The sequence below is a fragment of the Oncorhynchus gorbuscha genome, linkage group LG03 (assembly GCF_021184085.1).
Source record: "Oncorhynchus gorbuscha isolate QuinsamMale2020 ecotype Even-year linkage group LG03, OgorEven_v1.0, whole genome shotgun sequence".
Lineage (NCBI taxonomy): Eukaryota > Metazoa > Chordata > Actinopteri > Salmoniformes > Salmonidae > Oncorhynchus > Oncorhynchus gorbuscha.
The window spans coordinates 2,552,648-2,696,826 of record NC_060175.1 but is presented as its reverse complement, the minus strand read 5'-3'; the positions used below and the strand labels follow the sequence as shown (position 1 = coordinate 2,696,826).

The 144,179-nt window shown below is 46.5% G+C and overlaps 1 protein-coding gene across 1 annotated transcript; it reads right to left on the bottom strand.

Moving 5' to 3' along the window:
• Window positions 1-36,406: 36,406 nt before the first annotated feature.
• On the bottom strand, window positions 36,407-101,841 carry LOC124032448 (endothelin-3-like; the record flags this gene model as incomplete). The annotated part of the gene is made up of 4 exons (XM_046344852.1): window positions 101,749-101,841; window positions 100,674-100,767; window positions 86,465-86,759; window positions 36,407-36,485 (listed from the first exon to the last, which is right to left on the bottom strand). Coding segments are annotated over exons 2-4 (444 nt in total), but the record flags the coding sequence as incomplete, so codon positions are not given.
• Between the last annotated feature and the right edge of the window lie 42,338 nt (window positions 101,842-144,179).

The window sequence follows — 144,179 nt, the reverse complement described above, 5'->3', positions numbered from 1 at the left end:
GTAGGTTAGGGGCTTTCATCAAGGTAGGTGTTTCTGTAGGTTGGGGGCTTTCATCAAGGTTAGTGTTTCTGTAGGTTGGGGGCTTTCATCAAGGTTAGTGTTTCTGTAGGTTGGGGGCTTTCATCAAGGTGTTTCTGTAGGTTGGGGCTTTCATCAAGGTGTTTCTGTAGGTTGGGGGTTTCATCAAGGTTAATGTTTCTGTAGGTTAGGGGCTTTCATCAAGGTTAGTGTTTCTGTAGGTTGGGGGCTTTCATCAAGGTGTTTCTGTAGGTTGGGGGCTTTCATCAAGGTTAGTGTTTCTGTAGGTTGGGGGCTTTCATCAAGGTTAGTGTTTCTGTAGGTTAGGGGCTTTCATCAAGGTTAGTGTTTCTTTAGGTTGGGGGCTTTCATCAAGGTTAGTGTTTCTGTAGGTTAGGGGCTTTCATCAAGGTGTTTCTGTAGGTTGGGGGCTTTCATCAAGGTTAGTGTTTCTTGGTGTAACGTCGTCTCCAGGCTATTGGACACACAGCACATATAAGCCTGAGATATCAACCATTCAGAGTTGGCCTTAGTGGGACTGACCATAGAATTCTATAGCAGTGACCTCACCGAGTAAAGTATTTGTCATCGTCACTACTAACACAGTCAAAAAGTCCTAATTATACCCTTTTCCACAATGTATCTTCTTCAAATGTGATTTGAACCCTAACTAATGAGGGCTAAGGTTGATGTGCTGGTCTACCAGAACATTTTGTCTGCAGTCTCTGAGAACGAGATTAACTACAACAGGAATAATCTAACTTCAGCTCACTTCGGTCCTCATGTTGTACTATAGAGAAGGTCTGTTCTGAATTCATGGATTCTACAAGGTAGCAGGAACATGATGTTTACAGATGACTATACTTCAGTTTATAATGGAAAGTTGGCAGCCAATTTAACAACGTTGCCACACCCTCAGTGTAGAAAGGTCTTTGGGTTTAGATCTGAAGTGCAACAATAGCAGCTACCCTACTTCATCTGAAGTTGTTATAAAATAACATTGTGTAATATATGTCATTTAGCAGACGATTTTATCCAAAGCGATTTACGTGATCCAGCTGAGATTAATCAGAGAATGTATGATTCCATTTTGAGATAGATAAACACAGTGTCTTGACCACCACTAATGGCTACCTACTGTAGAAGTGAATTGAGTTCCAGGCTGTCCCAACTGACAACCTATTCCCCATATAGTGCACTACTTTTTTTTTTTTTTACCAGGGCCAATAGGGAATAGAGAGAGAATATTGTATCATTCGGGTCCGATAGCCGCTAAATGTTGAGATCTATACTGAGGAAGAAATGAGTGGTGTTGCCCTCTGAATAACTCAAGAACTCTTTCCTAGAAATATAATGCCAACTGATCCAAGTACCTGAGGCGAAGAACCCAAACCACCTTGTTGAATGTTTCCCTCCCAAAACATCAGCTCTGCCAGCCAAGCTTAAGCGATTATTTCTTTCTCTTTTCCCTTTCCCTTCCCTCATCCCCTTTCTTTCTTTCTCTCTCTTGTCCCCTCTCTCTCTCTTGTCCTCTCTCTCTCTTGTCCCCCTCTCTCTCTTGTCCCCTCTCTCTCTCTTGTCCCCCTCTCTCTCTTGTCCCCTCTCTCTCTCTTGTCCCTCTCTCTCTCTTGTCCCCTCTCTCTCTCTTGTCCCCTCTCTCTCTCTTGTCCTCTCTCTCCTCTTGTCCTCTCTCTCTCTCTTGTCCCCTCTCTCTCTCTTGTCCCCTCTCTCTCTCTCTTGTCCTCTCTCTCTCTCTTGTCCTTTCTCTCTTGCCCCCTCTCTCTCTCTTGTCCTCTCTCTCTTGTCCTCTTTCTCTCTTGTCCTCTCTCTCTCTCTTGTCCCATCTCTCTCTTGTCCCCTCTCTCTCTCTCTTGCCCTCTCTCTCTCTCTTGTCCTCTCTCTCTCTCTTGTCCCTCTCTCTCTCTTGTCCCCTCTCTCTCTCTCTTGTGTCCCCCTCTCTCTCTCTTGTCTCTTGTCTCTCTCTCTTGTCCCCTCTCTCTCTCTTGTCCTCTCTCTCTCTTGTCCCCTCTCTCCCTCTCTTGTCTCTCTTCTCTTGTCCTCTCTCTCTCTTGTCCCCTCTCTCTCTCTTGTCCCTCTCTCTCTCTCTTGTCCTTGTCTCTCTCTTGTCCCTCTCTCTCTCTCTTGTTGTCCCCTCTCTCTCTCTTGTCCTCTCTCTTGTCCCTCTCTCTCTCTTGTCCCCTCCCTCTCTTGTCTCTCTTGTTGTCCCCTCTCTCTCTCTTGTCCCCTCTCTCTCTCTTGTCCCCTCTCTCTCTTGTCCCTCTCTCTCTCTTGTCCCCTCTCTCTCTCTTGTCCCCTCTCTCTCTCTTGTCCTCTCTCTCTCTCTTGTCCCCTCTCTCTCTCTTGTCCCCTCTCTCTCTCTTGTCCCCTCTCTCTCTCTTGTCCTGTCCTCTCTCTCTCTTGTCCCCTCTCTCTCTCTTGTCCCCTCTCTCTCTCTTGTCCCTCTCTCTCTCTTGTCCTCTCTCTCTCTCTTGTCCCCTCTCTCTCTCTTGTCTTCTCTCTCTCTTGTCCTCTCTCTCTCTCTTGTCCTCTCTCTCTCTTGTCCCCTCTCTCTCTCTCTTGTCCTTTCTCTCTTGCCCCCTCTCTCTCTCTTGTCCTCTCTTGTCTCTCTCTTGTCCTCTCTCTCTCTTGTCCTCTCTCTCTCTCTTGTCCCCTCTCTCTCTCTTGTCCCCTCTCTCTCTCTTGTCCCCTCTCTCTCTCCCCTCTCTCTCTCTTGTCCCTCTCTCTCTCTTGTCCTCTCTCTCTCTTGTCCCCTCTCTCTCTCTTGTCCCCTCTCTCTCTCTTGTCCCCTCTCTCTCTCTTGTCCCCTCTCTCTCTCTTGTCCCCTCTCTCTCTCTTGTCCTCTCTGTCTCTCTTGTCCTCTCTCTCTCTCTTGTCCCCTCTCTCTCTCTTGTCCTCTCTCTCTCTCTCTCTTGTCCCCTCTCTCTCTCTTGTCCCCTCTCTCTCTCTTGTCCCCTCTCTCTCTCTCTTGTCCCCTCTCTCTCTCTTGTCCTCTCTCTCTCTCTTGTCCCCTCTCTCTCTCTTGTCCCTCTCTCTCTCTTGTCCCTCTCTTGTCCCCTCTCTCTCTCTTGTCCTCTCTCTCTCTTGTCCCCTCTCTGAATTCAATTCAAGGGGCTTTACTACATGGGAAACATATGTTAACATTGCCAAAACAAGTGAGGCAGATAATAAAACAATACAAATACAAAAATAACATTACACTCGCAGAAGTTCCAAAAGAATAAAGACATTACAAATGTCATATTATGCCTATCTACAGTGTTGTAACGATGTGCAAATGGTTAAAGTACAAAAGGGAACATAAATAAACCTAAATATGGGTTGTATTTATAATGGTGTTTGCATGCATTATTTGGTGTTTTACGTTGTACACAGAGGATAGTTTTGCAGAATTCTGCATGCAGTGTCTCAACTTGGTGTTTTACGTTGTACACAGAGGATAGTTTTGCAGAATTCTGCATGCAGTGTCTCAACTTGGTGTTTTACGTTGTACACAGAGGATAGTTTTGCAGAATTCTGCATGCAGTGTCTCAACTTGGTGTTTTTTCATTTTGTGATTTCTTGGTTGGTGACAGATGCACCAGATCATCAGTAGACATTTGACTTGAGATGCTAGTAGGGTGAGGCCGGGTGCTGCAGACTGTTCTGGTGCCCTGGCCAAGTCGTTGATATATATGTTGAAGAAGGTGGGGCGCTGCATCCCTGTCTCATCCCACGGCCCTATGGGAAGAAATGTGTGTTTTTAACTGATTTTATAATGTTTTGTGTTTTTCCCCAATCACCACTTTACATCAATTTGTATAGCAATCAAATCAATTTATAAAGCCCTTCTTACATCAGCTGATGTCACAAAGTACTGTACAGAAATAGCCGATCATTCAGAGTTCGAGACAGCAGGTGCAGTAGAGAGAGAGAGTTGAAAACAGCAGGTCCAGGACAAAGTAGCATGTCTGGTGACCAGGTCAGGGTTCCATAGCCGCAGGCAGAACAGTTGAAACTGGAGCAGCAGCACGAACAGGTGGACTGGGGACAGCAAGGAGTCATCAGGCCAGGTAGTCCTGAGGCATGGTCCTAGGGCTCAGGTCCTCCGATAGAAAGAAAGGAAGAATGAAAGAAAAATATAGTTAAGTAGAGAGTACTTAAATTCACACAAGACACCGGATAAGACAGGAGAAATACTCCAGATAAAACAGACTCTAGCCCCCACATAAACTGTTGCAGCATAAATACTGGAGGCTGAGACGGGAGGGGTCGGGAGACACTGTGGCCCTGTCCGACAATACCCCTGGACAGGACAAAAAAGGCAGGATATACCTCCACCCACTTTGCCAAAGCACAGCCCCCACACCACTAGAGAGATATCTTCAACCACCAATTTACTATCTTGAGACAAGGCAGAGTATAGCCAACGAAGATCTTCCTCACAGCTTGAACCCAAGGGGGGCGCCAACCCGGACAGGAAGATCATGTCAGTGACTCAAGTGATGCACCCCTCCTAGAGACGGCATGGAAGAGCACCAGTAAGCCAGTGACTCAGTCACTGTAATAGAGTTAGAGGCAGAGAATCCCAGTGGAGAGAGGGGAACCGGCCAGGCAGAGACAGCAAGGGCGGTTCGTTGCTCCAAGTGCCTTTCCGTTCTCTCTCAGCCTATTGCGGACAGTCTGAGCACTGATGGAGGGATTGTACGTTCCTGGTGTAACTCAGGCAGTTGTTGTTGCCATCCTGTACCTGTCCCGCAGGTGTGATGTTCAGATGTACCGATCCTGTGCCGGTGTTGTTCCACATAGTCTGCCACTGCGAGAACGATCAGCTATCCATCCTGTTTCCCTGTAGTGTTATCTTAGGCATCTCACAGTTACGTCATTGCAATTTTTTGCCCTGGCCACATCTGCAGTCCTCATGCCTCCTTGCAGAATGCCTAAGGCACGTTCACACAGACAAGCAGGGATCCTGGGCATATTTCTTTTGGTGTTTTTCAGAGTCAGTTGAAAGGCCTCTAGTGTCCTAAGTTTTCAAAACTGTGACCTTAATTGCCTACCGTCTTGTAAGCTGTTAGTGTCTTAACTGGTGCATGTTCATTAATTGTTTATGTTTCATTGAACAAGCATGGGAAACAGTGTTTAAACCCTTTACAATGAAGATCTGTGAAGTTATTTAGATTTTTACGAATTATCATTGAAAGACAGGGTCCTGAAAAAGGGACGTTTGTATGTTTTGCTGAGTTTATGTGTTCTAAAGGAGGTTGTCTATACTATGTGTCCTAACTGAGGTGGTCTATAGTATTTGTCCTAACTGAGGTGGTCTGTAGTATGTGTCCTAACTGAGGTGGTCTGTACTATGTGTCCTAACTGAGGTGGTCTATAGTATGTGTCCTAACTGAGGTGGTCTATAGTATGTGTCCTAACTGAGGTGGTCTATAGTATGTGTCCTAACTGAGGTGGTCTGTAGTATGTGTCCTAACTGAGGTGGTCTATATTATGTGTCCTAACTGAGGTGGTCTATAGTATGTGTCCTAACTGAGGTGGTCTATAGTATGTGTCCTAACTGAGGTGGTCTGTAGTATGTGTCCTAACTGAGGTGGTCTATAGTATGTGTCCTAACTGAGGTGGTCTATAGTATGTGTCCTAACTGAGGTGGTCTATACTATGTGTCCTAACTGAGGTGGTCTATACTATGTGTCCTAACTGAGGTGGTCTATAGTATGTGTTCTAACTGAGGTGGTCTATAGTATGTGTCCTAACTGAGGTGGTCTATAGTATGTGTCCTAACTGAGGTGGTCTATACTATGTGTCCTGACTGAGGTGGTCTGTAGTATGTGTCCTAACTGAGGTGGTCTATAGTATGTGTTCTAACTGAGGTGGTCTATAGTATGTGTCCTAACTGAGGTGGTCTATACTATGTGTCCTGACTGAGGTGGTCTGTAGTATGTGTCCTAACTGAGGTGGTCTATAGTATGTGTTCTAACTGAGGTGGTCTATACTATGTGTCCTAACTGAGGTGGTCTATAGTATGTGTCCTAACTGAGGTGGTCTATAGTATGTGTCCTAACTGAGGTGGTCTGTAGTATGTGTCCTAACTAAGGTGGTCTGTCCTAACTGAGGTGGTCTATAGTATGTGTCCTAACTGAGGTGGTCTATAGTATGTGTCCTAACTGAGGTGGTCTATAGTATGTGTCCTAACTGAGGTGGTCTATAGTATGTGTCCTAACTGAGGTGGTCTATAGTATGTGTCCTAACTGAGGTGGTCTATAGTATGTGTCCTAACTGAGGTGGTCTGTAGTATGTGTCCTAACTAAGGTGGTCTGTACTAACTGAGGTGGTCTATACTATGTGTCCTAACTGAGGTGGTCTATAGTATGTGTCCTAACTGAGGTGGTCTATAGTATGTGTCCTAACTGAGGTGGTCTATAGTATGTGTCCTAACTAAGGTGGTCTGTACTAACTGAGGTGGTCTATAGTATGTGTCCTAACTGAGGTGGTCTATAGTATGTGTCCTAACTGAGGTGGTCTATAGTATGTGTTCTAACTAAGGTGGTCTGTATGTGTTCTAACTGAGGTGGTCTATAGTATGTGTCCTAACTGAGGTGGTCTATACTATGTGTCCTAACTGAGGTGGTCTATAGTATGTGTCCTAACTGAGGTGGTCTATAGTATGTGTCCTAACTGAGGTGGTCTGTAGTATGTGTCCTAACTGAGGTGGTCTATAGTATGTGTTCTAACTGAGGTGGTCTTTTCTACAGCACGTCCTTTAGCTCACCTCCCCACCAGAGTGTTTCACAGTGTCCCTGCCAAGTAATCGTTTATCACTCTGCAGAGCCACAACCACACGTCTGGAGCAGCTACAGTATGTGATATGAGGCATCATCCCTGATTCATCCCACAGGACCTTTGTTCACCCTGTTTCCCCAGGCTTTACCCTGTTGGGATAATCATATCACTGTGTCCTCCTGCAGAGAGAATCCTCCACACCACTATCAACATGAGTTATCGTCCCAGTCAAACCCCCCCCACACACTCTCGGCACACATCGGTTGAATCAACGTTGTTTCTACGTCGTTTCAATGAAATGATGTTGAACCAACGTGGAGTAGATGTTAAATTGCCACCTGTGCCCAGTGGGCCAAAGCTGCATTTTAACATGTTTTCATCGTTATGGAGGCATTGGGGAATAACAGCATGCCTTCAGAGAGTTGGCTGCTCTTCAGTCAGAAGCTGTAGACCCGGGATGGACAGATTAACAAGGCGTTGGACTGTTTGTACGTTTTTAGAAGTGTAAGCCTCCTCAAACACGTATAACGGCTTCGCGGGTCGTCCTTAAACGCCTCCTCCTTTATTTGCTCCTCCGAGGCCCTTAAAGCGTTATGTTTCTGTGTGTGAAATTAGAACCTGTCTTTTTTTCCATTTTAACAGCTAGGCTTCCTCGTACCAGTCCATCCCGATAACCTCAGAGACTAGAAACCGGTCCAGAGGGATATACAAACAGACATACCGTGGCTATACAACCCTATTCCCTATATAGTGCACTACTTTAGACCAGGGCCCTATTCTCTATATAGTGGTACTACTTTAGACCAGAGCCCTATTCCCTATATAGTGGTACTACTATAGACCAGGGCCCTATTCCCTATATAGTGTACTACTTTAGACCAGGGCCCTATTCCCTAATATAGTGCACTACTTTAGACCAGGGCCCTATTCCCTATATAGTACACTACTATAGACCAGGACCCTATTCCCTATATAGTGCATATATAATATATATCTAGTCGTCTATCTAAACCAGTCTGATCTGCAGCAGCCTCTAGTCGTCTATCTAAACCAGTCTGATCTGCAGCAGCATCTAGTCATCTATCTAAACCAGTCTGATCTGCAGCAGCATCTAGTCGTCTATCTAAACCAGTCTGATCTGCAGCAGCATCTAGTCGTCTATCTAAACCAGTCTGATCTGCAGCAGCATCTAGTCGTCTATCTAAACCAGTCTGATCTGTAGCAGCATCTAGTCATCTATCTAAACTAGTCTGATCTGCAGCAGCCTCTAGTCATCTATCTAAACTAGTCTGATCTGCAGCAGCCTCTAGTCATCTATCTAAACCAGTCTGATCTGCAGCAGCATCTAGTCGTCTATCTAAACCAGTCTGATAAACCAGTCTGATCTGCAGCAGCCTCTAGTCGTCTATCTAAACCAGTCTGATAAACCAGTCTGATCTGCAGCAGCCTCTAGTCATCTATCTAAACCAGTCTGATCTGCAGCAGCCTCTAGTCATCTATCTAAACCAGTCTGATAAACCAGTCTGATCTGCAGCAGCCTCTAGTCATCTATCTAAACTAGTCTGATCTGCAGCAGCCTCTAGTCATCTATCTAAACCAGTCTGATCTGCAGCAGCCTCTAGTCATCTATCTAAACTAGTCTGATCTGCAGCAGCCTCTAGTCATCTATCTAAACCAGTCTGATCTGCAGCAGCCTCTAGTCATCTATCTAAACTAGTCTGATCTGCAGCAGCCTCTAGTCGTCTATCTAAACCAGTCTGATCTGCAGCAGCCTCTAGTCGTCTATCTAAACCAGTCTGATCTGCAGCAGCCTCTAGTCATCTATCTAAACCAGTCTGATCTGCAGCAGCCTCTAGTCGTCTATCTAAACCAGTCTGATAAACCAGTCGCATCTGAGGTGTTATTGTGAAGGATCGGTGACCCTGGGACTGAACTGTGTGGTTACGCTAGTTACACCCTCCCCTGACAATAAACAGCTTAGCTAGTTACACCCTCCCCTGACAATAAACAGCCTAGCTCAATACCCAGGCCAAAGCCAAAGCCACAGGCAACCAAGGCACTTTGGAGAAAAATGTGCAAATTGCATCTTTTGGCTGAAAGAGACCCGTGTTTATTTCTTTGAGCATTTATCTTTGGATTTGAGGCTTATTGTCAAACCTCCTGGAGGAAAACGAGGGCTGTCTCCCAAATGGCACCCCGTTCCCTTTATAGTGCACTACTTACCTATTGGGCCCTGGTAAAAAAAAGAAGTAATGCACTGTCTAGAGAATAGGTTGCTGGGCTGCTCCTTACATCCTTAACAGATATAATTAACTAACACACACAGCAACAAATGTAAATTCTGCATTCAACCACAACATACTGTTCAAATGTATATATTTGTTTTGTGTCTACAGACATGACATGTTATTAATGTCTTATAGGGGCCATTGTGTCTGTCTAAACTCATTTGTGATGTTATTAATGTGTTATAGGGGCCATTGTGTCTGTCTAAACTCATTTGTGATGTTATAGGGGCCATTGTGTCTGTCTAAACTCATTTGTGATGTAATAGGGTCATTGTGTCTGTCTAAACTCATTTGTGATGTTATAGGGGCCATTGTGTCTGTCTAAACTCCTTTGTGATGTTATTAATGTGTTATAGGGGCCATTGTGTCTGTCTAAACTCATTTATGATGTTATTAATGTCTTATAGGAGCCATTGTTTCAGACTAAGCAAGGCAATACCAAATACGTTAGTGTTTTTAAAGATTTTCAAGGAAAGGTTAAATTCCATGACTATGTACAGCACAGTGCCAGTTCTCAGGAGATACTGTTTCTAGTGTAATCTCTATATCGTTATTAAAGTTTGTATCTATATAATAAACTATAGCTATATGATATACTTCTATACAGTACATTCTGAAAGTATTCACACCCCTTGACTTTTTCCACAATCTGTTAAATTACAGCCTTATTCTATAAATGGATAAAATACAAATAAAAAACTCAGAAATCTAAACACAATAACAAAGTAAGTTATTAAACATACCTTATTTACATAAGTATTCAGACCCTTTGACTTAAAAGATTAAAAACAGAAATACCTTATTTACATAAGTATTCAGACCTTTTATATATATATATATATATATATATATATATATATATATATATATATATATATATATATATTAAAATCAACCTATCCACAATACCCCATAATGACAAACTAAAAACAGGTTTTTAGAAATGTTTGCAAAGATTAAAAACAGAAATACCTTATTTACATAAGTATTCAGACCCTTTTGCTACGAGACTCAACATTGAGCTCAGGTGCATCCTGTTTCCATTGATCATCCTTGAGATTTTTTTACAACTTGATTGTAGTCCACCTGTGGTAAATTCAATTGATTGGACATGATTTGGAAAGGCACACACCTGTCTATATAAGGTCCCACAGTTGACAGTGCATGTCAGAGCAGAAACCAAGCCATGAGGTCGACGGAATTGTCCATAGAGCTCCGAGACAGGAATGTGTCGAGGCACAGATCTGGGGAAGGGTACCAAAACATTTCTGCAACATTGAAGGTCCCCAAGAACACAGTGGCCTCCATCAATCTCAAATGGAAGAAGTTTGGAACCACCAAGACTCTTCCTAGAGCTGGTCTCCCGGCCAAACTGAGCAATCGTGTGAGAAGGACCTTGGTCAGGAAGGTGACCAAGAACCCGATAGTCACTCTGACAGAGGTCTAGAGTTCCTCTGTGGAGATGGGATAACCTTCCAAAAGGACAACCATCTCTGCAGCTCTCCACCAATCAGGCCTTTATGGTAGAGTGGCCAGACAGAAGCCACTCCTCAGTAAAAGGCACATGACAGCCCACTTGGAGTATGCCAAAAGGCACCTTAAGACTCTCAGACCATAAGAAACAAGATTATCTGGTCTGATGAAACCAAGATTGAATTATTTGGCCTGAATGCCAAGGGTTACGTCTGGAGGAAACCTGGCACCATCCCTACGGTGAAACATGGTGGTGGCAGCATCATGTTGTGGAGATGTTTTCAGCTGCAGGGACTGGGAGACGAGTCAGGATCGAGGGATGAACAGAACAAAGTACAGAGAGATCCTTGATGAAAACCTGCTCCAGGGCACTCAGGACCTCAGGCTGGGGTGAAGGTTCACCTTCCAACAGGACAACAACCCTAAGCACACAGCCAAGACAATGCAGGAGTGGCTTCGGGACAAAGCTCTGAATGTCCTTGAGTGGCCCAGCCAGAGCCCGGACTTGAACCCGATCAAACATCTCTGGAGGGACCTGAAGATAGCTGTGCAGCAACGCTCCATTCAACCTGACAGAGCTTGAGAGGATCTGCAGAGAAAAAATGGAGAAACTCCCCAAATACAGGTGTGCCAAGCCTGTAGCATCACACCCAAGAAGACTCGAGGCTGTATCGTTGACAAAGATGCTTTAACAAAGTACTGAGTAGGTCTGAAAACTTAAATGTTCAGTTGTTTTTCTTTTAAAAATATTTGCCAAAATGTCTAAACTTGTTTTTGCTTATTATGTGTAGATTGATGATCTTTTTTGAAAAATCTATTTTAACGTAACAATGTGTGTGGAAAATGTCCAGGGGTCTGAATACTTTCCGAATGCACTGTACAATATCTATATTACCGACACCTACTGTATGTATAATATAGTATATTATAATATATACTGTATAGGTGTCAGTATATTATATCTCTTTAGGTTAAGTCTGTATGATGTACAGTCAGGTGCATAATTATTGGCACCCTTGATAAAGATATAAAATACATTATACAAATACAAATATTGGCAGCTTCATTAATTAGTACCTGCCAGTCTCAACATCAACAGTGAAGAAGTGACTCCGGGATGCTGGTCTTCTAGGCAGAGTTCCTTTGTCCAGTGTCTGTGTTCTTTGCCCATCTTAATCTTTTATTTTTATTGGCCAGTCTAAAATATATATTTTTCTTTGCAACTGCCTAGAAGGTCAGCATCCCGGAATCGCCTCTTCACTGTTGACATTGAGACTGGTGTTTTGCGGGTACTATTTAACGAAGCTGCCAGTTGAGGACTTGTGATGCGTCTGTTTCTCAAACTAGACACACTAATGTGCTTGTCCTCTTGCTCAGTTGTGCACCAGGGCCTCCCACTCCTCGTCCTATTCTGGTTAGAGCCAGTTTGCACTGTTCTGTGAAAGGAGAAGTACACATCGTTGTACAAGTTCTTCTGTTTCTTGGCAATTTCTCGCATGGAATAGCCTTCATTTCTCAGAACAAGAATAGACTGACGAGTTTCAGAAGAAAGGTCTTTGTTTCTGGCCATTTTGAGCCTGTAATCAAACCCACAAATGCTGATGCTCCAGATACTCAACTAGTCTAAAGAAGGCCAGTTTTATTGCCTCTTTAATCAGAACAACAGTTTTCAGCTGTGCTAACATAATTGCAAAAGGGTTTCTAATGATCAATTTGTAACGGCATTCAGAGGCGGAAGAAGGATCGGAGGACCAAAGCGCAGTGTGGTAAGTGTTCATGATGTAATATTTAATGAAACGAACTGAACACTGAAATACAAAACAATAAACGATGTGAACAAAACGAAAACCGAAACAGAACCGTGTGGACCAAACACTCACACGGAAAACAAACACCCACAAACCAACAGTACCGTGTGGACCAAACACTCACACGGAAGACAAACACCCACAAACCAACAGTACCGTGTGGACCAAACACTCACACGGAAAACAAACACCCACAAACCAACAGTACCGTGTGGACCAAACACTCACACGGAAAACAAACACCCACAAACCAATGTGGCAGGGCTTGAAAACTATTACTACAAAGGGAAACCCAGACGTGAGCTGCCCAGTGGTGAGAGTCTACCAGACGAGCTAAATGCCTTTTATGCTCGCTTAGAGGCAAGCAACACTGAAGCATGCAAGAGAGCACCAGCTGTTCTGACAAACTATTCAGGACGACAGTGTAATAACGCTCTCGGTAGCCGATGTGAGTAACATTCACCAAGCTGCGGGGCCTGATGGCCATAAATCATGCGCAGACCAACTGGCAAGTGTCTTCACTGACATTTTCAACCTCTCCCTGACCGAGTCTATAATAATAGCGTGATTTAAGTAGACCACCATAGTCCCTCTACCCAAGTAAGTGAAAGTAATCTGCCTAAATGATTCCCGTCAGTAGCCATGAAATGCTTTGAAAGTCTGGTATTGGCTCACATCAACAGCATCCTCCCAGACACCCTAGACCCTCTCCAATTCCCATACCGGCCCAACAGATCCACAGATGACACAATCTCAATTGCACTCCCACACTGCCCTTTCCCACCTGGACAAAAGGAACACCTTTGTGAGAATGCTGTTCATTGACTACAGCTCAGCGTTTACCACCATAGTGCCCTCAAAGCTCATCACTAAGCTAAGGACTCTGGGAATAAACATCTCCCTCTGCAACTGGATCCTGGACTTCCTGATGGACCACCCTCAGGTGGTAAGGGTAGGCAACAACACATCCACCACGCTGACCCTCAACACTGGAGCTCCCCAGGGGTACGTGCTCAGTCCCCTCCTGTGCTCCCTGTTCACCCACGACTGCGTGGCCAAACACAACTCCAACACCATCATTAAGTATGCTGACGACACAACAGTGCTGACCATAATTCTATCCTGATCACCGACAACGATGAAACAGCCTATAGGGAGGAGGTCAGAAACCTGGCCGTGTGGTGCCAGGACAACAACCTCTCTATCAATGTGAGCAACACAAAGGAGCTGATCTCGTGTGTGTTTTATATCTGACCTATACAGCACCAGTCAAAAGTTTGGACTCATTCAAGGGTCTTTCTTTATTTTATTTTAACCATTTTCTACATTGTAGAATAATAGAGATAGTAGGGCAGCATTGCAGTTGTTGACACAAACCGGTGCGCCTGGTACCTGCCCAGTTCAAAGGCACTTCAATCTGTTGTGTTGCCCGTTCACCCTCTGAATGGAACAATCCTCTCAATTGTCTCAAGGCTTTAAAAACATCCTTCTTTAACGTGTCTCTTACCTTTCATCAACAATGACTGAAGTGGATTTAATAACAGGTGACGTCAAGGAAAGAACACGTGGTTCCTAACATTTTGTACACTCAGTGTAGTGCACTACTTTGGACCAGAGCACTCTGAAGGAAATAGCCTTTTGCGACACACCTTGTATGACAGGGTTTTTAAAAATGGACAATAAACAAGAAATACTACTGTTAACCTGGACTTTACTCAAGCCCAGATTGATACAAGACAGATCTGTTACAAGGGACAGAGGTGGAATGCAGACGTGCCTCACCACTATGATACACAGGATGAACAGAGATGTCACGTCTCTGTCTTTGAAAAGCGTTTTTTTTTTTTTTTTTTTGCTTTTTCTTTCTGTAGCTGAGTGCAGATTGGCTTCTTGTGGATTATCAGCAATTACACCTAAATCATTCCACATATACTGAAATGACTCTGGGAGTGTGAGAGGAGAGCCCCACCCAGTGCTCTGGGACGGGGAGAGCCCCAGGGAGGTTGGAGGGGAAAGATTAAGATATCAGGTCATATGTCTTTTCTGGATTTGGTTGCCTTCGTCACATCTTTCTTCTCTGACATTGAGTCTTAGAAAACTGCCATTTTGACAATAGAATTACAACCAAAAGTATATAACCAAGCTTTTATGAGTTTCTCTCAGGAGAACATTATGGGAGGAGAAGAAAGGTTTAGATATCAGGTCACGACCTTCCTACCTTGATTGTTTTCTATCACATCATTATTTGCATATATATATTTCTTTAAATAATATATAACATTGCTAATAACACCTAAAGGTCAGGTCGCAGTTGTAAATGGCTGGTTAAATAAAAGTGAAATATAAAATAAAGGTTGGTGTGTAGGGTTGTAGGATAGGGGAAATGATCAGTAGTTTATATCCTGTAGGGTTTTGTATTCAACCAGGGCTGTAATGAAGGTGTTCATTAAGAAACATCAGATAATGTTGTTGGCATCAGTAGCAGAGAACAGAGCAGACCAGCCGCCCGGGGGGGCAGACCTGGGTTCAAATTCTATTGAAAGAAGTCATTTCAAATACTGTAGTTGGACTTGATGGAGCTTGCCTGGTGCTATGTGCACACCCTGCCAATCTGGCACTCCAGGCAGGCTGAAGCAAAGATGAAAAGTATTTGAAAGATTGAAAATAGTATTTGAACCCAGGTGTGGTATCGGAGTGGAATGTACCTGAGATGCAAAGTGGCACACAGAAACAAACACGTCCATCCAACCCGCAGGATAATTACTGCACAGATCTTAGCTAGTCTTTCACAACAGTCATCGCTGAATATCTAACTGTATTTACTGTGAGTGTAATGAAACACGATTGGAGACAGAAAGCTGGTTTCAAGCGTAGGGAGCAGCAGGTGTTTGTTTGTAAAGGACCACAGGAGGAGGCAGGTAGCTGGGTCCAGGGGCAGGTAGCTGGGTCCAGGGGCAGGCAGAAGGTCATACACAGGAGGAGGCAGGTACCTGGGTCCAGGGGCAGGCAGAAGGTCATACACAGGAGGAGGCAGGTAGCTGGGTCCAGGGGCGGGCAGAAGGTCATACACAGGAGGAGGCAGGTAGCTGGGTCCAGGGGCAGGCAGAAGGTCACACAAGGGGTCCAAAAAGGGCAACAGTACAGGCAGGGAAAAGGCTAATAATGTAGTCCGGGAGATCAGGCAAACGGTTGATAACAGGAAATCCGATAGGCTACAGTACATGCAGGGAATAGGCAAAATGCTTCGTTAGTGAGGCAGACAAAAACTATCACACAGGATTAAATCACGGGAGACCCAGCGCTCTGAAAGGCGTGTGTCACAAAACAAACAATACCTCTCAGTGACGGGGTGCAAAGAACTGAACTAAATAGTGTGTGATAATGACATACAGGTGTGAACAGGTGATCAGAATTCAGGTAATTGGGATCTGGAGAGTGAGCTGTGTTCAGGGGATCTACGTGTTTGAGAGTGTGAGTTGGAAAGTGGGCTGGAGAGTGAGCTGAGTTCAGGGGATCTACGTGTTTGAGAGTGTGAGTTGGAAAGTGGGCTGGAGAGTGAGCTGTGTTCAGGGGATCTACGTGTTTGAGAGTGTGAGTTGGAAAGTGGGCTGGAGAGTGAGCTGTTCAGGGGATCAACATGTTTAAGAGTGTGAGTTGGAAAGTGGGCTGGAGAGTGAGCTGAGTTCAGGGGATATATGTGTTTGAGAGTTGGAAGCAGACTTTACAGTGCTGGAAAAGTGGAGGCAGCTCCTGTTTTCATTACGACTTGTGGTAACTCTCCAGTGTTTCTAAATCAATAGCTGTTAAGTGGTCTGAAAATGTCAGAAACATTAACTTGATTGACCATGCTGTAGGTCATTTAATTGTGTGTTACATGAAATATGTTTTGTGGACTCCACCGGACAGATGTTGCTCTCCGGTTTTGTGATGAAACGAAGGTGTGGTTGAATTTATTCTTCTTATTGTCTCAGCCTTAGGCCTATATATCACAGTGGCAAGGCATGTGAACTGACAGATTATAGAACAAACAACGAGTGTGAGCTGGAAAGTGGGCTGGAGAGTGAGATGAGTTCAGGGGATCTACATGTTTGAGAGTGTGAGCTGGAAAGTGGGCTGGAGAGTGAGCTGCGATCTACATGTGTGAGAGTGTGAGCTGGAAAGTGGGCTGCGTTCAGGGGATCTTACATGTATGAGAGTGTGAGCTGGAAGCAGACGTTACAGTAAGTAGCTGTTTCCATCTTATTCCACACATTAAGTGTTTCCAAATGTGTTTTCAATCTACAAAGAAGACCTCTGCTTAACTCATGTAACAGATTTGCAATCTGTGATATTCTGTTTATAAAGTGCATCCTACTGCCAAAACCAGCAGGGTTTTAACCACGAAGACACAAGAGGGAAACCAATTTATTCTACATGAACCTATGAAGCACGGAGGCCTACCTGAAAAGCTTGAGAGGTAACGGATTGTTGGGGAGATCCAGAAATAACATTCAATCCTGTTCAACCACTGAGAGGCATAGACCTGCTCACCCTCCTCCTGTTCAACCACTGAGAGGCATAAACCTGCTCACCCTCCTCCTGTTCAACCACTGAGAGGCATAAACCTGCTCACCCTCCTGTTCAACCACTGAGAGGCATAAACCTGCTCACCCTCCTCCTGTTCAACCACTGAGAGGCATAGACCTGCTCACCCTCCTCCTGTTCAACCACTGAGAGGCATAGACCTGCTCACCCTCCTCCTGTTCAACCACTGAGAGGCATAAACCTGCTCACCCTCCTCCTGTTTAACCACTGAGAGGCATAAACCTGCTCACCCTCCTCCTGTTCAACCACTGAGAGGCATAAACCTGCTCACCCTCCTGTTCAACCACTGAGAGGCATAAACCTGCTCACCCTCCTCCTGTTCAACCACTGAGAGGCATAAACCTGCTCACCCTCCTGTTTAACCACTGAGAGGCATAAACCTGCTCACCCTCCTCCTGTTCAACCACTGAGAGGCATAAACCATAAAATGAATGAGCTACAGGACAAAATGAATGAGCTACAGGACAAAATGAATGAGCTACAGGACAAAATGAATGAGCTAAAATTAATGAGCTACAGGACAAAATGAATGAGCTACAGGACAAAATGAATGAGCTACAGGACAAAATGACTGAGCTAGAGGACAAAATGAATGAGCTACAGGACAAAATGAATGAGCTACAGGACAAAATGACTGAGCTAGAGGACAAAATGAATGAGCTAGAGGACAAAATGAATGAGCTACAGGACAAAATGAATGAGCTACAGGACAAAATGAATGAGCTACAGGACAAAATGAATGAGCTACAGGACAAAATGAATGAGCTACAGGACAAAATTAATGAGCTACAGGACAAAATTAATGAGCTACAGGACAAAATGAGCTACAGGACAAAATGAGCTACAGGACAAAGTGAATGAGCTACAGGACAAAATCAATGAGCTACAGGACAAAATGAACGAGCTACAGGACAAAATCAATGAGCTACAGGACAAAATGACTGAGCTACAGGACAAAACGAATGAGCTTCAGGACAAAATGAATGAGCTACAGGACAAAATGAATGAGCTAGAGGACAAAATGAATGAGCTACAGGACAAAATGAATGAGCTACAGGACAAAATGACTGAGCTAGAGGACAAAATGAATGAGCTACAGGACAAAATGACTGAGCTAGAGGACAAAATGAATGAGCTACAGGACAAAATGAATGAGCTAGAGGACAAAATGAATGAGCTAGAGGACAAAATGAATGAGCTAGAGGACAAAATGAATGAGCTAGAGGACAAAATGACTGAGCTACAGGACAAAATGAATGAGCTAGAGGACAAAATGAATGAGCTAGAGGACAAAATGACTGAGCTACAGGACAAAATGACTGAGCTACAGGACAAAATGAATGAGCTACAGGACAAAATGAGCTACAGGACAAAATGACTGAGCTACAGGACAAAATGAGCTACAGGACAAAATGACTGAGCTACAGGACAAAATGAGCTACAGGACAAAATTAATGAGCTAGAGGACAAAATGAATGAGCTACAGGACAAAATGAGCTACAGGACAAAATGACTGAGCTACAGGACAAAATGACTGAGCTACAGGACCAAATGAGCTACAGGACAAAATGACTGAGCTAGAGGACAAAATGAATGAGCTACAGGACAAAATTAATGAGCTACAGGACAAAATGAATGAGCTACAGGACAAAATGACTGAGCTACAGGACAAAATGACTGAGCTACAGGACAAAATTAATGAGCTTCAGGACAAAATGACTGAACTAGAGGACAAAACAAAAACCCTCCAACCCAAAAGGGCCTGTGGTGTTGATGGTATCCTCAATGAAATGATCAAATATACAGACAACAAATTCCAATTGGCTAAAACTCTTTACCATCATCCTTAGCTCTGGCATCTTCCCCAATATTTGGAACCAAGGACTGACCACCCCAATCCACAAAAGTGGAGACAAATTTGACCCCAATAACTACCGTGGGATATGCGTCAACAGCAACCCTGGGAAAATCCTCTGCATTATCGTTAACAGCAGACAAGTAAACATTTCCTCAGTGAAAACAATGTACTGAGCAAATGTCAAAACGGTGTTTTGCCAAATTATTGTACAACAGACCACGTATTCACCGTGCACACCCTAATTGGCAAACAAACAAAACAAAGGCAAAGTCTTCTCATGCTTTGTTGTTTTCAAAAAAGCGTTCGACTCAATTTGCCATGAAAGTCTGCTATACAAATTGATGGAAAGTGTTGTTGGGGGTAAAAACATACAACATTATAAAATCCATGTACACAAACAACAAGTGTACGGTTAAAATAGGCAAAATACACTCACATTTCTTCTCACAGGGCCGTGGGGTGAGACAGGGATGCAGCTTAAGCTCCACCCTCTTCAACATATATATCGACGAATTAGCGAGGGCACTAGAACAGTCTGCAGCACCCGGCCTCACCCTACAAGAATCTGAAGTCAAATGTCTGCTGTTTCCTGATGTCTACTGTCTCCTGCACAGATTCTGTCAGACCTGGGCCCTGACAGTAAATCTCAGTATGACAAAAATAATAGTGTTCCAAAAAAGGTCCAGTCGCCAGGACCACAAATACAAATTCCATCTAGACACCGTTGCCCTAGAGCACACAAGAAACGATGCCGTAGGTAGACCTGGCTCTCAAGAGAAGACAGGCTATGTGCTCACAGCCCACAAAATTAGGTGGAAACTGAGCTGCACTTCCTGACCTCCTGCCAAATGTATGACCATATTAGAGACACATATTTCCCACAGACCCCAATTTTGATAAACTCCCATATCTACTGGGTGAAATAACACAGTGTGCCATCACAGCAGCAAGATTTGTGGCCTGTTGCCACAAGAAAAAGTCAACCAGTGAAGAACAAACACCATTGTAAATGGAACCAATATTTATGTTTATTTATTTTCCCTTTTGTACTTTAGCTATTTGCACATTGTTACACTGTTACAAACATGCAGTTTGAAATGTCTCTATTCCTTTGAACTTTTGGGAGTGTAATGTAATATTTACTGTTAATTTTATTTTGTTTTTCAGTTTTGTTTATTATTATATTTCACTTGTTTTGACAATGATAACATATATTACCCATTCCCGATAAAGCCCTTTGAATTGAATTGATTTGATTTGAGAGCGAGAGAGGATCCTCATGTTGTTGCCCAGAGAAAACCTCCCTGGTCTTTGTGGTTGAATCTGTGTTTATAAGTTCACTGTGTTGGGTACAGAGATGAGGTAGTCATTCAAATATGATGTTAAACACTATTATTGGACACAGAGTGAGTCCATGCAACTTATTATGTGACTTATTAAGCACATTTTTAGGTAGGCTATTTTATGATAATAATAATAATGATGATTGAAAAAAAATAATGATAATATTAATTCACAATAATAATAATGGATAAGGAAAATAAAGTCTAGAACTGACTATCAACTGATCGAATCACTTTCTGTAATAAATAATATGTATAATAAAATTGTATAAATATAAAGAATTGAGGGTTCATATAAAGAATAATATGAAACATATTTTGCAGAGGAATAACATTTTGGGGAAATCAGTTCTAGACTTTATTTTTCTTATCCATTATTATTATTAGCAATTAATATTATCATTATTATTTTAAAAAATCGTTATTACTATTATTTTTATCATAAAATAACCTACCTAAAATATTTACTGAGTTAAGCTACGTACAGGAAATTAGATTTTCCCTAGGTCCCTCAAATGAAACAAAATCATATCATATCTCAATAAACAATTATTTGAAACAACTATGTGAAATGGGGGACCTGGTGAAAAAAGTTTGGGAACCTCTGATGTACACCTCTGGGGCTAAATCTTTACAAATTAATAAAAAATGAAAAGCTGAAACATCTTGAGTCAATAAGTATTCAAATCCGTTGTTATCGCAAATATAAATTAGTTCAGGAGTAAAAATGTGCTTAACAAGTCACATGATAAGTCGCATGGACTCACTCTGTGTGCAATAATAGTGTTTAACATCATTTTTGAATGACTACCTCATCTCTGTACCCCACACATACAATTATCTGTACGGAGAATAGAGCACAGGCACAATTCTTGAGGAAAACCAGGTTTAGTCTGCTTCCCAACCGACACCGGGAGACCGTTTTGCCGGAAAATAACCGAAAAGTCCAAAATACTCTGAGTGTACAAAACATAAAGAACACCTGCTCTTTCCATGACACAGACTGACCAGGTCAATCCAGGTGAAAGCTATGAATCCCTTATTGATGTCAGTTATTAAATCCACGTCAATCAGTGTAGTTGAAGGGGAGGAGACATGGTTAAAGAATCCTAAAGAAGGATGTTTAAGCCTTGAGACAACTGAGACATGGATTGTGTATGTGTGTCATTGAGGGTGAATGGGCAAGACAACAGATTTAAGTGCCTTTGGTAAGGTAGTGGGAGCCAGGCGCACCGGTTTGTGTCAAGAACTGCAACAATGCTGGGTTTTTCACGCTCAACAGTTTCCGGCGTGCATATCAAGAATGGTCCACCACCTAAAGGACATCCAGCCAACTTGACAAAACAGTGGGAAGCATTGAGGTCAACATGGGCCAGTATCCCTGTGGAACGCTCTCGACACCTTGTAGAGTCCATGCCCTGATGACTTGAGGCTGTAACACTGCATCCTTTCAGTCATAGGTAAATTCATAGGGGGTAAAAATCTCAGTTCCAAGGAAACAACAAACATAGAAAATACAGTCCTACAAACCAGGACGATTCAGCAATACAAACGTGGACTATTTGCAGACCTGCAAACGTGGACTATTTGCAAGCATATAAACTTATAAAGTTAGACAGTTAATTTACAAAGGGATTGACTTTTAAACATGATATCTGCCGTTCCTTGGCTTTGTGCTAGAAGGGCATATTGAGGGTACATTCCAAGACAACAACAATCCAGATGCTTAAGGACTAGATGAATTCTACCCCTTCTGTGGCAGACGGTAGCCTACATAGTTCCCAATCTTATTGAAACAGAGAGCAAATATTGGATAAGCTCGAAGATATTTAACTTGATTAAATTTCAGCCAGAAGTTGAGGGCTCTCAAAATTGTTCCCAGGTGTCTTAAGAAATGATTTGGCTATAGAACGAACTGCTGGGGTTGTTGTGTTTTCTCTAAGTTCTGGTTCTTTTGTTGTTGTTCTGTAGCTACTGCTGATTCCTGTCCGTCTCACTGTACTGTAACAAATTAGCAAATAATAATTATTATTAAATTATTATTAAGAAATGAAAACATGAGTAACTGATCAAACATTTTATTTGATTCACATACAGATGTCATTTGTAATTATGGGTGCTGTATATATGTTCAGAACATTTGTAAAACAGCACAGATGAAAAATAAATGGCAAATAGAAATGGGATGTTCTTCAGAGATAGATGGGAGGGGTTGAGGGTAGCTGAAGGGACTGGATGGTCTTCAGAGATAGATGGGAGGGGTTGAGGGGAGCTGAAGGATGGGACTGGATGGTGATCAGAGATAGATGGGAGGGGTTGAGGGTAGCTGAAGGATGGGACTGGATGGTGATCAGAGATAGATGGGAGGGGTTGAGGGTAGCTGAAGGATGGGACTGGATGGTGATCAGAGATAGATGGGAGGGGTTGAGGGTAGCTGAAGGATGGGACTGGATGGTGATCAGAGATAGATGGGAGGGGTTGATGGGTAGCTGAAGGATGGGACTGGATGGTGATCAGAGATAGATGGGATGGGGGTTGAGGGGAGCTGAAGGATGGGACTGGATGGTGATCAGAGATAGATGGGAGGGGTTGAGGGGATGGTGCTGGGAAGGGACTGGATGGTGATCAGAGATAGATGGGAGGGGTTGAGGGAGCTGAAGGGACTGGATGGTGATCAGAGATAGATGGGAGGGGTGAGGGAGCTGAGGGACTGGAGCTGGGAAGGATGGGACTGGATGGTGATCAGAGATAGATGGGAGGGGTTGAGGGCTGAAGGGACTGGATGGTGATCAGAGATAGATGGGAGGGTTGGGACTGGATGGTGATCAGAGATAGATGGGAGGGGTTGAGGGGAGCTGAAGGATGGGACTGGATGGTGATCAGAGATAGATGGGAGGGGTTGAGGGGAGCTGAAGGATGGGACTGGATGGTGATCAGAGATAGATGGGAGGGTTTGAGGGTAGCTGAAGGATGGGACTAAAAACAAACAAAAGATAACTAAATAAAATATACTGCGTCTGTAAAATGCATATACTGTAGTATGTACAGGGCCTTCGGAAAGTATTCAGACCCCTTGACTTTTTACACATTTTGTTACGTTTACAGACATTCTACAATGGATTACATTTATTTTTCCACCCTCATCAATTCACACACAATACCAGATAATGACATCACAATAACCCATAATGACATCACAATACCCATAATGACATCACAATACCCCACAATGACATCACAATACCCGATAATGACATCACAATACCCCATAAGGACAAAGCAAAAATGTGTTTTTTTTAGAAATGTTTGCAAATTTACTACAAATAAAAACTGAAATATCACATTTACATAAATATTCAGACCCTTTACTCAGTAATTTGTTGAAGCACCTTTGGCAGAGATTACAGCCTTGAGTCTTCTTGGGTGTGATGCTACAAGCTTGGCACACCTGTATTTGGGGAGTTTCTCCCATTCTTCTCTGCAGATCCTCTCAAGCTCTGTCAGGTTGGATGGGGAGTGTCACTGAAGATTTATTTTCAGGTCTTTCCAGAGATGTTCGATTGGGTTCAAGGCTCTGGCTGGGCCCCTCAAGGACATTCAGAGACTTGTCCCGAAGCCACTCCTGCATTGTTTTGGCTGTGTGCTTAGGGTCGTTGTCCTGTTGGAAGGTGAACCTTTGCCCCAGTCTGAGATCCTGAGCTCTCTGGAGCAGGTTTTCATCAATAATCTCTCTTTACTTTGCTCCATTTAAACAATTAAAATAAAATAAAATAAGGCTGTAACGTAACAAAATGTGGAAAAAGTCAAGGGACCTGAATACTTTCTGAATGTGTTGTATAAGCTGGAAGTAGAAGCCCCAGTGTTGTTGTCCACTAGTTCAGTGTTGTTGTCCACTAGTTAACTTCAATTGGGTGGGGTGGTGGTAGGGTTAGGGGGAAAATAACAAAGGAAAATATATTTTAAAATATATATATATATTTTATATATACATTACCCCCCCCAAAAAATATATATGGGGGGATTGGAAATGATGCAGGCAATTACATTTATGGAAGCTACAACCTATCTGAAATATTAAAGCTGATTCAGTGTTTCCTTGTACGTGTATCTTTGAAGGCTGTTGGATGTTTCAAAGACCACCTAGAATGCTTTTTCTGCTGGTAGTTATTTGGTCTATAGTTTTAAACATGTCTGATAGTCTGGTTGAACATGGTATTTATCTCCCCGTAGAGATGTTACATAAGCTATATAATTATAACAAGCTAATATGTCTATGGCTTGTGTCCCAAATGATATTCGAGTCCCTGTGTAGTAATGTTGACCGGAGAACTACGGGCCCTGGTCAGATGTCATTTGGGACACAGCTCATGTTAGTACCGCAGATTACAGCAGTGTATCAATACACAGTAGATAAACTCACACAAGGTATTTCAGTACCTCCCGTAGCTTAGTCTCAAAGTTACATATGAGTTTTTAAAAGGGAACTAGAAGTTTCCGCAGTCAACTCGAGCTTTAGTAGGATCAATCTGTCAAGATATACACCGTGCTTATAGATGTGGTGAAGTCAAATATTCACCCTTGCATGATTTACAATTTCTTCTAAAACAAGTTGAACTTGAAAATATTTTTTTTGTGTTTATACATGCATTTATACATGGTGTTTATACATGCATTGTTTGATTTACCTATGATCAAAAATGAAATGGAGATTTTTCAATTAAAAGTGTATAAATGAATTTGGTTGGAGGCAGTCATTCTGGTTAAATGTAATGTTTCTCACCTGTAGTAAGTAGCAGGAGACTACAAGGTATGAATAGTCATTCAACCAGTTTTTAAAATAAGAATCGGAACATTCTGCTCCATTGTAAAGTGCAAGGGTGCTAATATATTTGACAGCATCTGTAACAATAATAATATCAGCACTAACGAATCCTGGAATATGTTATTTGCTGTTATCAGAGTGAAATAAATGGACGAATCTGAGGAGACCCATGGTCCTTGTTAGGGTTTCTGAGGAGACCCATGGTCCTGGTTAGGGTTTCTGAGGGTAGTCCTGGTTAGGGTTTCTGAGGGTAGTCCTGGTTAGGGTTTCTGAGGGTAGTCCTGGTTAGGGTTTCTGAGGGTAGTCCTGGTTAGGGTTTCTGAGGGTAGTCCTGGTTAGGGTTTCTGAGGGTAGTCCTGGTTAGGGTTTCTGAGGGTAGTCCTGGTTAGGGTTTCTGAGGGTAGTCCTGGTTAGGGTTTCTGAGGGTAGTCCTGGTTAGGGTTTCTGAGGGTAGTCCTGGTTAGGGTTTCTGAGGGTAGTCCTGGTTAGGGTTTCTGAGGGTAGTCCTGGTTAGGGTTTCTGAGGGTAGTCCTGGTTAGGGTTTCTGAGGGTAGTCCTGGTTAGGGTTTCTGAGGGTAGTCCTGGTTAGGGTTTCTGAGGGTAGTCCTGGTTAGGGTTTCTGAGGGTAGTCCTGGTTAGGGTTTCTGAGGGTAGTCCTGGTTAGGGTTTCTGAGGGTAGTCCTGGTTAGGGTTTCTGAGGGTAGTCCTGGTTAGGGTTTCTGAGGGTAGTCCTGGTTAGGGTTTCTGAGGGTAGTCCTGGTTAGGGTTTTTCTGGTTAGGGTTTCTGAGGGTAGTCCTGGTTAGGGTTTCTGAGGGTAGTCCTGGTTAGGGTTTCTGAGGGGTTTCTGAGGGTAGTCCTGGTTAGGGTTTCTGAGGGTAGTCCTGGTTAGGGTTTCTGAGGGTAGTCCTGGTTAGGGTTTCTGAGGGTAGTCCTGGTTAGGGTTTCTGAGGGTAGTCCTGGTTAGGGTTTCTGAGGGTAGTCCTGGTTAGGGTTTCTGAGGGTAGTCCTGGTTAGGGTTTCTGAGGGTAGTCCTGGTTAGGGTTTCTGAGGGTAGTCCTGGTTAGGGTTTCTGAGGGTAGTCCTGGTTAGGGTTTCTGAGGGTAGTCCTGGTTAGGGTTTCTGAGGGTAGTCCTGGTTAGGGTTTCTGAGGGTAGTCCTGGTTTTCTGAGGGTAGTCCTGGTTAGGGTTTCTGAGGGTAGTCCTGGTTAGGGTTTCTGAGGGTAGTCCTGGTTAGGGTTTCTGAGGGTAGTCCTGGTTAGGGTTTCTGGTTGAGGGTAGTCCTGGTTAGGGGGTTTCTGGGTTTCTGGTAGTCCTGGTTAGGGTTTCTGAGGGTAGTCCTGGTTAGGGTTTCTGGGTAGTCCTGGTTAGGGTTTCTGAGGGTAGTCCTGGTTAGGGTTTCTGAGGGTAGTCCTGGTTAGGGTTTCTGAGGGTAGTCCTGGTTAGGGTTTCTGAGGGTAGTCCTGGTTAGGGTTTCTGAGGGTAGTCCTGGTTAGGGTTTCTGAGGGTAGTCCTGGTTAGGGTTTCTGAGGGTAGTCCTGGTTAGGGTTTCTGAGGGTAGTCCTGGTTAGGGTTTCTGAGGGTAGTCCTGGTTAGGGTTTCTGAGGGTAGTCCTGGTTAGGGTTTCTGAGGGTAGTCCTGGTTAGGGTTTCTGAGGGTAGTCCTGGTTAGGGTTTCTGAGGGTAGTCCTGGTTAGGGTTTCTGAGGGTAGTCCTGGTTAGGGTTTCTGAGGGTAGTCCTGGTTAGGGTTTCTGAGGGTAGTCCTGTCCTGGTTAGGGTTTCTGAGGGTAGTCCTGGTTAGGGTTTCTGAGGGTAGTCCTGGTTAGGGTTTCTGAGGGTAGTCCTGGTTAGGGTTTCTGAGGGTAGTCCTGGTTAGGGTTTCTGAGGGTAGTCCTGGTTAGGGTTTCTGAGGGTAGTCCTGGTTAGGGTTTCTGAGGGTAGTCCTGGTTAGGGTTTCTGAGGGTAGTCCTGGTTAGGGTTTCTGAGGGTAGTCCTGGTTAGGGTTTCTGAGGGTAGTCCTGGTTTTAGGGGTTTCTGAGGGTAGTCCTGGTTAGGGTTTCTGAGGGTAGTCCTGGTTAGGGTTTCTGAGGGTAGTCCTGGTTAGGGTTTCTGAGGGTAGTCCTGGTTAGGGTTTCTGAGGGTAGTCCTGGTTAGGGTTTCTGAGGGTAGTCCTGGTTAGGGTTTCTGAGGGTAGTCCTGGTTAGGGTTTCTGAGGGTAGTCCTGGTTAGGGTTTCTGAGGGTAGTCCTGGTTGGTTTTGAGGGTTTGGTTAGGGTTTCTGAGGGTAGTCCTGGTTAGGGTTTCTGAGGGTAGCTGGTTAGGGTTTCTGAGGGTAGTCCTGGTTAGGGTTTCTGAGGGTAGTCCTGGTTAGGGTTTCTGAGGTAGTCCTGGTTAGGGTTTCTGAGGGTAGTCTGGTTAGGGTTTCTGAGGGTAGTCCTGGTTAGGGTTTCTGAGGGTAGTCCTGGTTAGGGTTTCTGAGGGTAGTCCTGGTTAGGGTTTCTTAGTCCTGGTTAGGGTTTCTGAGGGTAGTCCTGGTTAGGGTTTCTGAGGGTAGTCCTGGTTAGGGTTTCTGAGGGTAGTCCTGGTTAGGGTTTCTGAGGGTAGTCCTGGTTAGGGTTTCTGAGGGTAGTCCTGGTTAGGGTTTCTGAGGGTAGTCCTGGTTAGGGTTTTCTGAGGGTAGTCCTGGTTAGGGTTTCTGAGGGTAGTCCTGGTTAGGGTTTCTGAGGGTAGTCCTGGTTAGGGTTTCTGAGGGTAGTCCTGGTTAGGGTTTCTGAGGGTAGTCCTGGTTAGGGTTTCTGAGGGTTTCTGAGGGTAGTCCTGGTTAGGGTTTCTGAGGGTCTGTTAGGGGGTAGTCCTGGTTAGGGTTTCTGAGGGTAGTCCTGGTTAGGGTTTCTGAGGGTAGTCCTGGTTAGGGTTTCTGAGGGTAGTCCTGGTTAGGGTTTCTGAGGGTAGTCCTGGTTAGGGTTTCTGAGGGTAGTCCTGGTTAGGGTTTCTGAGGGTAGTCCTGGTTAGGGTTTCTGAGGGTAGTCCTGGTTAGGGTTTCTGAGGGTAGTCCTGGTTAGGGTTTCTGAGGAGACCCATGGTCCTGGTTAGGGTTTCTGAGGGTAGTCCTGGTTAGGGTTTCTGAGGGTAGTCCTGGTTAGGGTTTCTGAGGGTAGTCCTGGTTAGGGTTTCTGAGGGTAGTCCTGGTTAGGGTTTCTGAGGGTTCCTGGTTAGGGTTTCTGAGGGTAGTCCTGGTTAGGGTGAGGGTAGTCCTGGTTAGGGTTTCTGAGGGTAGTCCTGGTTAGGGTTTCTGAGGGTAGTCCTGGTTAGGGTTTCTGAGGGTAGTCCTGGTTAGGGTTTCTGAGGGTAGTCCTGGTTAGGGTTTCTGAGGGTAGTCCTGGTTAGGGTTTCTGAGGGTAGTCCTGGTTAGGGTTTCTGAGGGTAGTCCTGGTTAGGGTTTCTGAGGAGACCCATGGTCCTGGTTAGGGTTTCTGAGGAGACCCATGGTCCTGGTTAGGTTTTCAAAATTCCAATAATTTCCCAAAAGTTCCAGTAACTTTGCCAAAATTACCATTTTTTTCCCAAAATTCTGGTAAGTGGATTCCGAATGACCTGATTATTCCTGCCTGATTAGGGGATTCCAACCAGGATTTGGGGAAAATTACCAGAATTTTGCCTAGTGAACAGTAATCTGGTTTAAACTAAACGTGGCTTTGGTGAGTTAAGACCGAGTGAACATAACTAGTACATTTTTAAACATGGAAATTAATTTTGTAAAGTCCTGGCATTCATAACTTGAGACATTATTGGTTAAGACGTGTGTTGGAATAGATACAATAGGTACATAATATGGTTTCTATTGAATACGTATAGCATCTATAATTACAGGTCACAGCATGTAGTTCTGGTATTCGTTCTACAGGAAGAAAAGATAAACTTTATATTAAGGGACACCATCCCTCCATTTCAAGTCTGTTTATAAAGCCACTTCCAACGCAGCGGTTAGTCATTAGTGGTTAGCCAGTCTCACTGTATCTCTGGATGAGCACAGATCAACACCAGGGGTGCGTTCAACCAGGCAAACAGTTTGTGATTGTTAGCTAACAGAAGCTAACACATTCTATATGATTTGTGTAAGCAACAAAAATTAGCTAGCAGTCTGAAAAGATGTGGAGTGATTGGAGCACATATCCACACCAGGAGTCGTAGAGGATCACAGATCTACACCAGGAGTAGTAGAGGATCACAGATCCACACCAGGAGTCGTAGAGGATCACAGATCTACACCAGGAGTAGTAGAGGATCACAGAGCCACACCAGGAATCGTAGAGGAGCACAGATCTACACCAGGAGTAGTAGAGGATCACAGATCCACACCAGGAGTAGTAGAGGAGCACAGATCCACACCAGGAGTCGTAGAGGATCACAGATCCACACCCGGAATCGTAGAGGAGCACAGATCCACACCAGGAATCGTAGAGGAGCACAGATCTACACCAGGAGTCGTAGAGGATCACAGAGCCACACCAGGAGTAGTAGAGGATCACAGAGCTACACCAGGAGTCGTAGAGGAGCACAGAGCCACACCAGGAGTAGTAGATGATCACAGATCCACACCAGGAGTAGTAGAGGAGCACAGATCCACACCAGGAGTCGTAGAGGATCACAGATCTACACCAGGAGTCGTAGAGGATCACAGATCTACACCAGGAGTCGTAGAGGATCACAGAGCCACACCAGGAGTAGTAGAGGATCACAGATCTACACCAGGAGTCGTAGAGGAGCACAGAGCCATACCAGGAGTAGTAGAGGATCACAGAGCCACACCAGGAGTAGTAGAGGATCACAGATCCACACCAGGAGTAGTAGAGGATCACAGAGCCACACCAGGAGTAGTAGAGGATCACAGATCCACACCAGGAGTCATAGAGGATCACAGATCTACACCAGGAGTCATAGAGGATCACAGAGCTACACCAGGAGTCATAGAGGAGCACAGATCTACACCAGGAGTTGTAGAGGAGCACAGATCTACACCAGGAGTTGTAGAGGAGCACAGATCTACACCAGGAGTAGTAGAGGATCACAGAGCTACACCAGGAGTCATAGAGGAGCACAGATCTACACCAGGAGTTGTAGAGGAGCACAGATCTACACCAGGAGTAGTAGAGGATCACAGATCTACACCAGGAGTCATAGAGGATCACAGATCTACACCAGGAGTCATAGAGGAGCACAGATCTACACCAGGAGTAGTAGAGGATCACAGATCCACACCAGGAGTCATAGAGGATCACAGATCTACACCAGGAGTCGTAGAGGATCACAGATCCACACCAGGAGTTGTAGAGGATCACAGATCTACACCAGGAGTCATAGAGGATCACAGATCTACACCAGGAGTCATAGAGGATCACAGATCTACACCAGGAGTCATAGAGGAGCACAGATCCACACCAGGAGTCATAGAGGATCACAGATCTACACCAGGAGTCATAGAGGATCACAGATCTACACCAAGAGGAGTAAAGGAAACAGAGGAACAAAGTCTTTGTGCTTATGTATCCTGGTAAAACCTCTGAGCTTGCAGTCCATCCACTCAGATGAACATTCTGTGTATAGGTCTTTCAGCTCCAATGCCAGAGTTCTTCCCTGGATCTGACATTCCTGATTATGCAGGCCAGACAAATGACCTTTAAGTCCTAGATGTCTCTCCCTCCTTCAGGTCAGCTTGTTGGGGTTGTGGACAAAAAAAAGTAGTAGTTGTCATTACATTAAAGTAGTAGTTGTCATTACGTCAGCTGGCTATAGGTCGGTTACAGGACATGCTCACTACCACATATATCTGTGGAAATATAAACGCTGGTCTGTTATATATTAGACATCTTGGGAGGAAGTTTTGTTTTTCAGGTTTCTTTCTGGAGGTATGCAATTCCTCTAGCAGATATCATCAGCTGCATAACAAGGCATTCAGTCCAGCAACAGGTGCTATATGAAAAATCCATTATATATCAGAAGAAATGTATGTACACTGTTCCGCTACATATCATTAAAAAGCCAAGGGTTTCCAGTTGTCTCTCTATAGTTATGTTGTTCCTTTGACTGATAGTCTGTAGTTGAACTGTAGTTGTTGCTGTAGCAGGTATCAGTCTGTATTTATGTTGTTCCTTTGACTGATAGTCTGTAGTTGAACTGTAGTTGTTGCTGTAGCAGGTATCAGTCTGTAGTTGTTGCTGTAGCAGGTATCAGTCTGTAGTTGTTGCTGTAGCAGGTATGAGTCTGTAGTTGTTGCTGTAGCAGGTATCAGTCTGTAGTTGATGTTGTAGCAGGTATCAGTCTGTAGTTGTTGCTGTAGCAGGTATCAGTCTGTAGTTGTTGCTGTATCAGGTATCAGTCTGTAGTTGAACTCTAGTTGTTGCTGTAGCAGGAATCAGTCTGTAGTTGTTGCTGTAGCAGGTATCAGTCTGTAGTTGATGCTGTATCAGGTATCAGTCTGTAGTTGATGTTGTAGCAGGTATCAGTCTGTAGTTAATGCTGTAGTAGGTATCAGTCTGTAGTTGAACTGTAGTTGTTGATGTATCAGGTATCAGTCTGTAGTTGAACTCTAGTTGTTGCTGTAGCAGGAATCAGTCTGTAGTTGTTGCTGTAGCAGGTATCAGTCTGTAGTTGATGCTGTATCAGGTATCAGTCTGTAGTTGTTGCTGTAGCAGGTATCAGTCTGTAGTTAATGCTGTAGCAGGTATCAGTCTGTAGTTGATGTTGTAGCAGGTATCAGTCTGTAGTTATGTTGTTCCTTTGACTGTCAGTCTGTAGTTGAACTGTAGTTGTTGCTGTAGCAGGTATCAGTCTGTAGTTGTTGCTGTAGCAGGTATCAGTCTGTAGTTGTTGCTGTAGCAGGTATCAGTCTGTAGTTGATGCTGTAGCAGGTATCAGTCTGTAGTTGATACTGTAGCAGGTATCAGTCTGTAGTTGAACTGTAGTTGTTGCTGTAGCAGGTATCAGTCTGTAGTTGTTGCTTTAACAGGTATCAGTCTGTAGTTATGTTGTTCCTTTGACTGATAGTCTGTAGTTGAACTGTAGTTTTTGCTGTAGCAGGTATCAGTCTGTAGTTGATGCTGTAGCAGGTATCAGTCTGTAGTTGTTGCTGTAGCAGGTATCAGTCTGTAGTTGATACTGTAGCAGGTATCAGTCTGTAGTTGATGCTGTAGCAGGTATCAGTCTGTAGTTAATGCTGTAGTAGGTATCAGTCTGTAGTTGAACTGTAGTTGTTGCTGTAGCAGGTATCAGTCTGTAGTTGTTGCTGTAGCAGGTATCAGTCTGTAGTTGTTGCTGTAGTAGGTATCAGTCTGTAGTTGTTGCTGTATCAGGTATCAGTCTGTAGTTGTTGCTGTAGCAGGTATCAGTCTGTAGTTGTTTCTGTAGCAGGTATCAGTCTGTAGTTGTTCCTTTGACTGATAGTCTGTAGTTGAACTGTAGGTATCAGTCTGTAGCAGATATCAGTCTGTAGTTGAACTGTATGCAGGTATCAGTCTGTAGTTGATAATATAATAATAATAGCATATAATATAATAATATAGTCTGTAGTTGAACTGTAGTTGTTGCTGTAGCAGGTATCAGTCTGTAGTTGTTGCTGTAGCAGGTATCAGTCTGGAGTTGAACTGTAGTTGTTGCTGAAAGCAGATATCAGTCTGTAGTTGTTGCTGTAGCAGGTATCAGTCTGTCTGTAGTTGAACTGTGTTGTTGCTGTATCAGGTATCAGTCTAGAGTTTTTGCTGAAGCAGGTATCAATTTGTAGTTGTTGCTGTAACAGGTATCAGTCTGTAGTTGATGCTGTAGCAGGTATCAGTCTGTAGTTGTTGCTGTATCAGGTATCAGTCTGTAGTTGATGCTGTAACAGGTATCAGTCTGTAGTTGTTGCTGTAGTAGGTATCAGTCTGTAGTTGAACTCTATAATAATAATAATAATATAATAATATAATAATAATAATAATATAATTATAATAATAATAATATATGCCATTTAGCAGACGCTTTTATCCAAAGCAACTTACAGTCATGTGTGCATACATTCTACGTATGGGTGGTCCCGGGGATCGAACCCACTACCCTGGCATTACAAGCGCCATGCTCTACCAACTGAGCTACAGAAGGACCACACTAGTTGTTGCTGTAGCAGGTTTCAGTCTGTAGTTGAACTCTAGTTGTTGCTGTAGCAGGTATCAGTCTGTAGCTGTTGCTGTAACAGGTATCAGTCTGTAGTTGTTGCTGTAGCAGGTATCAGTCTGTAGTTGTTGATGTATCAGGTATCAGTCTGTAGTTTAACTGTAGTTGTTGCTGTAACAGGTATCAGTCTGTAGTTGTTGCTGTATCAGGTATCAGTCTGTAGTTGTTGCTGTATCAGGTATCAGTCTGTAGTTGTTGCTGTAGCAGGTATCAGTCTGTAGTTGAACTGTAGTTGTTGCTGTAGCAGGTATCAGTCTGTAGTTGTTGCTGTAACAGGTATCAGTCTGTAGTTGTTGCTGTAGCAGGTATCAGTCTGTAGTTGTTGCTGTAACAGGTATCAGTTTGTAGTTGTTGCTGTAGCAGGTATCAGTCTGTAGTTGAACTGTAGTTGTAGCTGTAGCAGGTATCAGTAGTTGTACTCGGGTTGAAGATGTGTTAGGGCAGGTAGACACAGGACATGTCTTTCTCCTGTTCAGGTGACTACCGTAACCTCTGCCTGGGGAGAGGAAAGACAGAATGGTCGATTAGAATAGTCACTTACAGTCTGTAATCACATAGTCTCTAGCTCTCCTAAATATAATAGTATCTTGCTGTCCTGGATATAATAGTCTCTAGATGTACTGGATAGAATAGTCTCTAGCTGTCTGGGATAGAATAGTCTCTAGATGTCCTAAATATAAAAGTATCTTGCTGTCCTCTATATAATAGTCTCTAGATGTCCTGGATAGAATAGTCTCTAGCTCTCCTAAATATAATATTCTCTAACTGTACTGGATAGAATAGTCTCTAGATGTCTGGGATAGAATAGTCTCTAGCTGTCCTGGATATAATAGTCTCTAGATGTCTGGGATATAATAGTCTCTAGCTCTCCTAAATATAATAGTCTCTAGCTGTCTGGGATAGAATAGTCTCTAGCTGTCTGGGATAGAATAGTCTCTAGCTGTCTGGGATAGAATAGTCTCTAGCTGTCTGGGATAGAATAGTCTCTAGCTGTCTGGGATAGAATAGTCTCTAGCTGTCTGGGATAGAATAGTCTCTAGCTGTCTGGGATAGAATAGTCTCTAGCTGTCTGGGATAGAATAGTCTCTAGCTGTCTGGGATAGAATAGTCTCCAGCTGTCTGGGATAGAATAGTCTCTAGCTGTCTGGGATAGAATAGTCTCTAGCTGTCTGGGATAGAATAGTCTCTAGCTGTCTGGGATTAGTCTCTAGCTGTCTGGGATAGAATAGTCTCTAGAATAGTCTCTAGCTGTCTGGGATAGAATAGTCTCTAGCTGTCTGGGATAGAATAGTCTCTAGCTGTCTGGGATAGAATAGTCTCTAGCTGTCTGGGATGGAATAGTCTCTAGCTGTCTGGGATAGAATAGTCTCTAGCTGTCTGGGATAGAATAGTCTCTAGCTGTCTGGGATAGAATAGTCTCTAGCTGTCTGGGATAGAATAGTCTCTAGCTGTCTGGGATAGAATAGTCTCTAGCTGTCTGGGATAGAATAGTCTCTAGTCTTATCTAGCTGTCTGGGATAGAATAGTCTCTAGCTGTCTGGGATAGAATAGTCTCTAGCTGTCTGGGATAGAATAGTCTCTAGCTGTCTGGGATAGAATAGTCTCTAGCTGTCTGGGATGGAATAGTCTCTAGCTGTCTGGGATGGAATAGTCTCTAGCTGTCTGGGATAGAATAGTCTCTAGCTGTCTGGGATAGAATAGTCTCTAGCTGTCTGGGATAGAATAGTCTCTAGCTGTCTGGGATAGAATAGTCTCTAGCTGTCTGGGATAGAATAGTCTCTAGCTGTCTGGGATAGAATAGTCTCTAGCTGTCTGGGATAGAATAGTCTCTAGCTGTCTGGGATAGAATAGTCTCTATTATCTAGCTGTCTGGGATAGAATAGTCTCTAGCTGTCTGGGATAGAATAGTCTCTAGCTGTCTGGGATAGAATAGTCTCTAGCTGTCTGGGATAGAATAGTCTCTAGCTGTCTGGGATATAATAGTCTCTAGCTGTCTGGGATAGAATAGTCTCTAGCTGTCTGGGATGGAATAGTCTCTAGCTGTCTGGGATGGAATAGTCTCTAGCTGTCTGGGATAGAATAGTCTCTAGCTGTCTGGGATAGAATCGTTTCTAGCTGTCCTGGATAGAATTGTCTTTATTATCTAGCTGTCTGGGATAGAATAGTCTCTAACATCTTTGACTGAGTTTAGTTAACTGCCAGAGGCAGGGCAAGGGAGGAGAATGCACAACAAGCCTCTGCAGTATGTCTCAGCAGGCGTCGTGTTGGACAGATAAGACAGGGTAGAAGATAGATCTACTTACTGACAGCAGAATGAATGAGCTAATCTTGTCTCTAAAGCATTCAGAGGTTGGCTAATCAGTTAATATCCAAGTGTGATATGAAAAAAAGTGTCTGAAATTGAAAGGTAACATTGGATATGTGAATCCGCTGACCTGATGGGGCCTAAACCATCGAATATATAGCTGATGTGGTAGGACCTAGACCTGTCAGCTTTAGCTGATGATCAAAGACAATTTTGTAAATCTGTCATTTAAATCTGATAAAAGCCACATAAGTGTCTGTGTGTGTGTGTGTGTGTGTGTGTGTGTGTGTGTGTGTGTGTGTGTGTGTGTGTGTGTGTGTGTGTGTGTGTGTGTGTGTGTGTGTGTGTGTGTGTGTGTGTGTGTGTGTGTGTGTGTGTGTGTGTGTGTGTGTGTGTGTGCGTGCGTGTGTGTGTGTGGGTGCGTGCGTGCGTGCGTGCGTGCGTGCGTGCGTGTGTGTGTGCATGCGTTAAATCAATTGGCGAAGGAAAACGACATTCTAAAGTCTGCTATCCTCATTGAAACAGGCCTTGGTTGAGTGTGTGTTCTGAATATCAATACTGTTGTACAGTGGAGTAGTACTTAGTCCTAAACTCTTCATTACAGCCACAGAGGAATAAGAAATGAGAAATTATGTCAAAACATGACTTGTCTGTGGTGTGTGTGTGTGTGTGTGTGTGTGTGTGTGTGTGTGTGTGTGTGTGTGTGTGTGTGTGTGTGTGTGTGTGTGTGTGTGTGTGTGTGTGTGTGTGTGTGTGTGTGTGTGTGTGTGTGTGTGTGTGTGTGTACCAACCTGTCAATGCAGAATCTGCTGCACTCTATGTCTGTCTGCTCTGCACACACACAGCGCTGTGATTCCTTCCCTCCTCCTCCTCTTCCTCTTCCTCTTCCATCTCCTCCTCCTCCTCCTCCTCCTCCTCCTCCTCCTCCTCCTCTCTCACTGGAGCGACGTACACGCTGGGAGCTTCTGTAGCTGGACATACCGTACGGCACTGTACGCCTACACAAACACACACAGGCAAATCATTAGCATAGGGGTGGCAGGTAGCATACCGTACGGCACTGTACGCCTACACAAACACACACAGGCAAATCATTAGCATAGGGGTGGCAGGTAGCATACCGTACGGCACTGTACGCCTACACAAACACACACAGGCAAATCATTAGCATAGGGGTGGCAGGTAGCATACCGTACGGCACTGTACGCCTACACAAACACACACAGGCAAATCATTAGCATAGGGGTGGCAGGTAGCATACCGTACGGCACTGTACGCCTACACAAACACACACAGGCAAATCATTAGCATAGGGGTGGCAGGTAGCATACCGTACGGCACTGTACGCCTACACAAACACACACAGGCAAATCATTAGCATAGGGGTGGCAGGTAGCATACCGTACGGCACTGTACGCCTACACAAACACACACAGGCAAATCATTAGCATAGGGGTGGCAGGTAGCATACCGTACGGCACTGTACGCCTACACAAACACACAGGCAAATCATTAGCATAGGGGTGGCAGGTAGCATACCATACGGCACTGTACGCCTACACAAACACACACAGGCAAATCATTAGCATAGGGGTGGCTGATAGCCTGGCAGTAATGTATCTGTTAGAGCATTGGGACGGTAACCCAAAAGGTTGCTTGTTTGAATCCCCAAGGTGGACAATTCTGCTATCCTGCCACTGAGCAAGGCACTTAACAACTTCTCTCTGAGTGACGATGACATGGCTTAAGGCAGCCTTCTGCATCTCTCTGATTCAGTTTCAATTCAAAGCATTCCCATGTACCATATCAATAGGTTCCCCATGTACCATACATACATATCAATAGGTTCCCCATGTACCATACATACATATCAATAGGTTCCCCATGTACCATACATACATATCAATAGGTTCCCCATGTACCATACATACATATCAATAGGTTCCTCATGTACATTTACATTACATTTAAGTCATTTAGCAGACGCTCTTATCCAGAGCGACTTACAAATTGGTGCATTCACCTTATGACATCCAGAGAGGAAGGAGGGAGAGGAGGAGGAGGGAGAGAGGGTGAAGGAGAAGAGGAGGGAGAGAGTGTGGAGGGGGAGGAGAGGAGGAGGGAGAGAGGGAGAAGGAGAAGAGGAGGGAGAGAGTGAAGGAGAAGAGGAGAGGAGGAGGGAGAGACGGTGGAGGAGAAGAGGAGGGAGAGGGTGAAGGAGAAGAGGAGAGGAGGAGGGAGAGACGGTGGAGGAGAGGAGGAGAGGAAGGAGGGAGAGAGGATGGAGGAGCGGAGGAGGGAGAGGAGGAGGAGGGAGAGAGGGTGAAGGGGAAGAGGAGGGAGAGAGTGTGGAGGAGGAGGAGAGGAGGAGGGAGAGGAGGAGGAGGAGAGGAGGGAGAGAGTGTGGAGGAGGAGAGGAGGGAGAGAGTGTGGAGGAGGAGAGGAGGAGGGAGAGTGGAGGAGAGGAGGAGTTGAAGGAGGGAGAGAAGATGGAGGAGCGGAGGAGGGAGAGGAGGAGGAGGGAGAGAGGGTGAAGGAGAAGAGGAGGGAGAGAGTGTGGAGGAGGAGGAGAGGAGGAGGGAGAGAGGGTGAAGGAGAAGAGGAGGGAGAGAGTGGAGGAGGAGGAGAGGAGGAGGGAGAGACGGTGGAGGAGGAGGAGAGGAGGAGGGAGAGACGGTGGAGGAGAGGAGGAGAGGAAGGAGGGAGAGAGTATGGAGGAGTGGAGGAGGGAGAGGAGGAGGAGGGAGAGAGGGTGGAGGAGGGAGAAGAGGAGAGAGATGAGGAGGACGGAGAGGGAGAGGATGATGAGAGGAGGAGAACGGAGAGCGAGAGGAGGGAGAGAAGGTGAAGGAGGAGGAGAGGAGGAGTGAGAGAGGCTGGAGCAGGAGAGTAAGATGGTGGAGGTTGGAGGTAGAGAGGTGGAGGACGACTAGTAGGAGGGTGGAGGAGGTTGGAGGTAGAGAGTAAAATGCTTCCCAAGTGGCACCCTATTCCCTATATACCTGCACTACTTTTGACCAGAGCCCCATGGCCACTTTAATGAATAGGGTGTCATTTGGGACAAAACCTCTCTGCTTGCTGTACTTCACGTTACAGTCTCTATCATTCAATTTAATTAAATTCAAAGGGCTTTATCGACAGGTGAAACATATGTTTACATTACCATAGCAAGTGAAATAGATAATAAACAAAAGTGAAATAAACAATAAAAAATGATCAGTAAACATTACACAAAGGAATAGAGATATTTTATATGTTATGTTATGTTGTTTTTTAGTGTTTTTAAAGATGTGCAAATAGTTCAAGCATGAAACGAAAATAAATAAACATAAAGATGGGTTGTATTTACAATAGTGTTGTTCTTCACTGGTTGCCCTTTTTTTCTGGCAACAGGTCACAAATCTTACTGCTGTGATAGAGTGCTAGTTGGGTTTGTTTTCAAATTCTTTGTGGGTCTGTGTAATCTGAGGGAAATATGTGTCTCTAATATGGTCATACATTTGGCAGGAGGTCAGGAAGTGCAGCTCAGTTTCCACCTCATTTTGTGGGCAGTGAGCACACAGCCTGTCTTCTCTTGAGAGCCAGGTCTGCTTACGGCGGCCTTTCTCAACAGCAAGGCTATGCTCACTGAGTCTGTACATAGTCAAAGCTTTCCTTAAGTTTGGGTCAGTCACAGTGGTCAGGTATTCTGCCACTGTGTACTCTCTGTTTAGGACCAAGTAGCATTCTAGTTCGCTCTGTTTTTTGGTAAATTCTTTAAAATGTGTCAAGTAATTTATAATAATAATAATAATATAATATATGCCATTTAGCAGACGCTTTTATCCAAAGCGACTTACAATCATGTGTGCATACATTCTATGTATGGGTGGTCCCGGGGATTGAACCCACTACCCTGGCGTTACAAGCGCCATGCTCTACCAACTGAGCTACAGAACCCAATTGAATTATCTTTTTGTTTTCTCATGATTTGGTCGGGTGTAATTGTGTTGCTGTCCTGGGGCACTGTGGGGTGTGTTTGTGTTTGTGAACAGAGCCCCAGGACCAGCTTGCTTAGGGGACTCTTCTCTAGGTTCATCTCTCTGTAGGTGATGGCTTTGTTATGGAAGGTTTGGGAATCGCTTCCTTTTAGGTGGTTGTAGAATTTAGTCTCTCTTCTGGATGTTGATCATTAGTGGGTATCGGCCTAATTCTGATATGCATTATTTGGTGTTTTAGGTTGTACACAGAGGATGTTTTTGCAGATTTATGCATGCAGAGTCTCAATTTGGTGTTTGTCCCATTTTGCGAATTCTTGGTTGGTGAGCGGACCCCAGACCTCATAACCATAAAGGGCAATAGGTTCTATAAATTATTCAAGTATTTTTAGCCAGATCCTAATTGGGATGTCAAATTTGATGTTCCTTTTGATGGCGTAGAAGGCCCTTCTTGCCTTGTCTTTCAGATCGATCACAGCTTTCTGGAAGTTACCTGTGGCGCTGATGTTAAGGCCGAGGTAGGTATAGTTTGTTGTGAGCTCGAGGGCAACGGTGTCTAGGTGAAATTTGTATATGTGGTCCTGGCGACTGGACTATTTTTGGAACACCATTATTTTTGGTCTTACTGAGATTTACTGTCAGGTCTCAGGTCTGACAGAATCCGTGCAGAATATCTAGGTGCTGCTGTAGGCCCTCCTTGGTTGGGGACAGAAGCCCCAGATCAGCAAACAATAGACATTTGTCTTCAGATTCTAGTAGGATGAGGCCGGGTGCTGCAGACTGTTCTAGTGGCCTTGCCAATTCGTTGATATATATGTTGAAGAGTGGGGCTCAAACTGCATCCCTGTCTCACCCCACGGCCCTCTGGGAAGAAACACTTGTTGTTTGTGGATGGATTTTATCATGCCATATGTTTTTCCCCAACCCCACTTTGATTTCTTATAGCCAAATTGGTTCAAAGATTCTTCTTTTTTTAAATCAACAAAGCACTTTGCCTTTGTTTTCTGTTTGTTTGTTTGTCAATTAGGGTGAATACTTGGTCTGCCGTACGTTCATTTGGTAGTACATTGTTTTCACTAAAGAAATGTAGAAGTCCACTTGATAATGATAATGCAGAGGATTTAACCCAAGGTTGCTGTTTATGTATATCCCACAGTAGTTATCGGGGGCCAAAAGATGGAAGCTGTTTTTTCCACTTTGTGTTGTTTGTTTAGTGTTTTCCAATTTTCCCAGAAGTGGTTAGAGTCTATGGATTCTTCAATTATAGTGAACTGATTTCTGACGTTCTATTTCTCTCTCTCTCTCTCTCTCTCTCTCTCTCTCTCTCTCTCTCTCTCTCTCTCTCTCTCTCTCTCTCTCTCTCTCTCTCTCTCTCTCTCTCTCTCTCTCTCTCTCTCTCTCTCTCTCTCTCTCTCTCTCTCTCTCTCTCTCTCTCTCTCTCTCTCTCTCTCTCTCTCTCTCTCCTCTCTCTCTCTCTCTCTCTCCTCTCTCTCTCTCTCTCTCTCTCTCTCTCTCTCTCTCTCTCTCTCTCTCTCTCTCTCTCTCTCTCTCTAGCTCTCTCTCTCTCTGTCTCTCTGTCTCTCTCTCTCTGTCTCTCTCTCTGTCTCTCCCTCTCTCTCTCTCTGTGTGTCTCTCTGTGTCTCTGTCTCTCTCTCTCTGTCTCTCTCTCTGTCTCTCTCTCTGTCTCTCTCTCTGTGTCTCTCTCTGTCTCTCTCTCTGTCTCTCTCTCTCTCTCTCTCTCTCTCTCTCTCTCTCTCTCTCTGTCTCTCTCTCTGTGTCTCTCCCTCTCTCTCTCTCTCGGAGCTGCAGGCTGGAATGTTGTGATCAAGTCAAGACATTGAGGAGAACTGTTTTTGTTTCACACTAAGAGATTAACAATTACAACATTTTTGGTGTAAGAAGTAAGAGCTGGCTGTCTGATCGGAAAGGTTTTTATTATTTATGAACGTCCTGTTCTGACAGTAGACACCCTATACTCTCTTTAGTGCATTACTATGGGCCCTGGTCGAAAGTAGTGCACTCTATAGGGAATATGGTGCCATTTGGAACACTGCCCTAGTTGTATGGATCTAATGGGAGGCCCCATTACTGGAACTAATAGCTGCTGAGTGGATCTGAGTGGATCTTAGTGGATCTTAGTGGATCTGAGCGGATCTGAGTGAAGCTGAGTTTAGCTGAGCGGAGCTCAGTGGAGCTGAATGGATCTGAGAGGAGCTGAATGGATCTGAGAGGTGCTGAGTGGAGCTGAATGGAGCTGAGAGGTGCTGAGAGGTGCTGTGCGGAGCTGAATGGATCTGAGAGGAGGTGAGTGGATCTGAGTGGATCTGAGTGAAGCTGAGTGGAGCCAATTGGAGCTGAGAGGTGCTAAGTGGAGCTGAGTGGAGCTTAGTGGATCTGAGTGGAGCTGAGTGGAGCTGAGTGGAGCTTAGTGGATCTGAGTGGAGCTGAGTGGACCTGAATGGATCTGAGTGGATCTGAGTGGAGCTGAATGGATCTGAGTGGATCTGAGTGGATCTGAGTGGATCTGAGAGGAGCTGAGCTGAGTGGAGCTGAGAGGAGCGGAGCTGAATGGATCTGAGTGGATCTGAGTGGAGCTGAATGGATCTGAGTGGATCTGAGTGGATCTGAGTGGAGCTGAGAGGAGCTGAGCTGAGTGGAGCTGAGAGGAGCTGAGCTGAATGGATCTGAGAGGAGCTGAATGGATCTGAGAAGTGCTGAGCGGAGCTGAATGGATCTGAGAGGAGCTGAGTGGAGCTGAGAAGTGCTGAGCGGAGCTGAATGGATCTGAGAGGTGCTGAATGGAGCTGAGAAGTGCTGAGCGGAGCTGAATGGATCTGAGAGGTGCTGAATGGATCTGAGAGGCGCTGAATGGAGCTGAGAGGAGCTGAATGGATCTGAGTGGATCTGAGTGGATCTGAGTGGAGCTGAGAGGAGCTGAGCTGAGTGGAGCTGAATGGATCTGAGTGGATCTGAGTGGAGCTGAATGGATCTGAGAGGTGCTGAATGGATCTGAGAGGTGCTGAATGGATCTGAGTGGAGCTGAATGGATCTGAGTGGATCTGAGTGGATCTGAGTGGAGCTGAGAGGAGCTGAGCTGAGTGGAGCTGAGAGGAGCTGAGCTGAATGGATCTGAGAGGAGCTGAATGGATCTGAGAAGTGCTGAGCGGAGCTGAATGGATCTGAGAGGAGCTGAGTGGAGCTGAATGGATCTGAGAGGAGCTGAGTGGAGCTGAATGGATCTGAGAGGCGCTGAATGGAGCTGAGAAGTGCTGAGCGGAGCTGAATGGATCTGAGAGGAGCTGAATGGATCTGAGAGGCGCTGAATGGATCTGAGAGGAGCTGAATGGATCTGAGAGGCGCTGAATGGAGCTGAGAAGTGCTGAGCGGAGCTGAATGGATCTGAGAGGAGCTGAATGGATCTGAGAGGCGCTGAATGGATCTGAGAGGAGCTAAATGGAATTGAGTGGAGAGATGTGTAGAGAGGTGAAACTTTACATACCGTAGAATCATAGCATCATTCACCAAGTAATTTGCTGTCACAAACTCCTGTCAGAAATTCAGATAACTCCTGCGCCACAACCTGTTGCGTCAGCCTATTTTCTTCATAAGTGTTTGTGTCAACACCTGCTACCAATTAGCCAACTAGCTAGCTAGGTTTCAATGGAGACCGTTTCGTCTGGAATAGCTAACGAACGTCTCCAGCGCTGTAGAAGCTAGTGTCCGGGACATTATTGACAATCCGGAGATCCAATGCGGCAATTGTTTGCTAGTGGAGGTTTACAGGAATGAGGTGGCTGATAGATGATTGTTGACTACAGGAAAAGGAGGACCGCGCACGCCCCCATTCTCATCGACAAGGCTGTAGTGGAGCACGTTGAGAGCTTCAAGTACCTTGGTGTCCAAATCAACAACAAACTATCATGGTCCAAGAACAACAAGACAGTCATGAAAAGTGCATGACAACACCTATTCCCCCTTAGGAGAAAAGATTTGGCATCCTCAAACGGTTTAACAGCTGCACCGTCGAGACTGGTTGCATCACCGCCTGGTATGGCAACTGCTCGGCCTCCAACCGCAAGGCACTACAGAGGGTAGTGCCTACGGCCCAGTACATCACTGGGGCCAAGCTTGCTGCCGTCCAGGACCTCTATGCCAGGCGGTGTCAGAGGAAGGCCCTAAAGATTGTCAAAGACTCCAGCCACCCTAGTCATAGACTGTTCTCTCTGCTACCGCACGGCAAGCAGAACCGGAGCGCCAAGTCTAGGACCAAGAGTTGTGATTTAAAATGTGATTTGATTTGATTTATCCTTAGCAAGCTAATTTTAATAATTTGTGAACTTATGGGGAAAAAGCAAATTAGAACTCTCTCTTATGACCGAACGCCGATCGGGCCTGATGGATGTTTCCTCACCTTGTCATCTGTCTGAATGGCCTGTGCTACCTGGAACTTGCCTACCTACGGAGTCGTCTCCATCTGCTTCTCCTCCTCCATCTTGTAGTGGAGTAGAAAAAGAACAACAAGAGGTTTATTCCAATCAGTGCAAAGTCGTGGAAACTGAAGGCGGCGGCAAAGAAGAGTGGAGGTTCAGAGCAGATTCACATGAGGCTTACTGCACTGGTGCCTGATCTACCTGCACCTTCATCTCTGGGACTGCCTGTGTCTGCAAGAGGTTCAGAGCAGATTCACATGAGGCTTACTGCACTGGTGCCTGATCTACCTGCACCTTCATCTCTGGGACTGCCTGTGTCTGCAAGAGGTTCAGAGCAGATTCACATGAGGCTTACTGCACTGGTGCCTGATCTACCTGCACCTTCATCTCTGGGACTGCCTGTGTCTGCAAGAGGTTCAGAGCAGATTCACATGAGGCTTACTGCACTGGTGCCTGATCTACCTGCACCTTCATCTCTGGGACTGCCTGTGTCTGCAAGAGGTTCAGAGCAGATTCACATGAGGCTTACTGCACTGGTGCCTGATCTACCTGCACCTTCATCTCTGGGACTGCCTGTGTCTGCAAGAGGTTCAGAGCAGATTCACATGAGGCTTACTGCACTGGTGCCTGATCTACCTGCACCTTCATCTCTGGGACTGCCTGTGTCTGCAAGAGGTTCAGAGCAGATTCACATGAGGCTTACTGCACTGGTGCCTGATCTACCTGCACCTTCATCTCTGGGACTGCCTGTGTCTGCAAGAGGTTCAGAGCAGATTCACATGAGGCTTACTGCACTGGTGCCTGATCTACCTGCACCTTCATCTCTGGGACTGCCTGTGTCTGCAAGAGGTTCAGAGCAGATTCACATGAGGCTTACTGCACTGGTGCCTGATCTACCTGCACCTTCATCTCTGGGACTGCCTGTGTCTGCAAGAGGTTCAGAGCAGATTCACATGAGGCTTACTGCACTGGTGCCTGATCTACCTGCACCTTCATCTCTGGGACTGCCTGTGTCTGCAAGAGGTTCAGAGCAGATTCACATGAGGCTTACAGCACTGGTGCCTGACTCCAACTGCACTTCATCTCTGGGACTGCCTGTGTCTGCAAGAGGTTCAGAGCAGATTCACATGAGGCTTACTGCACTGGTGCCTGATCTACCTGCACCTTCATCTCTGGGACTGCCTGTGTCTGCAAGAGGTTCAGAGCAGATTCACATGAGGCTTACTGCACTGGTGCCTGATCTACCTGCACCTTCATCTCTGGGACTGCCTGTGTCTCCAACTGAGCAGACTCCAACACGTGGACTCCAACTGAGCTGACTCCAATCTCTGGGACTCATCGTGGACTGCCTGTGTCTGCAAGAGGTTCAGAGCAGACTCCATGACTACGCACTGGTGCCTGATCTACCTGCACCTTCATCTCTGGGACTGCCTGTGTCTGCAGTGGTTCAGAGCAGATTCACATGAGGCTTACTGCACTGGTGCCTGATCTATCTGGACCTTCATCTCTGGGACTGCCTGTGTCTGCAAGAGGATGCAGCAGATTCACAGTGGGAGCAATGGTGCCTGATTATCTGCACCTTCATCTCTGGGACTGCCTGTGTCTGCAAGAGGTTCAGAGCAGATTCACATGAGGCTTACTGCACTGGTGCCTGATCTACCTCACCTTCATCTCTGGGACTGCCTGTTTCAAGAGGTTCCAGAGCAGATTACAGGACATCACTGGTGCTGTTACCTGCAACTTCATTTGGGAATGCCTGTGTCTGAAAAGAGGTTCAGAGTCTATCATAGCTTACTGCACTGGGCCTTCTACCTGACCTTCATCTCTGGGACTGCCTGAACAGTCTGAAGATGGATTTGAAAGAACTGATTGGTTCTCTGGTGCCTGATCAACCTGCCCCTTAATCTCTGTCCATCTGCCTCCCTAAATCGTGACATTGAATGGTTCAGCAGACTTGTATACTGCACTGGTGCCTGATCTACCTGCACCTTCATCTCTGGGACTGCCTGTGTCTGGAAGGTTCAGTGACCATTTTGATAGGCTTCTGGACTGGTGCATATCTTGTTTTATCTCTGGGACTGGGATCTGCAAAGGTTCAGAGCAGTTCCTGGAGGCTTACTGCACTGGTGCCTGATCTACCTGCACCTTCATCTGGGACTGCCTGTGTCTGCAAGAGGTTCAGAGCAGATTATAAGGAGGATGTGGATCTACCACAAATCATCTGGGACTTCCTGTGTCTGCAAGAGGTTCAGAGCAGCATTACAGGAGGATGGGATCTACCTGCACCTTCATCTGGGTTCCTGTGATCCAAGAGGTTAGAGCAGATTATAAGGAGGACTGGGATCTACCTGCACCTTCATTCTGGGTGCCTGATCTGCAAGAGGTTCAGAGCAGATTATAGGACTGGATGGTGCCTGATCTACCTGCACCTTCATCTGGGTGCCTGGATCTTACACAGCATTATAGGAGGATGGGATCACACACAAATCATCTGGGTTCCTGGATCCTTACGCAGCATTATAAGGAGGATGGGATTCAGAGCAAATCATTTGGGTTACTAGGTGCCTGATCTACCTGCACCTTCATTCTGGGACTGCCCAGCAGAGGTTCAGAGCAGATTCACATGAGGCTTACTGCACTGGTGCCTGATTACCTGCACCTTCATCTCTGGGACTGCCTGTGTCTGCGATGGCGGTGCTGACTCTAACTACGCTGACTCCAACTACGCTGACTCCAACTACGCTGACTCCAACTACGCTGACTCCAACTACACTGACTCCAACTACGCGGACTCCAACTTCGCTGACTCCAACTACACTGACTCCAACTACGCTGACTCCAACTGAGCTGACTCCAACTGAGCTGACTCCAACTACGCTGACTCCAACTACACTGACTCCAACTACACTGACTCCAACTACGCTGACTCCAACTACGCTGACTCCAACTACGCTGACTCCAACTACGCTGACTCCAACTACGCGGACTCCAACTGAGCTGACTCCAACTACGCTGACTCCAACTGAGCTGACTCCAACTACGCTGGACTCCAACTGAGCTGACTCCAACTACGTGGACTCCAACTGAGCTGACTCCAACTACGCTGACTCCAACTGAGCTGACTCCAACTACGCTGACTCCAGCAGTGGCTTAGAGTTCGGCTCCTTTCCCTCTATCTGGACCTGACGGGGCCGCTGCCTGCTGTGGGATGCACAGATCAGTGGGAGCAATGGGCCTTTATCTGCTTCTCCTGGTCCCGTGAAAGGTTCCGTGAATTGTGTGAGGGTTAGGGTTAGGCAGATTGCTCTATCCCCTTCTCCGGCTTTTCAACGGTGAGAAATATTTCAGTTCCTGGAGCACAAGTACAGGACATCAATAAGCTGTTCCCTAACATTTTAAATTGAAATTGAAAAGGAAATTGAGTCTATCATAGTTAATGTGGGATTCAATGACATTATGAAGGGCAGCTCAGAACAGCTGAAGATGGATTTGAAAGAACTGATTGGTTCTCTGCTTGACACCAACAAACGCCCCATAATATCTGTCCATCTGCCCTACCTAAATGGTGACATTGAATGGTTCAGCAGACTTGTATCCCTCCATAACTGGCTACCAGACTATTGCAGCTCTGTGGGTGGAACATTTAGTGACCATTTTGATACCTTCTGGAAGCATAGCTTGTTTTATAAGGAGGATGGGATCCACACAAATCATCTGGGTTCCTGGATCCTTACACAGCATTATAAGGAGGAAGTGATCCACTCAAATCATCTGGGTTCCTGGATCCTTACACAGCATTATAAGGAGGATGGGATCCACACAAATCATCTGGGTTCCTGGATCCTTACACAGCATTATAAGGAGGATGGGATCCACACAAATCATCTGGGTTCCTGGATCCTGACACAGCATTATAAGGAGGATGGGATCCACACAAATCATCTGGGTTCCTGGATCCTTACACAGCATTATAGGAGGATGGGATCCACACAAATCATCTGGGTTCCTGGATCCTTACACAGCATTATAAGGAGGAAGTGATCCACCCAAATCATTTGGGTTCCTGGATCCTTTCACAGCATTATAAGGAGGAAGTGATCCACCCAAATCATTTGGGTTCCTGGATCCATTCACAGCATTATAAGGAGGATGGGATCGCAGAGTTGTCATAATGCTTCAGCAAACATGATCTCAGGTGTGCCTGAAGACAGAGTAAGTAACCTAATTGATGTCCCTTTAACTGCCCTGAATATCTCTTTTGATACTACAGCTATTGTATGCAGTAATCATGAGCCAATGAACCAGAGTTATACTGTTAGCACTGTGTACCTAGTAGGACGTTCAACTCACCTTGCACTAACATCAATAACATGAGCATGTCTACTTCTGCTAAGCTTCCCAGTAAAGCCATGAAAACAACCAACCATCCCAGAAAAGTGCTAAAAATAGCCCACGTAAACAAATGTAAAATATTGTGAAATGTAGCTTAAAAGTGGCCTTTACAATGAAGCTAAACCTCTCTCTAACTGGTCTGGAGCTGGTCTATACAGTAGAGCTACACCTCTCTCTACCTGGTCTGAAGCTGGTCAATACAGTAGAGCTACACCTCCCTCTAACTGGTCTGAAGCTGGTCAATACAGTAGAGCTACACCTCTCTCTAACTGGTCTGAAGCTGGTCAATACAGTAGAGCTACACCTCTCTCTAACTGGTCTGAAGCTGGTCAATACAGTAGAGCTACACCTCTCTCTAACTGGTCTGAAGCTGGTCAATACAGTAGAGCTACACCCCTCTCTAACTGGTCTGAAGCTGGTCTATACAGTAGAGCTACACCTCTCTCTAACTGGTCTGAAGCTGGTCAATACAGTAGAGCTACACCTCTCTCTAACTGGTCTGAAGCTGGTCAATACAGTAGAGCTACACCTCTCTCTATCTGGTCTGAAGCTGTTCAATACAGTAGAGCTACACCTCTCTCTAACTGGTCTTAAGCTGGTCAATACAGTAGAGCTACCCCTCTCTCTAACTGGTCTGAAGCTGGTCTATACAGTATAATTTGGCCATGTTTTTGGTGAGAAAGTGTTGGTAGGCCCATTGTATATATAGCTATTGATTTATGTGTTTCTCAAGATTGGACAGTTGGGCACTAAAGCTAGCATACATTAGTCCAACATCAGCAGCATTGTAGCAGATCCAGTCCAATGAGGCTGCTAACCAACCTACCTGTTTAGTGCTGCACACAATTTTAACACAATGCTAGTTAGCTACTTACTGTAGTAGCGCTAATGCTAACATTATTATGAGTTTATATAGTCCTGTTTCAGTGTATGAAGTGGCTAACCTGTAAAAATGAGTAACCTGTACAAGTGGGTAATTTGTACAAGTGGGCAATAATAAGGTGTGAAACGTAAATGTTGTTTTTATTGCATATCCTACTCCCCCTGAGACGTCCTCAGGGGGATGGGCTCACACTCAGGGGATCTGCCATTATTGACCGTAGCAATTATGGTTAATTGCCTTGCTCAAGGGCAGAACTACAGATTTTTTAAAACATAAATCATGGTGTCTTTCATATGAAGATGTCTGCAGGGTAGGACTGAACAGCGTTAACTACAGTAGGCCCTGTCACATACCAGGGATGAAAACAGTCCTGAGAATGTGTACGGACTGGCAACTGGCTGATCCATAAATATCAAAGGCTGAGCTCTACATAATATGATCGAAGGAGAGAAGAGAGGGAGAGATGGAGAGAGAGAGGAGGCAGATTCATATGTCGGCAAATCTAGAATCTGGAGCACGAGAACAACTCAGGAGAAGAAGAAGAGAGAGAGGAGGAAAGAGAGAGAAGGAGAGGGAGAGGAAGAGAGGGAGAGATGAAAAGAGAGCGAAATAGAGGGAGAGAAAGAAGTAGAGGGAGAGAAGAAGTGGGGAAGGAGGAGAGAAGAAGAGGGAGAGAGAAGGAGAGGGAGAGAAGAAGAGGGAGAAGAAGAGGGAGTGAAGAAGAGGGAGAGGAGGAGAGGGAGTGGAGCGAGGGAGAGACAGAGGGAGTGGAGGAGAGGGAGAATATGAGAGAAAGAATATGAGGGAGAGGAGGAGAGGGAGAACATGAGAGAAATAAGATGAGGGAGAGGAGGAAAGGGAGAGATGAGAGTGAGAAGGAGAGGAGCATAGGGAGTGGAGAGAGGAAGAGACCGAGGGAGAGAAGGAGAGGGAGAAGAATAGAGTGAGAGGAGGAGAGAGGGAGAGAAGGAGAGAGGGAGAGGAGAGGGAGAGTAGGAGAGGGAGAGAGGGCACGACAAAACCTATTCCCCCTCAAGGGACTGAAAATATTTGGCATGGGTCTTCAGATCCTCAAAAGGTTCTACAGCTGCACCGTCGAGAGCATCCTGACTGGTTGCATCACCCCCCCCCCCTCGCGCTGCTTCTACTCTCTGTTATTATCTATGCATAGCCACTTAAATAACTCAACTTGTACACAATTATCTCAATTACCTCGACACCGGTGCCCCCGCACATTGACACATTGACTCTGTACCTGTACCCCCTGTATATAGCCTCCACATTGACTCTGTACCTGTACCCCCTGTATATAGCCTCCACATTGACTCTGTACCGGTACCCCCTGTATATAGCCTCCACACTGACTCTGTACCTGTAGCCCCTGTATATAGCGTCCACATTGACTCTGTACCGGCCCACGCTTGGATTGCGTCCTACCTGACAGGTCGCTCCTACCAGGTGGCGTGGCGAGAATCTGTCTCCTCACCACGCGCTCTCACCACTGGTGTCCCCCAGGGCTCTGTTCTAGGCCCTCTCCTATTCTCGCTATACACCAAGTCACTTGGCTCTGTCATAACCTCACATGGTCTCTCCTATCATTGCTATGCAGACGACACACAATTAATCTTCTCCTTTCCCCTTCTGATGACCAGGTGGCGAATCGCATCTCTGCATGTCTGGCAGACATATCAGTGTGGATGACGGATCACCACCTCAAGCTGAACCTCGGCAAGACGGAGCTGCTCTTCCTCCCGGAGAAGGACTGCCCGTTCCATGATCTCGCCATCACGGTTGACAACTCCATTGTGTCCTCCTCCCAGAGCGCTAAGAACCTTGGCGTGATCCTGGACAACACCCTGTCGTTCTCAACTAACATCAAGGCGGTGGCCCGTTCCTGTAGGTTCATGCTCTACAACATCCGCTGAGTACGACCCTGCCTCACACAGGAAGTGGCGCAGGTCCTAATCCAGGCACTTGTCATCTCCCGTCTGGATTACTGCAACTCGCTGTTGGCTGGGCTCCCTGCCTGTGCCATTAAACCCCTACAACTCATCCAGAACGCCGCAGCCCGTCTGGTGTTCAACCTTCCCAAGTTCTCTCACGTCACCCCGCTCCTCCGCTCTCTCCACTGGCTTCCAGTTGAAGCTTGCATCCGCTACAAGACCATGGTGCTTGCCTACGGAGCTGTGAGGGGAACGGCACCTCAGTACCTCCAGGCTCTGATCAGGCCCTACACCCAAACAAGGGCACTGCGTTCATCCACCTCTGGCCTGCTCGCCTCCCTACCACTGAGGAAGTACAGTTCCCGCTCAGCCCAGTCAAAACTGTTCGCTGCTCTGGCCCCCCAATGGTGGAACAAACTCCCTCACGACGCCAGGACAGCAGAGTCAATCACCACCTTCCGGAGACACCTGAAACCCCACCTCTTTAAGGAATACCTAGGATAGGATAAGTAATCCTTCTCACCCCCCTTTAAGATTTAGATGCACTATTGTAAAGTGACTGTTCCACTGGATGTCATAAGGTGAATGCACCAATTTGTAAGTCGCTCTGGATAAGAGCGTCTGCTAAATGACTTAAATGTAAATGTAATGTAAATGTAAATGTAAATACCGGTACACCCTGTATATAGCCTCCACACTGACTCTGTACCGGTACCCCCTGTATATAGCCTCCACATTGACTCTGTACTGGTACCCCCTGTATATAGCCTCCACATTGACTCTGTACCGGTACCCCCTGTATATAGCCTCCACATTGACTCTACCGATACCCCCTGTATATAGCCTCCACAATGACTCTGTATCGGTACCCCCTGTATATAGCCTCCACATTGACTCTGTACTGGTACCCCCTGTATATAGCCTCCAAATTGACTCTGTACCTGTAGCCCCTGTATATAGCCTCCACATTGACTCTGTACCTGTAGCCCCTGTATATAGCCTCCACATTGACTCTGTACCAGTACCCCTGTATATAGCCTCCACATTGACTCTGTACCTGTACCCCTGTATATAGCCTCCACATTGACTCTGTACCTGTACCCCCTGTATATAGCCTCCACATTGACTCTGTACCGGTACCCCTGTATATAGTCTCCACATTGACTCTGTACCGGTACCCCCTGTATATAGCCTCCACACTGACTCTGTACCGGTACCCCCTGTATATAGCCTCCACATTGACTCTGTACTGGGACCCCCTGTATATAGCCTCCACATTGACTCTGTACCGGTACCCCCTGTATATAGTCTCCACATTGACTCTGTACTGGTACCCCCTGTATATAGCCTCCACATTGACTCTGTACCTGTAGCCCCTGTATATAGTCTCCACATTGACTCTGTACCGGTACCCCCTGTATATAGTCTCCACATTGACTCTGTACCGGTACCCCCTGTATATAGCCTCCACATTGACTCTGTACCGGTACCCCCTGTATATAGTCTCCACATTGACTCTGTACCTGTACCCCCTGTATATAGCCTCCACATTGACTCTGTACCAGTACCCCCTGTATATAGCCTCCACATTGACTCTGTACCGATACCCCCTGTATATAGTCTCCACATTGACTCTGTACCTGTACCCCCTGTATATAGTCTCCACATTGACTCTGTACCAGTACCCCCTGTATATAGCCTCCACATTGACTCTGTACCGATACCCCCTGTATATAGTCTCCACATTGACTCTGTACCTGTACCCCCTGTATATAGTCTCCACATTGACTCTGTACCTGTACCCCCTGTATATAGCCCCACTATTGTAATTTACTGCTGCTCTTTAATTATTTGTTTTTCTGGGGGATTTTCTTAAAACTGCATTGTTGGTTAAGGGCTTGTAAGTAAGCGGTCTACTGTTGTATTCGGCGCAAGTGACAAATAACACCTGATTTTATTTTAAATAGAGGGAGAGAGAGAGAGAAGCAAAGTGAGAGAAGATTTGCTCCTGTAGCTCTAACTCCAACATTGTTTGGGAGGCTATAAAGTCCATAGAGAATAAGAGCACCTCCTCCCAGCTGCCCACTGCACTGAGGCTAGGAAACACTGTCACCACTGATAAATCCACCATAATTGAGAATTTCAATAAGCATTCCTCTACGGCTGACCATGCTTTCCACCTGGCTACCCCAACCCCGGTCAACAGCTCCGCATCCCCAGCAGCTACTCCCCAGCTTCTCCTTCACCCAAATCCAGATAGCAGATGTTCTGAAAGAGGTACAAAATCTGGACCCCTACAAATCAGCCGGTCTAGACAATCTGGACCCTGTCTTTCTAAAATGATCTGCCGAAATTGTTGCAACCCCTATTACTAGCCTGTTCAACCTCTCTATCGTATCATCTGAGATTCCCAAAGATTGGAAAGCTGCCGCGGTCATCCCCCTCTTCAAAGGGGGAGACACTCTAGACCCAAACTGTTACAGACCTATATCCATCCTGCCCTGCCTCTAGACCCAAACTGTTATAGACCTATATCCATCCTGACCTGCCTTTCTAAGGTCTTTGAAAGCCAAATTAACAAACAGATTACCGACCATTTCGAATCCCACCGTACCTTCTCCGCTATGCAATCTGGTTTCAGAGCTGGTCATGGATGCACCTCAGCCACGCTCAAGGTTCTAAACGACATCATAACCGCCATCGATAAGAGACATTACTGTGCAGCCGTATTCATCGACCTGGCCAAGGCTTTCGACTGTATCAATCACCACATTGTTATTGCCAGACTCGACAGCTTTGGTTTCTCAAATGATTGCCTCCCCTGGTTCACCAACTACTTCTCAGACAGAGTTCAGTGTGTCAAATTGGAAGGCCTGTTGTCCGGACCTCTGGCAGTCTCTATGGGGGTGCCACAGGGTTCCATCCTCAGGCCGACTCTCTTCTCTGTATACATCAATGATGTTGCTCTTGCTGCTGGTGATTCTCTGATCGACCTCTACGCAGACAACACCATTCTGTATACTTCTGGCCCTTCTTTGGACACTGTGTTAATTAACCTCCAGATGAGTTTCAATGCCATACAACTCTCCTTCCGTGGCCTCCAACTGCTCTTAAATGCAAATAAAATGAAATGCATGCTCTTCAACCGATCACTGTCCACTCCTGCTCGCCCGTCCAGCATCACTACTCTTGACGGCTCTGACTTAGAATAATACTAATAATGTAATTACTTCGCCACCATGGCCTATTTATTGCCTTAACTCCCTTAACTTACCTCATTTGCACTCACTGTATATAGACTTTTTGTTTTCTTTTGATCTACTGCATTATTGACTGTATGTTTTGTTTTATTCCATTTGTAAATCTGTATTGTTGTATCTGTCGAATTGCGATGCTTTATCTTGGCCAGGTAGCAGTTGTAAATGAGAACTTGTTCTCAACTAGCCTACCTGGTTAAATAAAGGTGTTCTCAACTAGCCTACCTGGTTAAATAAAGGTGTTCTCAACTGGCCTACCTGGTTAAATAAAGGTGTTCTCAACTAGCCTACCTGGTTAAATAAAGGTGTTCTCAACTAGCCTACCTGGTTAAATAAAGGTGTTCTCAACTAGCCTACCTGGTTAAATAAAGGTGTTCTCAACTAGCCTACCTGGTTAAATAAAGGTGTTCTCAACTAGCCTACCTGGTTAAATAAAGGTGTTCTCAACTAGCCTACCTGGTTAAATAAAGGTGTTCTCAACTAGCCTACCTGGTTAAATAAAGGTGTTCTCAACTAGCCTACCTGGTTAAATAAAGGTGTTCTCAACTAGCCTACCTGGTTAAATAAAGGTGTTCTCAACTAGCCTACCTGGTTAAATAAAGGTGTTCTCAACTGGCCTACCTGGTTAAATAAAGGTTTTCTCAACTAGCCTACCTGGTTAAATAAGGGTGTTCTCAACTAGCCTACCTGGTTAAATAAAGGTGTTCTCAACTAGCCTACCTGGTTAAATAAAGGTGTTCTCAACTAGCCTACCTGGTTAAATAAAGGTGTTCTCAACTAGCCTACCTGGTTAAATAAAGGTGTTCTCAACTAGCCTACCTGGTTAAATAAAGGTGTTCTCAACTAGCCTACCTGGTTAAATAAAGGTGTTCTCAACTGGCCTACCTGGTTAAATAAAGGTGAAATAAATAAAGAGAGAGAGAGAAGTTTGAACCGGAGTGACTTGGCCAAACAAGATGTTAAATGTTTCCAATCTTCAGTTTGTCCATGTATACGGGTAAGAGTCTAGCAACATTGTCAGATATAAGTTTCTAACATTGTCAGTAAGTTGTTTGTATTGCAAGTTAAAGCGTACTGTTAGTTAGCTGGCTCGCTAACTAACGTTATGTGTATGATCAGTGTAGTAATATTATTAGAATCTTAAATCCATTTGAATTGCTAGTTATAGCCTAATGTTAGCTAGTTAGCTAACATTGAACCTAGATGGTTAGCTTTATCTACCTGCAGATTCATACTACAGTTATGACAAACAGTTTGTTTTGGTAGTAGTATGATTTTGGATTTTGCCAGTTCCTTGTTCTAGCTACATGTCTAAACAAAAGACTGCTAAATGATTACATGATCAATCAAGTTAGCCTGGTGTGTTTAGGGGGTGATTACAGCCATCTATTTTATTTAATGAACATGTCTAGACAATAGTGACCAATCCACTTAGCCAGGTGTGTCTGGGGGTTGATTACAGCCATCTATTGTATTTCATGAACATGTCTAGACAATATTGATCCATCCACTTAGTTAGATGTGACTGGGATGGTGGGTATTTTCACATGACCCATCTATTTAGACAAGTGTGTAATATAATAATATATATTTATAATAAAATCATATAGATAAAATATGTTTTATCTGGACACTTTCTGGTTTTGATATTGATACAGGTAACCACTTCACTGTACCGTTTACACCTTCTGTATCATGTGACAAATAAACATAGATGTAATTTGATATAGAGTGTGTTTAGCACATGGCCACACATGAGAATCCTTAAAGAGATGGGTGAGGCAAAAGCTTAAGAGGGTGTGAACGATGCTGAATGGGTGTAGACAAAGAAGAGCTCTCCAGTAGGTACCAAAACATTCAAGGACCATTTTCTCAAAAGTGGGTTTACAAGTTTATCAACTTTTAAAGCAGAATCACATTCCCATTATTCCTCAACTCTGGTGTATGATATACCATTTTTCTAGATCTGAGTCTCTACATCTATCCAACGTAAAAAACAAACACATTTTCATTTTTTTTCTACATACAAGAACAAGGCGGTCGGTCACAAATGTGGAGCCTCAGACAGTTGTTGAACCTGGACAACTGAGCTGACCAAGGACTTGTCCTTAGACGTAGAGCCTGAAAAATGTTATCCTTGTTAACCTGGGCTGACCTAGGAACAGTTCTGGAGAATTTGCAGCCAGTCACAAAGGGACCCACAGCTCTGATTCAGGGTAAAATACAGAAGACAGTTGTACAACTGACTAAAAGGTGTCTCTCCTTTTACATTTCCTAACTGGATGAATTACACTTCCTAGCTTAGACTTGTGAAGCATTATGAAATATATTAGTCATGTCCATTTTGCTAATTGCTCATCATTGCTCCAATGTATCATACCCATTATTGCATGCAGGTGTATTATCATCTTAACTTTAGCTTCAGAAAAAAACAGGGGGAAAAAAAAGAAAAAATATATATTATATGGTGAAACAATTCCCACAAAACCTCTCCTCATGAAAATCATCCCACAAAACCTCTCCTCATGAAAATCATCCCACACACTCTCCTCATGAAAATCATCCCACAAAACCTCTGCTCATGAAAATCATCCCACAAAATCTCTCCTCATGAAAATCATCCCACAAAACCTCTCCTCATGAAAATCATCCCACACAACCTCTCCTCATGAAAATCATCCCACAAAACCTCTCCTCATGAAAATCATCCCACAAAACCTCTCCTCATGAAAATCATCCCCTTGGACAGAAGAAATAGCTCAGAGATTCTGCCGTCTTTTTCGCTTTGTGTGTAGCTGGATGAATAGCGTTTAACAAAGCAAATTTGTTAAATTCGTTTAAACGCTATTCAGGTTCTATGAATACATTGCCGCACTTAAAAAAAAACTCTACCATTATAAACTCTCCCTTCCGGGATGGCTACAAGGCCTTCCCCCGCCCTCCCTTCGGCAAATCAGATTACAACTCCATTCTGCTCCTCCCTTACTATAGGCGGAAATTCAAACCGGAAGTACCCGTGCTAAGGTCTATTCGACTTTGACCAATTGGAATCTATGCATCAAGATTGCTTTGATCACATGGACTGGGATATGTTCCGGGTTGCATCTGAGAATAACATTGATGTATACACTGACACGGTGACTTCATCAGGAAGTGTATAGGAGATGTTGTTACCACTGTGGCTATTAACCTACTCAAACCAAAAATCGTGGATAGACCCAAAACGCAAAACACGGCATTTAAAGGTGACTGAGAATATGGTCCTACACAAACAGTGCAGGTATGCCCTCCGTAAGGCAATCAAACAGGCAAAATGTCTGTTGGAGGGCCTCCAGACAATTCTGGATTACATAAGGAAAATCAGCCACGTCGTGAACACATTAACGTTTTGCTTCCAGACAAGCTAAACAAATTCTTTGCCAGCTTTGAGGATTTCACTGATGAGAACCACTCCCAAGGACAGCGGGCTCTTGTTTTCCGTGGCAGACGTGAGTAAGACATTTAGCGTGTTAACCTTCGCAAGGCTGCTGACCCAGACGGTATTCCTAGCCGCGTCCTCAGAGCATGGGCAGACCAGCTGACTGGAGTGTTCACGGACATATTCAATCTCTCCCTATCTCAGTCTGCTGTCCACACATGCTTAAAGATGTCCACCACTGTTCCTGTACCCAAGTAAGCAAAGATAACTGAACTAAATGACTATCGCCCCGTGCCACTGACCTCTGTCATCATGAAGTGCTTTGAAAGGCTAGTTAAGGATCATATCAACCACATCTTATCTGCCTCCCTAGACCCACTTCAATTTGCTTACCGCCCCAATAGATCCACAGACGATGCAATCGCCTTCCCACTGCACACTGCCCTATCTCATCTGGACAAGAGGAATACCTGCAGTGGGGCAAAAAACTATTTAGTCAGCCACCAATTGTGTAAGTTCTCCCACTTAAAAAGATGAGAGAGGCCTGTAATTTCCAACATAGGTACACTACAACTATGACAGACAAAATGAGAAAAAAATCCATCATATCACATTGTAGGATTTTTAATGAATTTATTTGCAAATTATGGTGGAAAATAAGTATTTGGTCAATAACAAAAGTTTATCTCAATACTTTTTTTATATAGCCTTTGTTGGCAATGACAAAGGTCAAACGTTTTCTGTAAGTCTTCACAAGGTTTTCACATACTGTTGCTGGTATTTTGGCCCATTCCTCCATGCAGATCTCCTCTAGAGCAGTGATGTTTTGGGGCTGTTGCTGGGCAACACGGACTTTCAACTCCCTCCAAAGATTTTCTATGGGGTTGAGATCTGGAGACTGGCTAGGCACTCCAGGACCTTGAAATGCTTCTTACGAAGCCTCTCCTTTGTTGCCCGGGCGGTGTGTTTGGGATCATTGTCATGCTGAAAGACCCAGCCACATTACATCTTCAATTCCCTTGCCGATGGAAGGTTTTCACTCAAAATCTCATGATATATGGCCCCATTCATTATTTCCTTTACACGGATCAGTCGTCCTGGTCCCTTTGCAGAAAACCAGCCCCAAAGCATGATGTTTCCACCCCCATGCTTCACAGTAGGTATGGTGTTCTGTGGATGCAACTCAGCATTCTTTGTCCTCCAAATACGACGAGTTGAGTTTTTACCAAAAAGTTCTATTTTGGTTTCATCTAATCATATGACATTCTCCCAATCTTCTTCTGGATCATTCAAATGCTCTCTATCAAACTTCAGACGGGCCTGGACATGTACTGGCTTAAGCAGGGGGACACGTCTGGCACTGCAGGATTTGAGTCCCTGGCGGTGTAGTGTGTTACTGATGGTAGGCTTTGTTACTTTGGTCCCAGCTCTCTGCAGGTCATTCACTAGGTCCACCTGTGTGGTTCTGGGATTTTTGCTCACCGTTCTTGTGATCATTTTGACCCCACGGGGTGAAATCTTGCATGGAGCCCCAGATCGAGGGAGATTATCAGTGGTCTTGTATGTCTTCCATTTCCTAATAATGGCTCCCACAGTTGATTTCTTCAAACCAAGCTGCTTACCTATTGCAGATTCAGTCTTCCCAGCCTGGTGCAGGTCTACAATTTTGTTTCTGGTGTCCTTTGACAGCTCTTTGGTCTTGGCCATAGTGGAGTTTGTAGTATGACTGTTTGAGGTTGTGGACAGGTGTCTTTTATACTGATAACACGTTCAAACAGGTGCCATTAATATAGGTAACGAGTGGAGGACAGAGGAGCCTCAAAGAAGAAGTTACAGGTCTGTGAGAGCCAGAAATCTTGCTTGTTTGTAGGTGACCAAATACTTATTTTCCACCATAATTTGCAAATAAATTCATTAAAATCCTACAATGTGAAAAATTCTCATTTTGTCTGTCATAGTTGAAGTGTACCTATGATGAAAATTACAGGCCTCTCTCATGTTTTTAAGAGGGAGAACTTGCACAACTGGTGGCTGACTAAATACTTTTTTTGCCCCACTGTATGTAAGAATGCTGTTCATTGACTACAGCTCAGCATTCAACACCATAGTGCCCTCTTAACTCATGGACTTTATTTAAGTGTCACATGATCTGTCACATGATCTCAGTATATATACACCTCTTCTGAAAGGCCCCAGAGTCTGAAACACCACTAAGCAAGGGGCACCACCAAGCAAGCGGCACCATGAAGACCAAGGAGCTCTCCAAACAGGTCAGGGACAAAGTTGTGGAGAAGTACATATCAGGGTTGGGTTATAAAACAATATCAGAAACTTTGAACATCCCACAGAGCAGCATTAAATCAATTATTAAAAAATGGAAAGAATATGGCACCACCACAAACCTGACAAGAGAGGGCCGCCCAACCAAACCCACAGACCAGGCAAGGAGGGTATTAATCAGAGAGACAACAAAGAGACCAAAGATAACCCTGAAGGAGCTGCAAAGCTCCACAGCGGAGATTGGAGTATCTGTCCATAGGACCACTTTAAGCCGTACACTCCACAGAGCTGTGCTTTACAGAAGAGTGGCCAGAAAAAAGCCATTGCTTAAAGAAAAAAATAAGCAAACACGTTTGGTGTTCGCTAAAGGCATGTGGGAGACTCCTCAAACATATGGAAGAAGGTACTCTGGTCAGATGAGGCTAAAATTGAGCTTTTTGGCCGTAAAGGAAAATGCTATGTCTGGCGCAAACCCATCACCTCTCATCACCCCGAGAATACCATCCACGCAGTGAAGCATGATGGTGGCAGCATCAGCGGTGACTGGGAAACTGGTCAGAATTGAAGGAATGATGGATGGCGCTAAATACAGGGACATTTTTGAGGGAAAACTCTTTCAGTCTTCCAAAGACTTGAGACTGGGACGGAGGTTCACCTTCCAGCAGGACAATGACCCTAAGCATACTGCTAAAGAAACACCTGAGTGGTTTAAGGGAAACATTTAAATGTCTTGGAATGGCCTAGTCAATGCCCAGACCTCAATCCAATTGAGAATCTGTGGTATAACTTAAAATTACTGTACATCAGCAGAACCCATTCAACTTGAGGAGCTGGAGCAGTTTTGCCTTGAAGAATGGGCAAAAATCCCAGTGGCTAGATGTGCCAAGCTTATAGAAACATACCCCAAGAGACTTGCAGCTGTATTTGCTGCAAAAGGTGGCTCTACATGGTATTGACTTTGGGGGGGGGGGGGGGTGAATAGTTATGCACATTCAAGTGTTTTTTGGTCTTTTTTCTTTCTTGTTTGTTTCACAATAAAACATGTTTTTCCATCATCAAAAGTGGTAGGCATGTTGTGTAAATCAAATGATAGAAACCTCCCAAAAATCGGTTTTAATGCCAGTTTGTAAAGGCAACAAAATAGAAAAATGCAGGCAGAGGGGGATGAATCATTTTACACATTTCACTGTACATTTTCTGCTGAAGATCTGTAGTGTAATAATGTTATATGATGTATTGTTTCACATTTTGTTTTATATGTAATGTAAGTACCTTAATGTGTTTGGACCCCAGGAAGAGTAGCTGCTGACTTGGCAGGAACTAATGGGGATCCATAATAAACCCCAGGAAGTGTAGCTGCTGCCTTGGCAGGAACTAATGGGGATCCATAATAAACCCCAGGAAGAGTAGCTGCTGCCTTGGCAGGAACTAATGGGGATCCATAATAAACCCCAGGAAGAGAGCCTTAGAACTGGGGATCCATAATAAACCCCAGGAAGAGTAGCTGCTGCCTTGGCAGGAACTAATGGGGATCCATAATAAACCCCAGGAAGAGTAGCTGCTGCTTGGCAGGAACTTGGGGATCCATAATAAACCCCAGAAGAACTAATGGGGATCCATAATAAACCCCAGGAAGAGTAGCTGCTGCCTTGGCAGGAACTAATGGGGATCCATAATAAACCCCAGGAAGAGTAGCTGCTGCCTTGGCAGGAACTAATGGGGATCCATAATAAACCCCAGGAAGAGTAGCTGCTGCCTTAGGAACTAATGGGGATCCATAATAAACCCCAGGAAGAGTAGGCTTGGCAGGAACTAATGGGGATCCATAATAAACCCCAGAAGAAGAGGAACTAATGGGGATCCATAATAAACCCCAGGAAGAGTAGCTGCTGCCTTGGCAGGAACTAATGGGGATCCAATAAACCCCAGGAAGAGATCCATAATAAACCCCAGGAAGAGTAGCTGCTGCTTGCAGGAACTAATGGGGATTGGCAGGAACTAATGGGGATCCATAATAAACCCCAGGAAGAGTAGCTGCTGCCTAATGGGGCAGGAACTAATGGGGATCCATAATAAACCCCAGGAAGAGTAGCTGCTGCCTTGGCAGGAACTAATGGGGATCCATAATAAACCCCAGGAAGAGTAGCTGCCTGCCTTGGATCTATAATAAACCCCAGGAAGGAACTAATGGGGATCCATAATAAACCCCAGGAAGAGTAGCTGCTGCCTTGACAGGAACTAATGGGGATCCATAATAAACCCCAGGAAGAGTAGCTGCTGCCTTGGCAGGAACTAATGGGGATCCATAATAAACCCCAGGAAGAGTAGCTGCTGCCTTGACAGGAACTAATGGGGATCCATAATAAACCCCAGGAAGAGTAGCTGCTGCCTTGGCAGGAACTAAACCCCAGGAAATAGGGGAGCCATAATAAACCCCAGGAAGAGTAGCTGCTGCCTTGGCAGGAACTAATGGGGATCCATAATAAACCCCAGGAAGAGTAGCTGCTGCCTTGGCAGGATCCATAATAAACTAATGGGGATCCATAATAAACCCCAGGAAGAGTAGCTGCTGCCTTGGCAGGAACTAATGGGGATCCATAATAAACCCCAGGAAGAGTAGCTGCTGCCTTGGCAGGAACTAATGGGGATCCATAATAAATAATAAACTAATGGGGATCCCAGGAAGAGTAGCTGCTGCCTTGGCAGGAACTAATGGGGATCCATAATAAACCCCAGGAAGAGTAGCTGCTGAACCTTGAGTAGGAACTAATGGGGATCCATAATAAACCCCAGGAAAACCCCAGGAAGAGTAGCTGCTGCCTTGGCAGGAACTAATGGGGATCCATAATAAACCCCAGGAAGAGTAGCTGCTGCCTTGGCAGGAACTAATGGGGATCCATAATAAACCCCAGGAAGAGTAGCTGCTGCCTTGGCAGGAACTAATGGGGATCCATAATAAACCCCAGGAAGAGTAGCTGCTGCCTTGGCAGGAACTAATGGGGATCCATAATAAATACCAATACAGTGTTCTGAAGAAGGTACAACAGCGCCTCTTCAACCTCAGAAGAAATTTGACAGTGTGGTGAACCTGAGGCGTCCCCTTCGACCCTACGAACAAACTTTTACAGATTTACAGATGAGAGCATCCTGTCGGGCTGTATCGCCACCGGGTATGGCAATTGCACCGCCCCCAACCGCAGGGTTCTCCAGAGGGTAGTGTGGTCTGCCCAACGCATCGCCAGGGGCACACTACCTGCCCTCCAGGACACCTACAGCACCGATGTCACAGGGAGGACAGAAAGATCACCAAGGACATCAACCACCCGAGCCAGGGCCATTATCATCCAGAAGGCGGAGGTCAGTACAGGTGCATCAAAGCTATGACTGAGAGTCTCTATTCTCGTCAATGCCACTCAGACATTCCTCGTCCTAATATTTATATATTTCTTAATTCCATTCTTTTACTTTGAGATTGTGTGTATTGTTGTGACCTGTTAGATATTACGTCACTGTTGGAGGAAGACAAGCAGTTAGCTACACCTGGAGTAACATCTGCTGAGTATGTGTATGTGACCGATAACATTGATTGATAGATTACACACACACACACACACACACACACACACACACACACACACACACACACACACACACACACACACACACACACACACACACACACACACACACACACACACACACACACACACACACACACACACACACACACACACACACACACACACACACACACACACACACTAGAGCTACACAGATCTTGTGTTGCAGAGTTGTTTAATAAAGGCTGTGAAACGATTGGGTTCAGGCACATCTCTTGACTTCAGGCGACAGTTGAAATGAAGTTGAACATGTCAGGAAGGGCTGAGTGGACAGATCAAAGACATACTTTCCTGAAAGGTTCTGTATTCAGAAAGGTTCTGTATTCAGAAAGGTTCTGTATTCTGAAAGGTTCTGTATTCAGAAAGGTTCTGTATTCAGAAAGGTTCTGTATTCTGAAAGGTTCTGTATTCAGAAAGGTTCTGTATTCTGAAAGGTTCTGTATTCTGAAAGGTTCTGTATTCTGAAAGGTTCTGTATTCAGAAAGGTTCTGTATTCTGAAAGGTTCTGTATTCAGAAAGGTTCTGTATTCTGAAAGGTTCTGTATTCTGAAAGGTTCTGTATTCTGAAAGGTTCTGTGTTCTGAAAGGTTCTGTATTCTGAAAGGTTCTGTGTTCTGAAAGGTTCTGTATTCTGAAATGTTCTGTATTTGGAAAGGTTCTGTATTCTGAAAGGTTCTGTATGTTGAAAGGTTCTGTGTTTTGAAAGGTTCTGTCCTCTGGGGTAACACTGTACAGATTAGTCTAAGGATCCCTCTCTCTCTCTAGGTGACAACATGAGGATCCTCTCTCTCTCTAGGTGACAACAAGAGGATTGTCAATCTTTCTCTCTCAAGGCGACAACAGGAGGAACCCTCCCTCACTCTGGACGACAACAAGAGAACCCCCATCTCTAGGCAACATCAAGAGGATCCCTCTCTCTCTCTTTCTCTCGCTCTCTCTCCAGGAGACAACAAGAGGCTGCTCTCGCACTCTCTAGGCAACAACAAGAAGACCACCCCCCCTCTCTCTCTCTAGACGACAACAAGAGGATCCTCTCTCTCTCTCTCTAGACGACAACAAGAGGATCTCTCTCTCTCTCTCTCTCTCTCTCTCTCTAGGCGACAACAGGAGTACCTCTCTCTCTCTCTCTCTCTCTCTCTCTCTCTCTCTCTCTCTCTCTCTCTCTCTCTCTCTCTCTCTCTCTCTCTCAAGGCAACAACATTTGGATCCTCTCTCTCTCTAGACGACAACAAGAGGATCCTCTCTCTCTCTCTCTAGACGACAACAGGAGGATCCCTCTCTCTCTCTCTAGGCGACAACAGGAGTACCCCCTCTCTCTCTCTCTCTCTCTCTCTCTCTCTCTCTCTCTCTCTCTCTAGACAACAACAGGAGGATCCTCTCTCTCTCTAGGTGACAACAGGAGGATCCTCTCTCTGTCTAGACGACAACAAGAGGATCCTCTCTCTCTCTAGGCGACAACAAGAGGATCCTCTCTCTCTCTAGGTGACAACAAGAGGATCCTCTCTCTCTCTAGGTGACAACAAGAGGATCCTCTCTCTCTCTAGGTGACAACAAGAGGATCCTCTCTCTCTCTCTCACTCTCTCTAGACGACAACAAGAGGATCCTCTCTCTCTCTCTCTCTCTCTCTCTAGGCGACAACAAGAGGATCCTCTCTCTCTCTCTAGGTGACAACAAGAGGATCCTCTCTCAATTCAATTAAATTCAATTCAAGGGCTTTATTGGCATGGGAAACGTGTTAACATTGCCAAAGCAAGTGAGGTAGACAACATACAAAGTGAATATATAAAGTGAAAAATAACAAAAATTAACAGTAAACATTACACATACAGAAGTTTAAAAACAGTAAAGACATTACAAATGTCATATTATATATATATATACAATGTACAAATAGTTAGTCTCTCTCTCTCTAGACGACAACAAGAGGATCCTCTCTCTCTCTCTCTCTCTCTCTCTCTCTCTCTCTCTCTCTCTCTCTCTCTCTAGGCAACAGCAGGAGGATCCTCTCTCTTTCTCTCTCTCTCTCTAGGCGACAACAGGAGTACCCCTCTCTCTCTCTCTCTCTCTCTCTCTCTCTCTCTCTCTCTCTCTCTCTCTCTCTCTCTCTCTCTCTCTCTCTCTCTCTCTCTCTCTCTCTCTCTCTCTCTCTCTCTCTCTCTCTTTCTCTTTCTCTCTCGCTCTCAAGGCAACAACAGGAGGATCCTCTCTCTCTCTCTAGGCGACAACAAGAGGATCCTCTCTCTCTCTCTCTCTCTCTCTCTCTCTCTCTCTCTCTCTCTCTCTCTCTAGGCGACAACAAGAGTGTCCTCTCTCTCTCTCTCTCTCTCTCTCTCTCTCTCTCTCTCTCTCTCTCTCTCTCTCTCTCTCTCTAGACGACAACAAGAGGATCCTCTCTCTCTCTCTCTCTAGGCGACAACAAGAGGATCCTCTCTCTCTCTCTCTCTCTCTAGGCGACAACAGGAGGATCCTCTCTCTCTCTCTAGGCGACAACAAGAGGATCCTCTCTCTCTCTCTCTCTCTCTAGGCAACAACAAGAGGATCCTCTCTCTCTCTCTCTCTCTCTAGGCAACAGCAGGAGGATCCTCTCTCTTTCTCTCTCTCTCTTTAGGCGACAACAGGAGTACCCCTCTCTCTGTCTCTCTCTCTCTCTCTCTCTCTCTCTTTCTCTCTCTTGCTCTCTCTCTCTCAAGGCAACAACAGGAGGATCCTCTCTCTCTCTAGGCAACAACAAGAGGATCCCTCTCTCTCTCTCTCTAGGTAACAACAAGATGATCCCTCTCTCTCTAGGTGATAACAGAAGGATCCTCTCTCTCTCTAGGTAACAACAAGAGGATCCCTCTCTCTCTAGGCAACAACAAGAGGATCCCTCTCTCTCTAGGCAACAACAAGAGGATCCCTCTCTCTCTAGGCAACAACAGGAGGATCCTCTCTCTCTCTATGCGTCAACAAGAGGATCCCTCTCTCTCTCTCTAGGTAACAACAAGATGATCCCTCTCTCTCTATGTAACAACAAGAGGATCCCCCTCTCTCTCTCTCTAGGTGACAACAGGAGGATCCTCTCTCTCTCTATGCGACAACAAGAGGATCCCCCTCTCTCTCTCTAGGTGACAACAGGAGGATACCTCTCTCTCTCTCTCTCTAGGTAACAACAAGAGGATCCTCTCTCTCTCTCTAGGTAACAACAAGAGGGTCCTTTCTCTCTCTAGGCAACAACAAGAGGATCCTCTCTCTCTCTATGCGACAACAAGAGGATCCTCTCTCTCTCTCTAGGCGACAACAAGAGGATCCTCTCTCTCTCTCTCTCTAGGCAACAACAAGAGGATCTCTCTCTCTCTCTCTCTCTCTCTCTCTCTCTCTCTCTCTCTCTCTCTCTCTCTCTCTCTCTCTCTCTCTCTCTCTCTCTCTCTCTCTCTCTATGCGACAACAGAAGGATACCTCTCTCTCTCTCTCTCTCTAGGCAACAACAAGATATAATAATATATGCCATTTAGCAGACGCTTTTATCCAAAGCGACTTACAGTCATGTGTGCATACATTCTACGTATGGGTGGTCCCGGGGATCGAACCCACTACCCTGGCGTTACAAGCGCCATGCTCTACCAACTGAGCTACACAGGACCACAACACAAGAGGATCCCCCCCTCTCTCTCTCTCTCTAGGCAACAACAAGAGGATCCCCCCCTCTCTCTCTCTCTCTCTCTCTAGGTAACAACAAGAGGATCCTCTCTCTCTCTAGGCAACAACAAGAGGATCCCCCCCTCTCTCTCTCTAGGTGACAACAAGAGGATCCTCTCTCTCTCTAGGCAACAACAAGAGGATCCTCTCTCTCTCTCTCTCTCTCTCTCTCTCTAGGTGACAACAGGAGGATACCCCTCTCTCTCTCTCTCTAGGCAACAACAAGAGGATCCCCTCTCTCTCTAGGCAACAACAAGATGATCCTCTCTCTCTAGGCAACAACAAGAGGATCCCTCTCTCTCTCTCTCTCTCTCTAGTTGACAACAGGAGGATACCTCTCTCTCTCTCTCTCTAGGTAACAACAAGAGGATCCTCTCTCTCTCTAGGCAACAACAAGATGATCCTCTCTCTCTCTAGGCAACAACAAGAGGTTCACTCTCTCTCTCTCTCTAGTTGACAACAGGAGGATACCTCTCTCTCTCTCTCTCTAGGTAACAACAAGAGGATCCTCTCTCTCTCTAGGCAACAACAAGAGGATCCTCTCTCTCTCTAGGCAACAACGAGATGATCCTCTCTCTCTCTCTAGGCAACAACAAGAGGATCCCTCTCTCTCTCTCTAGTTGACAACAGGAAGATACCTCTCTCTCTCAATTAATTTCAATTTCAATGTATTACAGCCTTTTGTCATGGGAAACATATGTTAACATTGCAGTAGCAAGTGAAGTAGATAATAAACAAAAGTGAAATAAACAATACAAATGACTTACTTACTTGCTTACTGACTTTATTGTTCCCATGGGGAAATTTTGTTGCAGTGTCATGCACATGTTTAAAGTTGCGTTTAAATACAAAACGAAATTGACAATACCATTTTTTTTAAAGTTATATACCAATAAAACATTTTTTTTTAAGACTAGCCTGCTGGCCTTACTGAGTCGATAGGAATATTAGCCCAAGCTATTTATGAGGGATATCACACCTGGAACAAATTATTGTCTAGTTCTGTTTTTGATGCTGAGGGATGCCCTATACCTTCACCCAGAGGGGAGTAGTTCAAAGTCCGGATACAGGGGGTGGCTTGGGTCTAAAATTATTTTGTGAGCCTTGCGGAGGGCCCTGACTTTAAATATCTCATCCAGGCCTTTCTGTTTGACTCCAAGTACCTTGGGGAGGGCCCTGACTTTAAATATCTCATCCACGCCTGTCTGTTTGACTTCTAGTACCTTGCTGAGGGCCCTGACCTTGAAGATCTCATCCAGGCCTGTCTGTTTGACTCCAAGTACTTTGCAGAGGGCCCTGACCTTAAAGATCTCATCCAGGCCTGTTTGTTTGACTCCAAGTACTTTGCAGAGGGCCCTGACCTTAAAGATCTCATCCAGGCCTGTTTGTTTGACTCCAAGTACTTTGCAGAGGGCCCTGACCTTAAAGATCTCATCCAGGCCTGTCTGTTTGACTCCAAGTACCTTGCAGAGGGACCTGACCTTAAAGATCTCATCCAGGCCTGTCTGATTGACTCCAACTACCTTGTTGAAGGTCCTGAACTTAAATATCTCCTCTAGGCCTGTCTTTTTGACTCCAAGTACCTTTCTGAGGGCCCTGACCTCAAAGATCTCATTCAAGCCTGTCTGTTTGACTCCAAGTACCTTGCTGAGGGCCCTGACCTCAAAGATCTCATTCAAGCCTGTCTGTTTGACTCCAAGTACCTTGCTGAGGGCCCTGACCTCAAAGATCTCATTCAAGCCTGTCTGTTTGACTCCAAGTAACTTTCTGAGGGCCCTGACCTTAACGATCTCATCCAGGCCTGTCTGTTTGACTCCAAGTAACTTTCTGAGGGCCCTGACCTTAAAGATCTCATCCAGGCCTGTCTGTTTGGCTCCAAGTAACTTTCTGAGGGCCCTGACCTTAAAGATCTCATCCAGGCCTGTCTGTTTGACTCCAGGGCGGTAGTCATTCAGGGCGGTAGTCATTCAGCACAGAGGGATTAGATGATTTAGGAATTGGTATAATTATATAATTTTTCCACACGTGTTTCCGCACGTGTTGCTGGTCGAGTGAGGATTGGAAATGTCTGTAAAAACACCAGCCAGTTGTTCAGCACAGTGCTTTAAACACATGTCCACTTGTTTTGTCCGGGCCTGGGCTTTTGTATGTGTTTCATCCCCTGAACAACTTCACAACATCAGACTGTTTAACATCTCTCTCAAACATGTGTAATGATGCTTCCATTTGTTTTACCTCTGGCAAAAAGTTGTCTGATTCAAATCTTGAGAAGAAAACATTCAGTTCATTAGCCATGTTCTGGCCCTCATGTCCCCCAAGGTCAGCACTGGTTTTCCCCTGCCTATGTGTCCCTGGGTCTCCAGGCCGCCCTTGTGTTTCCTGAGGAGAGGGTCCTCTTCACCCTTGTGTTTCCTGAGGAGAGGGTCCTCTTCACCCTTGTGTTTCCTGAGGAGAGGCTCCTCTCCACCCTTGTGTTTCCTGAGGAGAGGGTCCTCTTCACCCTTGTGTTTCCTGAGGAGAGGGTCCTCTTCACCCTTGTGTTTCCTGTGGAGAGGGTCCTCTGCACCCTTGTGTTTCCTGTGGAGAGGGTCCTCTCCACCCTTGTATGCCTCCTTGTCCACCTGTATCTGTCTTTTGATCTCACGTTGTACATCTCTTACAGCCTGTCTATCACCCTTAGCACAAACTGATCTCACGTTGTACATCTCTTACAGCCTGTCTATCACCCTCAGCACAAACTGATCTCACGTTGTACATCTCTTAAAGCCTGTCTATCACCCTCAGAATTAACTAACTTCTTCCTATCAAGTAGTGATTTTAGATGTTTTGATACCCAAGGCTTATTGTTTGTGAAGATGTGACAGGTTTTAGTGGAACAACTGACTCAACACAGAAGTTTACAGCTGACACAACATCTGTGAGTTCATCAAGATCAGAGCTGCTGTCCTCAAATACCTCCCACAGTCAAAACACCCTGGAGACCAAATACCTCCCACAGTCAAAACACCCTGGAGACCAAATACCTCCCACAGTCAAAACACCCTGGAGACCAAATACCTCCCACAGTCAAAACACCCTGGAGACCAAATACCTCCCACAGTCAAAACACCCTGGAGACCAAATACCTCCCACAGTCAAAACACCCTGGAGACCAAATACCTCCCACAGTCAAAACACCCTGGAGACCAAATACCTCCCACAGTCAAAACACCCTGGAGACCAAATACCTCCCACAGTCAAAACACCCTGGAGACCAAATACCTCCCACAGTCAAAACACCCTGGAGACCAAATACCTCCCACAGTCAAAACACCCTGGAGACCAAATACCTCCCACAGTCAAAACACCCTGGATACCAAATACCTCCCACAGTCAAAACACCCTGGAGACCAAATACCTCCCACAGTCAAAACACACTGGAGACCAAATACCTCCCACAGTCAAAACACCCTGGAGACCAAATACCTCCCACAGTCAAAACACCCTGGAGACCAAATACCTCCCACAGTCAAAACACCCTGGAGACCAAATACCTCCCACAGTCAAAACACCCTGGAGACCAAATACCTCCCACAGTCAAAACACCCTGGAGACCAAATACCTCCCACAGTCAAAACACCCTGGAGACCAAATACCTCCCACAGTCAAAACACCCTGGAGACCAAATACCTCCCACAGTCAAAACACCCTGGAGACCAAATACCTCCCACAGTCAAAACACCCTGGAGACCAAATACCTCCCACAGTCAAAACACCCTGGAGACCAAATACCTCCCACAGTCAAAACACCCTGGATACCAAATACCTCCCACAGTCAAAACACCCTGGAGACCAAATACCTCCCACAGTCAAAACACACTGGAGACCAAATACCTCCCACAGTCAAAACACCCTGGAGACCAAATACCTCCCACAGTCAAAACACCCTGGAGACCAAATACCTCCCACAGTCAAAACACCCTGAAGACCAAATACATCCCACAGTCAAAACACCCTGGAGACCAAATACCTCCCACAGTCAAAACACCCTGGAGACCAAATACCTCCCACAGTCAAAACACCCTGGAGACCAAATACCTCCCACAGTCAAAACACCCTGGAGACCAAATACCTCCCACAGTCAAAACACCCTGGAGACCAAATACCTCCCACAGTCAAAACACCCCTGGAGACCAAATACCTCCCACAGTCCAAATACTTCCCATAATCAAAACACCCTGGAGACCAAATACCTCCCACAGTCAAAACACCCTGGATACCAAATACCTCCCACAGTCAAAACACCCTGGAGACCAAATACTTCCCACAGTCAAAACACCCTGGAGACCAAATACCTCCCACAGTCAAAACACCCCTGGAGACCAAATACCTCCCACAGTCCAAATACTTCCCATAATCAAAACACCCTGGAGACCAAATACCTCCCACTGTCAAAACACCCCTGGAGACCAAATACCTCCCACAGTCAAAACACCCTGGAGACCAAATACCTCCCACAGTCAAAACACCCTGGAGACCAAATACCTCCCACAGTCAAAACACCCTGAAGACCAAATACCTCCCACAGTCAAAACACCCTGGAGACCAAATACCTCCCACAGTCAAAACACCCTGGAGACCAAATACCTCCCACAGTCAAAACACCCTGGAGACCAAATACTTCCCACAGTCAAAACACCCTGGAGACCAAATACCTCCCACAGTCAAAACACCCTGGAGACCAAATACCTCCCACAGTCAAAACACCCTGGAGACCAAATACTTCCCACAGTCAAAACACCCTGGAGACCAAATACCTCCCACAGTCAAAACACCCCTGGAGACCAAATACCTCCCACAGTCAAAACACCCTGGAGACCAAATACTTCCCACAGTCAAAACACCCCTGGAGACAATTGATGCTGTTGTCATTCCAGATCTGGACAGTTTTAACTGTGGGTTTCTCCCTCTCCAGGAGCCGACAGTAGGTTGGCCTGAGGTAGTTTTAACTGTGGGTTTCTCCCTCTCCAGGAGCCGACAGTAGGTTGGCCTGAGGTAGTTTTAACTGTGGGTTTCTCCCTCTCCAGGAGCCGACAGTAGGTTGGCCTGAGGTAAACCACATTGTGGTCTGATGTCCCCAGGGGAGGTTTGGTGGTGGCAGAAACCATCACCAATATATTGTGGTGTTGTCCCATAACACAAGTCAAGAGTCCTATTCTTCCTAGTGAGACATTTCACATACTGGTACTTTGTGCGCAGAACTTTGTGCAAGGTACAGTTGTTAAAATCCCCTCAAATAAATTTGGGTGCGTCGGGGGAGATGGACTCCAGTTTCTGTGACAGATTATAAATAATCTTTGATGCCTTTGGTATATTAGCTAATACATTAGCTATACATTACACTCACCGAAGTTCCAAAAGAATAAAGACAATTAAAAATGTCATATCTATCTCAAAACAGTAAAGATGTGCAAATAGTTCAAGTACAAAAGGGAAAATAAATAAACATAAATATTGACAGCAGTTGTTCTTCACTGGTTCTCCTTTTCTTGTCGAAACAGGTCACACATCTTGCTGCTGTGATTGTTGCACACACTGCGGTATTTCACCAAATAGATATGCGAGTTTATCAAAATTGGATTTGTTTTGGAATTCTTTGTGGGTCTTTGTAATCTGAGGGAAATATGTGTCTCTAATATGGTCATACATTTGGCAGGAGGTTAGGAATTAGGAAGTGTAGCTCAGTTTCCACCTCATTTTGTGGGCAGTGTGCACATAGCCTGTATTCTCTTGAGAGCCAAGTCTGTCTACGGCGACATGCTCACTGATTTGATACGTACCCAGCTGTGGTCAGGTATTCTGCCGCTGTGTACTCTCTGTTTAGGGTCAGTCACAGTGGTCAGGTATTCTGCCACTGTGTACTCTCTGTTTAGGGTCAGTCACAGTGGTCAGGTATTCTGCCACTCTCTGTTTAGGGTCAGTCACAGTGGTCAGGTATTCTGCCGCGGTGTACTCTCTGTTTAGGGTCAGTCACAGTGGTCAGGTATTCTGCCGCGGTCTACTCTCTGTTTAGGGCCAAAAAGCACTGTAGTTTGCTCTGTTTTTTTGTTAATTCTTTCCAATGTGTCAAATAATAATATTTTTGTTTTCTCAGGATTTTGTCGGGTGTAATTGTGTTGCTGTCCTGGGGCTCTGTGGGGTGTGTTTGTGTTTGTGAACAGAGCCCCAGGACCAGCTTGCTTGGAGGACTCTTCTCCAGGTTCATCTCTCTGTAGGTGATGGCTTTGTTATGGTTTGGGAATCGCTTCCTTTTAGGGGGTTGTAGAATTTAGTCTCTCTTCTGGATGTTGCATGCTCTACATGCATTAATTGGTGCTTTATGTTGTACACAGAGTTTTTTGCAGATTTATGCATGTAATTTGGTGTTTGTCTCATTTAGTGAATTATTGGTTGGTGAGCGGACCCCAGACCTCACAACCATAAAGGGCAATAGGTTCTATAACTGATTCAAGCATTTTTAACCAGATCCTAATTGGGATGTTGAATTTATGTTCCTTTTGATGGCATAGAAGGCCCTTCTTTCCTTGTCTCTCAGATCGATCACAGCTTTGTGGAAGTTACCTGTGGCGCTGATGTTAAGGCCGAGGTAGGTATAGTTTGTTGTGTGCTCGAGGGCAAAGCATGTGGTGCTGATGTTTAGGCCAAGGAATGTGTTATTTTTTGTGTGCTTTAGGGCAACGGTGTCTAGATGGAATTTGTATTTGTGGTCCTGGCAACTGGACCTTTTTTGGAATGAGACAAAAGCTTTTTTTCAAATCAACAAATCATGAGAAGATGTTGCCTTTGTTTTGGTTTGTTTGTAAGTCAATTAGGGTGTGCAGGGTGAATACGTGGTCTGTCGTACGGTAATTTGGTCAAAAGGCAATTTGACATTTGCTCAGAACTTTGTTTTCACCATGGAAATGTACAAGTCTGCAGTTAATGATAATGCAGAGAATTTCCCAAGTCTGCTGTTGACTTACTGTTAATACCACGGTAGTTATTGGGGCCAAATTTGTCTCCACTTTTGTGGATTGGTGTGGTCATTCCTTGGTTCCAAATATTGGGGAATGTGTCAGAGCTGAGGATGATGTTAAAGAGTTTAAGTATAGCCAATTGGAATTTGTGGTCTGTATATTTTTTCATTTCATTTGGGATACCTTCAACCCTGCAGGCCTTTTTGGGTAGGATGGTTTGTACTTTGTCCTGTAACTCATTCAATGTAATTGGACTATCCAGTGGGTTCTGGTAGTGTTTAAAAGTTGATTCTAAGATTCTGTTTTTGCTGTTTGTTCTTTGTCATAGAGCCAAGATGGTTGGAGAAGTCGTTTCTCCGTTTTGGATAGATAACTCTTTGTTTTGGATAGATAACTCTTTGTTTTGGATAGATAACTCTTTGTTTTGGATAGATAACTCTTTGTTTTGGATAGATAACTCTTTGTTTTTTGGGATAGATAACTCTTTGTTTTGGATAGATAACTCTTTGTTTTGGATAGATAACTCTTTGTTTTGGATAGATAACTCTTTGTTTTGGATAGATAACTCTTTGTTTTGGATAGATAACTCTTTGTTTGGGATAGATAACTCTTTGTTTTGGATAGATAACTCTTTGTTTGGGATAGATAACTCTTTGTTTTGGGTAGATAACTCTTTGCTTTGGATAGATAACTCTTTGTTTGGGATAGATAACTCTTTGTTTTGGGTAGATAACTCTTTGCTTTGGATAGATAACTCTTTGTTTTGTTGTTTGTTCAGTGTGTTCCAATTTTCAAAATGATGTCGCTCTTCCCTGCAGCTACGACGGTTACTATAACGTTAATTTCTGATGTGGACCTGATGCTCACACTTTAAGGAAAATGTGCCAGCCCAGTGAGAGATGTAAAAAAAACACTGTTGAAACATGTAGAAGGTTTTTAAGACTGACTGCCAAAAAACGATTTAATATCAGGTGATGTATGACGGGAAAGCCTACATGGTTTATGCGACTACAGGTAGTCTGAAGTGTTTTAATTGTGGGGAGATTGGACATAAGTGGAAGGCACACACAGGGAGCGGGGCGAGCAGGGGGCACTGATGGATCCTCTGTTGCGTCTGGCTCCAGATCTGAGACCTGGGGGGTTTCGGGCCAGGCCTCCATCCTCTGTACAAACTTAACACTAACCATTGCAAGGACCAAATCAAATCAAATCAAATGTGTATTAGTCACATGCACTGAATACAGCAGGTGTAGACCTTACAGTGAAATGCTTACTTACAAGCCCCTAGCCGACAGTGCAGTTTACAAAAATATGATTAAGAAGAAGAGATAAAAGTAACAAGTAATTAAAGATGAGCAGTAAATATTAACATTATATACAGGGGAGTATGGAGGCTATATACATGGTATTACGGTACAGAGTCAATGTGGAGACTATATACAGGGTATTACGGTACAGAGTCAAGAGTCATGGTATTGTACAGAGAGAGGCTATATACAGGGTATTACGGTACAGAGTCAATGTGGAGGCTATATACAGGGTATTACAGTACAGAGTCAATGTGGAGACTATATACAGGGTATTACAGTACAGAGTCAATTTGGAGGCTATATACAGGGTATTACGGTACAGAGTCAATGTGGAGACTATATACAGGATATTACGGTACAGAGTCAATGTGGAGACTATATACAGGGTATTACGGTACAGAGTCAATGTGGAGGCTATATACAGGGGGTACCGGTACAGAGTCAATGTGGAGGCTATATACAGGGGTACCGGTACAGAGTCAATGTGGAGGCTATATACAGGGGGTACCGGTACAGAGTCAATGTGGAGGCTATATACAGGGGGTACCGGTACAGAGTCAATGTGGAGGCTATATACAGGGGGTACCAGTACAGAGTCAATGTGGAGGCTATATACAGGGTGTTACGGTACAGAGTCAGTGTGGAGGCTATATACAGGGGGTACCAGTACAGAGTCAATGTGGAGGCTATATACAGGGTGTTACGGTACAGAGTCAATGTGGAGGCTATATACAGGGGGTACCAGTACAGAGTCAATGTGGAGGCTATATGCAGGGGTACCGGTACAGAGTCAGTGTGGAGGCTATATACAGGGTGTTACGGTACAGAGTCAATGTGGAGGCTATATACAGGGGGTGCCGGTACAGAGTCAATGTGGAGGCTATATACAGGGGGTACCAGTACAGAGTCAATGTGGAGGCTATATACAGGGGGTACTGGTACAGAGTCAATGTGGAGGCTATATACAGGGTGTACCGGTACAGAGTCAATGTGAAGGCTATATACAGGGGGTGCCGGTACAGAGTCAATGTGGAGGCTATATACAGGGGGGTACTGGTACAGAGTCAATGTGGAGGCTATATACAGGGGGTATCGGTACAGAGTCAATGTGGAGGCTATATACAGGGTGTACCGGTACAGAGTCAATGTGGAGGCTATATACAGGGGGTACCAGTACAGAGTCAATGTGGAGGCTATATACAGGGTATTACGGTACAGAGTCAATGTGGAGGCTATATACAGGGGTACCAGTACAGAGTCAATGTGGAGGCTATATACAGGGGTACCAGTACAGAGTCAATGTGGAGGCTATATACAGGGGTACCAGTACAGAGTCAATGTGGAGGCTATATACAGGGGGTACCGGTACAGAGTCAATGTGGAGGCTATATACAGGGTATTACGGTACAGAGTCAATGTGGAGGCTATATACAGGGGGTACTGGTACAGAGTCAATGTGGAGGCTATATACAGGGGGTACCAGTACAGAGTCAATGTGGTGGCTATATACAGGGGGTACCGGTACAGAGTCAATGTGGAGGCTATATACAGGGGTACCAGTACAGAGTCAATGTGGAGGCTATATGCAGGGGTACCGGTACAGAGTCAGTGTGGAGGCTATATACAGGGTGTTACGGTACAGAGTCAATGTGGAGGCTATATACAGGGGGTACCGGTACAGAGTCAATGTGGAGGCTATATACAGGGTGTACCGGTACAGAGTCAATGTGGAGGCTATATACAGGGGTACCAGTACAGAGTCAATGTGGAGGCTATATGCAGGGGTACCGGTACAGAGTCAGTGTGGAGGCTATATACAGGGTGTTACGGTACAGAGTCAATGTGGAGGCTATATACAGGGGGGTGCCGGTACAGAGTCAATGTGGAGGCTATATACAGGGGTACCGGTACAGAGTCAATGTGGAGGCTATATACAGGGGGTACTGGTACAGAGTCAATGTGGAGGCTATATACAGGGTGTTGCGGTACAGAGTCAATGAGGAGGCTATATACAGGGGGTATCGGTACAGAGTCCATGTGGAGACTATATACAGGGTGTTACGTTACAGAGTCAATGTGGAGGCTATATACAGGGGGTATCGGTACAGAGTCAATGTGGAGGCTATATACAGGGGGGTGCCGGTACAGAGTCAATGTGGAGACTATATACAGGGGGTACCGGTACAGAGTCAATGTGGAGGCTATATACAGGGTGTTACGGTACAGAGTCAATGTGGAGGCTATATACAGGGGGTATCGGTACAGAGTCCATGTGGAGACTATATACAGGGTGTTACGTTACAGAGTCAATGTGGAGGCTATATACAGGGGGTATCGGTACAGAGTCAATGTGGAGACTATATACAGGAGGTACCAGTACAGAGTCAATGTGGAGACTATATACAGGGTGTTACGGTACAGAGTCAATGTGGAGGCTATATACAGGGGGTACAGAGTCAATGTGTCTATGTGTCAGGGAGTCAGGGGGTGTTCTATGTGTTAGGGATTCAGGGGGTGTTCTATGTTTCAGGGAGTCAGGGGGTGTTCTATGTGCGGTGGACGACAGGAGGGGGCTTGGTTTCAACTTTCTGGTGTGTTAAAATTAAATAAAGTTTGTTTTAATGATGTAAGTATATATATTTGTATTATATTATTATAAATGTCTTCTGGAACATGTGATTTTTCATGTGCCTTAATACCGAACGTGTATTCCACCTTAATACAGAACGTGTATTCCACCTTAATACAGAACGTGTATTCCAGCTTAATACCGAACGTGTATTCCACCTTAATACAGAACGTGTATTCCACCTTAATACAGAACGTGTATTCCACCTTAATACAGAACGTGTATTCCACCTTAATACAGAACGTGTATTCCAGCTTAATACCGAACGTGTATTCCACCTTAATACAGAACGTGTATTCCACCTTAATACAGAACGTGTATTCCACCTTAATACAGAACGTGTATTCCACCTTAATACAGAACGTGTATTCCACCTTAATACAGAACGTTTATTCCACCTTAATACAGAACGTGTATTCCGCCTTAATACAGAACGTGTATTCCACCTGCAAATACAAATTAAGTTGTTAAATTGTTGGTTGACATGTAGCGTGCTTCTGTCCATGACGTGAGTGTTGATAATGATATTGATATCTACATCGGCTGTTTTGAAAGAAATCCGTTTTTCTACTTTTCTCAAGAACATTGCTCCCCTATGGACAGATCCGTTGGAAAAAGTGCTGGGCTATTTTCTGCACATTTTCACACAGTCAGTGTGAACCCGGAATTAAATGGTCCCAGCCTGCCATCTATGTATACTGGTCTAGCTACATTTTCAGACATTATGAGTTTCACATTTTATCAGAAAGTCATTTCCATCGCATGCTAATAAATATATATAATAATACATGTATATATATTGAACCTAGTCAGCAAGTTAATTAAGAACGGCTTAGGAACAGTGGGATAATTGCCTTGTTCAGAGGCAGATTTTTACCATGTCAGCTCGGGGATTTGATCTAGCAACCTTTGCGGTTACTAGTCCCAACGCTCTAACCACTAGGCTACCTGCCGCCCCAAGTTAAAGAATACTGTTACCTAGCTAGCGAACATTAGCTTGCTGGCTCGCCAGCTAACTCTGCATATATGATCTGTGTAGTAATGTTATTAGAATCAGAAATCCATTTGAATTGCTAGGTATAGCCTAATGTTAGCTAGTTAGCTAACATTGAAACTAGATGGTTAGCTTTATCTACCTGCAGATTCATACTACAGTTATGACAAACAGTTTGTTTTGGATTGGTGGTAGTATGATTTGGGATTATTCCGGTTCATTGTTTTACTAGCTAGCTACATGTCTAAACAAAAGCCTCCACTTTGCCAGATGATTCCATTTCATGAACAGGTGTACATGTCTAGACAATAGTGACCCATCCACTTAGTGACTGGGGAGGTGGATATAGCATTTCTTTCACACGACCCATCAATTTAGACAAGCTTGTCTGGGTAAGAATCATCTAATAAATATAAATATTTATTAAAAAAAAAAAATCTGGACCCTTTCTGTTTTTGATATTGCAAATATGCAAGTAACAATGTCACTGTACCGTTGACACTTGCTGTGCATTTGACAGACTTTTCATTTGATATACCGTGTGTAACCAGAGACTATGATGTGAACAACAACATGACCTGCACCAAAGTCAGATTAGGATATAGGCCAAGGACTCGATAAAGTGTATTTTTACCAGGAGTTTTTCCTTATTGTAGGCTACTACTTTTACCATTTTTAGTCTTTAAATCTTTGATTGTTTACTAAACTACTCACTGTGTTTAAAACATGGCCTCACATGTGGATCTTTAAAGAGATGGGTGGGGCTAAAGGCTTGAGAGGGTGTGAACGATGCTGAATGGGTGGGGCTAAGGCGTAAAGAGGGTGTGAACGATGCTGAATGGGTGGGGCTAAGGCTTAAAGAGGGTGTGAACGATGCTGAATGGGTGGGGCTAAGGCTTAAAGAGGGTGTGAACGATGCTGAATGGGTGTAGACAAAGAATACATTCAAAACTGGTAAACAAGTTTATCAACTTTCAAAGCACAATTACTTGCACATTGTTCCTCAGCTGCAGTGTATGATATATATATATACGTTCTCTCTCTGTCTCTCTCTCTCTCTCTCTCTCTCTCTCTCTCTCTCTCTCTCTCTCTCTCTCTCTCTCTCTCTCTCTGTCTCTCTCTCTCTCTCTCTCTCTCTCTCTCTCTCTCTGTCTCTCTCTCTCTCTCTCTATCTGTCTCTCTCTCTCTGTCTCTCTCTGTCTCTCTGGACAACAACACAAGGATACTCTCTCTCTCTCTCTCTATCTGGGCAACAACATGAGGATTCTCTGTCTCTCTCTATCTGGGCAACAGCATGAGGGTCTCTCTCTCTCTCTCTCTCTCTCTCTCTCTCTCTCTCTCTCTCTCTCTCTCTCTCTCTCTCTCTCTCTCTCTCTCTCTCTCTCTCTCTCTCGCTCTCTCTCTGGGAAACAGCATGAGGAACATCTCTCTCTCTCCCTCTCTTTCTGGGCAACAACATGATAATCCTCTTCCTCTCTTTCTGGGCAACAACATGAGAATCCTCTCCCTCTCTTTCTGGGCAACAACATGATAATCCTCTCCCTCTCTTTCTGGGCAACAACATGATAATCCTCTCCCTCTCTTTCTGGGCAACAACCTGAGAATTCAGTCCCTCTCAATTAAATTCAAATGGGCTTTATTGGCATGTTTCCCATGACAATGAAGGTAAGGCAATTGAGAGTAGAATAGGGCCTTCAAGCAGCTGTAGACACTGAGACTATAACAGGGTCTTCAAGCAGCTGTAGACACTGAGACGATAACAGGGCCTTCAAGCAGCTGTAGACACTGAGACGATAACAGGGCCTTCAAGCAGCTGTAGACACTGAGACGATAACAGGGCCTTCAAGCATGTGTAAACATTGAGACCCTACAACTGAAGAGAGACTGACGAGAGAAGGAGGGAGAGAGAAAGAGCGAGATATACAGGCGGAGAGACAGAGGGAGTGGGACAAAGAAGTAGAACTAGAGGGAGAGTGATACAGACAGGGGGAATACTGCGTGGAAAGAGGTGGGGTTTAGGGGAGGTTCGGATCAGTGTTGGGGTTAGGGGAGGTCAGTGGCAGGAATGGGGTTAGGGGAAGTAAGTGTCGAGATCAGGGGAGTTCAGCCACGCTCAAGGTTCTAAACGATATCATAACCGCCTTCGATAAAAGACAATACTGTGTAGCCTTCTTCATCGACCCGGCCAAGGCATTCGACTCTGTCAATCACTGCATTCTTATCGGCAGACTCAATAGCTTTGGCTTCTCAAATGACTGCCTCGCCTGGTTCACCAACTACTTCTCAGATAGATTTCAGTGTGTCAAATCGGAGGGTCTGTTGTCCAGACCTCTGGCAGTCTCCATGGGGGTGCCACAGGGTTCAATTCTTGGGCCAACTCTTTTCTCTGTATATATAAATGATGTCTCTCTCGCTGCTGGTGATTCTCTGATCCACCTCTACATAGACGACACCATTCTGTAAACATCTGGCCCTTCTTTGGACACTGTGTTAACAAACCTCCAGACGAGCTTCAACGCCATACAACACTCTTTCCGTGGCCTCCAACTGCTTTTAAATGCTAGTCTAATTAAGTGCATGTTCTTCAAACGTTTGCTTCCCGCACTTTCCTGCCCGACTAGCATCATTAATCTGGAAAGTTCTGACTTAGAATATGTGGACAACTACAACTACCTAGGTGCCTGATTAGACTGTAAACTCTCCTCCCAGGATGACATTAAACATCTCCAATCCAAAATGAAATCTAGAATCTGCTTCCTATTTCACAACAAAGCCTCCGTTCACTCATGCTGCCAAACATACCCTCGTAAAACTGACTATCCTATGTCATTTACAAAATAGCCTCCAACACTCTACTCAGCAAACTGGACGTAGTCTATCACAGTGCCATCCGTTTTGTCACCAAAGCCCCATATACCACCCACCACTGTGACCTGTATGCTCTCGTTGGTTGGCCCTCGCTACATACTCGTCGCCAAACCCATTGGCTCCAGGTCATCAAAACTCTTTGCTAGGTAAAGCCCCGCCTTATCTCAGCTCACTGGTCACCATATCAACACCCACCCGTAGCACGCGCTCCAGCAGGTATATTTCACTGGTCACCCCTAAAGCCAACACTTACTTTGGCAGCCTTTCTGTCCAGTTCTCTGCTGCCAATGACTGGAACTAATTGCAAAGATCACTGAAGCTGGAGTCTTATATCTCCCTCTCTAACTTTAAGCATCAACTGTCTGATCAGCTTACTGTACCTGTACACAGCCCATCTGTAAACAGCCCATCCAACTACTTCATCCCCATATTATTACTTACCTTCTTGCTCTGTTGTACTTGCACATCATCATCTGCACATCCATCACTCCAGTGTTAATGCTAAATTGTAATTATTTTGCCTCTGTGTCCTATTTATTGCCTTTACCTCCTTACTCTTCTACATTTGCACATTCTGAAGATAGATTTTTATTGATTTTATTTTATTGACTGTACCTTTGTTTATGTGTAATTCTGCATTGTTGTTTGTGTCGCACTGCTTTGCTTTATCTTGGCCAGGTCGCAGTTGTAAATGAGAACATGTTCTCAACTGGCCTACCTGGTTTAATAAAGGTGAATATATATATATTTAAGTGTTAGGGGAGGTCAGGGTTGGGATTAGTGAAGGTCAGGGTTGGGATTAGTGAAGGTCAGGGTTGGGGTTAGGTTTGAGGTTAGTGTTGGGGTTAGTGGAGGGGTTAGTGAAGGTCACGGTTGGGGTTAGGGTCTGTCAGGGTTGGGGTTAGGGTTGGGGTTAGTGGAGGTCAGGGTTGGGGTTAGGGTTAGGGTTGGAGTTGGGGTTAGTGAAGGTCCGAGTTGGGATTAGTGAAGGTCAGGGTTGGGGTTAGTGAAAGTCAGGGTTGGGGTTAGGGTTGGGGTTCGTGGAGTTCAGAGTTGGGATTAGTGAAAGTCAGGGTTGGGGTTAGTAAAGGTCACGGTTGGGGTTAGTGAAGGTCACGGTTGGGGTTAGTGAAGGTCAGGGTTGGGGTTAGTGGGGGTCATGGTTGGGGTTAGTGAAGGTCAGGGTTGGAGTTAGGGTTGGGGTTAGAGTTGGGGTTAGTGGAGGTCAGGGTTGGGATTAGTGAAGGTCAGGGTTGGGATTAGTGGAGGTCAGGGTTGGGGTTAGTGGAGGTCAGGGTTGGGATTAGTGAAGGTCAGGGTTGGGGTTAGTGGATGTCAGGGTTGGTGTTAGGGTTGGGGTTAGAGTTGGGGTTAGTGGAGGTCAGGGTTGAGATTAGTGAAGGTCAGGGTTGGGATTAGTGGAGGTCAGGGTTGGGATTAGTGAAGGTCAGGGTTGGGGTTAGTGGAGGTCAGGGTTGGAGTTAGGGTTGGGGTTGGGGTTGGGGTTAGTGGAGGTCAGGGTTGTAGTTAGGGTTGGGGTTGGGGTTAGTGGAGGTCAGAGTTAGTGGAGATCAGGGTTGGGGTTAGTAGAGGTCAGGGTTGGGATTAGTGAAGGTCAGGGTTGGGGTTAGTAGAGGTCAGGGTTGGGGTTAGGGTTGGGGTTAGTAGAGGTTAGGGTTGGGGTTAGGGTTGGGGTTAGTGGAGGTCAGGGTTGGGGTTAGTAGAGGTCAGGGTTGGGGTTAGTAGAGGTCAGGGTTGGGATTAGTGGAGGTCAGGGTTGGGGTTAGTGTAGGTCAGGATTAGTGGAGGTCGGGGTTGGGGTTAGGGTTGGGGTTAGGGTTGGGATTAGGGTTGGGGTTGGGGTCGGGGTTAGTGGAGGTCAGGGTTAGTGGAGGTCAGGGTTAGTGGAGGTCAGGGTTAGTGGAGGTCAGGTTTTGGGTTAGGGTTGGAGTTAGGGTTGGGGTTAGTAGAGGTCAGGGTTGGGGTTAGTAGAGGTCAGGGTTAGTGGAGGTCAAGGTTGGGATTAGTGAAGGTCAGGGTTGGGGTTAGTGGAGGTCAGGGTTGGAGTTAGGGTTGGGGTTGGGGTTGGGGTTAGTGGAGGTCAGGGTTGTAGTTAGGGTTGGGGTTGGGGTTAGTGGAGGTCAGAGTTAGTGGAGATCAGGGTTGGGGTTAGTAGAGGTCAGGGTTGGGATTAGTGAAGGTCAGGGTTGGGGTAAGTAGAGGTCAGGGTTGGGGTTAGGGTTGGGGTTAGTGGAGGTCAGGGTTGGGGTTAGTGGAGGTCAGGGTTGGGGTTAGTAGAGGTCAGGGTTGGGGTTAGTAGAGGTCAGGGTTGGGGTTAGTGGAGGTCAGGGTTGGGGTTAGTGTAGGTCAGGGTTAGTGGAGGTCGGGGTTGGGGTTAGGGTTGGGATTAGGGTTGGGGTTGGGGTTGGGGTTAGTGGAGGTCAGGGTTAGTGGAGGTCAGGGTTAGTGGAGGTCAGGGTTAGTGGAGGTCAGGTTTTGGGTTAGGGTTGGAGTTAGGGTTGGGGTTAGTAGAGGTCAGGGTTGGGGTTAGTAGAGGTCAGGGTTAGTAGAGGTCAGGGTTAGTGGAGGTCAGGGTTGGAGTTAGGGGAGTCAGGGTTATTAGAGGTCAGGGTTAGTGGAGGTCAGGGTTGGGGTTAGTGGAGTCAGGGTTAGTGGAGGTCAGGGTTAGTGGAGGTCAGGGTTAGTGGAGGTCAGGGTTAGTGGAGGACAGGGTTAGTGGAGGTCAGGGTTAGTGGAGGTCAGGGTTAGTGGAGGTCAGGGTTAGTGGAGAACAGGGTTAGTGGAGGTCAGGGTTAGTGGAGGTCAGGGTTAGTGGAGGTCAGGTTTTGGGTTAGGGTTGGAGTTAGGGTTGGGGTTAGTAGAGGTCAGGGTTAGTGGAGAGCAGGGTTAGTGGAGGTCAGGGTTAGTGGAGAACAGGGGGTTAGTGGAGGTCAGGGTTAGTGGAGGTCAGGGTTAGTGGAGAACAGGGTTAGTGGAGTTCAGGGTTAGTGGAAGTCAGGGTTAGTGGAGGTCAGGGTTGGGGTTAGTGGAGGTCAGGGTTAGTGGAGAGCAGGGTTAGTGGAGGTCAGGGTTAGTGGAGAACAGGGGGTTAGTGGAGGTCAGGGTTAGTGGAGGTCAGGGTTAGTGGAGAACAGGGTTAGTGGAGTTCAGGGTTAGTGGAAGTCAGGGTTAGTGGAGGTCAGGGTTAGTAGAGGTCAGGGTTGGGGTTAGTGGAGGTCAGGGTTAGTGGAGAACAGGGTTAGTGGAGGTCAGGGTTAGTGGAGGTCAGGGTTAGTGGAGAACAGGGTTAGTGGAGAACAGGTTTAGTGGAAGTCAGGGTTAGTGGAGGTCAGGGTTAGTGGAGAACAGGGTTAGTGGAGAACAGGGTTAGTGGAGGTCAGGGTTAGTGGAGGTCAGGGTTAGTGGACGTCAGGGTTAGTGGAGAACAGGGTTAGTGGAGGTCAGGGTTAGTGGAGGTCAGGGTTAGTGGAGGTCAGGGTTAGTGGAGGTCAGGGTTAGTGGAGGTCAGGGTTAGTGGAGGTTAGTGGAGGTCAGGGTTAGTGGAGGTCAGGGTTAGTAGAGGTCAGGGTTGGGGTTAGTGGAGGTCAGGGTTAGTGGAGAACAGGGTTAGTGGAGGTCAGGGTTAGTGGAGGTCAGGGTTAGTGGAGGTTAGTGGAGGTCAGGGTTAGTGGAGGTCAGGGTTGGGGTTAGTGGAGGTCAGGGTTAGTGGAGAACAGGGTTAGTGGAGGTCAGGGTTAGTGGAGGTCAGGGTTAGTGGAGGTCAGGGTTAGTGGAGGTCAGGGTTAGTAGAGGTCAGGGTTGGGGTTAGTGGAGGTCAGGGTTAGTGGAGAACAGGGTTAGTGGAGAACAGGGTGAGTGGAGGTCAGGGTTAGTGGAGGTCAGGGTTAGTGGAGGTCAGGGTTAGTAGAGGTCAGGGTTGGGGTTAGTGGATGTCAGGGTTAGTGGAGAACAGGGTTAGTGGAGGTCAGGGTTAGTGGAGGTCAGGGTTAGTGGAGGTCAGGGTTAGTGGAGGTCAGGGTTAGTAGAGGTCAGGGTTGGGGTTAGTGGAGGTCAGGGTTAGTGGAGAACAGGGTTAGTGGAGGTCAGGGTTAGTGGAGGTCAGGGTTAGTGGAGGTCAGGGTTAGTGGAGATCAGGGTTAGTGGAGGTCAGGGTTAGTGGAGGTCAGGGTTAGTGGAGGTCAGGGTTAGTGGAGGTCAGGGTTAGTGGAGGTCAGGGTTAGTGGAGAACAGGGTTAGTGGAGAACAGGGTTAATGGAGGTCAGGGTTAGGCCTATCACTACTCACTCTGGTGTGTTGATCCAGATGATGTCCAGGTGACAGTAGTAGACACACTCCTTGTCTCTGTAGCTGTAACATGTGCAGCGCTTGTCTCTACGCCGCGCCTCAGTGATGTTCCGGGACCCATTGCTGCTGGCCCCACCTACAGCGCTGGCCACACCTACACCACTGGCCACACCCACACTGCTGGCCACACCCACACTGCTGGCCCCACCCACTGCGGTTGACCTGGGGACCAAGTTCATCTCAGTGGTCTCCAACTCTTCCCTCTCGACAACATCTTTACTGGGGGCTGAAGAACCTACATGGACATAGGAAGAGTTAATGATGAATACAATTAACAACATCTTTTTGAAATAAAATGTATTTTATTTTTTTGTAATGTAAAAGCACTTTGTCATGGTGTTAAAATGTGTCCCGTTTCAGGAAACTAGGCTTATGTCTCGGATCACTACTTCACAGGAAAACGTAAATGAAAACACATGTTTTGGGGGGGTGGGGCAGAAATTCCTTCTCGAACATGTGCTTTGTCATGTGCTTTAATGACAAACTTATATGCAAATCTGTAAATACGAATACAATTGTTAAATTAGGAGGCTAGTTGGTTAAGTCAACGCTACCCATGATTGGCTGACATTATGAGTGGGCTGGACATGCCGAGAGAGATGAGTTTGGATTGGTCTGCCATGTAGCCTGCTTCTGTCTATTGGAGCTGTAAATCCTATCTAACGTGTCTTTAAAAAACAAACACAATTGCGTAGTAAAATGTAAAACAAAAAGACTCCACTATGCAAGTATCCATTTCAATAGAACATCACTGCAACAACTGTTTCAGACCACTCGAGTCTGAGTGTACCAAATCAAATCAAATCAAATTTTATTTGTCACATACACATGGTTAGCAGATGTTAATACGAGTGTAGCGAAATGCTTGTGCTTCTAGTTCCGACAATGCAATGATAACCAACAAGTAATCTAACTAACAATTCCAAAACTACTGTCTTATACACAGTATAAGGAGATAAGGAATATGTACATAAGGATATATGAATGAGTGATGGTACAGAGCAGCATACAGTAGATGGTATCGAGTACAGTATATACATATGAGATGAGTGTGTAGACAAAGTAAACAAAGGGCATAGTTAAAGTGGCTAGTGATACATGTATTACATAAGGATGCAGTCGATGATGTAGAGTACAGTATATACATATGCATATGAGATGAATAATGTAGGGTAAGTAACATTATATAAGGTAGCATTGTTTAAAGTGGCTAGTGATATATTTACATCATTTCCCATCAATTCCCATTATTAAAATGGCTGGAGTTGGGTCAGTGTCAATGACAGTGTGTTGGCAGCAGCCACTCAATGTTAGTGGTGGCTGTTTAACAGTCTGATGGCCTTGAGATAGAAGCTGTTTTTCAGTCTCTCGGTCCCAGCTTTGATGCACCTGTACTGACCTCGCCTTCTGGATGATAGCGGGGTGAACAGGCAGTGGTTCGGGTGGTTGATGTCCTTGATGATCTTTATGGCCTTCCTGTAACAACGGGTGGTGTAGGTGTCCTGGAGGGCAGGTAGTTTGCCCCGGTGATGCGTTGTGCAGTCCTCACTACCCTCTGGAGAGCCTTACGGTTGAGGGCGGAGCAGTTGCCATACCAGGCGGTGATACAGCCCGCCAGGATGCTCTCGATTGTGCATCTGTAGAAGTTTGTGAGTGCTTTTGGTGACAAGCCGAATTTCTTCAGCCTCCTGAGGTTGAATAGGCGCTGCTGCGCCTTCTTCACGACGCTGTCAGTGTGAGTGGACCAATTCAGTTTGTCTGTGATGTGTATGCCGAGGAACTTAAAACTAGCTACCCTCTCCACTACTGTTCCATCGATGTGGATAGGGGGGAGTTCCCTCTGCTGTTTCCTGAAGTCCACAATCATCTCCTTAGTTTTGTTGACGTTGAGTGTGAGGTTATTTTCCTGACACCACACTCCGAGGGCCCTCACCTCCTCCCTGTAGGCCGTCTCGTCGTTGTTGGTAATCAAGCCTACCACTGTTGTGTCGTCCGCAAGCTTGATGATTGAGTTGGAGGCGTGCGTGGCCACGCAGTCGTGGGTGAACAGGGAGTACAGGAGAGGGCTCAGAACGCACCCTTGTGGGGCCCCCGTGTTGAGGATCAGCGGGGAGGAGATGTTGTTGCCTACCCTCACCACCTGGGGGCGGCCCGTCAGGAAGTCCAGTACCCAGTTGCACAGGGCGGGGTCGAGACCCAGGGTCTCGAGCTTGATGACGAGCTTGGAGGGTACTATGGTGTTGAATGCCAAGCTGTAGTCGATGTACAGCATTCTCACATAGGTATTCCTTTTGTCCAGGTGGGTTAGGGCAGTGTGCAGTGTGGTTGAGATTGCATCGTCTGTGGACCTATTTGGGCGGTAAGCAAATTGGAGTGGGTCTAGGGTGTCAGGTAGGGTGGAGGTGATATGGTCCTTGACTAGTCTCTCAAAGCACTTCATGATGACGGAAGTGAGTGCTACGGGGCAGTAGTCGTTTAGCTCAGTTACCTTAGCTTTCTTGGGAACAGGAACAATGGTGGCCCTCTTGAAGCATGTGGGAACAGCAGACTGGTATAGGGATTGATTGAATATGTCCGTAAACACACCGGCTAGCTGGTCTGCGCATGCTTTGAGGGCGCGGCTGGGGATGCCGTCTGGGCCTGCAGCCTTGCGAGGGTCAACACGTTTAAATGTCTTACTCACCTCGGCTGCAGTGAAGGAGAGACCGCATGTTTTCGTTGCAGGCCGTGTCAGGGGCACTGTATTGTCCTCAAAGCGGGCAAAAAAGTTATTTAGTCTGCCTGGGAGCAAGACATCCTGGTCCGTGACTGGGCTGGGTTCCTTCTTGAAGTCCGTGATTGACTGTAGACCCTGCCACATGCATCTTGTGTCTGAGCCATTGAATTGAGATTCCACTTTGTCTCTGTACTGACGCTTAGCTTGTTTAATAGCCTTGCGGAGGGAATAGCTGCATTGTTTATATTCGGACATGTTACCAGACACCTTGCCCTGATTAAAAGCAGTGGTTCGCGCTTTCAGTTTCACGCGAATGCTGCCATCAATCCACGGTTTCTGGTTTGGGAATGTTTTTATCATTGCTATGGGAACGACATCTTCGACGCACGTTCTAATGAACTCGCACACCGAATCAGCGTATTCGTCAATATTTCCATCTGACGCAATACGAAACATGTCCCAGTCCACGTGATGGAAGCAGTCTTGGAGTAATATAATAATAATAATAATATGAGTGTAGAGTCAGCTTGTTCTGACCAGCGTTGGACAGACCTCAGCGTGGGAGCCTCTTGTTTTAATTTCTGCCTGTAGGCAGGGATCAGCAAAATGGAGTCGTGGTCAGCTTTTCCGAAAGGGGGGGCGGGGCAGGGCCTTATATGCGTCGCGGAAGTTAGAGTAACAATGATCCAAGGTTTTACCACCCCTGGTTGCGCAATCGATATGCTGATAAAATTTAGGGAGTCTTGTTTTCAGATTAGCTTTGTTAAAATCCCCAGCTACAATGAATGCAGCCTCCGGATAAATGGTTTCCAGTTTGCAAAGAGTTCAATAAAGTTCGTTCAGAGCCATCGATGTGTCTGCTTGGGGGGGGATATATACGGCTGTGATTATAATCGAAGAGAATTCTCTTGGAAGATAATGCGGTCTACATTTGATTGTGAGGAATTCTAAATCAGGTGAACAGAAGGATTTGAGTTCCTGTATGTTTCCTTCATCACACCATGTCCCGTTAGTCATGAGGCATACGCCCCCGCCACTCTTCTTACCAGAGAGATGTTTGTTTCTGTCGGCGCGATGCGTGGAGAAACCCGTTGGCTGCACCTCCCTGGATAGCGTCTTCCCAGTAAGCCATGTTTCCGTAAAGCAGAGAATGTTGCAGTCTCTGATGTCCCTCTGGAATGCCACCCTTGCTCGGATTTCATCAACCTTGTTGTCGAGAGACTGGACATTGGCAAGAAGAATGCTGGGAAGTGGTGCGCGATGTGCCCGTCTCCGGAGTCTGACCAGAACACCGCGGCGTTTCCCTCTTTTTCGGAGTCGTTTCCTTGGGTCGCTGCATGCGATCCATTCCGTTGTCCTGTTTGTAAGGCAGAACACAGGATCCGCGTCGCGGAAAACATATTCTTGGTCGTACTGATGGTGAGTTGACGCTGATCTTATATTCAGTAGTTCTTCTCGACTGTATGTAATGAAACCTAAGATGACCTGGGGTACTAATGTAAGAAATAACACGTAAAAAAACAAAAAACTGCATAGTTTCCTAGGAACGCGAAGCGAGGCGGCCATCTCAGTCGGCGCCGGAAGTATATCAGAGAGTAGAATAACTGATAAATTTTACCAACGCTCAACACCCGTTTAATATGGCCGGTGTCAGTAAACGGCAGCAAAAAAAGCGTAGTTAAATTGTTGCCAGGAGCACATTTACAGTCGTTCTGGATAACATTATTGAAGGAAAGAGGTTGCAGTCTGCCAAGTTGTTTTCATCGCAAGTTAATAATATCCTCTACGGGATCGGTGTCTCTGTACCGGGATGGTTGATGCTAACCTACGCTAATGTGACTAGAATGATGATGTAAGTACCAGCCATCTTTCCAGGACTAAGACATGTCTTATATGGACAGAAAGCTTAAATTGTTGTTCATCTAACTGCGGTGTCCAATTTACAGTAGCTATTACAGTGAAAAAATACAGTGGTATTGTTTGAGGAGAGAGAACAGGAACAAAACACTTTTGTCACGCCAACTGGTTTGATACATTCACCTCTGAAGGTAAATAATGTACTTACATTCAGTAATCTGGCTCTGATTTGTCATCCTGAGGGTCTCAGAGATAAAATTGAGCATATTTTTGTTTGATAAAATACATTTTTATATTCAAATGTAGGAACTGGGTTCAGCCTTGCAGCCTTGCTGTTTCTGGCTCCACACCCACCCCACCCAGCTATCTAGATGTGTGAAGGTTAGTGGATTTTCTGTAGGGAAGCTAATGATCCATCATGTATGACATTCACATGATGAAGAAAAAAAACATATTTTTTATAATTTTTATTATTTGTATTATCTTTTACCAAATCTAATGTGTTATATTCTCCTACATTCATTTAATGGAGTTAGCCAGGTGTGTCTGACGTGATTACGGCCATCTACTGTATAATAATGCCTAAATATCTGGAATGTGTCTCTCAGCATCAGTTGAACAAACCTGACTCTCCTCCATCAGTCATACAAGGAGAATGGTCTAATGCCTCCCATCAGAAAGTCCTGTAGGACACACCTGTCTCTCCTCATACAAGGAGAATGGTCTAATGCCTCCCATCAGAAAGACCTGTAGGACACACCTGTCTCTCCCCATACAAGGAGAATGGTCTAATGCCTCCCATCAAAAAGACCTGTAGAACACACCTGTCTGTCCTCATACAAGGAGAATGGTCTAATGCCTCCCATCAGAAAGACCTGTAGAACACACCTGTCTCTTCACATACAAGGAGAATGGTCTAATGCCTCCCACCAGAAAGACCTGTAGGACACACCTGTCTCTCCTCACCAGTCATACAAGGAGAATGGTCTAATGCCTCCCACCAGAAAGACCTGTAGGACACACCTGTCTCTCCTCATACAAGGAGAATGGTCTAATGCCTCCCATCAGAAAGACCTGTAGGACACACCTGTCTCTCCCCATACAAGGAGAATGGTCTAATGCCTCCCATCAGAAAGACCTGTAGGACACACCTGTCTCTCCCCATACAAGGAGAATGGTCTAATGCCTCCCATCAGAAAGACCTGTAGGACACACCTGTCTCTCCTCATACAAGGAGAATGGTCTAATGCCTCCCATCAAAAAGACCTGTAGAACACACCTGTCTCTCCTCATACAAGGAGAATGGTCTAATGCCTCCCATCAGAAAGACCTGTAGAATACACCTGTCTCTCCTCATACAAGGAGAATGGTCTAATGCCTCCCACCAGAAAGACCTGTAGGACACACCTGTCTCTCCTCACCAGTCATACAAGGAGAATGGTCTAATGCCTCCCACCAGAAAGACCTGTAGGACACACCTGTCTCTCCTCACCAGTCATACAAGGAGAATGGTCTAATGCCTCCCATCAGAAAGAGAGCTGGCCCAAGCAAGCACAGGTTACACCTGAAGCATGAGGACGTGCAGCGAGTGGTGAACTTCATCAACAACTCCGCAGAGGATAATGCCATAGTGCTACCAGGACGCCACCCAGGACACAAACACGTTGGTGGAAAGCTGCTGCCGTCCGCTGTGACAAAAGCAGCAGTGTGGCGTCTCTACAAGGAATCGATGACAACACTTGGTGTGTAAAACATAAACAAGTTGACCTCCAACATGGTTGACACTACTTTTATTGATCTAATAATATAATAATAATAATAATAATAATAATAATAATATATAATAATAAATAATAATAATATATGCCATTTAGCAGACGCTTTTATCCAAAGCGACTTACAGTCATGTGTGCATACATTCTACGTATGGGTGGTCCCGGGAATCAAACCCACTACCCTGGCGTTACAAGCGCCATGCTCTACCAACTGAGCTACAGAAGGACCATATTTCTGTGTTTTCCAGAGGAATGTGTGTTATCGTTGTATCTTCCAGGTTACAACATGACGTTATGCTGTGCTGCTGCTCCGCACATTTGTAGGTAATTGAAACTTAGCTGATAATGATGAATTAAAACATGATATGTTTCACGTTACATTTTCTTTTCATGAACTTATCATAATGTTATTTTGCTGTTTGCAGGTATCCTTCTGACCCTATACAGCCAGGTCCCATCTACAGTTGAAGTCGGAAGTTTACATAAACTTAGGTTGGAGTCATTAAAACTTGTTTTTCAACCACTCCACAAATTTCTTGTTAACTAACTATAGTTTTGGCAAGTCTGTTAGGACATCTATTTTTGCGTGACACAAGTAATTTATCCAACAATTGTTTACAGACAGATTATTTCACTTATAATTCACTGTCTCACTATTCCAGTGGGTCAGAAGTTTACATACACCAAGGGGACTGTGCCTTTAAACAGCTTGGAAAATTCCAGAAAATGATGACATGGCTTTAGAAGCTTCTGATAGTCTAATTGACATCATTTGAGTCAATTGGAGGTGTACCTGTGGATGTATTTCAAAGTCTACCTTCAAACTCAGTGCGTCTTTGCTTGACATCATGGGAAAATCAAAAGAAATCAGCCAAGACCTCAGAAAAAGAATTGTAGACCTCCGCAAGTCTGGTTCATCCTTGGAATTATTATTGTGGGAAGCTTGTGGAAAGCTACCCAAAACGTTTGCCCCAAGTTAAACAATTGAAAGGCAATGCTACCAAATACTAATTGAGTGTATATAAACTTCTGACCCACTGGGAATGTGATGAAAGAAATAAAAGCTTAAATAAATAATTCTCTCTATTATTAGTCTGACATTTCACATTTTTTTAATAAAGTGGTGATCCTAACTGACCTAAAACAAGGAATTTTTACTAGGATTAAACGTCAGGAATTGTGAAAAAGTGGAATGTATTTGGCTAAGGTGTATGTAAACTTCAGACTTCAACTGTATTATTTAACACCTCGCAACTGTGGCTTGTTTGCTGTTAAGAAATACTTGAAGGCATGTCATCCAGCACCATTTCTTCACCAACTATGGAGTTGTTTTCTGCTGTGAAGAAATACCACACCAACTACTTCATTGTTGTATGGAGGGAAACACGTGTGGACTGCAGTGGCCAAAACAAGAACAAGTTTGTGCTCTGCTATTGTGCCTGGTGGACCAATGCACAAGCTCCACCACAGTCTGGACCTTCACTTCCTGATCACAGGCCACACCAAGTTGGTGCTTCGACCTCATCAAGCAGCGCTTCAGAAAGACCAGAGTGAACACTTTGTCTGAGATTACTGGTGTTGTGAAGGACAGCACAGAGACGGGGGGGTCAACATCCCACAGCTGGTTGGACTGGAGGTGGAAAGCTACGGCTGGCAACAACACCTGACTCCGTACTTCAGGCTGCTGCCACAGATCAAGCAGTACTTCAGGCCACAGATCAAGCAGCACTTCAGGCCACAGATCAAGCAGTACTTCAGGCCACAGATCAAGCAGCACTTCAGGCCACAGATCAAGCAGCACTTCAGGCCACAGATCAAGCAGCACTTCAGGCCGCTGCCACAGATCAAGCAGCACTTCAGGCCACAGATCAAGCAGTACTTCAGGCCACAGATCAAGCAGTACTTCAGGCCACAGATCAAGCAGTACTTCAGGCCACAGATCAAGCAGCACTTCAGGCCACAGATCAAGCAGTACTTCAGGCCACAGATCAAGCAGCACTTCAGGCCGCTGCCACAGATCAAGCAGCACTTCAGGTGAACATTATGTTCATTACATTGTATGATGTCGTTCTTCTTATCCAAACTTTGGAGGGGAAATGATGTTGGTTATTTCCTGTTTTACGGCTTCGATGCTCTGGAGCCTGGTGTTGTTGTCTCCAGGGAGCGTTCGGACTCAGTCGGGATTCCAGGTTTCAGCTGCTGCGGAACACTGACGCCCTCCCTCCTATAGATGGTTTGCATTAGAACCACCTGGACTGGACAGACTTATGTTCTTGAGAAAATCCGGGAGTTTTGTGAGGAGAGGCACCAACAAAGACAAGGGCAGGACAGAAACTCTCAGAATATAGATTAGGTTTGGACACACCAGTAATCAACACTATCTGCTGTGCCTCTATTCACATGATTCTCTCCTAACACTGTGACGACCCTCCCACTCTGTCTGCCGACTCCGCCCACCTCCCACCCTCCCACTCTGTCTCCCGACTCCGCCCACCTCCCACCCTCCCACTCTGTCTGCCGACTCCGCCCACCTCCCACCTTCCCACTCTATCTGCCGTATTCTCTCTGTTATTTCCTTATTAGGATGCTGGTGGGCGGAGTTGGGAGGGTCGTCAGCTACATGGGTAACACCTGGGCCAGGTGTCTCCCAGGATAAATAGACATCTTCCCCATTCATGGAGGAGACTCTCTCCATGCAGACACCTGTTGTAGATTCTGTTGTGGTTCTTGGTGGCCTTTTGTTTGTTTGCTTTGGCACCTTTCATCACCCTGCATTATCACATTCATGCAAAACACTCACTTACACTACTGATTACTGATTACACACACCATTGTATATTATACTTAGTTGCTTTAGTTAATAAATATATATTTTGCTACTCCTTATCTCCACGTTGTCTCCCTTTGTTACGGGCTTTGAGCCGGTTCGTGGCAACACACACTCCACACGTTGCTGCTACTATTTTTTATATCCTGCTGCTCAGTCACTGATTGCATACATATAACTACCTCGTCTATCACTGATATTGTTATTGATATTGTTCTTAGTTTATATTATATTATTTATATTGATTATATCACTGATATTGTTATTGATATTGTTCTTAGTGTATATTATATTATTTATATTGATTATATCACTGATATTGTTATTGATATTGTTCTTAGTGTATATTATATTATTTATATTGATTATATCACTGATATTGTTATTGATATTGTTCTTAGTTTATATTATATTATTTATATTGATTATATCACTGATATTGTTATTGATATTGTTCTTAGTGTATATTATATTATTTATATTGATTATATCACTGATATTGTTATTGATATTGTTCTTAGTGTATATTATATTATTTATATTGATTATATCACTGATATTGTTATTGATATTGTTCTTAGTGTATATTATATTATTTATATTGATTATATCACTGATATTGTTATTGATATTGTTCTTAGTTTATATTATATTATTTATATTGATTATATCACTGATATTGTTATTGATATTGTTCTTAGTGTATATTATATTATTTATATTGATTATATCACTGATATTGTTATTGATATTGTTCTTAGTTTATATTATATTATTTATATTGATTATATTTCTGATATTGCTACTATTGATTATATCACTGATATTGTTATTGATATTGTTCTTAGTGTATATTATATTATTTATATTGATTATATTTCTGATATTGCTACTGCAACCATTTGGCTGCACCGTCTACACCTTCTGTAGAGACCCATCCACTTAGCTACATATGGTTGGGAGTTATAGCATTTCTTTCACATGACCCATCAAGTGTGTCTGGGTCAGCGTCATCTAATATTAATAAAATATTTTTCATCTGGACACTTTGTCTACCTGAATTTTTCCTTATCGTAGGCACTTTTAGTCTTAATCTTTACTACACTACTCACTCTGTTTAGCACAGTAATGTGAACAACAACATGACCTGCACCAAAGTCAGATTAGGATATAGCCCAAGGACTCGATAAAGTGTAGTTTTACCATATAATAATATAATAATAATAATATTATAGTTTTACCAGGAGTTTTTCCTTATTGTAGGCTACTACTTTTACCATTTTTAGTCTTTAAATCTTTGGTTGTTTACTAAACTACTCACTGTGTTTAAAACATGGCCTCACATGTGGATCCTTAAAGAGATGGGTGGGGCTAAGGCTTAAGAGGGTGTGAACGATGCTGAATGGGTGGGGCTAAGGCTTAAGAGGGTGTGAACGATATTGAATGGGTGGGGCTAAGGCTTAAGAGGGTGTGAACGATGCTGAATGGCTGTAGACAAAGAAGAGCTCTCCAGCAGGTGTACCCAAAACATTCAAGGGCCATTTTCTCGAAAGTGAGTTTACAAGTTTATTGACTTTCAAAGCAGAATGATGATGTACATTCCCGTTGTTCCTCAAATGCAGTGTATTATTATTATTATTATTTATTATATATCATTTAGTAGTGCCGTGTCTCTACTTTTATCTAATGTAAAAAACACAATTTCAAATGCATCTACATAAGACCGAATTGAGGTGGTCGGTCACAAATGGCACCCTATTCCCTACATAGTGCACTGTGTTTGACCTGGGCCCCTAGGGAACAATTTGCTACTTGGGATACGTCCATCCATCTGGAGCAGGAAATGACAGTGGGGTGACTGATTGGAGATGGGGCTGATGGACTTCATGCTTGTATAAAGAAAGACAGCTTTTCACTGCGTTGAGAAATCAAATTCCTTCAGTCAGGAGCAGGACAGAGACAGAAACAGACAAGACCGATTTCAGCCGATCGGTCACAAATATTAATATTAATAGAGGGTAAAAAGGTGACAGTATTTTTTACAACCTTGAAAAATAGAAAAGGAAACATTTTGATACAATATCTACACTACATGACCAAAAGTATGTGGACACCCGCTCGTCGACCATCTCATTCCAAAATCATGGGTATTAATATGGAGTTGTTCCCCCCTTTGCTGCTATAATAGCCTCCACTCTTCTGGGAAGGCTTTCCACTAGATGATGGAACATTGCTGCTATAACAGCCTCCACTCTTCTGGGAAGGCTTTCCACTAGATGATGGAACATTGCTGCTATAACAGCCTCCACTCTTCTGGGAAGGCTTTCCACTAGATGTTGGAACATTGCTGCTATAACAGTCACCACTCTTCAGGGAAGGCTTTCCACTAGATGTTGGAACATTGCTGAGGGGACATGCCACAAGAGCATTAGTGAGGTCGGGCACTGGCTCACATAGGCCTGGCTCACAGTCAGAGTTGCAATTCATCCCAAAGGTTTTCGATGGGGGTTGAGGTGAGGGCTTTGTGCAGGTCAGTCAAGTTCTTCCACACCGATCTCAACAAACCATTTCTGTATGGACTTTGCTTTGATTTGTGCATTGGGGCATTGTCATGCAGAAACAGGCAAGGGCCTTCCCCAAACTGTTTGCACAAAGTTGGAAGCACAAAATCCTCTAGAATGTCATTGTATGCTGTAGCGTTAATATCTCCCTTCAATGGAACTAAGGGGTCTAGCCCGAACCATGAAAAACAGCCCCAGACCATTATTCCTCCTCCACCAAACTTTACAGTTGGCACTATGCATTGGGGCAGGTCATTCTCCTGACATCCGCCAAACCCAGATTCAACCGAGGACAGATGATTTTTACGCGCTATGCACTTCAGCACTCGCCGGTCCCATTCTGTAAGGTTGTGTGGCCTACCACTTAGCAGCTGAGCCGTTGTTGCTCCTAAACGTTCCATTTTCACAAGAACACAACTCACAGTTGACCGGGGCAGCTCTGGCAGGGCAGACATTTGACGAACTGAATTGATGGAAAGGTGGCATCCTATGACGGTGACACGTTGAAAGTCACTGAACTCTTCAGTACGGGCCATTCTACTTGCCAATGTTTGTCTATGGAGATTGCATGACTGTGATAGATTTTATACACCTGTCAGCAACGGGTGTGGCTGAAATTGCCAAATCCACTCATTTAAAGGGGTGTTTGTATATATATATATATATATAGTGTATCTACATTCAATGAAGTGTCCTGACTCCCCCAGTATTAAAATACAAATGACTAAATATGCAGTGATCGCTGAAGGTATTCCAAGAACGTCTATCCCACCCCTGTATGCGGGTTACAACGGATTTCTTAACAGCATCCCCAGGCTAATTGAGGAAAGGGGAGGAAGTGTCTGGGAAGAATAGACCTGTAGTTGATTTACTAGGTTTCACACTAGGCTTTTAAGTAACCCAAAAATATTTCACAGCGATGTGCATGCACTGTGGTCTCAAAGGACACTGCAGAGTCACTGAGTAAACGTGCCTAAACCCCCAACCTTCAAAATCTTTTTTTTTTAAAATCCGTAATGAATGCTCCTCATTTAAATGAATATTCAAAAGTAATAATCAATATAAAATTAATAATCTTGAAAGAAAAACTTTAAACATATTTCAACTTGAAGCACTGACACTGATAGATTAAATACACATTCATGAAATCTTATAGATACATGAACATTACTGCTACTTCTTCGAAGGAAGATATTCGTGGACATTCATGTTCTGATAATTCTTCACAGGAAGATACATCTAAAGTATTGAAGTAGACTAATAAAAGTAAAAGTTCAGTTTACATTGAATGTAGACTACTGGTATTTATTCTCTCAGTGTCCTGTCTCTCCAGCAGAAACAACAGTTTAATAACTCAACTCAGGAGTTTTTATTCTCTCAGTGTCCTGTCTCTCCAGCAGAAACAACAGTTTACTAACTCAACTCAGGAGTATTTATTCTCTCAGTGTCCTGTCTCTCCAGCAGAAACAACAGTTTAATAACTCAACTCAGGAGTTTTATTCTCTCAGTGTCCTGTCTCCCCAGCAGAAACAACAGTTTACTAACTCAACTCAGGAGTATTTATTCTCTCAGTGTCCTGTCTCTCCAGCAGAAACAACAGTTTACTAACTCAACTCGGGAGTTTTTATTCTCTCAGTGTCCTGTCTCTCCAGCAGAAACAACAGTTTACTAACTCAACTCGGGAGTTTTTATTCTCTCAGTGTCCTGTCTCTCCAGCAGAAACAACAGTTTACTAACTCAACTCGGGAGTTTTTATTCTCTCAGTGTCCTGTCTCCCCAGCAGAAACAACAGTTTAATAACTCAACTCAGGAGTATTTATTCTCTCAGTGTCCTGTCTCTCCAGCAGAAACAACAGTTTACTAACTCAACTCGGGAGTTTTTATTCTCTCAGTGTCCTGTCTCTCCAGCAGAAACAACAGTTTAATAACTCAACTCAGGAGTTTTTATTCTCTCAGTGTCCTGTCTCTCCAGCAGAAACAACAGTTTACTAACTCAACTCGGGAGTTTTTATTCTCTCAGTGTCCTGTCTCTCCAGCAGAAACAACAGTTTACTAACTCAACTCAGGAGTTTTTATTCTCTCAGTGTCCTGTCTCCCCAGCAGAAACAACAGTTTACTAACTCAACTCGGGAGTTTTTATTCTCTCAGTGTCCTGTCTCCCCAGCAGAAACAACAGTTTACTAACTCAACTCAGGAGTTTTTATTCTCTCAGTGTCCTGTCTCTTCAGCAGAAACAACAGTTTACTAACTCAACTCAGGAGTTTTTATTCTCTCAGTGTCCTGTCTCCCCAGCAGAAACAGCAGTTTACTAACTCAACTCAGGAGTATTTATTCTCTCAGTGTCCTGTCTCCCCAGCAGAAACAACAGTTTACTAACTCAACTCAGATGAAACAGATCATTCTTCAAACTTACCATTTGCAAAGACAGCTGCTAGTCCAATTAAAAGTAGAACTCCCAGATCCATCAGAGAAACATTAGCCATACCACATCAGATATATAAAAAAAACTGGAACAAAAAAGAGCACACAAAAAAAAGAATGAATAAAATATGAAAAAGTACAAAATAAAGATCAGACTACATAGAATCCCATAGTGAGTAGAATGTTGATCAGACTACATAGAATCCCATAGTGAGTAGAATGTTGATCAGACTACATAGAATCCCATAGTGAGTAGAATGTTGATCAGACTACATAGAATCCCATAGTGAGTAGAATGTTGATCAGACTGAGTAGAATGTTGATAGAATCCCATAGTGAGTAGAATGTTGATCAGACTACATAGAACATAGTGAGTAGAATCCATAGAATCCCATAGTGAGTAGAATGTTGATCAGACTACATAGAATCCCATAGTGAGTAGAAATCAGACTACATAGAATCCCATAGTGAGTAGAATGTTGATCAGACTACATAGAATCCCATAGTGAGTAGAATGTTGATCAGACTACATAGAATCCCATAGTGAGTAGAATGTTGATCAGACTACATAGAATCCCATAGTGAGTAGAATGTTTACATAGAATCCCATAGTGAGTAGAATGTTGATCAGACCACATAGAATCCCATAGTGAGTAGAATGTTGATCAGACTACATAGAATCCCATAGTGAGTAGAATGTTGATCAGACTACATAGAATCCCATAGTGAGTAGAATGTTGATCAGACTACATAGAATCCCATAGTGAGTAGAATGTTGATCAGACTACATAGAATCCCATAGTGAGTAGAATGTTGATCAGACTACATAGAATCCCATAGTGAGTAGAATGTTGATCAGACTACATAGAATCCCATAGTGAGTAGAATGTTGATCAGACTACATAGAATCCCATAGTGAGTAGAATGTTGATCAGACTACATAGAATCCCATAGTGAGTAGAATGTTGATCAGACTACATAGAATCCCATAGTGAGTAGAATGTTGACTGACGACACTGACAGAATCTTGTTGGGTTCCAGACTGCTATGTTCCTGCAGAGACCCACATTGTTGCTGTCTGCTAAAAGTCTGTTCAAAGATGTCCAGTAGGCTTTAGAGCGCAGTGCAGTGGTCTCTCCTCTACTGTCGGTGATGCAGAAGTGAAGGAGAACTGATATTCCTGTCTGCACAGCGGCCTCTTTATAGCTGCATTGAGCAGTGGTGATACCTGAACACTCACAGACATACACACACACGCACGCACCCCCCCCCACACACACACACGCACACACACATTCAGGACCATAGTTGAAATTGCCACAGGGGACGATGGGGACACAATATTCAGAACAGGTCGATATGAAATATGACCTATAATTCATTACAACATAAGTGAAATCATTTTCCTTCCCCCAAAATATTAATGAAGGATGTTAGAAAGCACCTTTTCTGTGTTGGAATGGTGTGGCTGTACCGCAACAACATAATGGTGTGGCTGTACCGCAACAACATAATGGTGTGGCTGTACCGCAACAACATAATGGTGTGTGGGTATACCAATGCGAGTAGACCACTAATTGGCCAGCTCATTCTCCTCAGGATGACATCATCCTCGATGAAGACATGGCAAGGTATGTTTTTAAAAGTGTTGTTCTCCAATATATTATGCTCTGGCCACAAATAGTATAGGATGAGTCAACAACATTATTTAGGTATGAGAAAATGAACTTTTAAACAATCATTTAAACATTTGATATTAAAAAAATGGACTGTATTTTTCAATATAAAAATGTGTTTTATCCATGAATTTCTTTATACCAAACATTTCATTATTTCTATCAAAAGTTGGAATTATTGATATATATAAATTAAATTATTGATTAAAAAAATACAATTATTGATATAAAAAATGCAATGACTATATGATAAAATATGATATGATAAAATATGACTATATGATAAAATGTGTAGGCTGTTATGGGTTATGATGATGATGGCTGGGGAGAGTGATTCACATCACCAAGTTAAGTGAAAATACCTAAGATTAAATAGTCACACCAATTAATATTTTGAAACATTCAAAATATAGATCACATTCTTCATTAAGAAGAGCACGAAGAGAAATGCCAATCATTTATATTTAAAGAAAATAATGTTTATTGAAGAATACATGTATTCAGTTAGACCTACTCTGTTTGCTTCAAACGCCTCACAAATGTAGGCTGTGACATTTTCTCTTTGTGTTTATTAATGTGCTTTAATTAAAATATATATTATTGTCTTTATCTAAATACACACTTAGTGCTCTATTCAGTCTGTATGATGAAGCATTACAGATTTCATGACAGAACATTTAAGGTCATTTAAGGTCATTGATTAATTTCTAGACATGCAGAGTTTACTGTGAAAGCAGTCTCTGCTAATGGGGGAACATTACCTTTAATGAAGTCTCTGCTAATGGGGGAACATTACCTTTAATGAAGTCTCTGCTAATGGGGGAACATTACCTTTAATGCAGTCTCTGCTAATGGGGGAACATTACCTTTAATGCAGTCTCTGCTAATGAGGGAACATTACCTTTAATGCAGTCTCTGCTAATGAGGGAACATTACCTTTAATGAAGTCTCTGCTAATGGGGGAACATTACCTTTAATGAAGTCTCTGCTAATGGGGGAACATTACCTTTAATGAAGTCTCTGCTAATGGGGGAACATTACCTTTAATGAAGTCTCTGCTAATGGGGGAACATTACCTTTAATGAAGTCTCTGCTAATGGGGGAACATTACCTTTAATGAAGTCTCTGCTAATGGGGGAACATTACCTTTAATGCAGTCTCTGCTAACTTTAATGAAGGGGAACATTACCTTTAATGCAGTCTCTGCTAATGGGGGAACATTACCTTTAATGAAGTCTCTGGGAACATTACCTTTAATGAAGTCTCTGCTGGGGGAACATTACCTTTAATAATGGGGGGGGAACATTACCTTTAATGCAGTCTCTGCTAATGGGGGAACATTACCTTTAATGCAGTCTCTGCTTGGGGAACATTACCTTTAATGAAGTCTCTGCTAATGGGGAACATTACCTTTAATGAAGTCTCTGCTAATGGGGGAACATTACCTTTAATGAAGTCTCTGCTAATGGGGGAACATTACCTTTAATGCAGTCTCTGCTAACTGGGGAACATTACCTTTAATGCAGTCTCTGCTAATGGGGGAACATTACCTTTAATGAAGTCTCTGCTAACTGGGGAACATTACCTTTAATGAAGTCTCTGCTAATGGGGAACATTACCTTTAATGAAGTCTCTGCTAACGGGGGGAACATTACCTTTAATGAAGTCTCTGAACATTACCTTTAATGCAGTCTAATGGGGGAACATTACCTTTAATGAAGTCTCTGCTAACTGGGGGAACATTACCTTTAATGCAGTCTCTGCTAATGGGGGAACATTACCTTTTAATGAACAGTCTCTGCTAATGGGGGAACATTACCTTTAATGAAGTCTCTGCTAATGGGGGAACATTACGGGGAACATTACCTTTAATGCAGTCTCTGCTAATGGGGGAACATTACCTTTAATGAAGTCTCTGCTAATGGGGGAACATTACCTTTAATGCAGTCTGCTAATGGGGGAACATTACCTTTAATGCAGTCTCTGCTAATGGGGGAACATTACCTTTAATGAAGTCTCTGCTAACGGGGGAACATTACCTTTAATGAAGTCTCTGCTAACTGGGGAACATTACCTTTAATGCAGTCTCTGCTAATGGGGGAACATTACCTTTAATGCAGTCTCTGCTAACGGGGGAACATTACCTTTAATGCAGTCTCTGCTAATGGGGGAACATTACCTTTAATGCAGTCTCTGCTAATGGGGGAACATTACCTTTAATGCAGTCTCTGCTAACTGGGGAACATTACCTTTAATGAAGTCTCTGCTAATGGGGGAACATTACCTTTAATGCAGTCTCTGCTAACGGGGGAACATTACCTTTAATGCAGTCTCTGCTAACGGGGGAACATTACCTTTAATGAAGTCTCTGCTAACGGGGGAACATTACCTTTAATGCAGTCTCTGCTAACGGGGGAACATTACCTTTAATGCAGTCTCTGCTAACGGGGGAACATTACCTTTAATGCAGTCTCTGCTAATGGGGGAACATTACCTTTAATGCAGTCTCTGCTAACGGGGGAACATTACCTTTAATGCAGTCTCTGCTAACAGGGGAACATTACCTTTAATGCAGTCTCTGCTTACGGGGGAACATTACCTTTAATGAATTCTCTGTTAATGGGGGAACATAATTGGTATTGAATAGAGCCCTTAGATCACCTTCCTCCCAGATATTCACCTTCCTCCCAGATATTCACCTTCCTCCCAGATATTCACCTTCCTCCCAGATATTCTCTGCTGATGAGTAGTTGTACAGTAATCCATTACAGTCCGAGATCTGATTTACATGGAATATCTGGTTGATTTTTAAAATAGTATTTCATACGAGTACAAGTAAATGCATGATGAATACAACAAACATAAAAAGACCATGATAATCAGCTCGGCTTTACAGGAAAGTGGCCAGAAAAAAAGCCATTGCTTTTTTGAGAAATTTATAAGCAAACAAGTTTGGTGTTCACCAATAGGCATGTGGAAGACTCCCCAAACATATAGAAGAAGGTACTCTGGTCCTAAACAATTAAAACCTGAAGGTATCCTATTGAGTCATGCCCTGCACAGGTTTTCCCACAGACAGGCTCTAACCTGCCCTCTGAAAACATTTGTTGTACTGGGACAGATAATCGGCTAATGGGAGGCTATACCACAATTGAATTCCAGTATAAAAACAAAGAGCTCTGTGCCCACCACTGGGCGTTTGGTATTGTGGCTAAACTGGACTGTATCTACTGTCTATATGTGTTCAAGCACCTGGGGGCCAGTAGCGTGGATGACAACGGTTCAGTTTCAGCTGTGAGCTGTTCTTTGTTCTACTAGAAACATTCCATTAGAGAGGTCTGATACATGACACCGTTAAGGGCATTAGGGCAGGGCAAAGGTTGTACACGAAATCCCCACTATCTCTTCACTAGATGTGTTATCTGCGTTATCCCTGGGGGTCGTGGACACACACGTGTGTGTGCGTGTGCGTGTGTGTGTGTGTGTGTGTGTGTGTGTGTGTGTGTGTGTGTGTGTGTGTGTGTGTGTGTGTGTGTGTGTGTGTGTGTGTGTGTGTGGTCACGTGTGAGGGAGGGAGTTGTGTGTGCCCAGTCTGGTCTTCATTAGAGCCATGTGGTGTATTTAAATAGCAGGTCGTTCCCACCTAGGTCAGGGAAGTGGTTAGGTTGGGGGAATGTTTGGTTGGGTTTGGTTGCTGGAAGGTTAGTGTTGGTTAGTGGAACATTAGGTTAGGTTGCTGGAAGGTTAGGGTTAGTTGGTGGAAGGTTAAGATGGCCATAAATTAGGGCAGTGTTTCTCCAACCTCTCACCAGGGACCCCAAGCCATTTCCCTAACCCAGTGTTTCTCCAACCTCTCACCAGGGACCCCCAGCCATTTCCCTAGCCCAGTGTTTCTCCAACCTCTCACCAGGGACCCCCAACCATTTCCCTAACCCAGTGTTTCTCCAACCTCTCACCTGGGACCCCCAGCCATTTCCCTAACCCAGTGTTTCTCCAACATGTCCTCGGGGACTCCCAGCCATTTCCCTAACCCAGTGTTTCTCCAACATGTCCTCGGGGACCCCCAGCCATTTCCCTAACCCAGTGTTTCTCCAACCTCTCACCAGGGACCCCCAGCCATTTCCCTTACCCAGTGTTTCTCCAACCTGTCCTCGGGGACCCCCAACCATTTCCCTAACCCAGTGTTTCTCCAACCTCTCACCAGGGACCCCCAGCCATTTCCCTAACCCAGTGTTTCTCCAACATGTCCTCGGGGACTCCCAACCATTTCCCTAACCCAGTGTTTCTCCAACATGTCCTCGGGGACTCCCAACCATTTCCCTAACCCAGTGTTTCTCCAACATGTCCTCGGGGACTCCCAACCATTTCCCTAACCCAGTGTTTCTCCAACATGTCCTCGGGGACTCCCAACCATTTCCCTAACCCAGTGTTTCTCCAACCTCTCACCAGGGACCCCCAGCCATTTCCCTAACCCAGTGTTTCTCCAACATGTCCTCGGGGACTCCCAACCATTTCCCTAACCCAGTGTTTCTCCAACATGTCCTCGGGGACTCCCAACCATTTCCCTAACCCAGTGTTTCTCCAACATGTCCTCGGGGACTCCCAACCATTTCCCTAACCCAGTGTTTCTCCAACATGTCCTCGGGGACTCCCAACCATTTCCCTAACCCAGTGTTTCTCCAACATGTCCTCGGGGACTCCCAACCATTTCCCTAACCCAGTGTTTCTCCAACATGTCCTCGGGGACTCCCAACCATTTCCCTAACCCAGTGTTTCTCCAACCTCTCACCAGGGACCCCCAGCCATTTCCCTAACCCAGTGTTTCTCCAACATGTCCTCGGGGACTCCCAACCATTTCCTTAACCCAGTGTTTCTCCAACATGTCCTCGGGGACTCCCAACCATTTCCCTAACCCAGTGTTTCTCCAACATGTCCTCGGGGACTCCCAGCCATTTCCCTAACCCAGTGTTTCTCCAACATGTCCTCGGGGACTCCCAGCCGTTCCATGTATTAGAATGATTCCACAGCTAGCACACCTGATTCAACTCGTCAACTAATCATCAAGGCGTGATGAACCAGGTGAGATTGTTCAGTGTTATAACATAAATGATGAAACGTCTGGAGTTCCCAGAGGAGAGGTTTGAAAACCACCGAGTTAGGGCATTGGGTTACACTGTTAAAATGTCTGTGTGTCCTACTTGCCATGTTGTTTTCCATCCACCTAACTGGCCTTTTCAACTCCTCACAACTAAGTATCCAACTCGCCATCACCTGCAGAACCCTGATAACACTCACCTGGTCCACAAGGCTGTTTTATTTCAACTGCTCTGGGGCAAAGTTCAAAATGGAAAATAAAAACCACGAAGGAAGCTGTATACACATGGTGAGTTAAGAACCCCCCCCCCCTGACATGCCTCCTTGTAGAGCGCCCCACATCCCCCCCTAACACAAACCCTCTGCCTCTCAGACACATGGTATTCTGGGAATGTGAGAAGGTCGTAACTCAGGTTGTAACCCTCGATATATCCTGGATTAATCTGGATTAGCCTGATTCATCTCAATGTTAAATGGTCATGGTTAGAATCCACGCAGAGGAATACCCTTTAATGTGGATTAGCCTGATTCATCTCAATGTTAAATGGTCATGGTCAGAATCCACGCAGAGGAATACCCTTTAATGTGGATTAGCCTGATTCATCTCAATGTTAAATGGTCATGGTTAGAATCCACGCAGAGGAATACCCTTTAATCTGGATTAGCCTGATCATCCCTTTAATCTGGATTAGCCTGATTCATCTCAATGTTAAATGGTCATGGTTAGAATCCACGCAGAGGAATACCCTTTAATCTGGATTAGCCTGATTCATCTCAATGTTAAATGGTCATGGTTAGAATCCACGCAGAGGAATACCCTTTAATCTGGATTAGCCTGATTCATCTCAATGTTAAATGGTCATGGTTAGAATCCACGCAGAGGAATACCCTTTAATGTGGATGTTGTATTTGAGTATTTTCAGATTTTCTTCATTTCCTGGTACATTATTTTCTAGACAGACATGCATGAAATGTAATATTTTAACCCCAACATTGAACCATGTTAAATCCATCATTAAAGCATTTCCACTGGGCATAAACTGGTCAATGTAATTTGTCCTCGTATTGTGATGTAGAATCTATGTGGAAAATACATTGGATTTGAAAAAAATATATATCTCCATTTAATAGGTTCACTGTCGCTATCAAAGTCCTTCTAGAGGTTTTAACAGAGCACATGAAATGCATCCATACTTTATCACTCATATATCCTCATTGATGCTATTTAGGCCTATGTAGCATTAGGGAAGTCATCAACAGCTATTGTTTCAATTCAACCCAGGGTTCAACTAAACACAGACAGTTACATATAGGCCCAGGGGGTTCTAGCTCTGGTTGATTTCAAATGGAATCTACAGTTGAATAACACATCTTTATCTCAATCAAATAAATAATAATAATAAATAGTAGGACTAAATCAAATCTGTATTTAAACTGCATTTTAAAGTTGGATTTGATTTGAGTCATTTTAATTATATTTTGTGGTAGAAATAGAGATCTGAATCCAACATATCTGTTATTCATTTGTAGACAAACAAGGAGCTGTCCAAGGAGCTGTCCAAGGAGCTGTCCAAGGAGCTGTCCAAGGAGCTATCCAAGGAGCTATCCAAGGAGCTGTCCAAGGAGCTATCCAAGGAGCTGTCCAAGGAGCTGTCCAAGGAGCTATCCAAGGAGCTGTCCAAGGAGCTGTCCAAGGAGCTGTCCAAGGAGCTGTCCAAGGAGCTGTCCAAGGAGCTGTCCAAGGAGCTGTCCAAGGAGCTATCCAAGGAGCTGTCCAAGGAGCTGTCCAAGGAGCTATCCAAGGAGCTGTCCAAGGAGCTATCCAAGGAGCTGTCCAAGGAGCTGTCCAAGGAGTTATCCAAGGAGCTGTCCAAGGAGCTATCCAAGGAGCTATCCAAGGAGCTCCAAGGAGCCAAGGAGCTATCCAAGGAGCTATCCAAGGAGCTATCCAAGGAGCTGTCCAAGGAGCTGTCCAAGGAGCTGTCCAAGGAGCTGTCCAAGGAGCTATCCAAGGAGCTGTCCAAGGAGCTATCCAAGGAGCTATCCAAGGAGCTATCCAAGGAGCTATCCAAGGAGCTATCCAAGGAGCTGTCCAAGGAGCTGTCCAAGGAGCTGTCCAAGGAGCTGTCCAAGGAGCTGTCCAAGGAGCTATCCAAGGAGCTATCCAAGGAGCTGTCCAAGGAGCTGTCCAAGGAGCTATCCAAGGAGCTATCCAAGGAGCTGTCCAAGGAGCTGTCCAAGGAGCTGTCCAAGGAGCTGTCCAAGGAGCTGTCCAAGGAGCTGTCAAGGAGCTGTCCAAGGAGCTATCCAAGGAGCTGTCCAAGGAGCTGTCCAAGGAGCTGTCCAAGGAGCTGTCCAAGGAGCTGTCCAAGGAGCTGTCCAAGGAGCTGTCCAAGGAGCTGAGCTGTCCAAGGAGCTGTCCAAGGAGCTATCCAAGGAGCTGTCCAAGGAGCTGTCCAAGGAGCTATCCAAGGAGCTGTCCAAGGAGCTGTCCAAGGAGCTGTCCAAGGAGCTGTCCAAGGAGCTGTCCAAGGAGCTGTCCAAGGAGCTGTCAAGGAGCAAGGAGCTATCCAAGGAGCTATCCAAGGAGCTATCCAAGGAGCTGTCCAAGGAGCTGTCCAAGGAGCTGTCCAAGGAGCTGTCCAAGGAGCTGTCCAAGGAGCTGTCCAAGGAGCTGTCCAAGAGAGCTATCCAAGGAGCCAAGGAGCTGTCCAAGGAGCTGTCCAAGGAGCTGTCCAAGGAGCTGTCCAAGGAGCTATCCAAGGAGCTGTCCAAGGAGCTGTCCAAGGGCTATCCAAGGAGCTATCCAAGGAGCTATCCAAGGAGCTGTCCAAGGAGCTGTCCAAGGAGCTGTCCAAGGAGCTGTCCAAGGAGCTGTCCAAGGAGCTGTCCAAGGAGCTGTCCAAGGAGCTATCCAAGGAGCTGTCCAAGGAGCTCCAAGGAGCTATCCAAGGAGCTATCCAAGGAGCTATCCAAGGAGCTATCCAAGGAGCTATCCAAGGAGCTATCCAAGGAGCTGTCCAAGGAGCTGTCCAAGGAGCTATCCAAGGAGCTGTCCAAGGAGCTATCCAAGGAGCTATCCAAGGAGCTATCCAAGGAGCTATCCAAGGAGCTATCCAAGGAGCTATCCAAGGAGCTATCCAAGGAGCCAAGGAGCTATCCAAGGAGCTATCCAAGGAGCTATCCAAGGAGCTATCCAAGGAGCTGTCCAAGGAGCTATCCAAGGAGCTATCCAAGGAGCTATCCAAGGAGCTATCCAAGGAGCTATCCAAGGAGCTATCCAAGGAGCTATCCAAGGAGCTATCCAAGGAGCTATCCAAGGAGCTATCCAAGGAGCTATCCAAGGAGCTGTCCAAGGAGCTGTCCAAGGAGCTGTCCAAGGAGCTGTCCAAGGAGCTGTCCAAGGAGCTGTCCAAGGAGCTATCCAAGGAGCTGTCCAAGGAGCTGTCCAAGGAGCTCCAAGGAGTCCAAGGAGCTGTCCAAGGAGCTGTCCAAGGAGCTGTCCAAGGAGCTATCCAAGGAGCTATCCAAGGAGCTGTCCAAGGAGCTGTCCAAGGAGCTATCCAAGGAGCTGTCCAAGGAGCTGTCCAAGGAGCTATCCAAGGAGCTATCCAAGGAGCTGTCCAAGGAGCTATCCAAGGAGCTATCCAAGGAGCTGTCCAAGGAGCTGTCCAAGGAGCTGTCCAAGGAGCTATCCAAGGAGCTGTCCAAGGACTTGTCCAAGGAGCTGTCCAAGGAGCTGTCCAAGGAGCTGTCCAAGGAGCTATCCAAGGAGCTGTCCAAGGACTTGTCCAAGGAGCTGTCCAAGGAGCTGTCCAAGGAGCTGTCCAAGGAGCTATCCAAGGACTTGTCCAAGGAGCTATCCAAGGAGCTGTCCAAGGAGCTATCCAAGGAGCTGTCCAAGGAGCTATCCAAGGAGCTGTCCAAGGAGCTGTCCAAGGAGCTGTCCAAGGAGCTATCCAAGGAGCTGTCCAAGGAGCTATCCAAGGAGCTGTCCAAGGAGCTGTCCAAGGAGCTATCCAAGGAGCTATCCAAGGAGCTGTCCTATCCAAGGAGCTGTCCAAGGAGCTCCAAGGAGTCCAAGGAGCTGTCCAAGGAGCTGTCCAAGGAGCTGTCCAAGGAGCTATCCAAGGAGCTATCCAAGGAGCTGTCCAAGGAGCTATCCAAGGAGCTGTCCAAGGAGCTGTCCAAGGAGCTGTCCAAGGAGCTGTCCAAGGAGCTCCAAGGAGCTGTCCAAGGAGCTGTCCAAGGAGCTGTCCAAGGAGTTATCCAAGGAGCTGTCCAAGGAGCTGTCCAAGGAGCTATCCAAGGAGCTGTCCAAGGAGCTATCCAAGGAGCTGTCCAAGGAGCTGTCCAAGGAGTTATCCAAGGAGCTGTCCAAGGAGCTATCCAAGGAGCTATCCAAGGAGCTATCCAAGGAGCTATCCAAGGAGCTATCCAAGGAGCTGTCCAAGGAGCTATCCAAGGAGCTGTCCAAGGAGCTGTCCAAGGAGCTATCCAAGGAGCTGTCCAAGGAGCTATCCAAGGAGCTATCCAAGGAGCTATCCAAGGAGCTATCCAAGGAAGGAGCTGTCCAAGGAGCTATCCAAGGAGCTGTCCAAGGAGCTGTCCAAGGAGCTATCCAAGGAGCTATCCAAGGAGCTGTCCAAGGAGAGCTATCCAAGGAGCAAGGAGCTATCCAAGGAGCTATCCAAGGAGCTATCCAAGGAGCTGTCCAAGGAGCTATCCAAGGAGCTGTCCAAGGAGCTGTCCAAGGAGCTGTCCAAGGAGCTGTCCAAGGAGCTGTCCAAGGAGCTATCCAAGGAGCTATCCAAGGAGCTGTCCAAGGAGCTGTCCAAGGAGCTGTCCAAGGAGCTGTCCAAGGAGCTATCCAAGGAGCTATCCAAGGAGCTGTCCAGGAGGAGCTGTCCAAGGAGCTGTCCAAGGAGCTGTCCAAGGAGCTGTCCAAGGAGCTGTCCAAGGAGCTGTCCAAGGAGCTGTCCAAGGAGCTGTCCAAGGAGCTGTCCAAGGAGCTATCCAAGGAGCTGTCCAAGGAGCTGTCCAAGGAGCTGTCCAAGGAGCTGTCAAGGAGCAAGGAGCTATCCAAGGAGCTGTCCAAGGAGCTATCCAAGGAGCTATCCAAGGAGCTGTCCAAGGAGCTGTCCAAGGAGCTATCCAAGGAGCTGTCCAAGGAGCTGTCCAAGGAGCTGTCCAAGGAGCTGTCCAAGGAGCTGTCCAGGAGCTGTCCAAGGAGCTGTCCAAGGAGCTATCCAAGGAGCTATCCAAGGAGCTATCCAAGGAGCTATCCAAGGAGCTGTCCAAGGAGCTGTCCAAGGAGCTGTCCAAGGAGCTGTCCAAGGAGCTGTCCAAGGAGCAAGGAGCTCCAAGGAGCTGTCCAAGGAGCTGTCCAAGGAGCTGTCCAAGGAGCTCCAAGGAGTCCAAGGAGCTGTCCAAGGAGCTATCCAAGGAGCTATCCAAGGAGCTGTCCAAGGAGCTGTCCAAGGAGCTGTCCAAGGAGCTGTCCAAGGAGCTGTCCAAGGAGCTGTCCAAGGAGCTATCCAAGGAGCTATCCAAGGAGCTATCCAAGGAGCTATCCAAGGAGCTATCCAAGGAGCTATCCAAGGAGCTATCCAAGGAGCAAGGAGCTATCCAAGGAGCTGTCCAAGGAGCTGTCCAAGGAGCTATCCAAGGAGCTGTCCAAGGAGCTGTCCAAGGAGCTGTCCAAGGAGCTGTCCAAGGAGCTATCCAAGGAGCTATCCAAGGAGCTATCCAAGGAGCTGTCCAAGGAGCTGTCCAAGGAGCTATCCAAGGAGCTGTCCAAGGAGCTCCAAGGATCCAAGGAGCTCCAAGGATCCAAGGAGCTCCAAGGAGCTATCCAAGGAGCTATCCAAGGAGCTATCCAAGGAGCTATCCAAGGAGCTGTCCAAGGAGCTGTCCAAGGAGCTGTCCAAGGAGCTGTCCAAGGAGCTGTCCAAGGAGCTGTCCAAGGAGCTATCCAAGGAGCTGTCCAAGGAGCTATCCAAGGAGCTATCCAAGGAGCTGTCCAAGGAGCTGTCCAAGGATCCAAGGAGCTGTCCAAGGAGCTGTCCAAGGAGCTGTCCAAGGAGCTGTCCAAGGAGCTGTCCAAGGAGCTGTCCAAGGAGCTGTCCAAGGAGCTGTCCAAGGAGCTATCCAAGGAGCTATCCAAGGAGCTATCCAAGGAGCTATCCAAGGAGCTATCCAAGGAGCTGTCCAAGGAGCTGTCCAAGCTGAGGAGCTGTCCAAGGAGCTATCCAAGGAGCTGTCAAGGAGCAAGGAGCTATCCAAGGAGCTATCCAAGGAGCTATCCAAGGAGCCAAGGAGCTGTCCAAGGAGCTGTCCAAGGAGCTATCCAAGGAGCTATCCAAGGAGCTGTCAAGGAGCAAGGAGCTATCCAAGGAGCTATCCAAGGAGCTGTCCAAGGAGCTGTCCAAGGAGCTGTCCAAGGAGCTATCCAAGGAGCTGTCCAAGGAGCTATCCAAGGAGCTGTCCAAGGAGCTGTCCAAGGAGCTATCCAAGGAGCTGTCCAAGGAGCTATCCAAGGAGCTGTCCAAGGAGCTATCCAAGGAGCTATCCAAGGAGCTGTCCAAGGAGCTATCCAAGGAGCTATCCAAGGACTTGTCCAAGGAGCTATCCAAGGAGCTATCCAAGGAGCTATCCAAGGAGCTGTCCAAGGAGCTGTCCAAGGAGCTGTCCAAGGAGCTATCCAAGGAGCTATCCAAGGAGCTATCCAAGGAGCTGTCCAAGGAGCTGTCCAAGGAGCTGTCCAAGGAGCTATCCAAGGAGCTATCCAAGGAGCTGTCCAAGGAGCTATCCAAGGAGCTATCCAAGGACTTGTCCAAGGAGCTATCCAAGGAGCTATCCAAGGAGCTATCCAAGGACTTGTCCAAGGAACTATCCAAGGAGCTATCCAAGGAGCTATCCAAGGTGCTATCCAAGGAGCTATCCAAGGACTTGTCCAAGGAGCTATCCAAGGAGCTATCCAAGGACTTGTCCAAGGAGCTATCCAAGGAGCTATCCAAGGACTTGTCCAAGGAGCTATCCAAGGAGCTATCCAAGGACTTGTCCAAGGAGCTATCCAAGGACTTGTCCAAGGAGCTATCCAAGGAGCTATCCAAGGAGCTACCCAAGGAGCTGTCCAAGGAGCTATCCAAGGAGCTATCCAAGGAGCTGTCCAAGGAGCTATCCAAGGAGCTGTCCAAGGAGCTACCCAAGGAGCTATCCAATGAGCTACCCAAGCAGCTATCCAATGAGCTGTCCAAGGAGCTATCCAAGGACCTGTCCAAGGAGCTATCCAAGGAGCTGTCCAAGGAGCTGTCCAAGGAGCTATCCAAGGAGCTATCCAAGGACTTGTCCAAGGAGCTATCCAAGGAGCTATCCAAGGAGCTATCCAAGGAGCTGTCCAAGGAGCTATCCAAGGAGCTATCCAAGGTGCTGTCCAAGGAGCTGTCCAAGGAGCTATCCAAGGAGCTACCCAAGGTGCTGTCCAAAGACCTGTCCAAGGAGCTATCCAAGGAGTTGTCCAAGGAGCTATCCAAGGAGCTATCCACGGAGCTATCCAAGGAGCTATCCAAGGAGCTATCCAAGGAGCTACCCAAGGAGCTACCCAAGCAGCTATCCAAGGAGCTATCCAAGGAGCTACCCAATGAGCTACCCAAGGAGCTATCGAAGGAGCTATCCAAGGAGCTGTCCAAGGAGATATCCAAGGAGCTATCCAAGGAGCTATCCAAGGAGCTGTCCAAGGAGTTATCCAAGGAGCTGTCCAAGGAGCTGTCCAAGGAGCTATCCAATGAGCTGACCAAGGAGCTATCCAAGGAGCTATCCAAGGAGCTGCCCAAGGAGCTATCCAAGGAGCTATCCAAGGAGCTGTCCATGGATACACTGCGCTGACAACAAAACACCATTAAACATCACTTTTTCAATACAGTTAATAGCCTATTAACTTGTCCATCTGTTAACAAATGATATGTTGGATTCACGTCTCTAACTCAACCAAAAAATACATGTTAAAGAATACAGTAATAACGTTTAGGCTGTCTCACAAACGAAGGTAACATTGATTTTACATTGGAACTTGGTTGTGCTTATACAGTAGAGGGTTGAAAGCTTAGTGATATCACATTGGGAATTCAACAAACTTTTGACTGTGGGCGAAAAGACGTTTGTATTCTCGTCAATTTTAATCAAAATTGGTTGGAATCTCATTGATATCAACAAAATATTACCCAAATCTCCACGATGAAATGACATGGTATTGCCAGTGGGTTGGGACTCCCATCAGTCTTTTGGACACTGCTGTCTGGCTTCTTATAGTTTTACGTTCATGACCTAAACCGATTCAGGAACCTTCTACTGCTCTCTCTCGCCCTGTTCATAACTGGTTCTAACATGGAGCCTTTGTCCTGATCTTGTCCTCTTTCTGATTGTGACCACATTTTTCGTGGAGAGGATTAAAAGATGCAATGTAATGTGATCAGATCTTTTAAGTGTAAACAGACAAGATCAGGACATGATCATGATGGAGGACGCGTCTTAGCGGCAGGTATAAACAGGGCTTCAGGTGTACTTGTTGAGCTCTACTTGTTCACATCTGGGCCAAAAGGAATCATTCTGTTTAGGAACTTTCTCATCTGATTAAGATGTCTCCTACGTGTAATATATATATATATATATATGTCTAAGGTCTCTCCTATATATATATATATATATATGTCTCCTTTATATATACAGTGCCTTCGGAAAGTATTCAGACCCCTTGAGTTTTTCCACACTTTGTTAGTTATTCTAAAATTGATTAAATGTTGTTTTTACCCCCTTCATCAATCAATCAATACCCAATATGACAAAGCAAAAACAGGTTCTTCGAAATGTATTTGTCACGTTGGTCTGATAGAAGTGGACCAATGTGCAGCGTGGTAAGCGTACATTTTAGTTTAGTTTATTTGTAATGTCGCCAACAAACAGCAACTAACGTACCGCTACGTAGTGCTCACAGTCCACTACACATAGACAACTACCCACAAATACAGGTGGGGGAAAAGGCTACCTAAGTATGGTTCTCAATCAGAGACAACGATAGACAGCTGCCGGCCAAACACACAGAAATACAAATCATAGAAAAAGGAACAAAGAATGCCCACCCAAATCACACCCTGACCAAACCAAAATAAGAGACATAAAAAGATGTAAGGCGTGACAGTATTAGAAATAAAACAAACGGAAATATCACATTTACATAAGTATTCAGACCCTTTACTCAGTAATTTGTTGAAGCACCTTCGGCAGCGATTAAAGCGTTGACTCAAATCAAATCAAATAAGATGTTATTGGTCACATGCACATGGTTAGCAGATGATAATGTGAGTGTAGCTAAATGATTGTGCTTCTAGTTCAGACAGTGCAGTAATATCTAACAAGTAATCTACCAATTTTACAACAACCACCTTATGCACACAAATCTAAAGGAATTTATTTATTCTTTTTACCTTTATTTAACCAGGCGAGTCAGTTAAGAACAAATTCTTATTTTCAATGACGGCCTGGGAACAGTGGGTTAACTGCCTGTTCAGGGGCAGAACGACAGATTTGTACCTTGTCAGCTCAGGGGTTTGAACTTGCAACCTTCCGGTTACTAGACCAACGCTCTAACCACTAGGCTACCCTGAATAAGAATATGTACATATAAATATATGGATGAGCGATGGCTGAACGGCATAGGCAAGATGCAGTATATACATATGAGATGGTAATAGGGTAGTAAACAAGACAGTAGTATATACATATGAGATGAGTAATGTAAGATATGTAAACATTTTTAAAGTGACTAGTGATTCATTTATTAAAGTGGCCAGTGATTTGAGTCAGTGTGTTGGCAGCAGCCTCTCTGTTAGTGACGGCTGTATACAGTCTGATGGCCTTGAGATAGAAGCTGTTTTTCCAGTCTCTCGGTCCCAGCTTTGATGCACCTGTACTGACCTCGCCTTCTGGATGGTAGCGGGGTGAACAGACAGTGGCTCGGGTGGTTGTTGTCCTTGACAATCTTTTTGGCCTTCCTGTGACATCAGGTGGTGTTTGTGTCCTGGAGGGCAGGTAGTTTGCCCCCAGTGATGCGTTGTGACTCTTCCTGGGTATGACGCTACAAGCCTGGCATACCTGTCTTTGTGGAGTTTCTCCCATTCTTTTCTGCAGAGCCTCTCAAGCTCTGTCAGGTTGGATGGGGAGCGTCCCTGAACAGTTATTTTCAGGTCTCTCCAGAGATGTTTCGATCCGGGCTCTTGCCGTGATCCTGACTAGTCTCCCAGTCCCTCTACTAGTACACTCTACTGTAGGGGCCCTAACTCTACTAGTACACTCTACTGTAGGGGTCCTTACTCTACTAATACACTCTACTGTAGGGGCCCTAACTCTACTAGTACACTCTACTGTAGGGCCTTGTGTTGTCTTGGCTGTGTGCTTAGGGTTGGTGTCCCGTTGGATGGTGAACCTTCACCCCGGTCTGAGGTCCTGAGGGCTCTGGAGCAGGATTTCATCAAGGACCTCTCTGTACTTTGCTCCGTTCATCTTTCCCTCGATCCTGACAAGTCTCCCAGTCCCTGCCGCTGAATAACATCCCCACAGCATGATTCTGCCACCACCATGCTTCACCGTAGGGATGGTGCCAGATTTCCTCCAGACGTGACGCTTGGCACTCAGGCCAAGTTTCATCAGATCAGAGAGTATGGTTTGTCATGGTCTGAGAGTCTTTAGGTGCCTTTTGGCAAACTCCAAGCAAGCAGTCATGTGCCTTTTACTGAGGAGTGGCTTCCGTCTGTCCCCTCTATCATAAAGGCCTGATTGGTGGAGTGCTGCAGAGATGGTTGTCCTTCTGGAAGGTTCTCCTATCTCCACAGAGGTACTCTGGAGCTCTGTCAGACTGACCATCGGGTTCTTGGTCACCTCTCTGACCAAGGCCATTCTCCCCTGATTTCTCAGTCTGGCCGGGCGGCCAGCTCTAGGATTGACTGACCTTCATGTCTTAAAATAATGATGGACTTTTTTTTCTCTTTGCTTATTTGAGGTGTTGTTGCCATAATATGGACTTGGTATTTTACCAAATAGGGCTATCTTCTGTATACCACCTCTACCTTGTTACAACACAACTGATTGGCTCAAATGCATTAAGAAGGAAAGAAATTCTACAAATGTACTTTTAACAAGGTACACATGTTAATTGAAATGCATTCCAGGTGACTACCTCATGAAGCTGGTTGAGAGAATTGCAGGAGTGTGCAAAGCTGTCATCAAGGCAAAGGGTGGCTACTTTACTACATGATTCCATATGTGTTATTTCATAGTGTTGATGTCTTCACCATTATTCTACAAGTTAGAAAATAGTACAAATAAAGAGAAACTCAAGTTGTCCAAACGTTTGACTTATACCGTATACATTTTCAAAAAATATATATATGTGGGGGATCGGAAGTGATGCAGACAATTACATTGATGGAAGCTACAACCTATCTGCAGTATTAAAGCTGATCTGTGTAGAATGGTTGGTGAGCTGCGGTCTCTCCTACCAGGTCCAGGTCCAGGTCCTGTATTTAAGTGGTGTGGAATGGTTGGTGAGCTGCGGTCTCTCCTACCAGGTCCAGGTCCAGTTCCTGTATTTAAGTGGTGTGGAATGGTTGGTGAGCTGCGGTCTCTCCTACCAGGTCCAGGTCCTGTATTTAAGTGGTGTGGAATGGTTGGTGAGCTGCGGTCTCTCCTACCAGGTCCAGGTCCTGTATTTAAGTGGTGTGGAATGGTTGGTGAGCTGCGGTCTCTCCTACCAGGTCCAGGTCCAGGTCCTGTATTTAAGTGGTGTGGAATGGTTGGTGAGCTGCGGTCTCTCCTACCAGGTCCAGGTCCAGTTCCTGTATTTAAGTGGTGTGGAATGGTTGGTGAGCTGCGGTCTCTCCTACCAGGTCCAGGTCCAGTTCCTGTATTTAAGTGGTGTGGAATGGTTGGTGAGCTGCGGTCTCTCCTACCAGGTCCAGGTCCTGTATTTAAGTGGTGTGGAATGGTTGGTGAGCTGCGGTCTCTCCTACCAGGTCCAGTTCCTGTATTTAAGTGGTGTGGAATGGTTGGTGAGCTGCGGTCTCTCCTACCAGGTCCAGGTCCAGGTCCTGTATTTAAGTGGTGTGGAATGGTTGGTGAGCTGCGGTCTCTCCTACCAGGTCCAGGTCCAGGTCCAGGTCCTGTATTTAAGTGGCGTGGAATGGTTGGTGAGCTGCGGTCTCTCCTACCAGGTCCAGGTCCAGTTCCTGTATTTAAGTGGTGTGGAATGGTTGGTGAGCTGCGGTCTCTCCTACCAGGTCCAGGTCCAGTTCCTGTATTTAAGTGGTGTGGAATGGTTGGTGAGCTGCGGTCTCTCCTACCAGGTCCAGGTCCAGTTCCTGTATTTAAGTGGTGTGGAATGGTTGGTGAGCTGCGGTCTCTCCTACCAGGTCCAGGTCCAGTTCCTGTATTTAAGTGGTGTGGAATGGTTGGTGAGCTGCGGTCTCTCCTACCAGGTCCAGGTCCTGTATTTAAGTGGTGTGGAATGGTTGGTGAGCTGCGGTCTCTCCTACCAGGTCCAGGTCCTGTATTTAAGTGGTGTGGAATGGTTGGTGAGCTGCGGTCTCTCCTACCAGGTCCAGGTCCAGGTCCTGTATTTAAGTGGTGTGGAATGGTTGGTGAGCTGCGGTCTCTCCTACCAGGTCCAGGTCCAGTTCCTGTATTTAAGTGGTGTGGAATGGTTGGTGAGCTGCGGTCTCTCCTACCAGGTCCAGGTCCAGTTCCTGTATTTAAGTGGTGTGGAATGGTTGGTGAGCTGCGGTCTCTCCTACCAGGTCCAGGTCCTGTATTTAAGTGGTGTGGAATGGTTGGTGAGCTGCGGTCTCTCCTACCAGGTCCAGTTCCTGTATTTAAGTGGTGTGGAATGGTTGGTGAGCTGCGGTCTCTCCTACCAGGTCCAGGTCCAGGTCCTGTATTTAAGTGGTGTGGAATGGTTGGTGAGCTGCGGTCTCTCCTACCAGGTCCAGGTCCAGGTCCAGGTCCTGTATTTAAGTGGCGTGGAATGGGTTGGTGAGCTGCGGTCTCTCCTACCAGGTCCAGGTCCAGTTCCTGTATTTAAGTGGTGTGGAATGGTTGGTGAGCTGCGGTCTCTCCTACCAGGTCCAGGTCCTGTATTTAAGTGGTGTGGAATGGTTGGTGAGCTGCGGTCTCTCCTACCAGGTCCAGTTCCTGTATTTAAGTGGTGTGGAATGGTTGGTGAGCTGCGGTCTCTCCTACCAGGTCCAGTTCCTGTATTGAAGTGGTGTGGAATGGTTGGTGAGCTGCGGTCTCTCCTACCAGGTCCAGTTCCTATATTTAAGTGGTGTGGAATGGTCGGTGAGCTGCGGTCTCTCCTACCAGGTCCAGGTCCAGGTCATGTATTTAAGTGGTGTGGAATGGTTGGTGAGCTGCGGTCTCTCCTACCAGGTCCAGTTCCTGTATTGAAGTGGTGTGGAATGGTTGGTGAGCTGCGGTCTCTCCTACCAGGTCCAGGTCCAGGTCCTGTATTTAAGTGGTGTGGAATGGTTGGTGAGCTGCGGTCTCTCCTACCAGGTCCAGGTCCAGGTCCAGGTCCTGTATTTAAGTGGCGTGGAATGGTTGGTGAGCTGCGGTCTCTCCTACCAGGTCCAGGTCCAGTTCCTGTATTTAAGTGGTGTGGAATGGTTGGTGAGCTGCGGTCTCTCCTACCAGGTCCAGGTCCAGTTCCTGTATTTAAGTGGTGTGGAATGGTTGGTGAGCTGCGGTCTCTCCTACCAGGTCCAGGTCCAGTTCCTGTATTTAAGTGGTGTGGAATGGTTGGTGAGCTGCGGTCTCTCCTACCAGGTCCAGGTCCAGTTCCTGTATTTAAGTGGTGTGGAATGGTTGGTGAGCTGCGGTCTCTCCTACCAGGTCCAGGTCCTGTATTTAAGTGGTGTGGAATGGTTGGTGAGCTGCGGTCTCTCCTACCAGGTCCAGTTCCTGTATTGAAGTGGTGTGGAATGGTTGGTCCTACCAGGTCCAGTTCCTATATTTAAGTGGTGTGGAATGGTCGGTGAGCTGCGGTCTCTCCTACCAGGTCCAGGTCCAGGTCATGTATTTAAGTGGTGTGGAATGGTTGGTGAGCTGCGGTCTCTCCTACCAGGTCCAGTTCCTGTATTGAAGTGGTGTGGAATGGTTGGTGAGCTGCGGTCTCTCCTACCAGGTCCAGGTCCAGGTCCTGTATTTAAGTGGTGTGGAATGGTTGGTGAGCTGCGGTCTCTCCTACCAGGTCCAGGTCCAGGTCCAGGTCCTGTATTTAAGTGGCGTGGAATGGTTGGTGAGCTGCGGTCTCTCCTACCAGGTCCAGGTCCAGTTCCTGTATTTAAGTGGTGTGGAATGGTTGGTGAGCTGCGGTCTCTCCTACCAGGTCCAGGTCCAGTTCCTGTATTTAAGTGGTGTGGAATGGTTGGTGAGCTGCGGTCTCTCCTACCAGGTCCAGGTCCAGTTCCTGTATTTAAGTGGTGTGGAATGGTTGGTGAGCTGCGGTCTCTCCTACCAGGTCCAGGTCCAGTTCCTGTATTTAAGTGGTGTGGAATGGTTGGTGAGCTGCGGTCTCTCCTACCAGGTCCAGGTCCTGTATTTAAGTGGTGTGGAATGGTTGGTGAGCTGCGGTCTCTCCTACCAGGTCCAGGTCCTGTATTTAAGTGGTGTGGAATGGTTGGTGAGCTGCGGTCTCTCCTACCAGGTCCAGGTCCAGGTCCTGTATTTAAGTGGTGTGGAATGGTTGGTGAGCTGCGGTCTCTCCTACCAGGTCCAGGTCCAGTTCCTGTATTTAAGTGGTGTGGAATGGTTGGTGAGCTGCGGTCTCTCCTACCAGGTCCAGGTCCAGTTCCTGTATTTAAGTGGTGTGGAATGGTTGGTGAGCTGCGGTCTCTCCTACCAGGTCCAGTTCCTGTATTTAAGTGGTGTGGAATGGTTGGTGAGCTGCGGTCTCTCCTACCAGGTCCAGGTCCAGGTCCTGTATTTAAGTGGTGTGGAATGGTTGGTGAGCTGCGGTCTCTCCTACCAGGTCCAGGTCCAGGTCCAGGTCCTGTATTTAAGTGACGTGGAATGGTTGGTGAGCTGCGGTCTCTCCTACCAGGTCCAGGTCCAGTTCCTGTATTTAAGTGGTGTGGAATGGTTGGTGAGCTGCGGTCTCTCCTACCAGGTCCAGGTCCTGTATTTAAGTGGTGTGGAATGGTTGGTGAGCTGCGGTCTCTCCTACCAGGTCCAGTTCCTGTATTTAAGTGGTGTGGAATGGTTGGTGAGCTGCGGTCTCTCCTACCAGGTCCAGTTCCTGTATTGAAGTGGTGTGGAATGGTTGGTGAGCTGCGGTCTCTCCTACCAGGTCCAGTTCCTGTATTTAAGTGGTGTGGAATGGTCGGTGAGCTGCGGTCTCTCCTACCAGGTCCAGGTCCAGGTCATGTATTTAAGTGGTGTGGAATGGTTGGTGAGCTGCGGTCTCTCCTACCAGGTCCAGTTCCTGTATTGAAGTGGTGTGGAATGGTTGGTGAGCTGCGGTCTCTCCTACCAGGTCCAGGTCCAGGTCCTGTATTTAAGTGGTGTGGAATGTTTGCTGAGCTGCGGTCTCTCCTACCAGGTCCAGGTCCAGGTCCAGGTCCTGTATTTAAGTGGCGTGGAATGGTTGGTGAGCTGCGGTCTCTCCTACCAGGTCCAGGTCCAGTTCCTGTATTTAAGTGGTGTGGAATGGTTGGTGAGCTGCGGTCTCTCCTACCAGGTCCAGGTCCAGTTCCTGTATTTAAGTGGTGTGGAATGGTTGGTGAGCTGCGGTCTCTCCTACCAGGTCCAGGTCCAGTTCCTGTATTTAAGTGGTGTGGAATGGTTGGTGAGCTGCGGTCTCTCCTACCAGGTCCAGGTCCAGTTCCTGTATTTAAGTGGTGTGGAATGGTTGGTGAGCTGCGGTCTCTCCTACCAGGTCCAGGTCCTGTATTTAAGTGGTGTGGAATGGTTGGTGAGCTGCGGTCTCTCCTACCAGGTCCAGGTCCTGTATTTAAGTGGTGTGGAATGGTTGGTGAGCTGCGGTCTCTCCTACCAGGTCCAGGTCCAGGTCCTGTATTTAAGTGGTGTGGAATGGTTGGTGAGCTGCGGTCTCTCCTACCAGGTCCAGGTCCAGTTCCTGTATTTAAGTGGTGTGGAATGGTTGGTGAGCTGCGGTCTCTCCTACCAGGTCCAGGTCCAGTTCCTGTATTTAAGTGGTGTGGAATGGTTGGTGAGCTGCGGTCTCTCCTACCAGGTCCAGGTCCTGTATTTAAGTGGTGTGGAATGGTTGTTGAGCTGCGGTCTCTCCTACCAGGTCCAGTTCCTGTATTTAAGTGGTGTGGAATGGTTGGTGAGCTGCGGTCTCTCCTACCAGGTCCAGGTCCAGGTCCTGTATTTAAGTGGTGTGGAATGGTTGGTGAGCTGCGGTCTCTCCTACCAGGTCCAGGTCCAGGTCCAGGTCCTGTATTTAAGTGGCGTGGAATGGTTGGTGAGCTGCGGTCTCTCCTACCAGGTCCAGGTCCAGTTCCTGTATTTAAGTGGTGTGGAATGGTTGGTGAGCTGCGGTCTCTCCTACCAGGTCCAGGTCCAGTTCCTGTATTTAAGTGGTGTGGAATGGTTGGTGAGCTGCGGTCTCTCCTACCAGGTCCAGGTCCAGTTCCTGTATTTAAGTGGTGTGGAATGGTTGGTGAGCTGCGGTCTCTCCTACCAGGTCCAGGTCCAGTTCCTGTATTTAAGTGGTGTGGAATGGTTGGTGAGCTGCGGTCTCTCCTACCAGGTCCAGGTCCTGTATTTAAGTGGTGTGGAATGGTTGGTGAGCTGCGGTCTCTCCTACCAGGTCCAGGTCCTGTATTTAAGTGGTGTGGAATGGTTGGTGAGCTGCGGTCTCTCCTACCAGGTCCAGGTCCAGGTCCTGTATTTAAGTGGTGTGGAATGGTTGGTGAGCTGCGGTCTCTCCTACCAGGTCCAGGTCCAGTTCCTGTATTTAAGTGGTGTGGAATGGTTGGTGAGCTGCGGTCTCTCCTACCAGGTCCAGGTCCAGTTCCTGTATTTAAGTGGTGTGGAATGGTTGGTGAGCTGCGGTCTCTCCTACCAGGTCCAGTTCCTGTATTTAAGTGGTGTGGAATGGTTGGTGAGCTGCGGTCTCTCCTACCAGGTCCAGGTCCAGGTCCTGTATTTAAGTGGTGTGGAATGGTTGGTGAGCTGCGGTCTCTCCTACCAGGTCCAGGTCCAGGTCCAGGTCCTGTATTTAAGTGACGTGGAATGGTTGGTGAGCTGCGGTCTCTCCTACCAGGTCCAGGTCCAGTTCCTGTATTTAAGTGGTGTGGAATGGTTGGTGAGCTGCGGTCTCTCCTACCAGGTCCAGGTCCTGTATTTAAGTGGTGTGGAATGGTTGGTGAGCTGCGGTCTCTCCTACCAGGTCCAGTTCCTGTATTTAAGTGGTGTGGAATGGTTGGTGAGCTGCGGTCTCTCCTACCAGGTCCAGTTCCTGTATTGAAGTGGTGTGGAATGGTTGGTGAGCTGCGGTCTCTCCTACCAGGTCCAGTTCCTGTATTTAAGTGGTGTGGAATGGTCGGTGAGCTGCGGTCTCTCCTACCAGGTCCAGGTCCAGGTCATGTATTTAAGTGGTGTGGAATGGTTGGTGAGCTGCGGTCTCTCCTACCAGGTCCAGTTCCTGTATTGAAGTGGTGTGGAATGGTTGGTGAGCTGCGGTCTCTCCTACCAGGTCCAGGTCCAGGTCCTGTATTTAAGTGGTGTGGAATGTTTGCTGAGCTGCGGTCTCTCCTACCAGGTCCAGGTCCAGGTCCAGGTCCTGTATTTAAGTGGCGTGGAATGGTTGGTGAGCTGCGGTCTCTCCTACCAGGTCCAGGTCCAGTTCCTCTATTTAAGTGGTGTGGAATGGTTGGTGAGCTGCGGTCTCTCCTACCAGGTCCAGGTCCAGTTCCTGTATTTAAGTGGTGTGGAATGGTTGGTGAGCTGCGGTCTCTCCTACCAGGTCCAGGTCCAGTTCCTGTATTTAAGTGGTGTGGAATGGTTGGTGAGCTGCGGTCTCTCCTACCAGGTCCAGGTCCAGTTCCTGTATTTAAGTGGTGTGGAATGGTTGGTGAGCTGCGGTCTCTCCTACCAGGTCCAGGTCCTGTATTTAAGTGGTGTGGAATGGTTGGTGAGCTGCGGTCTCTCCTACCAGGTCCAGGTCCTGTATTTAAGTGGTGTGGAATGGTTGGTGAGCTGCGGTCTCTCCTACCAGGTCCAGGTCCAGGTCCTGTATTTAAGTGGTGTGGAATGGTTGGTGAGCTGCGGTCTCTCCTACCAGGTTCAGGTCCAGTTCCTGTATTTAAGTGGTGTGGAATGGTTGGTGAGCTGCGGTCTCTCCTACCAGGTCCAGGTCCAGTTCCTGTATTTAAGTGGTGTGGAATGGTTGGTGAGCTGCGGTCTCTCCTACCAGGTCCAGGTCCTGTATTTAAGTGGTGTGGAATGGTTGTTGAGCTGCGGTCTCTCCTACCAGGTCCAGTTCCTGTATTTAAGTGGTGTGGAATGGTTGGTGAGCTGCGGTCTCTCCTACCAGGTCCAGGTCCAGGTCCTGTATTTAAGTGGTGTGGAATGGTTGGTGAGCTGCGGTCTCTCCTACCAGGTCCAGGTCCTGTATTTAAGTGGCGTGGAATGGTTGGTGAGCTGCGGTCTCTCCTACCAGGTCCAGGTCCAGTTCCTGTATTTAAGTGGTGTGGAATGGTTGGTGAGCTGCGGTCTCTCCTACCAGGTCCAGGTCCTGTATTTAAGTGGTGTGGAATGGTTGGTGAGCTGCGGTCTCTCCTACCAGGTCCAGTTCCTGTATTTAAGTGGTGTGGAATGGTTGGTGAGCTGCGGTCTCTCCTACCAGGTCCAGTTCCTGTATTGAAGTGGTGTGGAATGGTTGGTGAGCTGCGGTCTCTCCTACCAGGTCCAGTTCCTGTATTTAAGTGGTGTGGAATGGTTGGTGAGCTGCGGTCTCTCCTACCAGGTCCAGGTCCAGGTCCTGTATTTAAGTGGTGTGGAATGGTTGGTGAGCTGCGGTCTCTCCTACCAGGTCCAGGTCCTGTATTTAAGTGGTGTGGAATGGTTGGTGAGCTGCGGTCTCTCCTACCAGGTCCAGGTCCAGGTCCTGTATTTAAGTGGTGTGGAATGGTTGGTGAGCTGCGGTCTCTCCTACCAGGTCCAGGTCCAGTTCCTGTATTTAAGTGGTGTGGAATGGTTGGTGAGCTGCGGTCTCTCCTACCAGGTCCAGGTCCAGTTCCTGTATTTAAGTGGTGTGGAATGGTTGGTGAGCTGCGGTCTCTCCTACCAGGTCCAGGTCCAGTTCCTGTATTTAAGTGGTGTGGAATGGTTGGTGAGCTGCGGTCTCTCCTACCAGGTCCAGGTCCTGTATTTAAGTGGTGTGGAATGGTTGTTGAGCTGCGGTCTCTCCTACCAGGTCCAGTTCCTGTATTTAAGTGGTGTGGAATGGTTGGTGAGCTGCGGTCTCTCCTACCAGGTCCAGGTCCAGGTCCTGTATTTAAGTGGTGTGGAATGGTTGGTGAGCTGCGGTCTTTCCTACCAGGTCCAGGTCCAGGTCCTGTATTTAAGTGGCGTGGAATGGTTGGTGAGCTGCGGTCTCTCCTACCAGGTCCAGGTCCAGTTCCTGTATTTAAGTGGTGTGGAATGGTTGGTGAGCTGCGGTCTCTCCTACCAGGTCCAGGTCCTGTATTTAAGTGGTGTGGAATGGTTGGTGAGCTGCGGTCTCTCCTACCAGGTCCAGTTCCTGTATTTAAGTGGTGTGGAATGGTTGGTGAGCTGCGGTCTCTCCTACCAGGTCCAGTTCCTGTATTGAAGTGGTCTGGAATGGTTGGTGAGCTGCGGTCTCTCCTACCAGGTCCAGTTCCTGTATTTAAGTGGTGTGGAATGGTTGGTGAGCTGCAGTCTCTCCTACCAGGTCCAGGTCCAGGTCCTGTATTTAAGTGGTGTGGAATGGTTGGTGAGCTGCGGTCTCTCCTACCAGGTCCAGGTCCTGTATTTAAGTGGTGTGGAATGGTTGGTGAGCTGCGGTCTCTCCTACCAGGTCCAGGTCCAGGTCCTGTATTTAAGTGGTGTGGAATGGTTGGTGAGCTGCGGTCTCTCCTACCAGGTCCAGGTCCAGTTCCTGTATTTAAGTGGTGTGGAATGGTTGGTGAGCTGCGGTCTCTCCTACCAGGTCCAGGTCCAGTTCCTGTATTTAAGTGGTGTGGAATGGTTGGTGAGCTGCAGTCTCTCCTACCAGGTCCAGGTCCTGTATTTAAGTGGTGTGGAATGGTTGGTGAGCTGCGGTCTCTCCTACCAGGTCCAGTTCCTGTATTTAAGTGGTGTGGAATGGTTGGTGAGCTGCGGTCTCTCCTACCAGGTCCAGGTCCAGGTCCTGTATTTAAGTGGTGTGGAATGGTTGGTGAGCTGCGGTCTCTCCTACCAGGTCCAGGTCCAGGTCCTGTATTTAAGTGGCGTGGAATGGTTGGTGAGCTGCGGTCTCTCCTACCAGGTCCAGGTCCAGTTCCTGTATTTAAGTGGTGTGGAATGGTTGGTGAGCTGCGGTCTCTCCTACCAGGTCCAGGTCCAGTTCCTGTATTTAAGTGGTGTGGAATGGTTGGTGAGCTGCGGTCTCTCCTACCAGGTCCAGGTCCAGGTCCTGTATTTAAGTGGCGTGGAATGGTTGGTGAGCTGCGGTCTCTCCTACCAGGTCCAGGTCCAGTTCCTGTATTTAAGTGGTGTGGAATGGTTGGTGAGCTGCGGTCTCTCCTACCAGGTCCAGGTCCAGTTCCTGTATTTAAGTGGTGTGGAATGGTTGGTGAGCTGCGGTCTCTCCTACCAGGTCCAGGTCCTGTATTTAAGTGGTGTGGAATGGTTGGTGAGCTGCGGTCTCTCCTACCAGGTCCAGGTCCTGTATTTAAGTGGTGTGGAATGGTTGGTGAGCTGCGGTCTCTCCTACCAGGTCCAGGTCCAGGTCCTGTATTTAAGTGGTGTGGAATGGTTGGTGAGCTGCGGTCTCTCCTACCAGGTCCAGGTCCAGTTCCTGTATTTAAGTGGTGTGGAATGGTTGGTGAGCTGCGGTCTCTCCTACCAGGTCCAGGTCCAGTTCCTGTATTTAAGTGGTGTGGAATGGTTGTTGAGCTGCGGTCTCTCCTACCAGGTCCAGTTCCTGTATTTAAGTGGTGTGGAATGGTTGGTGAGCTGCGGTCTCTCCTACCAGGTCCAGGTCCAGGTCCTGTATTTAAGTGGTGTGGAATGGTTGGTGAGCTGCGGTCTCTCCTACCAGGTCCAGGTCCAGGTCCTGTATTTAAGTGGCGTGGAATGGTTGGTGAGCTGCGGTCTCTCCTACCAGGTCCAGGTCCAGTTCCTGTATTTAAGTGGTGTGGAATGGTTGGTGAGCTGCGGTCTCTCCTACCAGGTCCAGGTCCTGTATTTAAGTGGTGTGGAATGGTTGGTGAGCTGCGGTCTCTCCTACCAGGTCCAGTTCCTGTATTTAAGTGGTGTGGAATGGTTGGTGAGCTGCGGTCTCTCCTACCAGGTCCAGTTCCTGTATTGAAGTGGTGTGGAATGGTTGGTGAGCTGCGGTCTCTCCTACCAGGTCCAGTTCCTGTATTTAAGTGGTGTGGAATGGTTGGTGAGCTGCGGTCTCTCCTACCAGGTCCAGGTCCAGGTCCTGTATTTAAGTGGTGTGGAATGGTTGGTGAGCTGCGGTCTCTCCTACCAGGTCCAGGTCCTGTATTTAAGTGGTGTGGAATGGTTGGTGAGCTGCGGTCTCTCCTACCAGGTCCAGGTCCAGGTCCTGTATTTAAGTGGTGTGGAATGGTTGGTGAGCTGCGGTCTCTCCTACCAGGTCCAGGTCCAGTTCCTGTATTTAAGTGGTGTGGAATGGTTGGTGAGCTGCGGTCTCTCCTACCAGGTCCAGGTCCAGTTCCTGTATTTAAGTGGTGTGGAATGGTTGGTGAGCTGCGGTCTCTCCTACCAGGTCCAGGTCCTGTATTTAAGTGGTGTGGAATGGTTGGTGAGCTGCGGTCTCTCCTACCAGGTCCAGTTCCTGTATTTAAGTGGTGTGGAATGGTTGGTGAGCTGCGGTCTCTCCTACCAGGTCCAGGTCCAGGTCCTGTATTTAAGTGGTGTGGAATGGTTGGTGAGCTGCGGTCTCTCCTACCAGGTCCAGGTCCAGGTCCAGGTCCTGTATTTAAGTGGCGTGGAATGGTTGGTGAGCTGCGGTCTCTCCTACCAGGTCCAGGTCCAGTTCCTGTATTTAAGTGGTGTGGAATGGTTGGTGAGCTGCGGTCTCTCCTACCAGGTCCAGGTCCAGTTCCTGTATTTAAGTGGTGTGGAATGGTTGGTGAGCTGCGGTCTCTCCTACCAGGTCCAGGTCCAGTTCCTGTATTTAAGTGGTGTGGAATGGTTGGTGAGCTGCGGTCTCTCCTACCAGGTCCAGGTCCTGTATTTAAGTGGTGTGGAATGGTTGGTGAGCTGCGGTCTCTCCTACCAGGTCCAGGTCCTGTATTTAAGTGGTGTGGAATGGTTGGTGAGCTGCGGTCTCTCCTACCAGGTCCAGGTCCAGGTCCTGTATTTAAGTGGTGTGGAATGGTTGGTGAGCTGCGGTCTCTCCTACCAGGTCCAGGTCCAGTTCCTGTATTTAAGTGGTGTGGAATGGTTGGTGAGCTGCGGTCTCTCCTACCAGGTCCAGGTCCAGTTCCTGTATTTAAGTGGTGTGGAATGGTTGGTGAGCTGCGGTCTCTCCTACCAGGTCCAGGTCCTGTATTTAAGTGGTGTGGAATGGTTGGTGAGCTGCGGTCTCTCCTACCAGGTCCAGTTCCTGTATTTAAGTGGTGTGGAATGGTTGGTGAGCTGCGGTCTCTCCTACCAGGTCCAGGTCCAGGTCCTGTATTTAAGTGGTGTGGAATGGTTGGTGAGCTGCGGTCTCTCCTACCAGGTCCAGGTCCAGGTCCAGGTCCTGTATTTAAGTGGTGTGGAATGGTTGGTGAGCTGCGGTCTCTCCTACCAGGTCCAGGTCCAGTTCCTGTATTTAAGTGGTGTGGAATGGTTGGTGAGCTGCGGTCTCTCCTACCAGGTCCAGGTCCTGTATTTAAGTGGTGTGGAATGGTTGGTGAGCTGCGGTCTCTCCTACCAGGTCCAGTTCCTGTATTTAAGTGGTGTGGAATGGTTGGTGAGCTGCGGTCTCTCCTACCAGGTCCAGTTCCTGTATTGAAGTGGTGTGGAATGGTTGGTGAGGTCCAGGTCCAGTTCCTGTATTTAAGTGGTGTGGAATGGTTGGTGAGCTGCGGTCTCTCCTACCAGGTCCAGGTCCAGTTCCTGTATTTAAGTGGTGTGGAATGGTTGGTGAGCTGCGGTCTCTCCTACCAGGTCCAGGTCCAGTTCCTGTATTTAAGTGGTGTGGAATGGTTGTTGAGCTGCGGTCTCTCCTACCAGGTCCAGTTCCTGTATTTAAGTGGTGTGGAATGGTTGGTGAGCTGCGGTCTCTCCTACCAGGTCCAGGTCCAGGTCCTGTATTTAAGTGGTGTGGAATGGTTGGTGAGCTGCGGTCTCTCCTACCAGGTCCAGGTCCAGGTCCTGTATTTAAGTGGCGTGGAATGGTTGGTGAGCTGCGGTCTCTCCTACCAGGTCCAGGTCCAGTTCCTGTATTTAAGTGGTGTGGAATGGTTGGTGAGCTGCGGTCTCTCCTACCAGGTCCACCAGGTCCAGGTCCAGTTCCTGTATTTAAGTGGTGTGGAATGGTTGGTGAGCTGCGGTCTCTCCTACCAGGTCCAGTTCCTGTATTTAAGTGGTGTGGAATGGTTGGTGAGCTGCGGTCTCTCCTACCAGGTCCAGTTCCTGTATTTAAGTGGTGTGGAATGGTTGGTGAGCTGCGGTCTCTCCTACCAGGTCCAGGTCCAGTTCCTGTATTTAAGTGGTGTGGAATGGTTGGTGAGCTGCGGTCTCTCCTAGGTCCAGGTCCAGGTCCAGGTCCTGTATTTAAGTGGTGTGGAATGGTTGGTGAGCTGCGGTCTCTCCTCCTACCAGGTCCAGGTCCAGTTCCTGTATTTAAGTGGTGTGGAATGGTTGGTGAGCTGCGGTCTCTCCTACCAGGTCCAGTTCCTGTATTTAAGTGGTGTGGAATGGTTGGTGAGCTGCGGTCTCTCCTACCAGGTCCAGTTCCTGTATTTAAGTGGTGTGGAATGGTTGGTGAGCTGCGGTCTCTCCTACCAGGTCCAGGTCCAGTTCCTGTATTTAAGTGGTGTGGAATGGTTGGTCTCTCCTGAGTTCCTGTATTTAAGTGGTGTGGAATGGTTGGTGAGCTGCGGTCTCTCCTACCAGGTCCAGGTCCAGTTCCTGTATTTAAGTGGTGTGGAATGGTTGGTGAGCTGCGGTCTCTCCTACCAGGTCCAGTTCCTGTATTTAAGTGGTGTGGAATGGTTGGTGAGCTGCGGTCTCTCCTACCAGGTCCAGGTCCAGGTCCTGTATTTAAGTGGTGTGGAATGGTTGGTGAGGTCTCCTCCAGGTCCAGTTCCTGTATTTAAGTGGTGTGGAATGGTTGGTGAGCTGCGGTCTCTCCTACCAGGTCCAGTTCCTGTATTTAAGTGGTGTGGAATGGTTGGTGAGCTGCGGTCTCTCCTACCAGGTCCAGTTCCTGTATTTAAGTGGTGTGGAATGGTTGGTGAGCTGCGGTCTCTCCTACCAGGTCCAGGTCCAGTTCCTGTATTTAAGTGGTGTGGAATGGTTGGTGAGCTGCGGTCTCTCCTACCAGGTCCAGTTCCTGTATTTAAGTGGTGTGGAATGGTTGGTGAGCTGCGGTCTCTCCTACCAGGTCCAGGTCCAGGTCCTGTATTTAGGTCCAGTGGTGTGGAATGGTTGGTGAGCTGCGGTCTCTCCTAGGTCCAGGTCCAGTTCCTGTATTTAAGTGGTGTGGAATGGTTGGTGAGCTGCGGTCTCTCCTACCAGGTCCAGGTCCTGTATTTAAGTGGTGTGGAATGGTTGGTGAGCTGCGGTCTCTCCTACCAGGTCCAGTTCCTGTATTTAAGTGGTGTGGAATGGTTGGTGAGCTGCGGTCTCTCCTACCAGGTCCAGTTCCTGTATTGGTGTGGAATGGTTGGTGAGCTGCGGTCTCTCCTACCAGGTCCAGGTCCAGTTCCTGTATTTAAGTGGTGTGGAATGGTTGGTGAGCTGCGGTCTCTCCTACCAGGTCCAGGTCCTGTATTTAAGTGGTGTGGAATGGTTGGTGAGCTGCGGTCTCTCCTACCAGGTCCAGGTCCTGTATTTAAGTGGTGTGGAATGGTTGGTGAGCTGCGGTCTCTCCTACCAGGTCCAGGTCCAGGTCCTGTATTTAAGTGGTGTGGAATGGTTGGTGAGCTGCGGTCTCTCCTACCAGGTCCAGGTCCAGTTCCTGTATTTAAGTGGTGTGGAATGGTTGGTGAGCTGCGGTCTCTCCTACCAGGTCCAGGTCCAGTTCCTGTATTTAAGTGGTGTGGAATGGTTGGTGAGCTGCGGTCTCTCCTACCAGGTCCAGGTCCTGTATTTAAGTGGTGTGGAATGGTTGGTGAGCTGCGGTCTCTCCTACCAGGTCCAGTTCCTGTATTTAAGTGGTGTGGAATGGTTGGTGAGCTGCGGTCTCTCCTACCAGGTCCAGGTCCAGGTCCTGTATTTAAGTGGTGTGGAATGGTTGGTGAGCTGCGGTCTCTCCTACCAGGTCCAGGTCCAGTTCCTGTATTTAAGTGGTGTGGAATGGTTGGTGAGCTGCGGTCTCTCCTACCAGGTCCAGGTCCTGTATTTGGAATGGTTGGTGAGCTGCGGTCTCTCCTACCAGGTCCAGGTGTGGAATGGTTGGTGAGCTGCGGTCTCTCCTACCAGGTCCAGTTCCTGTATTTAAGTGGTGTGGAATGGTTGGTGAGCTGCGGTCTCTCCTACCAGGTCCAGTTCCAGGTCCAGGTCCAGTTCCTGTATTTAAGTGGTGTGGAATGGTTGGTGAGCTGTGGTCTCTCCTCAGGTCCAGGTCCAGGTCCAGGTCCCGTGGAATGGTTGGTGAGGTCAGGTCCAGGTCCAGTTCCTGTATTTAAGTGGTGTGGAATGGTTGGTGAGCTGCGGTCTCTCCTACCAGGTCCAGGTCCAGTTCCTGTATTTAAGTGGTGTGGAATGGTTGGTGAGCTGCGGTCTCACCTACCAGGTCCAGGTCCAGTTCCTGTATTTAAGTGGTGTGGAATGGTTGGTGAGCTGCGGTCTCTCCTACCAGGTCCAGGTCCAGTTCCTGTATTTAAGTGGTGTGGAATGGTTGGTGAGCTGCGGTCTCTCCTACCAGGTCCAGGTCCAGGTCCAGGTCCTGTATTTCAGTGGCGTGGAATGGTTGGTGAGCTGCGGTCTCTCCTACCAGGTCCAGGTCCTGTATTTAAGTGGTGTGGAATGGTTGGTGAGCTGCGGTCTCTCCTACCAGGTCCAGGTCCAGGTCCTGTATTTAAGTGGTGTGGAATGGTTGGTGAGCTGCGGTCTCTCCTACCAGGTCCAGGTCCAGTTCCTGTATTTAAGTGGTGTGGAATGGTTGGTGAGCTGCGGTCTCTCCTACCAGGTCCAGGTCCAGTTCCTGTATTTAAGTGGTGTGGAATGGTTGGTGAGCTGCGGTCTCTCCTACCAGGTCCAGGTCCTGTATTTAAGTGGTGTGGAATGGTTGGTGAGCTGCGGTCTCTCCTACCAGGTCCAGTTCCTGTATTTAAGTGGTGTGGAATGGTTGGTGAGCTGCGGTCTCTCCTACCAGGTCCAGGTCCAGGTCCTGTATTTAAGTGGTGTGGAATGGTTGGTGAGCTGCGGTCTCTCCTACCAGGTCCAGGTCCAGGTCCAGGTCCTGTATTTAAGTGGCGTGGAATGGTTGGTGAGCTGCGGTCTCTCCTACCAGGTCCAGGTCCAGTTCCTGTATTTAAGTGGTGTGGAATGGTTGGTGAGCTGCGGTCTCTCCTACCAGGTCCAGGTCCTGTATTTAAGTGGTGTGGAATGGTTGGTGAGCTGCGGTCTCTCCTACCAGGTCCAGTTCCTGTATTTAAGTGGTGTGGAATGGTTGGTGAGCTGCGGTCTCTCCTACCAGGTCCAGTTCCTGTATTGAAGTGGTGTGGAATGGTTGGTGAGCTGCGGTCTCTCCTACCAGGTCCAGTTCCTGTATTTAAGTGGTGTGGAATGGTCGGTGAGCTGTGGTCTCTCCTACCAGGTCCAGGTCCAGGTCCAGGTCCTGTATTTAAGTGGCGTGGAATGGTTGGTGAGCTGCGGTCTCTCCTACCAGGTCCAGGTCCAGTTCCTGTATTTAAGTGGTGTGGAATGGTTGGTGAGCTGCGGTCTCTCCTACCAGGTCCAGGTCCAGTTCCTGTATTTAAGTGGTGTGGAATGGTTGGTGAGCTGCGGTCTCACCTACCAGGTCCAGGTCCAGTTCCTGTATTTAAGTGGTGTGGAATGGTTGGTGAGCTGCGGTCTCTCCTACCAGGTCCAGGTCCAGTTCCTGTATTTAAGTGGTGTGGAATGGTTGGTGAGCTGCGGTCTCTCCTACCAGGTCCAGGTCCAGTTCCTGTATTTAAGTGGTGTGGAATGGTTGGTGAGCTGCGGTCTCTCCTACCAGGTCCAGGTCCAGTTCCTGTATTTAAGTGGTGTGGAATGGTTGGTGAGCTGCGGTCTCTCCTACCAGGTCCAGGTCCAGGTCCTGTATTTAAGTGGTGTGGAATGGTTGGTGAGCTGCGGTCTCTCCTACCAGGTCCAGGTCCTGTATTTAAGTGGTGTGGAATGGTTGGTGAGCTGCGGTCTCTCCTACCAGGTCCAGGTCCTGTATTTAAGTGGTGTGGAATGGTTGGTGAGCTGCGGTCTCTCCTACCAGGTCCAGGTCCAGGTCCTGTATTTAAGTGGTGTGGAATGGTTGGTGAGCTGCGGTCTCTCCTACCAGGTCCAGGTCCAGTTCCTGTATTTAAGTGGTGTGGAATGGTTGGTGAGCTGCGGTCTCTCCTACCAGGTCCAGGTCCAGTTCCTGTATTTAAGTGGTGTGGAATGGTTGGTGAGCTGCGGTCTCTCCTACCAGGTCCAGGTCCTGTATTTAAGTGGTGTGGAATGGTTGGTGAGCTGCGGTCTCTCCTACCAGGTCCAGTTCCTGTATTTAAGTGGTGTGGAATGGTTGGTGAGCTGCGGTCTCTCCTACCAGGTCCAGGTCCAGGTCCTGTATTTAAGTGGCGTGGAATGGTTGGTGAGCTGCGGTCTCTCCTACCAGGTCCAGGTCCAGTTCCTGTATTTAAGTGGTGTGGAATGGTTGGTGAGCTGCGGTCTTCCAGGTCCAGTTCCTGTATTTAAGTGGTGTGGAATGGTTGGTGAGCTGCGGTCTCACCTACCAGGTCCAGGACCAGTTCCTGTATTTAAGTGGTGTGGAATGGTTGGTGAGCTGCGGTCTCTCCTACCAGGTCCAGGTCCAGTTCCTGTATTTAAGTGGTGTGGAATGGTTGGTGAGCTGCGGTCTCTCCTACCAGGTCCAGGTCCAGGTCCAGGTCCTGTATTTCAGTGGCGTGGAATGGTTGGTGAGCTGCGGTCTCTCCTACCAGGTCCAGGTCCTGTATTTAAGTGGTGTGGAATGGTTGGTGAGCTGCGGTCTCTCCTACCAGGTCCAGGTCCAGGTCCTGTATTTAAGTGGTGTGGAATGGTTGGTGAGCTGCGGTCTCTCCTACCAGGTCCTGGTCCAGTTCCTGTATTTAAGTGGTGTGGAATGGTTGGTGAGCTGCGGTCTCTCCTACCAGGTCCAGGTCCAGTTCCTGTATTTAAGTGGTGTGGAATGGTTGGTGAGCTGCGGTCTCTCCTACCAGGTCCAGGTCCTGTATTTAAGTGGTGTGGAATGGTTGGTGAGCTGCGGTCTCTCCTACCAGGTCCAGTTCCTGTATTTAAGTGGTGTGGAATGGTTGGTGAGCTGCGGTCTCTCCTACCAGGTCCAGGTCCAGGTCCTGTATTTAAGTGGTGTGGAATGGTTGGTGAGCTGCGGTCTCTCCTACCAGGTCCAGGTCCAGGTCCAGGTCCTGTATTTAAGTGGCGTGGAATGGTTGGTGAGCTGCGGTCTCTCCTACCAGGTCCAGGTCCAGTTCCTGTATTTAAGTGGTGTGGAATGGTTGGTGAGCTGCGGTCTCTCCTACCAGGTCCAGGTCCTGTATTTAAGTGGTGTGGAATGGTTGGTGAGCTGCGGTCTCTCCTACCAGGTCCAGTTCCTGTATTTAAGTGGTGTGGAATGGTTGGTGAGCTGCGGTCTCTCCTACCAGGTCCAGTTCCTGTATTGAAGTGGTGTGGAATGGTTGGTGAGCTGCGGTCTCTCCTACCAGGTCCAGTTCCTGTATTTAAGTGGTGTGGAATGGTCGGTGAGCTGTGGTCTCTCCTACCAGGTCCAGGTCCAGGTCCAGGTCCTGTATTTAAGTGGCGTGGAATGGTTGGTGAGCTGCGGTCTCTCCTACCAGGTCCAGGTCCAGTTCCTGTATTTAAGTGGTGTGGAATGGTTGGTGAGCTGCGGTCTCTCCTACCAGGTCCAGGTCCAGTTCCTGTATTTAAGTGGTGTGGAATGGTTGGTGAGCTGCGGTCTCACCTACCAGGTCCAGGTCCAGTTCCTGTATTTAAGTGGTGTGGAATGGTTGGTGAGCTGCGGTCTCTCCTACCAGGTCCAGGTCCAGTTCCTGTATTTAAGTGGTGTGGAATGGTTGGTGAGCTGCGGTCTCTCCTACCAGGTCCAGGTCCAGTTCCTGTATTTAAGTGGTGTGGAATGGTTGGTGAGCTGCGGTCTCTCCTACCAGGTCCAGGTCCAGTTCCTGTATTTAAGTGGTGTGGAATGGTTGGTGAGCTGCGGTCTCTCCTACCAGGTCCAGGTCCAGGTCCTGTATTTAAGTGGCGTGGAATGGTTGGTGAGCTGCGGTCTCTCCTACCAGGTCCAGGTCCTGTATTTAAGTGGTGTGGAATGGTTGGTGAGCTGCGGTCTCTCCTACCAGGTCCAGGTCCTGTATTTAAGTGGTGTGGAATGGTTGGTGAGCTGCGGTCTCTCCTACCAGGTCCAGGTCCAGGTCCTGTATTTAAGTGGTGTGGAATGGTTGGTGAGCTGCGGTCTCTCCTACCAGGTCCAGGTCCAGTTCCTGTATTTAAGTGGTGTGGAATGGTTGGTGAGCTGCGGTCTCTCCTACCAGGTCCAGGTCCAGTTCCTGTATTTAAGTGGTGTGGAATGGTTGGTGAGCTGCGGTCTCTCCTACCAGGTCCAGGTCCTGTATTTAAGTGGTGTGGAATGGTTGGTGAGCTGCGGTCTCTCCTACCAGGTCCAGTTCCTGTATTTAAGTGGTGTGGAATGGTTGGTGAGCTGCGGTCTCTCCTACCAGGTCCAGGTCCAGGTCCTGTATTTAAGTGGTGTGGAATGGTTGGTGAGCTGCGGTCTCTCCTACCAGGTCCAGGTCCAGGTCCTGTATTTAAGTGGCGTGGAATGGTTGGTGAGCTGCGGTCTCTCCTACCAGGTCCAGGTCCAGTTCCTGTATTTAAGTGGTGTGGAATGGTTGGTGAGCTGCGGTCTCTCCTACCAGGTCCAGGTCCTGTATTTAAGTGGTGTGGAATGGTTGGTGAGCTGCGGTCTCTCCTACCAGGTCCAGTTCCTGTATTTAAGTGGTGTGGAATGGTTGGTGAGCTGCGGTCTCTCCTACCAGGTCCAGTTCCTGTATTGAAGTGGTGTGGAATGGTTGGTGAGCTGCGGTCTCTCCTACCAGGTCCAGTTCCTGTATTTAAGTGGTGTGGAATGGTCGGTGAGCTGCGGTCTCTCCTACCAGGTCCAGGTCCAGGTCATGTATTTAAGTGGTGTGGAATGGTTGGTGAGCTGCGGGCTCTCCTACCAGGTCCAGTTCCTGTATTGAAGTGGTGTGGAATGGTTGGTGAGCTGCGGTCTCTCCTACCAGGTCCAGTTCCTGTATTTAAGTGGTGTGGAATGGTCGGTGAGCTGCGGTCTCTCCTACCAGGTCCAGGTCCATGTCATGTATTTAAGTGGTGTGGAATGGTTGGTGAGCTGCGGTCTCTCCTACCAGGTTCAGTTCCTGTATTTAAGTGGTGTGGAATGGTTGGTGAGTTGCGGTCTCTCCTACCAGGTCCAGGTCCTGTATTTAAGTGGTGTGGAATGGTTGGTGAGCTGCGGTCTCTCCTACCAGGTCCAGTTCCTGTATTGAAGTGGTGTGGAATGGTTGGTGAGCTGCGGTCTCTCCTACCAGGTCCAGGTCCAGGTCCTGTATTTAAGTGGTGTGGAATGGTTGGTGAGCTGCGGTCTCTCCTACCAGGTCCAGTTCCTGTATTGAAGTGGTGTGGAATGGTTGGTGAGCTGCGGTCTCTCCTACCAGGTTCAGTTCCTGTATTTAAGTGGTGTGGAATGGTTGGTGAGTTGCGGTCTCTCCTACCAGGTCCAGGTCCTGTATTTAAGTGGTGTGGAATGGTTGGTGAGCTGCGGTCTCTCCTACCAGGTCCAGTTCCTGTATTGAAGTGGTGTGGAATGGTTGGTGAGCTGCGGTCTCTCCTACCAGGTCCAGGTCCAGGTCCTGTATTTAAGTGGTGTGGAATGGTTGGTGAGCTGCGGTCTCTCCTACCAGGTCCAGTTCCTGTATTGAAGTGGTGTGGAATGGTTGGTGAGCTGCGGTCTCTCCTACCAGGTCCAGGTCCAGGTCATGTATTTAAGTGGTGTGGAATGGTTGGTGAGCTGCGGTCTCTCCTACCAGGTCCAGGTCCAGGTCCTGTATTTAAGTGGTGTGGAATGGTTGGTGAGCTGCGGTCTCTCCTACCAGGTCCAGTTCCTGTATTGAAGTGGTGTGGAATGGTTGGTGAGCTGCGGTCTCTCCTACCAGGTCCAGTTCCTGTATTGAAGTGGTGTGGAATGGTTGGTGAGCTGCGGTCTCTCCTACCAGGTAGAGTTCCTGTATTGAAGTGGTGTGGAATGGTTGGTGAGCTGCGGTCTCTCCTACCAGGTCCAGGTCCTGTATTGAAGTGGTGTGGAATGGTTGGTGAGCTGCGGTCTCTCCTACCAGGTCCAGTTCCTGTATTGAAGTGGTGTGGAATGGTTGGTGAGCTGCGGTCTCTCCTACCAGGTCCAGTTCCTGTATTGAAGTGGTGTGGAATGGTTGGTGAGCTGCGGTCTCTCCTACCAGGTAGAGTTCTTGTATTTGTATTTTTTATGGATCCCCATTAGCTGCTGCCAAGGGGGGCCATCACAGCTACAGCTTCCAAGGCTACAAGGCAGATCTTAATGAAGCACCTGGGCATGAAGCAATATTTTGAGGTGGAGAACACTGGGCATGAAGCAATGTGTTGAGGTGGAGAACACTGGGCATACAGCAATGTGTTGAGGTGGAGAACACTGGGCATGCAGCAATGTGTTGAGGTGGAGAACACTGGGCATGCAACAATGTGTTGAGGTGGAGAACACTGGGCATACAGCAATGTGTTGAGGTGGAGAACACTGGGCATACAGCAATGTGTTGAGGTGGAGAACACTGGGCATACAGCAATGTGTTGAGGTGGAGAACACTGGGCATACAGCAATGTGTTGAGGTGGAGAACACTGGGCATACAGCAATGTGTTGAGGTGGAGAACACTGGGCATACAGCAATGTGTTGAGGTGGAGACCACTGGGCATACAGCAATGTGTTGAGGTGGAGACCACTGGGCATACAGCAATATGTTGAGGTGGAGAACACTGGGTATACAGCAATGTGTTGAGGTGGAGAACACTGGGCATACAGCAATGTGTTGAGGTGGAGAACACTGGGCATGCAGCAATGTGTTGAGGTGGAGAACAGTCCTGACAGGGTCAACATCAGACTGGCAGTTCTTGGTGCCGTCTGACCCTGTAGACACGTTTTCATGGTTGCTCACAGATGGAGTTAACGGGGATCACATGGACTGTCATATACAGTAAGATAATTTAAGATTGTTATTTTGCCGTGCAACAGGATTTTTCTGCGCATCCAGCAGGATCAGACTGAGGACAGACTGGAAAACAAACTCAGTGACACTAGGGGCACATAAAACTCCACATAATCACAGCCTTGAAGATGAGTCATGTGTCAAACAGCACCAGCTGCAGGCGGGTGAAACTGTTACAGCTCTTCAGCCATCGCCAACAAATAGCACCCGAACATGACTGCTGTGACAATTGTGCGACTCTCATGCGACTGCGAGGACGTATGTGAGGGCAACTCAAGTCCTTTGGAAAGCCATGCAGGAAGGCATTTTCAACCGTATGTGAGGGCAACTCAAGTCTTTTGGAAAGCTATGCAGGAAGGCATTTTCAACCGTATGTGAGGGCAACTCAAGTCCTTTGGAAAGCCATGCAGGAAGGCATTTTCAACCGTATGTGAGGGCAACTCAAGTCCTTTGGAAAGCCATGCAGGAAGGCATTTTCAACCGTATGTGAGGGCAACTCAAGTCCTTTGGAAAGCCATGCAGGAAGGCATTTTCAACCAAGAATGGCTGGTCAGTGAAGAGCACAGGCAGTACCTGAGAAAGACAGTACATGACCTTTCACTTGAGATGGAGCACACAGGTGATCATGGCATTGTCTCTGTATATTTCACATCAGCCAATGAGGGTAACCTTGACAAAATCACCAACAACATTCTCAGCGCAATTCCCTTAACTTATCTGAATACGTGTTTTCTGCTCTGCCCATTACTGACGTGAGACATGCTACAGCCCCACTGTCTATCATCGCTGAGGTTTTTTTGGGATGATGATGATGGCGATGAACACTTGAGTGATGATGATGAGGATTCAGTGTTGGGACAACTTGGGACAACAAACATGACTGTGTATACATGAGGACAGTTACCTGCTGTGTTGATTAATACTGTTGGTATTGTCTCATCTGTTACTTACTACTTAATACTTCAAAAGACTTGCGATGTGTAGTCTAGGCTACCCTGGGGCGGCACAGTAGCCTAGTGGTTAGGTAGTTGGACTAGTAACTGAAAGGTTGCAAGTTCAAATCCCTGAGCTGACAAGATACAAATCTGTTGTTCTGCCCCTGAACAAGGCAGTTAACCCACTGTTCCTAGGCTGTCATTGTAAATAAAAATGTGTTCTTAACTGACTTGCCTAGTTAAACAAAGGTCAAAAATAATATTATTGTTGTGGAAGAATGTATGTGGAATGTATGTCATAAACACACTGCAAGGAAATAATTTAGCCTAAGGCCGATGTCTCCGCCCCCACAGAAATCGAATAAGAATTTAAAAAATCAAATAAAAATTGTATGTGTCTCAAACCACCGCAACCGCCGATGTCGCACTTCAGACCATGAGACATCCTGAAAATCGCTTTTCTCACAAAATCGTCTGTAGCGTCTGAATGGTTTTGGCCAGACTATTAAAACCTCTCTATGAAAAGACGATGGTGTTGTCGGTTTTTGTTCCCACAGGCCTCACAAGACTCGTCTGAAGGTCCCCAGGTACCAGTTGAAAAAAATGAATGGAAGTATACAGTGTACAGGAGACTGTTTACTGCCTAAAATACGCGGTAAATATACGTTTCCTGATTTTTCTTTTATCTCTCAGATATGGCACAGACACTTTTACATTTACATTTACATTTAAGACATTTAGCAGACGCTCTTATCCAGAGCGACTTACAAATTGGTGCATTCACCTTATGACATCCAGTGGAACAGTCACTTTACAATAGTGCATCTAAATCTTAAAGGGGGGGTGAGAGGGATTACTTATCCTATCCTAGGTATTCCTTAAAGAGGTGGGGTTTCAGGTGGCTCCGGAAGGTGGTGATTGACTCCGCTGTCCTGGCGTCATGAGGGAGTTTGTTCCACCATTGGGGGGCCAGCGCAGCGAACAGTTTTGACTGGGCTGAGCGGGAGCTGTACTTCCTCAGTGGTAGGGAGGCGAGCAGGCCAGAGGTGGATGAACGCAGTGCCCTTGTTTGGGTGTAGGGCCTGATCAGAGCCTGGAGGTACTGAGGTGCCGTTCCCCTCACAGCTCCGTAGGCAAGCACCATGGTCTTGTAGCGGATGCGAGCTTCAACTGGAAGCCAGTGGAGAGAACGGAGGAGCGGGGTGACGTGAGAGAACTTGGGAAGGTTGAACACCAGACGGGCTGCGGCGTTCTGGATGAGTTGAAGGGGTTTAATGGCACAGGCAGGGAGCCCAGCCAACAGCGAGTTGCAGTAATCCAGACGGGAGATGACAAGTGCCTGGATTAGGACCTGCGCCGCTTCCTGTGTGAGGCAGGGTCGTACTCTGCGGATGTTGTAGAGCATGAACCTACAGGAACGGGCCACCGCCTTGATGTTGGTTGAGAACGACAGGGTGTTGTCCAGGATCACGCCAAGGTTCTTGGCGCTCTGGGAGGAGGACACAATGGAGTTGTCAACTGTGATGGCGAGATCATGGAACGGGCAGTCCTTCCCCGGGAGGAAGAGCAGCTCCGTCTTGCCGAGGTTCAGCTTGAGGTGGTGATCCGTCATCCACACTGATATGTCTGCCAGACATGCAGAGATGCGATTCACCACCTGGTCGTCAGAAGGGGGAAAGGAGAAGATTAATTGTGTGTCGTCTGCATAGCAATGATAGGAGAGACCATGTGAGGTTATGACAGAGCCAAGTGACTTGGTGTATAGCGAGAATAGGAGAGGGCCAAGAACAGAGCCCTGCGGGACACCAGTGGTGAGAGCGCGTGGTGAGGAGACAGATTCTCGCCACGCCACCTGGTAGGAGCGGCCTGTCCGGTAGGACGCAATCCAAGCGTGGGCCGCGCCGGAAATGCCCAACTCGGAGAGGGTGGAGAGGAGGATCTGATGGTTCACAGTATCGAAGGCAGCCGATAGATCTAGAAGGATTAGAGCAGAGGAGAGAGAGTTAGCTTTAGCAGTGCGGAGCGCCTCCGTGATACAGAGGAGAGCAGTCTCAGTTGAATGACTAGTCTTGAAACCTGACTGATTTGGATCAAGAAGGTCATTCAGAGAGAGATAGCGGGAGAGCTGGCCAAGGACGGCACGTTCAAGAGTTTTGGAGAGAAAAGAAAGAAGGGATACTGGTCTGTAATTGTTGACATCGGAGGGATCGAGTGTAGGTTTTTTCAGAAGGGGTGCAACTCTCGCTCTCTTGAAGACGGAAGGGACGTAGCCAGCGGTCAGGGATGAGTTGATGAGCGAGGTGAGGTAAGGGAGAAGGTCTCCGGAAATGGTCTGGAGAAGAGAGGAGGGGATAGGGTCAAGCGGGCAGGTTGTTGGGCGGCCGGCCGTCACAAGACGCGAGATTTCATCTGGAGAGAGAGGGGAGAAAGAGGTCAGAGCACAGGGTAGGGCAGTGTGAGCAGAACCAGCGGTGTCGTTTGACTTAGCAAACGAGGATCGGATGTCGTCGACCTTCTTTTCAAAATGGTTGACGAAGTCATCTGCAGAGAGGGAGGAGGGGGGAGGGGGAGGAGGATTCAGGAGGGAGGAGAAGGTGGCAAAGAGCTTCCTAGGGTTAGAGGCAGATGCTTGGAATTTAGCGTGGTAGAAAGTGGCTTTAGCGGCAGAGACAGAGGAGGAAAATGTAGAGAGGAGGGAGTGAAAGGATGCCAGGTCCGCAGGGAGGCGAGTTTTCCTCCATTTCCGCTCGGCTGCCCGGAGCCCTGTTCTGTGAGCTCGCAATGAGTCATCGAGCCACGGAGCGGGAGGGGAGGAC